This window comes from Sorex araneus, chromosome 6 (assembly GCF_027595985.1).
Source record: "Sorex araneus isolate mSorAra2 chromosome 6, mSorAra2.pri, whole genome shotgun sequence".
Taxonomy (NCBI): Eukaryota; Metazoa; Chordata; class Mammalia; order Eulipotyphla; family Soricidae; genus Sorex; species Sorex araneus.
In genome coordinates this window covers 15,085,300-15,227,911 of record NC_073307.1, presented here as the reverse complement: position 1 = coordinate 15,227,911, position 142,612 = coordinate 15,085,300, and the positions used below count along the sequence as shown (strand labels likewise).

At 48.5% G+C, this 142,612-nt stretch overlaps 2 protein-coding genes across 3 annotated transcripts; both read left to right on the top strand.

Moving 5' to 3' along the window:
* Positions 1 to 52,161: 52,161 nt before the first annotated feature.
* CCDC112 (coiled-coil domain containing 112) lies at positions 52,162 to 76,715 on the top strand. 2 transcript variants are annotated; one of them, XM_055143214.1, is made up of 10 exons: positions 52,162 to 52,376; positions 57,261 to 57,382; positions 60,345 to 60,466; positions 62,029 to 62,118; positions 65,895 to 65,970; positions 67,033 to 67,423; positions 70,047 to 70,454; positions 72,938 to 73,033; positions 75,309 to 75,427; positions 75,823 to 76,715. In XM_055143214.1, the coding sequence occupies exons 1-10, from the start codon at positions 52,260 to 52,262 to the stop codon at positions 75,851 to 75,853; spliced, it is 1,572 nt and encodes a 523-aa protein (XP_054999189.1). In that variant the 5' UTR covers positions 52,162 to 52,259; the 3' UTR covers positions 75,854 to 76,715. The 2 variants fall into 2 exon arrangements, with proteins under 2 accessions (XP_054999189.1, XP_054999190.1); XM_055143215.1 differs by lacking the exon at positions 72,938 to 73,033.
* Positions 76,716 to 80,466: 3,751 nt separating this feature from the next.
* Positions 80,467 to 112,862, top strand: PGGT1B (protein geranylgeranyltransferase type I subunit beta). Its single transcript, XM_055143177.1, has 9 exons — positions 80,467 to 80,622; positions 86,106 to 86,224; positions 90,744 to 90,811; positions 92,682 to 92,833; positions 94,534 to 94,666; positions 103,706 to 103,751; positions 104,605 to 104,789; positions 108,859 to 108,967; positions 109,317 to 112,862. The coding sequence occupies exons 1-9, from the start codon at positions 80,483 to 80,485 to the stop codon at positions 109,496 to 109,498; spliced, it is 1,134 nt and encodes a 377-aa protein (XP_054999152.1). The 5' UTR covers positions 80,467 to 80,482; the 3' UTR covers positions 109,499 to 112,862.
* Positions 112,863 to 142,612: the final 29,750 nt, after the last annotated feature.

Sequence of the window (142,612 nt, the reverse complement as noted above, 5' to 3'; positions counted from 1 at the left end):
GGCGATCAGGACAGTCCCCTGGGTGAGAGAAGGGCCCATGGAACCCCCTGGGCTTGACAACTTAACCCCAGCACTGAGTGTGCACAGAGGCAGGCCTAGCCAACCTCCAGGACGGGGGTCTCTCACCAAGGCGGGTAAATGCTCTTAGGAAAACACCAGAAGGAAATACTGAGTGTAAAGATGCTGGCTAGAAATGTTAAGGCTATTACAGCTGGATTTCCACCTTCATTGCTGTAGTTTCAATTTTTGTTCTTTCTTTAAAAGCATTGCTTTTTCTTTCCTTCCTTCCTTCTCCTTCCTTCCTTCCTTCCTTCCTTCCTTCCTTCCTTCCTTCCTTCCTTCCTTCCTTCCTTCCTTCCTTCCTTCCTTCCTTCCTTCCTTTCTTTCTTTCTTTCTTTCTTTCTTTCTTTCTTTCTTTCTTTCTCTCTTTCTTTCTTTCTTTCTCTCTCTCTCTCTTTCTTTCTTTCTTTCTTTCTTTCTTTCTTTCTTTCTTTCTTTCTTTCTTTCTTTCTTTCTTTCTTTCTTTCTTTCTTTCTTTCTTTCTTTCTTTCTTCGGAGTTTTGGATCATACCTGGCAATGCCAGGGGTTACTCCTGGCTCTGCACTCAGAAATTACTCCTAGTGGTGCCCATGGAACCATATGGGATGCTGGAGACCAAACCTGGGTCGGCCACATGCCAGGCAAGCACCCCCTCCCCACTGTACTATTACTCTGTCCCTCTTTTATTCTTTTTATATTTTGTTTTTTAATTAATTTATTTTTTAATTAGTGAATCACCGTGAGGGTACAGTTACAGATTTATAAATTTTCATGCTCGTGTTTCCCTCATACAATGTTCGAGAACCCATCCCTTCACCAGTGCCCATTCTCCACCACCAATAAACCCAGCGTCCCTCCCACCCCCTCTTTTTATGTTTTGAACCATGCCCAGTAGTGCTCAGGAGCTCCTCCTGGCTCAGTGCTCAGGGATTGTGTGGGGCCAGGGATTGAACTGAGTCTCTTGCATGCGAAGCATGTGCCACAGCATGGAGTGAGTTCTCTCGGATCCATTTTCAGGTATTGTTTTCTCATTTATACATCGTCACATAGCTACTCTAAGCTGTTACTTTACCCTTCTCAGCTTCTACTTGCTTATCTGTAAATTGGGTTTGATAATAACGTATTACTTAGTTAAGAGGAGCTTTACATTTTTAAGAGTGTTGCATGAAAAGCCCCGAATAAACCCCCCCGGGAGAAAGGAAGGTCAGCACTGAGAGCCTGTGCTGTGGATGTAGAACTAGGCAGCCCCATTTTCTTGCTAGATCCCCATTATCAGATTTCACCTCTTGCAGCTAATTAAGGTTTTCTGAGCTTCACTTTCTTTATAAAGTAAGGATATTGATGGAACCTACCTCAGTGAGGTTGCTGTAACATTGAGAATGGTATCTGGCATGTAGTACTACATAGTAAATACTCAGTAGATGTTTGTTGTCAGTAGTCTCACCCAGGGTTAGCAAACTAATGTGTTACCTGGCATTAATGTCACCATAATTTATTTTTTTAAAAAATTTTTTATTGAGTCACCATGTGGAAAGTTACAAAGTTTTCAGGTTTAAATCTCAGTTATACAATGCTCGAATACCCATCCCTTCACCAGTGCTCATATTCCACCACCAAGAATCCCAGTATAGCTCCACCCCGCCCCCCACACCCCTAACCCCCCCACGCCCCTAGCCCCCCCACCCTTAGACCCCCCCGCCTGTGTAACTAATAAATTTCACTTTACTTTCACTTTGATTGCATACAATATTTCAACAAAACTCACTATTATTGTTTGGAGAGTCTCTCCCCTAAAGTCAGACCTGCTGAAAAGGAAGCATTAGATAATTTGTTTTCCATTGCTGAGGATGAAGAGGTATGAGGTCGAGTGACCACACTTAGCGGCCTCTCAGTTTTGGGTTTCTGTAATTTAGTATTTTAGTAACTAAGTCCAGAGAGATATCTGCCAGAAGTTGCATCATTGCCAACTTGTACTTCTCAGTTACATTATATTCCACATATGAGTGCAATCTTTCTATGTCTGTCTCTTTCTTTCTGACTCATTTCACTCAACATGATACTTTCCATGTTGATCCATTTATATGCAAATTTCATGAATGTCACCATAAGTTAATGCTGAAAGGGGGAATAGTGAATAGGCAAAATGGTCTGTATGGACTTGTCAGTTTTGTTTAGGGCAGGGTTGGAGTTTAAAAAAAATTTTTTAATAGTCTACTGACTTGGGGTGCTGAACAACGTCGATGAGGAATACGATCGACTGGTTCAGCACCTCCGTGACTGCGTGATGAATGCAGAGTGGGAAAGCCACAAACAGACGCCTGTCTTCGGAAACTCTTGAGTTCATTCACCAACATGGTTTGGCATGAGCCTCAGGCAATCACAAGCTAACATCCAAGCTCACAAAGCTGTGCAGAAAAGTGATAAAGGAAGACCTCAAAGAGAGAAGAGCAGCAGTGTTGGTCGATGCATCAGAGGCCGGGAAAAGTATTCGCAACGCTTGCCTGTCCTTCGCCAACTACAAGACCAAGATGACTGCCCTCCAACGTGCTGATGGATCTATCACATCTTCCAGAAGGCCAATGGAGAGGATTATTCACGACTTCTACTCGGATCTGTTCGACAGCCACGTCCACCTGCCAAACGCCAAATTCTGCAGGATGAATATGTTGTTGCCAATGTCCTCCCTTCCAAAACCCAACATGCCATTTTGTTGATAAAGATGCGTACAGCACCCAGTCCAGACAAGGTAAGACCTGAACACCTGAAGAATCTGCTGTCATTACTCGTCAATACTCTGGCTCACTCTTCACACACTACCTGCCTGAATGCAAGGATCCGTCTCAATGGAAAACCAGCAGGACCATTCTGTTGTACAAGAAGGGAGACATCCACAACATTGGCAACTATCGCCCAATCTGCCTGTTGTCCCTTGTCTACAAGGTGTTCACTCGTGTCATCCTGAATAGAATAGGCAGAACACTAGACGAAGGACAACCATGCAAGCAAGCCGGGTTCCGAAAAGGATTCAGCACAATCGACCATATCCACACAGTGACCGAGCTCATTAAAGTTTTGTGAGAGTTCAAGATGCCACTCTGTCTAACATTCATCAATTTAAAGAAGGCCTTTACTGCTTTTCTTTTTTGGGGGAAACTCCAACAACGGTAGTGAGTTGTGTGTTGAAACATGGAATGTAATCGAGATAAGGCATAAATGAAGTGAAACTTATCAAGTACAAGGGTGGGGACTGGGGAGGTGGGAGGGGGCGGCAGGTATACTGGGGGGGTTGGTGATGGAGGATGGGCACTGGTGAAGGGAAGGGTGTTTGAGAATTGTATAACCGACATAATTCTGAGAACTATGTAACCCTCCACATGGTGATTCAATAAAATTTAAAAAAAAAATAAATAAATAAAGAAGGCCTTTGATTCTGTTGAGACTGAAGCAGTCATCGAAGCCCTAGCTAAAAAGGGCATTCAAACTCAGTACATCAAGATCATCCAGGAGCTGTATTATGGACTCACCACCAGGATCTCACCATTCTACAAGGAAGTGATCATCGACATAAAGAGAAGTGTTCCACAGGGTGATACCATTTTACCATCATTGAGGTGCCATCATCTTCAGTGCCATCATCGAGAATGTCATGCAACGACTAGAATGGGAAAGAATGGTAGTGAAGAATGGGAGTGAAGCTAGATGGTCAGCCACTACACCACCTTCGTTTCACTGATGACATCATTCTAATAACACCAAACATTAGCCAAACGGCACAAATGCTGGCTAACTTCGACCTCGAGTGTGGAAAGGTCGGACTGCAGCTGAATCTCACCAAGACAATGTTCATGAAAAATGAACTAGTCCCTGATGTTCCATTTGCTCTCAACGGAACGAACATCTCCGAATGCAGCAGCTATGTGTGCCTGAGTTGAGAACTCAACATGAGGAACAGCTTGGCGCCAGAACTGCACAGGAGGAAGAGAGCAGCGTGGAACACCTGTAAGAGCGTTGAAGAAGTGGTTAAGAGGATGAAGAACCTCTGGCTCTGGGCACATCTTTTCGACTCCACCATTCTTCCTACACTAACATATGCCTCAGAGACCTGGGCCCTAGGAAAACAAGATGAGAATGCTATTCGGGTATTCCAAAGAGGAATCAAAAAAGCTATGCTTGGAGTATCACGTTTCAGTCAATTGAGAGAAGGAATCCGGAATTCCGACCTCCTTCGATGATCAAGAATCAGGGACGCTGTCTCATTTACCAAGGTGTCGAAAATCAGATGGGCCGGTCATGTAATGCGATTTTGAGACAACTGCTGGACTAGAGCTGTTAATGACTGGATTCCACTGGTTTGAGGCTCTTCATGTTCCTGGAGTGAGCATATACCATTGGGCTACACTAGCACAGGACAGGCACTAATGGAGATGTTACTGGTGCCCTCTCGAGCAAATCAAAGATCAATGGGATGACAAGTGACAAGTGACAATGACTTGGGGACTGGAGCAATAGCACATCGGGTAGGGCATTTGCCTTGCACGCGGCCGGCCTGGGTTCAATTTCTCCATCCCTCTCAGAGAGCCCGACAAGCTACCAAGAGTATCGCGCCTGCATGGCAGAGCCTGGCAAGCTACCCGTGGCGTATTTGATATGCCAAAAAACAGTAACAACAAGTCTCACAATGGAGATGTTACTGGTCCCCGCTCGAGCAAATGAATGAACAACAGAACGACAGTGCTACAGTGCTACATCGTCTCTTCGGGCGTGGGCTTGCAGCTCTGTGGGCCCGAGCTCATCTTGCAAGTCTGAGACACAAAAATCCTACCTGATCATAGGCAAAGGGACCCAGGCACCACTAGGCAAGCTCTGGTAGTGTGGCATGGATGTGGCAATGAGACGCAGGGAAGGGAAAAGCAGAGCACACAGCATCTCACAGGAATAGCACATTGGCCATTGGCATACTTTATGCCTCTGCAAGTTAATATTAGTTGGTCTTTGAATTTAGAAATGTCTATGCATTGTGTGTGTGTGTGTGTGTGTGTGTGTTTTAAAATTTTGGTTTGCAGGCCACACTTCATGATGCTCTGGGGCCATTCTTGGTTCAGTTGTTCAGGAATGGAATGGTGTCATATTGGCAGCATCTACGCCGAGTGCCTCAACCCAGGTGCTAGCTCTCTGGACACTGTTTTATTGGTTTTAAAAAATCGGAGGGATCCCCTCACCCCCCAGCCCCCACAAACTGTGCTCAGGGTGCCCTGAGACCATTTTCACCAATTCTCAGTCAACCTGGCTGGGGGTTCGTGCCAGAGCCTGAGGAAATGGTGCAGCTCAGACGCTGTGGTGCGGGCATCACCAGGACTCACTCCACAGTGCTCAGGACACCGCACAGTGTAGGGGATAGAATTGGGGTTGGCAGCATGTGAGACACATGCCCTGTGCGCCAACGGTCTTCAGGTAGAGAGCAGGATGATTGGCTATTTGTGCATGGAGCGAAAAGATCACCAAAGTCAATCTCATTACATCCAGCCCTAATTATGGCTAGACACTTTTCTCATGAAGAAGAATTTATTATTTTCTTCATGAAGAATTGAAAGTGAAAATATTTCCATAAACTCTTTTGAGGGACCAGGGATGCAGCTCCGAGGCAGAGCCTGTGCCTTGCCTGTGTGAGACTTTAAGGTCCATCCCTGGCACAGCAAATATGCATTAGTAATCCAACAGTAAAGATGCCCTGAAATCAGACAGAATCTATTCACCTCCTGTCTCTTTATCACCTCCAGTTTTGTACCCTCTTCAATTCGGGCTTCTGAAAACTGAGACCCAAAGCAGGGGTGAAGCATTGTCTCTGAGGGGGTGACCACAGGAAGCACTGAAAATGAACGGAAGTGAGCACCAGGAAGGAAAGTGGGTGATCCCTAGAGGAAGCAGAGCTCACCCTTCTGGGGGCCTAGGAAGAATCCTGAAATTTATCTCCAGGACACCCCTAGTCGACTGCCCGTCCCATCACAGCCGCCCAGAAGGGCACTGAATGCTTCGTCTACTGTGGAAACCGCCCACCACTACCCTATAATCCGGGGATGCGGTGCCAGGCAGGGCACATAGCTCCCTGCAATAGGTGTTTCACTCTGCTCAATGCTAGGGACAACCTGAGGCTTGTCCCTTTGCAAATAGCACAGGATGAGGGACTGGGAAGAAACTCAGTGAAAACCAAGTTTCAAAAGACCCTCAAGGGGTTGGAGTGAGGGGCTGGATGTAAGGATGGACTTTAAGTAATGAGAATGTATATTTGAGACTTTTGCTTATGGCATAGCACACCCCTCACAGGGGTGTGTCCCTGGGTTCAGTAGTTACAAATGAATAAATAAAAAATAAAGCATGCAGGGCTGGATCGATAGCACAGCGGGGAGGGCGTTTGCCTTGCACGCGGCCAACCCTGGTTCGATTCCCAGCATCCCATATGGTCCCCCGAGCACCGCCAGGAGTAATTCCTGAGTGCAGAGCCAGGAGTAACCCCTGAGCATCGCTCGGTGTGACCCAAAAAGCAAAAATAAAATAAAATAAAGCATGCATGTTTTTAAACGAACAATTGTGAATGCCAATGAGGTTTAATAAAGAGTAGATCAAGCAACGAGCTACATGTAGGATTTGTTAAGCCTCAAAAAAAAACATAGAATCTGCTAAAATTTTTGTTGAGTCTCACATCTCAATGGATGCATTAAATGAGCAGAAAAGGGCCATGATCTCCCTCCTCTTACGGGCAAGACTGCTGCTGGGAGGGAGGCCCAAGCCTTGAACAGGCACAGACGGGTCAGATGTGCAACCATCAGGGCCACTGTAAAAGAAGCACTTTTACACTGTAAAAGAAGCACTTTTAAAAGAAGTGCTCAGGGGACGACCAGGGCCCATTTCTGATGATTCTTGGCGACTGTGTTGGTGGCTCTATGCTAGGGCCCAAGGGGAGGCGCTATCCAGGCCTGGGGCACGGTGCTGGAGGCCAATAGGGCTGAGCCCAAGAGGGGTGCTGGGCCAACTAGGGCTGCCTCCTGCTGCCCCGGCTTTTTCTTTAAAGTAGACTTGGACAGAAAACTGGGTGTGAAAAGTCAAACCTCTGTTGTTGTCTCTGTCACTGTGTGTGTGTGTGAGACTATCTGTGTGTCTCTGTATGTCTCTGTCTCTGTCTCTCTCTGTCTCTGTGTGTCTCTCTGTCTCTGTCTCTGTGTCTCTCTGTGTCTGTCTCTCTCCAGGATCAGGGCTAAAAGTCCCAGCCCATGTAAGAGTCCAACTCCCATTTTCCATCGGTGAATATTAACAACAAAAGCAAAAAGGGGGGTGTGGCAAGAGGAAATACCCAGAATGTAAACTAAATGCACGGGATGGGAATAAAGGGTGTTTTTTAGGGTCCCCCCCCACTCTCCCTGCTCACGCCCAGACCATGGCACCCGGACTCGTGGGCACCTGTGGAGTTTTCTGCCGCTCTCCGCACCCACTCTGCAGCCCCCTCCCCTCCCCCAGCACCCCACAAGCCTACGGGGCCCCTAGGCAGCCCCCAGCCCCCCCTCCCGCCCCCAGCCGGCCTTTGCGCCCCCACCCCGGCCTGCCCACGTGCGGCCCGCGCCCGGTGGTGGGCGGGCGGGCGGGGGTCTGAGTGACAGGGGCCGGCGGTGAGGGGAAGCGGTGCTGACACCCGGTGCGCTAATGACTGCGCTGCGGGGTCCGCGGGGCGCAGAGGAAGGCGGCGGGGAGGAAACGGGGGAGCGCAGCACCTAGGCGCATCCATAATTCATGGACCGCCAGCAGCAACAAAGGCAGCGCGGCCGGCGCGGAGAAGAGCCGCGCGCAAAGCTTTTTAATGGTCCTTTCCTATTAGTGTCAGACGGGCGACGGGTTTGCAAGTGGGTGGAAGGGTTCCAAGGCCCCCGCAGCTCAGTCACAAGAGCTAAACGCTGCCGTTTACCCCTCCGCTCCCGGAGCCGCGCTGGAAGGTGCAGCGCCTGCCACTCCTTCCTCCAAAAGCGGGGCGGGAACTGCACCGATGCCGCTGTCGGCCCTTCTGGTGACCCCTCCAGACCTGCCTGCTCCGTCTCCGTCTCTGTCTCTGTCTCTGTCTCTGTGTGTGTCTCTCTCTGTCTCTGTCTCTTCCCCCACTTCCTCTCTCTTTCCCCCTTCCTCTCTCCCTCCCTCTCGCTCTCGGTTTGTAGGGTCACACCCAGCAATGCTCAGGGGCTACTCCTGGCTCTGCACTCAGGTTTAGTCTTGACTCTGCTGGGACCTTATGGGATGGCAGAGATCAGACCCGGGTAGGACTCCTGCAAGGGAAGCAAACTACCCACTGTCCTCTGTCCCTCTGCCTGCCTGCCTGCCTGCCTGCCCATCTGTCTGTCTGTCTGTCTGTCTGTCTGTCTGTCTGTCTGTCTCTCTCTCTCTCTGTCTCTCTCTCTCTGTCTCTGTCTCTCTCTGTCTCTCTCTCTGTCTCTCTCTCTCTCTCTCTCTCTGTCTCTCTCTCCCTCTCTCCAGCCCCTTGCCTGCTTTACTTAATTTATCGATTTATTGATTTATTTTTTTCTTTTCTTTTTTTTTTCTTTTTGGATCACACCTGGCAATGGACAGGGGTCACTCCTGGCTCATGCACTCAGGAATCACCCCTGGCGGTGCTCAGGGGACCATATGGGATGCTGGGATTTGAATCCAGCCCCTATTGATTTATTTTTTAATCTCACTGAATCACAGTGAGATACATGGTTACAAAGTTGTTCATGATCAAGTTTCAGCCATAAAATGTTCCAGCAGGGGCCCAAAGCGATAGCACATCGGGGAGGGCATTTGCCTTGCACGCAGCCCACGTGGGTTCAATCCCCGGCATCCCATATGGTCCCCCGAGCACCACCAGGAGTAATTCCTGAGTGCAGAGCCAGGAGCATCGCTGGGTGTGACCCAAAAAAGTAACAAATAAATAAATAAATAAAATGTTCCAGCACCCATCCCTTCACCAGAGCACATTTCTCACCACTGTCACCAGGTTCCCTCCTGCCTTCTCCTCCCCTGTCTTTTCGTGGCACTTTTCTTCTCTTCTCTCTCTCTCTCTCTCTCTCTCTCTCTCTCTCTCTCTCTCTCTCTCTCTCCCTCCCCCTCCCCTTCCCCCCTTTTCCCCCTCCCCCCTTTGGGCATTATGGTTTCCAACACAGATACTGAAAGGTTATCATGTATGTCCCTTTACCTACTTTCGGTACTCAGCTCTTGTCCAGAGTGAACTTGCTTTATTTTAGAAAGAAGTTTCTAGCAAAACGTCTGAGACTCTCTCCATTCTCTTGCAGTAACGTCAGTGGCCTCTAATATGTCTACTATGAACAAGAAGGCCCCGCGAGCTCGGCGGTTTTATTCCTGAAGTTCCCAGGACTTGACCGTGGAGCTCAAATTCACACAAACTCACCTGCCCCACACCGTGCCACATCCACAGCCACAGGTTGGATTTTGTTTTTTCTTTTTGGGTCACACCCGGCGATGCACAGGGGTTACTCCTGGCTCTGCACTCAGGAATCACTCCTGGCGGTGCTCAGGGGACCATATGGGATGCTGGGAATCAAACCCGGGTCGGCCACATGCAAGGCAAATGCCCTCCCCGCTGTGCTATCGCTCCAGCCCCCTGGATTTCCTTTTCTTTTTCTTGTTCTCCTGTTACTGTGTTTCATTGTTCAGATCCCACGAACTGCCCTTTTGTGAGTCTCTCTCTCTCTTTTTTAATAAATTTATTTATTGAATCACCTTTAGAACTGTTGCAAAGCTTTCGAGTTTCAGTCTCAGTCATACAATGATGAAACACTCGTCCCTTCACCAGTGCACATTTTCCACCACCAAAACCCCCAGTATACCCCCCTCCCATACCCTCCCCCTACCTGAGTGGCAGATGATTTCTGCATTACTCTCTCTCTACTTTGATTACATTCAGTATTTCAACACCAGACCCACCATTATTGTTTGAGATTTTCCCCCAACACTCAGACCTGCCGAAAAGGCAACGTTAGACAGTTTGTTTTCTATTGCTGACTATGAATAGCATATGATGTCGCATGGCCACTACTGTGGCTGCACGATTTTATTCTAAAATTTTAATAATCAAATCTGGAGGGATTTCTGCCAAAAGCCGCTGGGCTCCAAGATTCGTTTGTGTCTCTGGGATCATGGCCATTAAGCAGCTTGATCAGTAGCCAAAGGGGCCGTTTGTGGGCAGCGACTTGGGGTCTCTTTGGGGCGGGGGAGGACAAGAGCTGGCTCCACCCTCATCCCGTGAGACCCCACATGTCTCGTCACTGCTGGCCCATACCTGACTCTCCAGTGCCTCTGGAAGATGGCGGCCACCGAGCCACCAGGGGGAATAGGCAGAGGATTTTGTTTTCTAACAGTAGACTTTTGGTCTTTGATTTTGGTTTTATTTGGGGCCACACCCAGTGATGCTTAGGACTTACTCTTGGCTCTATGCTGACCTGCTCAGGGGACCGGCTGGGGTGCCAGGGATTGAACCCAATTGGCAGCATGCAAGGCAAATGCCCTACCCGCTGTCCTATGGCTTCAGGCACAGGCTTTTAGTCTATTGAGACCACCTGGTATTGTGGGCAGGACTTGAGCCATACTCAAGGGTGCCCAGAGCTTACTGCTGGACTTGTGCCCTGGAGTGACCCCTGGCAGTGCTTGGGGGACTATAGGTAGTTCTGGGGACTGAACCAGGGTTGGCCACAGGCGAAGCAAGTGTCTTAACCCCTGTGCTCTCTCTTGGCCACACTGAGTCGATTTTTCAAGAGCACAGGTCCAGAATTGAGACCAGCCATGAGTTCACGGAGACCCACCCACTCTCTCGGTGTCACCATTTCCTCTCTTGCAAAATGGAGACGATGTCACCGTTTATTTGCTTTATTTCAGGGTGGTGTGGTGATCAGTAGCTAAACAGTCACTGTATGATTTGTTTGGTCCTTCATGATACTGAGAGTCCGGCCCAGGCCCTCACATATGCGAGCAGGTGCTATACCGTGGAGCTACTTTTTTTTTTAACTCAATCATATCCACAAAGAGCCTGTATCCAAGTCACATTCTTGGCTACTGTGGTTAGACAGAACCGCAATGTCTTTTTGGTGGACACAATTCAACCAGTAAAACATGCTGGAGATCATGTTTCTTAGTATTTCCCCAGAACCGCCCAAACCAAACCTTCCCATTCAGTCCCTCCTAGAAAACGCAGGCGTCCTTCCGTAGAGAGTTAACAAGTAATAAGTTTACAATATGCAGAACCAGACCATGCACAAGAATGTCTCAGAGTAAGAAACTGACTTTCAAGATAAATTAGCACAATCTATTCAGACAAGCAGAAGGGCCAGTTGGATCCCTGGTACCACGTGGTCCTCTGGACACTGAAATAGAGGATGTCCTAATATCCCCTAAATGTCCCCTAATCTCCCCTAAATCCCACCGAGTCTAGCCCTACACCAAAAAAACAAAAACTATCGATTGGAACAGGTACATGATTTTACTATCTTATTCTCTCTGCTTTGTAATTGAGAATATTTAATGATAAGTTTAAACTACTTTGTGGAAAGCATTTTAGTAATCTACTAGATAACTTTTATAGTTTTACTTTTCAAAAGGATTGCTACTTATATCCATTGCAATCCACAACATTGCAAAAAGTTTATATATGAATGTAATGACACTAGTCAGAATAGCCCCAAAGTAAAGTCAACCCAAAGATCAATCAAGTGTTAAATGGATCAGTAATTTGTATGAGATCTCTGAAGTGGGCTATACTATATTCAGCAAAACGAGGACTGAAATACTGACATACGCTATAATAGACAACTCTTCCCAGCATGCTAAACCAAAGCAATCAGAAGGCAAAAGCTACTATGGAATGATTTTGTTTCTATTATACAGGAAGATGTTGATGAGTTAATGCAACAAGAACAAAACAAAACAAACCCTCAGATCATTTACCTGCTTAGTTTTTATGTCTTTTTATGAACAAAACTGAATAACAAGAGTCATATTTGCCTCTAATCTTTTTTTGCTTGGTATTTGTTTCTCATGATTGAGTTAAAAAGAGAAAGATCTTGGAATTTCTTTGTGCGTACAATAAAGTGATGACTGGGATTGATAAAAGCACACTATCGGGCTGGGCTAGAGCGAAGGTAGAGTGGGTAAGGCATTTGCATTGCACATGTCCGACCTGGGCTCAATCCCCAACATCCCATATGGACCTGAGCACCGCCAGGAGTAATTCCTGAGTGCAGAGCCAGGAGTAATCCCTGAGCGTTGCTGGGTGTGGTCCAAAAAGTATACTGGAGTCAGGTAACAACAGTAAAGTGTGTAAAGGTGTTTACTACAAAAGCATTAGTGTTCTCAGCCTGCTCTGTGGCCCCAACACAAAGAAAAGTGGGGATTTGATAGAGCTCCAGTTCCTCTGTCTGGGGACTCAGCCAAATGGAATCATCCAGACTCAAAACATATTTTGGGGGCTGAATTTTCTATTTCAACAGTCTACACTGATTCAGTGCGAGGTAAGGGAGGTGAACAGCTCAAAGGATTCATCCATCAATGTCCCATGCTGAATATATGGGTACTTGTAACTGCAAATTCCTCCTTCTCCTCTTCCACCTCCTCCTCCTCCTCCTCCTCCTCCCTTTCTCCTCCTCATCTTGCTTCTTAACTTTTTGTTTTCAGGGTCTATTTCCTGACTCCTTGTAAAATTCATATTCTGTAAAATAAGGGATCTTTGCTGGTTTTGGAATACAACTTTGCCATGCCTCTGGGACAGGGATATTTTTTCCCTCCTTAGTCCAATTGACATTGGGGCCCCATCTGTATTTCTTTGTGATGGGGACGTGTGCAGTTCTATGCAGAGTAAAGCGGTCAGCAGCAACCACGACCTCCATCCTCCAGTAGCCATCAGATTCCATAGTTGTGGCAACTAAAATTATCTCTAGACATTGTCAAATAGCATCTGGGGGGCAAAATATTCCCCAGTGGAAAATGACAGTTGTACAAGAGTTCCGGCAGACATGCAAGAATTATTTGTTGAAAGAAAGAAAAAAAAGGGGAGTGGGGAGATAGCACAGTGGGTAGGGTGTTTGCCTTGCACGCGGTCAACCTGGGTTCAATTCCCAGCATCCCTTATGGTCCCCCGAGCACCACCAGGGTAAGTCCTGAGTGCAGAGCTGGAGTAACCCCTGTGCATTGCTGGGTGTGACCCAAAAAGCAAAAAAAAAAAAAAAAAAAAAAAAAAAAGAAAAGAAGAAGAAAAAGAAAGAAAGGAAGGAAGGAAGGAACACGTTCCTTCTCCACAAATCTTGCCCAAAGGGGAAGACAGAGAAAGCCACCATCGCATGAGGGCCTGACTTCCCTTTCCCTATGGATAAAAGTCCTGGTGATGACTGTGGCCAGTCATGCATGTGGAGAGAATTCTTGAGGAGCAGATGGACCTAAGACCGCTCAGATTTCTCTTGCTTTCTTTTTTTCTTTCTCTCTTTCTTTCTCTCTCTTTCTCTCTTTCTTTCTTTCTTTCTTTCTTTCTTTCTTTCTTTCTTTCTTTCTTTCTTTCTTTCTTTCTTTCTTTCTTTCTTTCTTTCTTTCTTTCTTCCTTCCTTTTTCTTTTTCTTTTTTTTTTTTGCTTTTTGGGTCACACCCGGCATTGTACAGGGGTTACTCCTGGCCCATGCACTCAGGAATTACTCCTGGCGACTCTGGGGGGACCGTATGGGACGCTGGGAATCGAACCCGAGTCAGCCGCGTGCAAGGCAAACACTCTACCCGCTAGGCTATCACTCCAGCCCCTCATGGGTATTTTTAAAAATTTATTTATTTATTTATTTTAAATTTTTATCAAATCACCATGTGGAAAGTTACAAAGTTCGCAGGTTTATGTCTCAGTTATACAATATTCAAACACCCACCCCTTCACCAGTGCCCATATTCCGCCACCAAAAACCCCAGTATACCCCCCGCCCCCGCCCCCCTACTCCCAACTGTATAGCTGATGAATTTCACTTCATCTTCTCTTTACCTTGATTACGTTCCATATTTCAACACAAAATTCACTATTGTTGTTGGAGTTTCCCCCAAAGAAAGACAGCCGTACTACCACGGAAGCATTTGATAGTTAGTTTTGCATTAAAAGATTGTATGTTTTCAGTTTTTAGAAAAGGTCTCGCGGCCGCATTAGTGGCTGCACAGTTTGGAGCTGTCCCAGTCCCGAATTCCAGAGCCGTGTTAGTTGCTGCTCAGTGTCACTGGGGCTCCATCTGGAGAAGGTGTGCTGGCTGTACCTCCTCCGTCTGGATCCCCGGTGTTGCTGGCCCGGTATCGGGTCTGGAGCATTCTCCGGCCGCGTTGCTCACCAGAACGCCCGGCTTCTTCTCTGTTGAATGTGGCAAGATGGCGCCGAGGATGAGTCGAGGGCGTGACTTCCGGTGGCCAGGGCCACCTGGAGGCTGGGCTGGCCCTCATGGGTATTTTTATAGTTATTGCATCCAATCTGCATTGTGACTTTGGCCAAGATTATCATTTTGACAATTTTATTTGTTTCATTGTTCGCTTGTTTTTTGGAGGCCTTGGGAGGCTACCACCGGCAAGTTCTCAGGGGTCGCTCAGGGGATGCTTGGGGGAAATCAAGAAGTACAAGGGTGGGGCCAGAGGGACAGTGCAGCAGAGAGGGCACTTGCCTTGCACACCCCTGACCCGAGTTTGATCGCCAGCATCCCATATGGTCCCCCAATGCGGCTGGGAGTGATTCCTGAGTGCAGAGCCCGAGTGACCCCTGAGCATGGCCGGGTGGGACCCAAACAGCCATAAAAGAAAGAAGCGTAAGGATGGAAGCTGGCTCTTCCGCATGCCAGCATGCACTTCAGCCCTTCGAGGTCTCTCTCCCAGCCCCTTTTCGGCTGTTCTCAGAAGGCACACGGGGGTCCCGGGGCCAGTGGTTTTTCTGCCTGCAGAGCACATCCATGTGCACCTTCTCTTCCAATCCTCCGGGGAGACATCTCCCTGCCCACCCCCTTCCTGCTTCCCTCAGGGTCCTGAGACACTGGCATTTCTCTTCTGGCAATTGCTCCCTCTTCCTACACTTGGAAAAGCCTGGATGTCCCACGAGGTCTTTACTTAGTCATAAAATCCAAAGAAAACGGAGCTGCCCTTGCAAGAATTGTTTTGTTTTTTGTTTTTTGTTTTTTTTTTTAACAGTGATCCTTGAATTTCTCTTCACAGGCACGTCTCGCCTCTGCTGGATGCAGGTGCCAGCTGCCACGGTCCGAAGAAGGACCTGCGGGTCCCCTGGCAGATGCTGCCACTGTTTTAGCCTGCAGGCCCTGCAGGCAGCCCCTGGCAACATTTTTAATTCAACATCAAACTTCAGCTTGAAATTTTAAAAAGAGTGGAGGGGGGGATGACAAGATGTCAGTATCTTGGAACCTGGCAAGGAACGCCTGTGAACGTAGCCCAGCTGGATTGTTTTGTGCCACTGCAGAGATGGGTCCCCGTCAAAGGGAACCTCGGGGTTACTGGAAGCACGCAGAGGGGAAGCTGTGTCGTGGGACAGCCCTCCAGCAGGGGGAGACTGGACAGGACAGTTTGGCCACAGGAACCAACACTGGGGGGAAATACGGGTATGAGGCCAGAGCAGAATATCTGGAAAGCTGTGTTCCTGGAATTCGTATAGTATAAGTCTATTTTTAATTGTTTTTTTAAAAATGTATTTACTTTATAATTGCATCTCAGTGAAATACACAGTTACAAAGTGGTTCTTGATTGGGTTTCAGTCATATAATGTTCCAATCCCCGTCCCTGCACTGGTGTGGTGTACATTTCCCACCACCAATCCCCCCAGTTTCCTTCCTGACACCCCCCCACCCCTGCCACTCTCTCTCTCTTTCTCCCTCTCTCTCTCTCTCTCTCTCTCTCTCTGTCTCCCCTTTGGGGCATTATGGTTTGCAATACAGATACTGAAAGGGATATATCAGGTATATCCCTTTACCTACTTTGAACACTCAGGCGATTCAAAGTGATCATTTCCAACTCTTATTGTCATGCTACTAATATTTCTAACATATTATTGTTGTTTTTATTGTTTTTGTTTGCTTGCTTGCTGACTTTGGGGTCACAGCTGGCAATGCCCAGGGCTTTCTCCTGGCTCTGAGCTCAGGGATCACTCCGGGCAATGCTGGAGGATCATGTGTGGTGCCAGGGATCAAATCCAGGTCAGGTGCGTGCAAGGAGAGTGCCCACCCCACCCTCCTTGCCCCGGTAGTATCTCTTCAGCCCGAAAATGGGTAAATATTTAATTTTTGATTTGCAAAATTGCATTTCACGAATAGAGCTTTCCACCTCAAAAAATAATGGCTGTTCCCCTAAGCACAAAATGTTATATGTATTCAATTTGGATAGTAAAGAGCTACAAAGCCGGGTTCTGTTTCCTCAGCAGTCACAGACTCCTCTGTCAGAAGCCTGGGGTGTTCTCAAATACTCAGTGTCTAAAGCCAATGACCTCTGTCCAGCGGGGGTCAGTCGCAGAGAATGAGACAAGCACACCCACACATAGGTCCAAGCTTTAGGTTCCCCAGGGCAGCCCACAGGCTGGTCCTTTACTCAATATAGTACCAGCCCCACACTCTTGTCCCCCACCCCAGCGAGCTATTGTTTGGGTTGGCAGATGTTCAGTACAGCCAGCAAACACATCAACAGTCAATGGGGGTGGCTGGAGCCATAGCACAGCAGGTAGGGCATTTGCTTTGCATGCGGCCGACCTGGGTTCGATTCCCAGCATCCCATATGGTCCCCCGAGCACCGCCAGGAGTAATTCCTGAGTGCAGAGCCAGGAGTAACCCCTGTGCATTGCTGGATGTGACCCAAAAAGAAAAAAAAAGTCAATGTGGGTGGCTGGAGTGATAGCACAGCGGGGAGGGCATTTGCTTTGCATGCAGCCGACCCGGGTTCGATTCCCAGCATCCCATATGGTCCCCTGAGCACCGCCAGGAGTAATTCCTGAGTGCAGAGCCAGGAGTAACCCCTGAGCATCGCTGGGTGTGACCCAAACAAGAAAAAAAAATGTCAATGGGTATATGAAGAGCAGAGGCAGGGATATATCACACAGCCAATCAGCAGACAGCCACGGAGTACAGAGTTAGAGTGGGACAGTTTCCTGCTCTGTTTTGCCCATGTCGCCTTCTGCATCGGAAAGAGCCATCATTGTTTTATTCTATTCTTTCCTGGGTGCGTTTTGCTCCCCCTTCATGCTCAAAGACTCATGCTGTTTTTCCCAGGGAACTATCCTGGCCTTGGTTTGTTTTGTTTTGTTTGTAGGGGACAATCTCCCTCAGCTCAGAGACGCCCACTCATGCGACATCACACAGCCCTGCCTGCGTCCATGCTGAGCAAGTGACCCATCGTCCGGCTTCCGCCTGAGCAGGGCTTTCCTGCTCACCATTGCTCTCCCTTGCTGCCATAGTAATTAGTAAGCGGGGGAGGGGAGGCTCAAAGGGAGGTGAAGTGGGATCCTTGGGGAAGAGAAGTGGGTTCATTGGTGATGGGTGTGGTGTTGTTATTATGTGCACGGGGAACCATCATTAACAATATTGTCAACCACAGTTTCCCAGTCAGTTAAAAATATACTTATATATATAAGAAACGGAGGCACAGGGGCTGGAGAGATAGCACAGCGGGTAGGGCGTTTGCCTTGCATGTGGCCGACCCGGGTTCGATTCCTCTGTCCCTCTCAGAGAGCCTGGCAAGCTACTGAGAGTATGTCGTCTGCACGGCAGAGCCTGGCAAGCTACCCGTGGTGTATTCGATATGCCAAAAACAGTAACAACAAGTCTCACAATGGAGACGTTACTGGTGCCCGCTTGAGCAAATTGATGAGCAAGGAGATGACAGTGATACAGTTATATAAGAATCGGAGGCACAGGGGCTAGAGAGATAGCACAGCAGAGAGAGCACTTGCCTTTCACCTGGCGGACCTGGGTTTGATCCCCCGGAGCCCTGTGTGGTCCCCTGAGCTCTGCCTGGAGTAATTCCCTGAGCACAGAGCTAAGAGCAAGCCCTGAGTCATGCCAGGTGTGACACACACAAAAAAAGGCAAAGAATGGAGCCCAGAAGCAGGGCAGTGACCCCAAGGACGGGCAACATGCTGGGAGTCCACAGGCCCCGCCCTTACAGAACCACTGGGCATAGCCTGGTGCCCCCCTAGTACTGCGTGGGATGCTCTTGCCTTCAAAAACTGTAGAAGGGGAACAAAAGGGGGGGCCCAGGAGTTTGTACAGCAGTGAGGGTTCGTGGCCGGAGTACAGCTGGCCTGGGGTCTATCCCCCACATCTCACGTTCCCCGAGCACCGCAGGGCCTGAGCAGTAACCCGACCTTTCCCCACCTTGCACTGAAGCACCAGTCTGATGGGCCAAGATCCGCCAGTGGGGTCCCCAGACACCCTGAATACTTTGTCTGTTTGTTTTTGCTATTTGGGCCACGCCTGGTGATACTCAGGGGTTACTCCTGGCTCTTCACTCAGGAATTACCCCTGGCAGTGCTCAGGGGACCCTATGGGATGCCGGGAATCGAACCCGGATTGGCCGCATGCAAGGCCAACGCCCTACCCTCTGTGCTATCCCTCCAGCACCCCCCCCCCAGACCTCCTGAATATTCTGGAGGCTTCTCTCCCCTCAAAAAATAAAAAAGAGAAGAAAGAGGGGAGGAAGGGCTGGAGACCCAGAGGACCGTCAGAGAGAAGTAACAGACTTGGGCCTTCGGACATGAAGCCCGCCGAGTACTTGGCTCCTTGCTTGAGGAATCATGCCTGGGGGCTGGGCGAAGAGTTCAGCGGGTAGGGCGTTTGTCTTGCACACAGCCAACCCGGGTTTGATTCCCAGCATCCCATATGGTCTCCCCGAGCCCCGCCAGGAGTGATTCCTGAGTGCAGAGCCAGGAGTAGCCCCTGAGCATTGCTGGGTGTGCCCCCCCAAATAGGAGTCTGTGCCTGCAGGGGTGTGGGAAGGGGGGGCCTGACGGACTGCGCATCGCCCACTGGGTGAAGGCTTTCTCCCAGCACCAAAATGTAACTGTGGGGATTATTTGGGACGATGCTCCTGGGTTTCTGCTTTGTTTAGTTTTGGGTTTGGGACCACATCCCGCAATGCTCAGGACTTGCTCCTGGCTCAGTGCTCAGGAATCAGGAATCACTCCTGTAAGTGCCCAGGAGACCATTAGGGTGCGGGGGTCCGAATCGAGCTAGGCGTGTAGAAGGCAGGCTCCCTCCCCCCCCGCACCCATACTATGGCTCTGGCCCCAGCGGCGAATGCTTCTGAAGGGAAAATGTTAGCCACCACCTCAAGCCGCCTGACTGAAGGGGCTGATGGCTGCTGAACTGTGAGGTCCTGTTTGCCTCCAGCGAGAGTCTCCTGCAATGCTCAGGCCCAAAGTGCTCTGGACCCAAAGTGCAGGTGGACGCCCCCCCGGGCCACATGTCATGGTGCAGAGCTGAAGGGGAGAGTGCGGGGTGAGGCTCAGACACAGGCCCTGGACATGCAGGGTGCGAGCTCTGGCACCACGTCCCCGAGCCTCCACTGAAGCTTGCACAGCACTCTCAGGCCTGACCTTCTGGCCAGGGCTGCCTCGCATCCTGGTTGAGCTCCAGGGCTCATTACTTAATGCTACAAGGAGACACTTAAAAAAAATAATAATAAAAGATGAATGAAAGGAGAAAAGAAAAGAAAAAGTTCAAGTAGCATATCTCTGGCACGTGTGAGCGCCACCGGGTCTCTGGCACCAAGGAACTGCATGAGCGTTGTGCGGTACAGCCTGAGCTGATGGTGCAGTCAGGGCTGTGCAGTGACCATCAGGCCTGCACGCTGACACCAGCGTGACCGGGAGTGCCAGGACAGGGTGAAGGTAATGCCACTGGGCGTGGCCTCTCTCTGACCAAAAATGAAAAAAACAATTGATGAATGAATTTGGATGAGGCTCTTTTGGTTTGATTTGGTCTGGTTTTCTGAGTCACACCCGATGGTGCTCAGGGCTGACCCCCGGCTCTGCCCTCAGGTATCACTCACTCCAGGTGGGCTCTGGGGGTCATAGGACAAGTCAGAAATTGAACCCCGGTCAGGCACATGCAAGATAAGCACCCTACATCCTGTACTATCACAGGCCCCTTGGAAGAAAAAAAATCTTAAAAAGGGGGCTGGAGCCATAGCATAGTGGGTAGGGCGTTTGTTTACCTTGCACACGGCTGACCCGGGTTCGATTTCCAGCATCCCATATGGTCCTCCAAGCACTGCCAGGAGTAATTCCCAAGTGCATGGGCCAGGAGTAACCCCTGTGCATCACCGGGGGTGACCCAAAAAGCAAAAATCACAGGCCCGGTGCAGGGCGGTGGGGAGAAAGAATATTCAAAAGAGAGTGCTAAGTAGTAGGATCCAGGCGGCCGGGGAAGAAAGTGAGTCTTTCCCTCCCCACCTCCCAGCAAAGAAATACAATTTCCCTTCAATCCCGCTCCTCCGAGCACGAACTATAAAAATAAAACATGAGCAATGGAGTTGGCTCTTGTCATTTCTGATACAAATGGGCGCGCACCTTCGGCCTTTATGGCTAGATCACTTCCACTAGCGCGCTCTGTGCTTATTGGCTTTGACGGATAGCTCCAACATCCTGGGGCCGAAGCCCTCCTTCCCACAGCGCTAAGACACCATCAGCAACCGCTTTCCCCTCTCAGGCCATGAATAATAATGTGCAGGAGGATGACGGTGTTATTATTATCATTTGGTATTTAGCCAACGTCTTTCCCCGAAGTACTTAAAGCACTTTATAGGCATTGCCTTATTATTCCTCACAATACCTCCCCGGAGAGCGGGCGCGCACAGAGCTCTGGCTTCCATTTCGCTGAGAGGAGACGCCGAGACCCCAGCCATGGCAGGGCTGCTCCAAGGTCACGCGGAGTCGCAGAGGTCGGGAGGAGAACCGAGGGCTGGTAATGGCTGTTTAAGGGCGCCTCCTCCGGCCCCCAGCCCCGCGGGGAGAATGAGTCATGAGTTCATTGCCGAGCTGCCTGTGGAACAGGATGTTAAGAGGAAGTTTGGGCCGAGCACTTCTTTTTTTTTTTTTTTTGCTTTTTGGGTCACACCCGGCGATGCACAGGGGTTACTCCTGGCTCTTCACTCAGAAATTACCCCTGGCGGTGCTCAGGGGACCATATGGGATGCTGGGATTAGAACCCGGGTCGGCCGCGTGCAAGGCAAACGCCCTACCCGCTGTGCTATCGCTCCAGCCCCTGGGCCGAGCACTTCTAAAGAGAAGCAAGACAGAAACATTTCCCAAGTAGGTAGCAGAGAGAGACAGAGACAGAGACAGAGAGACAGAGAGAGAGAGAGAGAGAGAGAGAGAGAGAGAGAGAGAGAGAAAGTATAGCGGGTAAGGTGCTTGCCTTGCACACGACTGATCCAGGTTCGATCCCTGGCACCCCATAATGGTCCCCTGAGCCCTGCCAGGAGTGATGCCTGAGTGCAGAGCTAGGAGTCCGCCCTGGGCACCACCAGGTGTGCCCGCCACCCCGTGGTGTGTTGGTGAGCGGAAACACCACCAGGGAGCCGGTGCCGGTCTCCATAGCAGGGGATGTGGCAGCAAGGCCCATTTCTGCTGCCGAGGGGAGACAGATGCTGTGATCTGAGGCCGGCAGGTCTAACCCTGCCCCGGGGAACTCCATTCCCCAGGGCGCTCTTGGGAAGGAAGGGGTTAATGCCTCTCAGAACTGTCAGAGACTGGATGCAAAAGATCAAGGTCAAGTTTCTGCTTGGGCTGGGGAAATCTTGAAGATGCCCCCTGTGAGGGCCTCAGAGACGCTGTATACCTGAGGCAGCTGAGGTAGGTTTCCAGCGGCAGGTCAATCCGGTGTGAGCGTCTTCTCACATAGACAAACCTCAGCCTCATCTGGCCGGATCAAAGTCCCCAGGCCACGTGCGACTTGCGTTGGTTCTTAGAACACACGCCTCCCTCCCCCCAGACACGCGTGCTTCTTGTCTGCCCTACCTGGAGTCCGCCGTCTTCAGAGCCTGTTTCTCCCTCAGACTGGTCTCGGCCTCCCAGTTGCCCACCCAGAGAGGCCTTCTCTGGCTTCCTGACCTAAGGCAGGACCCTCTCGGGGTGGACAGTCCAGCCGGTAAGATGCTTGCCTTGCAGGTGGCCGACCCAGGTTCAATCCCCAGCATCCCGTACCGTCACCTAAGCACTGCCAGGAGTGCTTCCTGAGCACAGAGCCAGGAGCAAGCCCCGGGCATCGCCGGGTGAGGCCTAAAACCAAACCGGGCCCCTCGCTCCTGGTCTGCGACCCTCTAACCTGGGCCTCTCGTTCTCCAAAGCAGTGACCACGGTTTTGAACTCGTTGTGTGACTCTTCATGCCCCGTTAGCTGCGTGACTTTGTGCTTAGACGTGAAGGCCCCTGAGGACCAGTTTACCAAGAAGCATCTGCGGGAGGAAGTGAGCGAAGGAGCCGCTGGTGGCTCTCCCCAGGCTGGACGGAGCTGCGGGGTCACCGAGGGCTTCAGCGCCTCCTGCAGAATCTTTGTCCACTCTGCGTCTTCTTCCAGCAGCTGCTGTGAACAGTGACTGCTCCTGAGTCACACACTTGCCCCCTTTTGGAAAGGGTCATCTTTGGGACCAGAGAGCTGCTTGGGGTGGGGGGTGGGGGATGTTTGGGAGGTGACACCCCACCCCCAGAGTAGCACGTGGCATTTGGCTGATGAATGGGGGCCCCTTTACCTCTGGCTTGCGAGTTACCTATAGATCCCCAGAAGAATCCTGGCTCAGCTAAACTTCTCCTAAAGCCCACCTTGGCCCACCTCCTTTGCCCGCCAGCGTCTCTTGCCTCCAGTCTGCTCCCCACAGACTCCCCATTCCGGGTTTCTCCCGAAGATGCTCCCTCTAGACATCCCTTGCGTGAGAATTCTCACCACAGCTTCTCTGGCTAGAAACTGGAGTCTCCCCCCCTTCTTCCGGGAACCCCTCATAGAGCGTGGGAGCAGTGGACGCATGGGGGGGTCAGTTAGGGGTGTGGAGACGAGGTCAGAGAGGAGAGTCTCGGCCCAGATCACAGTCGGTTCCCTTCCTCTTTCCCATCCTGCCCACCCCCCACCCCCACGCCACCACACTGATGTGCCCGGTGGATGTGCCCGTCAGAAGGCCATCAATTATTGAAGAAGCTCCGCGTGGAGGGATTGTGAGCGAAGATGAAAGATTCCCACGGACAAGAGACGGGTCCCACTGCTCGGGAAGGACCTGAGCTATCATGTCTGGGAAAGACGCATTTTAGTTTCCTGCCGCGAGGAAGCTCGAGATGCTTTGGAGGCTGCCGGAGCAGAGCCGGCGGGAGACAGGCCGGCAGGCAGGGGCGGGCGCGGCCTTTTCATCTCTGTCCCCCGCTCTTGGGTGGACCCAAGGCCTGACACCGCGGATCTGACTGACCGTGCCAGCCAAAACGGCAGCATCCCTGCGTTCAGCTCCCCATTGTTGGGGGGGGGGGAAACGTGAACGTGAGAGAGTGGGAAGGCAGCCAGGCTCCGACAGTCAGAGGCGGAGGGAAGGGGCTCGCCAGCCCCAGGTGAGGGGGGAGCTGGGCACCTCTGCAGGGGGGAAGGCAGAGGGAGAGGAATTCAGATCCGGAGCACAACCACAGCTGGCTCCCGTCTATATATTTAAAAATAAAATCCTTTTCTTCCTTTCTTTCTATTATTTTGCGGCCACACCCAGGGATGTTCAGGGATGACTCCTGGCTCTGCACTCAGGAATCACTCCCGGAGGTGCTCGGGGGGACCATATGGGATGCCAGGAATCGAACCTGGGTTGCCATGTCAAAGGCACGTACCCTACCCACTGTACTATCTCTCTGACCCCCGCTTTTATGTAATTTATTTTATTTATTTATTTATTTATGCTTTTTGGGCCACACCCGGTGACGCACAGGGGTCACTCCTGGCTCTGCACTCAGGAATTACCCCTGGCAGTGCTCAGGGGACCATACGGGATGCTGGGATTCGAACCCGGGTCGGTCTCGTGCAAGGCAAATGCCTTACACAAGCGCCCTAGTGTGCTATCACTCCAGCTCCTGTAATTTATTTTAAATAGGGGCTCCTTTCAGCAATTTTTCGCCTAGTTGCATGGTCCCACTGGGGCCCGGTGCAGCTGAGGGATCTGGCAGTGCCCGACACTGAACTTTGAGTTTTGCATGTGCTAGAAGCTTATTCACACCCTTGAGCCTTATTCCTGGTCCTGACATTTTCCTTTTTTTTGCTTTTTGGGGGGAAGGGGCCCACATGCTGAGGAGCTCAGAGGCTACTCTCAGGAGAGCTGGGAGGGCTCAGACCTGGGGTTCTTCCTGCAATACCTTCAGCCCTTTGAGCTGTCCCCCTGCCCCAACCCCTCCCCATACCTTTCAAAGTGCTGGGTCAGAGAGAGAGGACGGTAGGTAAGGGCCCTGCCTTGCTGTGGCCAATCCTGGTTTGAATTTCTGGCAGCACAAAAGGTCCCCAAGCACCTGCAGGAGTCACGCCTGAACATGGAGCCAAAAATGGCCCCAACCTGAGCACTGTTGGATGTGACTCAACTGCTCCCCCCTGCAATGAATAAAAGGGTGTCAGTGCAGGGAAGATAGTCCAAAGGGCTTGTGCACATGCTTTGCATGCAGGATGCCCAGGCCCGGTCCTTGCTACCACATGGTCCCTCAAGCACCGCTGGTATAGCCGGGTATGACTCTAAAAGCAAAATAATGATAAAAATAAACAACAAAGTGCTGTCATCTCCATCAGCGCCCCTCTCCTCCTCTGGAGGGACGCACGTACAGGCGGTGGGCATGCACAGCAGGGGTAATTAACCGACAACAGAAAGGGGAGAACTGCCAGCTCCCTCGGCAACTCAGATGAGCCTTATGGGGCTCACGCGAGTGGGAGAAAAAAAACACTCGAAAGATTTTACCCGCGAAGATTCCATTTTATGACATTCTAGGAAAGACAACGCCCTAGAATTTATAGAGTGGTAGACAGATTCATGGTTGCCTGAGGCTGGAGGCTTAGCGCGCGCGCGCGCGTGTGTGTGTGTGTGTGTGTGTGTGTGTGTGTGTGTGTGTGTGGTGCTGCAGTTGATACATTTACCAGCTAAAAGTATCAATTAAGAACCTGGAGTGATACCAGGAGGTTGGCTCCATAGCTTGGAAGCTGGCCTCACACGCTGAGGGAAAGTCATCCCAGATAGAGAAGGGAACACCAAGTAAAATGTGATTGGAGATCCAACGCAGGAAGGGAGAGGCGTGCTGAAAGTAGACTAGAGACTGAGCATGATGGCCACTCAATACCCCTACTGCAAACCACAACACCCAAAAGGAGAGAGAGAGAACAAACTGGAATGCCCTGCCACAGAGGCGGGGTGGGGTAGGGGGATGGGATTGGGGGGTGGGAGGGATACTGGGTTCATTGGTGGTGGAGAATGGACACTGGTGAAGGGATGGGCTCCCGAACATTGCATGAGGGAAAAACAAGCACGAAAATGTATGCATTTGTAACTGTGCCCTCACTCTGACTCACTAATTAAAAAATAAATAATTTTTAAAAAAAATTTAAAAAAAAAGAACCTGGAATGAGCCAGACCCTGCACCAACATTGAGGCCAGTTCCTGGTCCCAGCGGGGGTCAGAGGGCGGTGCAGGGTCAGCGGGAAGCGGGGTGATTCACAAGCCCCAGGGACGGGGCCTTCAGCATGTTCCTTACCTCTCTCCAGTGTTTGGGGGGCAACTTGGGGGCGAGGCATAGCTGGTGATGCTTAGGCTTGACACCCAATGCTGTGCTCAGGGCTGACTCCAGGCTCTGTGCTCAGGGCTCACTCTAGACTCTGTGCCTCTGTGCTCAGGGCTGACTCCAGGCTCTGTGCTCAGGAATAACTCTGGACTCTGTGCTTAGGGGTAACTCCAGGCTCTATGCTCAGAGATCTCTCCTGGCAATGCTCAGGGATCCTTCCTGCCAGTGCTCAGAGATCACGCCTATTGTCAGCGTTTAGGACAGCAGCCGGGCCCAGGACGGGCCCTGCAGAAAGCAGGCCGTGGGCTGGAAGACACAGTGGGTGAGGCGGGGGCAGTGGCTCCAGCTCCAGGTGGTAACCTGGCTCCTTGCCTTCCTAGCAAGACTTCCTGGTACGCTCTCTTGAATTATGTAAGCTTCCGGTTTCCAGACTTTGAATTCAGAGCAATGGCTCCTTCCTATCTGCTGTTTCCTGAGGACCCTGGTGTGCCCCTCGGAAAGCACGAAGAGACGGCAGGGGCGGGGACTGTCACTGCTCTCAGCCTTAGCATTATGACAAGTGAGCAGCAGGATCAGGGTTTCTACAGGGTTGAAAACTGAATTTAGGGAGCGATAGTACAGCAGGGAGGGTGTTTGCCTTGCACACGGCCACCCAGGATTCGATCCCTGGCATCCCATATAGTCCCCCAAGCACCACCGCCAGGAGCAATTCCTGAGTATAGAGCCAGGAATAACCCCTGAGCATTACTGGGTGTGGACCAAAACAGAAAACTGAGGTTAGGGGGTGGGGCTGTGGCTCAAGAGGTAGCACACAGGCCATGCCTGTCCCACAAGGCCCTGGTTTGATCCTGGCACTATATGGTCCCCCGTCCCCGCCACCAGCCCTAGTCCCCCCAGCAGTGCCAGGCTCTGAGCATCACCAATACGCTCTGCCCTCACCCCCGCTGAAACATGAACCCAAAGGAATTGATCCAAATCAATTAAATCCCAACACACACACACACACACACACACACACACACACACACGAAGAAATAATAAGGGCACACTTAGTTATCAAAAAACCTAAAACTGCAACTTTAAAATAAAGAGAGCAGTAAGGTGTTACAAAATCCGATGTGTCTACTCACAGCAACTTCAAAAGACTCAAAATGAAATGCTCACAAAGAGATCTTCGGGAAAGACCGTTAAGGGAAGGGAGCAAGAGAACTGATTGTGGAGGGTGTGAAAGACCTTGAATTCGAATCCAAGCTGAATGCCAATGCCTTCACTGATGATGAAGAACCTAACGGTGATTCAGAAGTTTACTCGCTTTGGCTGGAGAGAGTCAAAGTCAAAACACTGTTCCCACACCCCGCCTTGCCCCGAACTGTCTCAGCGAGTCCATGAATATTCCCAGGCAGAGCAGGGACTGCGTGTCCACACCCACAGAGTAGCCTCGGACACAAGCTAGAGGAAGCTCCTCGTCCCTCTGGCAAGGAAATCACTCCCGGGGAGTTGAAAGCGGAAAAACCAACCATCCTTTAAATAAAACCTGCAGCATCCTGCGGGGCCGGCAGTCTCATAGACTGTTTGTTTCCCTGGTTGGGGCTGATGAGGTTGACAAGCCAACACGAGGCTTCAAAGGGAAAGCTGCCAAGGTGGCCGCTATGCCTGGGGCTCCGGCTGCCTGGTGCCGCCGTCAGGCTGGTGGAAACTCTCAGAGGCCCCACGAGCCGTGCTGGCGACAAAGGCACCAGGGGCTGACCATGTCAGTCAGACAACTCAGCCAGCCCCCAACAACCGCAGGCGATGCCAGGGGGGCCCGGGAGAGGCCTCTTGTCTTAGGGCTGCACCTGGCTCCCACCAGCTCTCCCAGCACCAGGTAGGGACCCCTCGAGTGAGAGTGTGGGGTCCTGGGCGTAGACGGACTCATGCACCGGTGTACTTCCTTCTACCCCCTGGCTGGGACCATCAAAGCTATGTACAGGTTAACAGCTGCTACCATGTTCGCTCACCCACAGGTCCTGCCTGACCGATTCCCAATTAAATCCCCAAGGAGATGCACACCAAGCAGCTAAAATGTATGAAGACACTGGTCCCCTCGGCTGCAAATTCCGGGAATTCCGTGTTTCCATAAATTTTAATAAAATTCTTAGACAAGGGCTGAACAACCCCGTGATCAGAGAGAGCAATTTTTTTCACATAAAATTTGATTTTCTTTATACTTATTGATTTTACTATTGGAGCTTTGTTATCTAATCAATTTCAACTCCAGAATTGTATCAATAATTGTGGCTTCTGGCTACATTAAAATGACTATTGCTGTATCACTGTCATCCCGTTGTTCATCCATTTGCTCCAGGGGGTGCCAGTAACGTCTCCGTTAGTCCTAGCCTTGAGATTTTAGCAGCCTCTCTTTACTCGTCTTTCCCAACGGTGATGCACTGAAGGCTCTTTCAGGGTCAGGGGAATAAGACCTACCATTGTTACTAAATTTGGCATATCGAATATGTCACAAGGAGCTTGCCAGGCTCTGCCATGCAGACATTAAAATAACTAAAAAATAAAATTAATTTTAAAATGTATGTATTGGGGGGCTGGAGCAATAGCACAGTGGGTAGGGTGTTTGCCTTGCACGCGGCCGACCCGGGTTCGATTCCCAGCATCCCGTATGGTCCCCCGAGCACCACCAGGAGTAATTCCTGAGTGCAGAGCCAGGAATAGCCCCTGTGCATCACCGAGTGTGATCCAAGAAGCAAAAAAAAAAAAAAAAAAAAAAAAGTATGTATTAAAAAGCTTTTTTCTAAGGGACTGGCGCGATAATACAGCAGATAAGATGCTTGCCACGCATGTGGCCATCCCAGGGTCCAATTCATGGCTCCACATGTGGTCCCCTGAGCCATGCCAGGGTTGATCCCTGAGCACAGAGCCAGGAGTCAGCCCTGAGCACAGTTATGTGTGGCCCCCTTCCAAAAGAAAAAAAAAACAGCAAAAAATTTTTCCAATTTGACTCCCTTTTCCCCACATATTAGAAACAAAAAAAACCCACAGCTAATTCTACTGTGAAATAAGGAAACTAGCCTTTGGAGGCTGACTTTCTTTTCGGTGAGGACAGGTTGGTCTGCCACAAGACCACTGCAGCGCTCAGGAATAACAGGGCACTTGGCCACGGCGGAGGACTGGCCTTCGGAGTCAGGCGGGCCGCGTTTGAGTCGAGTGGGTCGGAAGGGGTTTCTTGTCCTACCTAAGCCCCGAGACACAGAAATCTTCATCTCTGAAGCAGCAGCACTGACTCTGGATGGAAGCTGAGAGATGCCGTGAGCCCGGGTCTCCCGTGGCACAGGACACCCAACCCTCGAGACATGTGATCTAGTCATTCAATTTTAAAGCCCTTAATCCCCTGATTTATTTTAGGCTATAGTGAGAAGTTGGCCTGGAAGTGGATCCTGGGGCCCCTTGAGAAAAGATCTGATGCCCCCAAATCCAAACGCCGGCCAGGTTCTTCCTTCATGACGTGACTGGCCCTTGAGGGAGTACAAACCGCCCTTGCCCACCTCAGATAGTCCTTGTCACACTCTGGTAAGACTGACGTTGTTGCCACCTCATTCTGCAGCTGAGGGGTGATTTGTCTGAGGATTTGTGGTCATGCATGGCCAGGGGATGGATGGTTCAACACATGTCAGTTCTCTTTTCATCCAACTGGCAAGTGGCACTCAGACAGACCACCCAAATCAGACCCACCCAGTCGCCCAAGTTCATTTCTACTTCACTCTCCTTCTACCCTTTTCCTCCTATCAAAGGCAATGCCACAGCTTTGCTGATTTGAAATCCCTTATTATTCCCTCACTTGCTACTAGTTCTGTCTACACACACACACACACACACACACACACACACACACACACACACACACACACACACACACACACACACACACACACACCGTGCTCTCTGGAAACCAAGTAAATGCAGGACTTCCGTCTCCAATTTTTTGGCAGGTAAATTAGACGAGAAAACTAACAGTGTTTGTTTAGTTTTATTAGCCATAAGTGAGATCGGGTTTTCCATTCAAGGTTGTGATCTTGTTTCCTCTTGAAATAAGTATCTTTTTGAAGTTAAGTGGTGCTGTTTGCAGATACTGAATAAATAATTTAAAGAATAATGTAGGGGAGTGGGCATAACTGCATCAACATAGCCTGGAGCTCTGCCCTCTGGAGCCAGGAGAAAAAACTCTGGGTTCTCTCCTCATTGTTTTCCTCTCTATCACCGAACTTCTCACCCAGGAGATCCAGCTGCAAGAAACAGCTTGCCTTCTATTGTAATAAAGGAGAAAAAGGCTTTGCAAGCGCTAGCATTTTATTGTGGTCACTAGCTGTGCGAGATAGCGAGCCAAAAATCCTTATTGAACCCAGGCGCTGGTGACTCTCATTGGAGAGATCCTTCCTTCTCTCCAGTGTAACTAAGATGGTAGATTACCGAAACAAGAGAGCTGTTAAATTAAAGAGGAAAAAGCTCAGGTTTCCAGGAGGCTGTTACAACAACCAACAAATAGACCAACCAACCCACAAACTCTTAGGCCACAGGTACCTGTCAGTGGACGCACAGGCCAGCTCACGGCCCCTTCAACATGGCAGTCCAACCGACCCTTCTCATGGCCGGCCTGTCAGGCAGCCGAACTCTCTCAGCTCTCAATTTCTTCCCAGGAATTTGCCTGAGAAAATGCCATAATCAGGCACATATAATTCAAAGGCTGTTCATCAAGAACATTACTTACCACAAGGAAAAGTCTATGTACAACTTAAATATCCAGGGGCTGGAGCGATAGCACAGCGGGTAGGGCGTTTGCCTTGCACGCGGCCGACCCGGGTTCGAATCCCAGCATCCCATATGGTCGCCTGAGCACTGCCAGGAGTAATTCCTGAGTGTAGAACCAGGAGAAACCCCTGTGCATCGCCGGGTGTGACCCAAAAAGCAAAAAAAAAAAAAAAAAACAACTTAAATATCCAATCCCGAGGACTGGGTAGGTCTATCACAGCAATCCAAACACTTGAATATTGATCTGGAGCAATAGCACAGCAGGTAGGGCCTTTGTTTTGCACGAGGCCGACCCGGGTTCGATTCCTCAGTCCCTCTCAGAGAGCTCGGCAAGCTACCAAGAGTATCCTGCCCACATGGCAGAGCCTGGCAAGCTACCCGTGGAGTATTCGATATGCCAAAAACACAGTAAAAGTCTCACAATGGATATGTTACTGGTGCCCGCTCAAGCAAATCGATGAACAATGATAGTGCTACAGAAAATAAACTGCAGAAAAACAATGTGTGTAAGATGGTTAGAATATATTGTCAAATGAGAAAAATACTAAAGGGCAGAGTGACGTTGGAGAATCTGGTGTGTGTGTGTGTGTGTGTGTGTGTGTGTGTATTTAATTTAAAAGACCAGTACAGAATGTCTATGAAATTATAGTTTTTTTTCTCTAAGTGTAAAGATATTTTCTAAAGATGTCTACAGTGGGTGTGGATGTTGTTTAAGGGTAGTACACTAGCCTCTCATGCAGGAGAGCAGGTTTGATTCCTAGGCCCTCTCTCCCCCAGCCACACACACACACACACACACACACACACACACACACAAACACACACTCAAACTCACACTCACACTCATACACACGTTGGTGAAAGTAGTATATATAGTAGTTTTTAAAAGGTGGCCTCTCAGAGTACCTGAATAACAGGACAGCAATTTCCATAAAGAACCAGGGGTTCAAGAAATCATGGCTAAGATAGCTAAGAATTTCCCAGAGTTGAGGAACGCAGGCACCCAGATCCAAGAGGCTTGAAGGGTCCCAGCAAAAGTAGACCCAAATAGAAAAAGACACATTATAATCAGAATGACAAAAGTCCAAGATAGAGATAGAATATTGAAAGAAGCAAGATCAAATAAGGAACTTACATACAAAGGAAACTCCATAAGATTCACAGCAGATCTGAAAAAAAAAAAAAACAGACTACAAGACAGAAGAGAATGGTGGGATATAGTAAAAACAAACAAAAATCTTCAGTGTAACAAACACCCCCCACATAATACTCTATTTCACTAGACTATCATTCAGATGTAAAGGAGTGATGCAGAGCTTCATAGACAGGCAATAGTTTAGGGAATAGCCTTGAAATAAGTTTTGCAAGGAGTGTTCAAGTCGAATCTTTGCTATCAAGATGAACTTCTTAGCACTTTGCCATTGAGGATGGCACTCACTCAGGGCACTTTGGTTGCCCTCAAGATTCAGATTCAAGATTAAGAAAGGAATGCTCATTCCTACTTGCTAAGGGATTTTCTACTTTTTCAATAATGGTGTTCTTTTTTTTTTTTTTTTTTGCTTTTTGGGTCACACCCGGCAATGCACAGGGGTTACTCCTGGCTCATGCACTCAGGAATTACTCCTGGCGGTGCTCAGGGGGACCATACGGGATGCTGGGAATCAAACCGGGTCGGCCGCATGCAAGGCAAACGCCCTACCCGCTGTGCTATTGCTCCAGCCCTACTTTTTCAATAATGAATTAATTTTTCATTTATATTGAATGTTCTATGCCTATGTAAGTGATTTTTTGCAGCTATAGAAATTTCTATGGCAGGGCTGGAGCAATAACACAGTGGGTAGGGCGTTTGCCTTGCACGCAGCCGACCCAGGTTTGATTCCCAACATCCCATATGGTCCCCTGAGCACTGCCAGGAGTAGTTCCTGAGTGCATGAGCCAGGAGTAACCCCTGTGCATCGCCGGGTGTGACCCAAAAAGAAAAAAAAAAAAGGAAATTTCTATGGCAAACTTTTACTTAGTTCTGCAAACACTTAAGCATGATCTATAATGTAGTATTTTCTAACATAAAGCTCATACTCTTTTTTTTAAGATAAAGTCTACTTTTAGACTTTTATAGGCCTATTCAAATTTTCTCTGAGATGTTACTTAGTTCTCCTCACTCTTACTAAAGTGTGTATCTGCAGAATTGATCTATTTCATGTTAATTTAAAAACATGTTAGCATAGAACTATTCACACTGCTAATTTTTAAAATGCATATAGCTACAAAAAGAGAAAGAAATTTTTGGAAAAAAATTTTATTCCACTTATCACTGATTTTCAATTCAGTTGAATTTCAGTGTAGCTTTAATCCTTTATATATGGGTAACTGTCCCCACCCCCATTAGACATTTAAAACAGAGGGTCTATCTCTTTAAAAAATAGGGAGGGAGATCTCCTTAAATTGGGCCCCACGTAACCTGCTGAAAAATGGCTCTACAACCAAACTCTTATCTTAAAGGTGTGTGTTTGTGGACTTGCATTTTGCCATGCTCGCGTGCTTTCCCTTGGACCAAAGGGAGACACAAAACCGCTCAGCAAACTCTTTGTAGATTCCCATCTGTGACTTGATAAATATTTGATGCCGAGGCCAGTCAACATCCCTGCATTAGTGAAACTTCTGCCCAGGAGCAACTGCACAGCTCTCAGCTACAAGACCGGAGCGAGTTAAAAAGAGTGAGTGTACTCATTAGTCACTTCAAAGGAGTCAGGCTGTGTCGCTGGCAGTTTTGCAGACTGGATTATTGGCTCTCTTGCCCGGTGCATGAGGACCAAAACACACTCTCCAACGAGGAGGAGCTCCGTCTCCTGTATTCTGCATTCTCTTTCCTTTGTGTTCACTGCACCGGAGGCTAAGGAAGCATGAAATCTGCCCTGCCCTTCCCCTTGGTTAAACATCTGTCTGCATCTGAAAGTGAGTTGAGGATCTGAACCTGGTCCCCTTTCCTGGCATCTGGCAAATAAGTGGAATGGACCACTTGTTTTCCATGTGGCTCTCTAGTTACAGTTGGTCATTATGAAGTCAGCACTTCTCTCTTTCCATCTCCTGAGCTGACCAAGAGAATGGCATAACCGGGCAGAAAAGGACGTGACATTAGCTGAAATTAGTCCAGGGTCCGGAGACTTTTAGGAGGCAGTGGGCAGGTTCCTAGCCATCCCTCCGCCCTTAATGAAGATGTTACTTCTTAGGAAATCTCCCCGGATTCATTTATTGTTCCAAGCTTGGGGCTCTGCCTCTGGGCTTTCTTAATTTCTTTTTTGAGAACTGCTTCTCCTTGGAGTACATTTGAAAGACTACTGTTGACTTCTCTCTCTAGCAAACAGTTGCTAGAAGGCCACAGCCCTTCCACGCTAGAAAAAATGTTGAATTTAATCATTTAATACAATTGTCTTGTGATTATTGCTGCAGAGGCCTCAGACAGTTGTAGGGGCTTCCGGGATTAAATGAGAGAGTTTCCTCAATGCATTGCTTGGTTTCTTGGAGTCCTACCTCCCCATGGCTCTCTAAGCAAACAGTTGTCTGTTTTGCTTACACAGTTCTAACGCGAGGGAGTTTGCCTTCCGTCTAACTTGTCAGAAGCTGACTTCAAAAAGGCTGAGGAGGGGGCTGAAGCGATAGCACAGGGGGTAGGGCGTTTGCCTTGCATGAGGCCGACCCGAGTTCGAATCCCAGCATCCCATATGGTCCCCTGAGCACTGCCAGGGGTGATTCCTGAGTGCATGAGCCAGGAGTGACCCCTGTGCATCGCCGGGTGTGACCCAAAAAGCAAAAAAAAAAAAAAAAAAAGGCTGAGGAAGGGAGTAAAATAGAAGTTGACAGGAAAGGCCAGAGGTACAAGGAAAAGTTCACCCAAATGCTTTGTTCCTTCTTGCTCCTTCTCTTCATTATTTTCTCCTTTTCCAGGTCCTTTTTTTCCTCTTCCTCCTTTTTTTCAGGTTCTTGCTCTCAGCTAAGGGTCCCATGAAGCCCACTAGGGCATCCGGGGAACAGGTAAAAACTTAGCTTTTCCAACTACACAACGAGAGAGCTCGTAAGAAGTCTCTTAACTCCAGAAGGAACATGGAAACTCTTCTGAAGATGATTTTTATTTAAAGATCTAGGAGGGCAACATTCCTATCACAGATGTGTGTGTACATACATATATTCATGTCTCTATACATATCATTTTCTCCTATATGCTATATAGGAGAAAGTGATTTGTGTGATTTTAAAGATCCAGCACCAGACTTCAAAGAAATTGATCAAAATCATTTGGGCTGAGTCCTTGGACTCCTGTGAGTTAAGAGCTCACTTTTTCAGGGCTAAAGCCATAACAAAGCAGGTAGGGCATTTGCCTTGCACACGACCCACCCAGGTTCGATCCCCAGCATCCCATATGGTTCCCCAAGCACCGCTAGAAGTAATTCCTGAGTGCAGAGCCAGGATAACCCCTGAGTATCACCAGGTTTGACACTCCCTCCCCCTACCCCCAGATATAACAGTCTTCTCCGTCCCCCCACCCACACACACAAATTTCACTCTTCTCATGGGTGACTTCGGTGGAGAAATATGAAAAAATACTGGGCTTGGGGTTAGAACAATAGTACGGGGGGGGGGGGCGTTTGACTTGCCTGTGGCCGACCTGGGTTCGATTCCCAGCATCCCATATGGTCCCCTGAGCACCACAAGGGGTAATTCCTGAGTGCAGAGCCAGGAGTAACCCCTGAGCATCTCCGGGTGTGACCCAAAAAGCAAAAACTAAATAAATAAATAAAATACTGGCCTTGACATGCTCTCATCCCATCCCCTCTGGCAGTACTGGCAATTCCATGGGCTTCTTTTGGAAACTGGAAAGGCTTCAAAGCCAAAGGATCAATGCCTCAGCAGCAGGAACTGGAGTGTAGGGACAGTTATTTTCCCAGAGAGGCCTGGCTTGTGTAAAGCCCCTTTTGAGGTATTCTGTCAGCCTCTAAAAGCATGTGCCGTTGAGGACAAGCTTAGCAAATGACCCTTTGATTTCACTTTGATAGTGTGGGCAAGCAACTTCACCCCCCTAAGCCTCAGTCTTACTCACTGGAAAATGAAATTAGAATGTGTGCTTGATAGAGGTCTTGTGAATATGGCATATACTCAGCTCAGTGCCCAATACATAAGAAGTGCCTATTAAATTTGAATGATTTATTGGCATTAATTATAAAATTAGTATATGGTCCATTTAAACTCTAAATTTACAGGTCTCAAGAAAAAATATAAATGGGAAACAATATGCCTATATATTTAAAAGTTACAAATGAGCGCAAACTGCCAAATATCGTATGATTTGTCCTGAGTTTTTTTTTTTTTTTTTTTTTTTTTTGCTTTTTGGGTCACACCTGGCGATGCACACAGGGGTTACTCCTGGCTCTGCACTCAGGAATTACCCCTGGCTGTGCTCAGGGGACCATATGGGATGCTGGGATTTGAACCCGGGTTGGCCGCGTGCAAGGCAAACGCCCTACCCGCTGTGCTATCTCTCCAGTCCCTGTCCTGAGTTTTGAAATAAAATTAAATATAGATCGTCATATTCCTTTATATGTTTTTTATTTCATTGCAAGCATAATCTGAGATCTAGAAAACCAGTATTGACATGATTGACTATTGCAACCTTAGAGCTGATTGAGGTTTACATTTTGCCGGAAAGATAGCACAGTGGGTAAAGCCTTATATGCAGGTGATCCTGTTTGATCTCTGGCATTGCACATTGTCCCCTGGACCCTGCCAGGAGTGATCCCTAAGCACAGATCCAGGAGTAATCCCTGAGCCCTTCTGTGTGTGGCCCCCAGGACTAAAACCAAACAAAAAATAACCATTTTTTTTTACATGTCTGGGAATACTGTGGCCTGGCTGAGGTTTGAGACAGCCCCTGCACAGACATAGATAATTCACTCATGAAGGGGTCTCGGTTGGCAGCATGCAGGGGAGGAGCAGGAAGTCCCCTGGCACAGCCCAGGGACCGCATGTGACTCCTGCAGTCTTGCCATCTGCGACTCGCAGTGCCTCAGCAGAGTGCGATTTCCAGCACCCTGCAGCCCACTGTGTGAGTGCCACAGTGAAAGCAGGAGCCACCTCCTGCAGGACGCTGGGTTCCAATCCAGGGTGCAAGCACTAGAGCCGAGTGTATGCAAAATTGCATCATTACTACAACACCAACAAAAGGGAAGGGAAGGTGAGGAAAAAGAAACCCATGATGGGCTCAAAGAGATAGTACAGGAAGTAAAGCGCTTGCCTGGCAGGCAGCTGGCCTGGGTTCGAATCCCCAGCAACACATATGGTTTCTGAACATTTACAGGCATCACTCCTGAGCACTGAGAATAGCCCCTGAAGGAAGGAAGGAAGGAAGGAAGGAAGGAAGGAAGGAAGGAAGGAAGGAAGGAAGGAAGGAAGGAAGGAAGGAAGGAAGGAAGGAAGGAAGGAAGGAAGGAAGGAAGGAGGAAGGAAAGAAGGAAGGGAGGGAGGGAGGAAGGGAGGGAGGGAGGGAGGGAAGGAGGGAGGAGGAGGGTGGAAGGAAGAGAGGGAGGGAGGGAGGGAGGGAGGAAGGAAATTGACAATAAGTTTACCAATAAAGTTTAAATTGTGTCTGGGGGTATTATGAAATGCTAGTGGCTTAAGTATGAAATATCTCGTACTGTTTTTATGAAAAAATCACATTTGATATTAATATTTTGCTTGTCCACTGGTTTCTTTGTTGATGAGTACTGGTGGTTTGCTATTGGTTCTAACTTTTTTTTTTCAGTGCAAGCATATTTGTTATTATTCCATGTTTTGGGTAAATTAGGCTTTTGCATTCTGTTCTATTTTTTCCACTGCAGAGACATAAACCCAGAGTCTCATACATGCAAAAATATGTGCTCTACCACTGAGCTTTGTTTTGGATCCCTGTGCTCTTGTGGTGGAAAACCCATTTCCACTCATGAGTACTGTTGCTGGCCAAAGTTGATTGAGGACTAACTGTGAAATAGATCGCAAAATATACAGCAACATAATAATAGCAACGAGATCATTTCTCTCTGGTTATATATAAATAAAGAAGTTGAAAATACACTGAAATATAAAGAGCTTTCACTATTTGAAAAATGTGCTATTATCCTATGGAATATTAAATGTTCTGTCATGTTTATTCAAAAGAAAATTCATTGTCAACAATTTGAAATCAGCTTATATTTTCCTGGACCTGTTCTCTGATTTCAGAATGTGATAACAGCTTTCTCGGTGTCGCTTTCTAATAAACCACAAAAGGTCAGAGGCTCATCTTTCTCTCCCAATTTGCCAATTTTCTCCCAATTTCTTGGTCTTCTAAAGAGTTGGACAGACTCACATTTGTTTCTTCTGAGTTGTGAATTTTATATGAAAAATATGTGCTTCATTGTCTTCAGTTAAGCAGGAGTATAGGATATAAAGTATTGTATTTTTTAAAATCTGACTGGTCAAAGTTAGGGATTTGCTAGCATACTTTCTTTATTTTTCTTGTGTTTTCCTCAGAAACAGATTCTTCATTAATAGAGGATTCATCATTCTGCCTGTTTGTAAATTTGTGAATCATGCTTGAGCCAAGTTCATCTTATTTCTTTGCCTGAAGTTTTAAAGATGAAAACAGCACCTCTTTAAGTTATTCTAATTTTCCCTCCTTATTCCTTACTTTGTTGAGTTCCAATTCCATAGTATTGTGGTTCTACTTCAACTTATTCTCGTTCTCAGTGATCTGAAGAATTAAAAAATAAAAATGGAATCATATTCAGGAAGCTTCAAGTTTAAATCTACTTCATACAAAAATATAACCAGGGGACTAGGGCAATAGCTCAAGTGGGGAAGCATATGTCTAGCATGTATGAAGTCCTGAGTTTAACCCCCCAGAATATGGTGGGTGTGGCCCCCCTGAACATTGATCATTGCCCGGAGTGGCCCTGGGCCACTAAATAAAATTTGAAAATACTGAAAAAATAAAAGTATATTTCCTATAAAACTATTTTAATTTCAAAATGTCACACAAACGGGGCCGGAGTAGGAGTCTATTGGGTAGAGTGTTTGCATTGCCCAGTGGCTGACCCAAGTCCAACCCCCGTCAACCCAAGCCTGTGCTTCTCCAGGAATGATCCCTGAGCACAGAGCCAGGAATAAGCTCTAAGCACCGCTGGGCATGGCCCCAAACAAAACAAAACAAATAAAATAAAATATCCAAATGACCCGTTAATACCAACTTGTAAATATATTTAATGAATATTAAATTAAAATAAAATTATTCCAACGGGGCTGGAGAGCTCGCTCAATGGGCTGAGCAGCTGCTTTGCATGTGGGTGGCCAGGGTTTGATGCCCAGCACCGCAGGGTCCCCCGGGCACTGCCGGTAACTACTTCTGGCACAGAGCTGGGAGGAGCCCTGGTACATGGTCGGGTGTGGTCCCCAAAGCAAACCCAAAATGATTCCAATAGAGTTGAAGCTTAAGTTTTTTTTAATTCATTACATCTTGATCAGGGAGAAAGCTCAAGGGGTAGAACACGTGCTAACGTGTGCAAGTTCTGAGTCTGATCCCAGCACTGTGCGACCCCCCATCATTCTAGGGTATTTCCCCAGTACTGCTGGGTCTGGCTCTCATGTCCCCCAAAGTGGTCCCCAATCACTGCCTGATTGTGCTGGGTGGAGCTGTGCTGGGAAGTTCCCTGTAAAAATTAATTCTATCATAGAATATATGTTATGCACTGAAATGGTTTGTATTTGTTACATGCAATGCTTCTCAGCTGATAGGAACAATATGGGTATTGTGCTTCATGCGCTGAGTGTGTAAGCTCTATGCAGAAACCCCGCAAGACCTTAAGGAACACAATTGCTCGGTTCTGCGGAACATTCTGGGCCTGCCAATTCACAACCAGCGCAAATACTCCTGTGATTCGTGAGCACTTTAAGTCCTCAGCCCAAAACTCAAAGAAAGTCAGAAAATTGATGCTCAGCACTCCTGGGAAATATTTCATTATGCAAGAATCTATAGCATGCTTGACATCGAGGAGAAAGGATCTGACAAGTTAATGAATTTGCCTTTTCTCTTCCTTCCCTAAGTGCCTCCACGGCTCAAATTCTCTTCACTTGCCTTAGAGTGTCCTTCCTTGATGTTGGCAACGGGGCAATTCATCGTGACATTTGGACTAACGCTCCTTCTGGTTTGCAGGAGAGAGGGCACAAAAGGTGAAGCCGAAGGTCCCTTGACCTGACGGTGTTGGGCTCCAGTGGGAAAGTTTGGATGGAGCCTGCTCGGTGCCAGCCTTGGGCACCTGATCCCACAGACGAGTGGTGGGCTGGGGTGTAGAAGGGTTGAAAAGCTGCTGGTCTATGGCCATGACTATTGATGCCAGTCCCTGCGCTGGTACACAGGACAGAAGACAGTCCGAGTTATAGAGAGGTTGAAGAGCGCTGTACTTCTCTCTCTCTCTCTCTCTCTCTCTCTCTCTCTCTCTTTCTCTTTCTTTCTTTCTCCCTCCCTCCCTCCCTCCTTCCCTTCCTTCCTTCCTTCCTTCCTTCCTTCCTTCCTTCCTTCCTTCCTTCCTTCCTTCCTTCCTTCCTTCCTTCCTTCCTTCTTTCATTCCTGCCTTCCTTCCTTCCTGCCTGCCTTCCTTCCTCCTTCCCTCCTTCCTCTTTCTCTTTCCTTTCTCTTTCTTCTTCCTTCCTTCCTTCCTTCCTTCCTTCCTTCCTTCCTTCCTTCCTTCCTTCCTTCCTTCCTTCCTTCCTTCCTCCCTCCCTCCCTCCCTCCCTTCTTTCCTTCCTTCCTTCCTTCCTTCCTTCCTTCCTTCCTTCCTTCCTTCCTTCCTTCCTGCCTGCCTTCCTCCCTCCCTCCCTCCCTCCCTCCCTCCTTTCCTTCCTTCCTTCCTTCCTTCCTTCCTTCCTTCCTTCCTTCCTTCCTTCCTTCCTTCCTTCCTTCCTTCCTTCCTTCCTTCCTTTCTGCCTTCCTTCCTTCCTTCGTGCCACACCCAGCTGTCCCCAGGGCTTATCCCTGACTCTGTGCTCAGGAATCACTCCTGGAGGGGCTTAGGGAACCATATGTAGTTCTAGGGATTAAACCCTGAGCTTGCTACATGCAAAGCAAGTGCTGTTCCCACTGTCTGCTGTAATCAGTTTGTCTTTTCACTGTACGTTTATGATTTTCATACTCACCAACACCTGGCATTCCTCTTGACCTGAGGACTGTGAGTCTAGGTGAAAATTTGTGTGTCATTGCGTTAGTTTGGAACTTCCTTCCATGGGTGTAAAAGTGCTTATAGGCTTTTTCCCTCTCTGGAGAAGCACATGTCCTCTCTTGAACATATATCTCTCTCCCTCCCTCCCTCCCTCCCTCCCTCCCTCCCTCTCTCTCTCTCTCTCTCTCTCTCTCTCTCTCTCTCTTCTCTCTCATACTTGCTCTCTCACTTTCTTTTTCTCCCCACACATTTATCTAAATGAATGTCTTTAAACATGACCGCTGTGGCAGCGACATCTTATGCTATTCATACCAGGCAATACAAAAGTGAGTGTGGGGGAGACTGTCTGCCATAGAGGCAGGGGGAGGGGTGGGATGGGGGGTACTGGGGACCTCGGGGGTGGAAGATGTGCACTGGTGGAGGGGTGCTTGAGTGATCATTGTATGACTGAAACTCAAGCAGGAAATCTTTGTAACTGTATCTCACAGAGATTTAAAATTTTTTTAAATAATAAAATAAAATTAACATTCTGAATAAAAAAAAGTAGTGTGGAGTTCATTCAATCAGCTTAATCAATGGCTGAATAAATAGCAGTTCTACATTAAAAGATTAAATGAATTTCTTTACATTACACTCTTTTACCTCACTAAAAGAAAAATATTTACAATTAAAGCATGTTGTGGAGGAGTGGGGAATGAAAACAGACCTGGAGGTGTGTGTGTGTGTGTGTGTGTGTGTGTGTGTGTGTGTGTGTGTGTGTCTTCAGGGCAATCCATCTGCAGAGTAACCAGCCAGTGACCTAGGACCTGGGCGATCTGACCTGAAAAGATGAGCTATACTATATCGGTCAGGATCCCTTTGGCTTCAAGTAACAGGACATCTGAGTCAAAGTAGCTTCAACCTTGAGGACACCTAAATATCTCAGGTAACAAGAAGTCTAAAAGCAAGCAACTCCCGGGTTGGTTCATTATCAGCTCAAGGACGTCAGCCTTTCCTCAGGCCCTCTGTAGTTCTCTTGGCTTGACTTCATGGTTGCAAAATGGCAGCCCTGCCTGGCTTCCTGTATCATGTCCTCATGTAACATAGACACAACAGGCAGGCTGGGAATGAGCTAGCTCTTCAGACTTGACTGTCTTCTGTCAAGAATACAATTATTTTCCATAATCTTGTTGGACTGGAGTGATAGCACAGCGGGTAGGGCGTTTGCCTTGCACACGACCAACCCAGGTTCGATTCCTCCATCCCTCTCGGAGAGCCTGGCAAGCTACTGAGAGTATCCTGCCTGCATGGCAGAGCCTGGCAAGCTCCCTGTGACATAGTCGATATGCCAAAAACAGTAACGGCAAGTTTCACAATGGAGACATTACTGATGCCCACTCGAGCAAATGGATGCAGACCGGGATGACAGTGCTACAGTGCGCATCTTGTTGTACTTTGAAAGCAGTTCTGAATCTCCGTCACTTCTGCTCTCCTGAGGAAAGCTGATTGAGAGGGCAGTGTTTGCCCCGAGAACCAATCAGACTCGCCTGCTTAGGGATCTGAACCAAGCAAGTCTGCCTGAGCTTGCTGTTAGCCATATAGCTAAGAGCAACAAGACATGGAGTTGAGGCCAAGGCGTGTGAGGTTATACACAAGCCAAGGTTAAGATGAGAAAAAGCTCTGTAGAGAGGATGAGACAGCCTCAGGTAGAGGGAGAAAGGAGGATATGTCTTGAGGTGAAGGATGAGGCCCTGAGGAATAAAAGTTGCTTCCTCAGCTCTCCAGCTCTCTAGCTCTCTGCTTTATGGTGATGATTTGATTCTAGTCATAAAGAAGGTGCCATTAAAACTGGATAGTGAGGCCAGAGCAATAGTAGAGTGGGTTAGGCACTTGCCTTGTGCACAGTCAACCTGGGTTCGATCCCCAGCATCCCATATGATCTCCCAAGCACCGCTTGGGGTAATTCTGAGTCTATAGCCAGGAGTAACCCTGAGCATCGCAAGGTGTGACCCAAAAAGACAAAAACAAACAAACAAAAATACTTCATTTGATAGTAAAAAAAAAACAAACCCAAAATTCATTGATCATTGAATTTCTCGAGTGGTCTCAGTAACGTCTCCATTCATCCTAGCCCTGAGATTTTAGAAGCCTCTCTTTAGTCATCCTTTCCAATGGTGCCACATTGGAGCCTCTTTCAGGGTCAGGAGAATGAGACCCAGCACTGTTACTGGTTTTGGCATATGAATACGCCATGGGGAGATTGCAAGGTTCTCCTATGTGGGCAGGAAACTCTCGGTTAGCTTGCCAGGTTCTCCCAGAGGGAGAAGTAGGCTACAAGATGTTGCTTCCAGGAGCTTGGTTGGTCTCTGGATGTTGACCGTTGGTGGGATTACATGGCGCCAGGGGCAGTCCCTGGGTATGACTGCTTAGCTACTGGAAAATGGGGAATCTGGGCGGAAGAGGCCCAGTCCTGATCTGAGCAGGCTTGGAAGTCTCAGCCCCGGGTCTCACACACTTGGGTTCCTCTGCCAGTTCCTTCATGCGTGAGGCTCATCCGAACATGTGGAGAGGGGCCTTGAGCATGGCTGGGCTAGGTTCCGGAGGTCTTCGGCCACAGGAGCTCTGCTCGGGGCAGGGAGGGAAACTGAAGCCCACCCCCTCCGAGGGGCCCTGGGGTAGACATTTGATAGTATCATTTGATAGTAACAGAATAAAATAAATACTATAATACAAAAGAGGACTTATTTATAAATGCATGGTAGTGTCCTTCCCTACCCCCAGGTAGAAAATATTTTCTGCCCTTATGAAGAAGTAGAACTGGCATCTGGAGAGAGAGCACAGTAGGCTGGAGTGCTTGCGTTGACTACCCATGAGCACTGCCAGGGCTGTTCCCAAACCACAACAGAAAAGAACCATTAGAACTGGAAGGTGCTAGGACAGGAGAGATAGAACAGTGGGCAGGGCACCTTCCTTGCCTGCAGCCGACCTGGGTTCAATCCCTGGCATCACATATGGCCCCGCAAGCAAAGCCAGGAGTGATCCCTGAGTGCAGAGCCAGGAGTAAGCCCAGAGCACTGCTGGGTAATGCCCTCGAACAAACAAACAAAATTATTATGTCTTTTTAAAAAAAATAACTGAAAGGTGCTAGAAGGATATGACCTCTCTGCCTCTTCCTCTGTATTTAGAGAAATACAGAGAATTCTAGACAATACAGAAACACCTAGTGGGTTTGGAATTCTCATCTTTGCAGTGGATGCTACCACTCTGGACCCTGTGTTACCAAACATCTGCTAACACCTTCCTAATCTGCATTACAGTTTTGGCCCCAGAGAGAACTCAGGGGATAAGTAGTCTCTCAGTCAGTCTCTCAGTCAGTCTCTCATCAGTCTCTCAGTCTCTTAGTTTCTTAGTCAGGCTCTCATGTAGTCTCTCAGTCAGTCCCTCAGTCAGTCTCTCATCAGTCTCTCAATCTCTCATCAGTCTCTCAGTCAGTCCCTCTGACTGAAGGACTGACTGAGGGACTGACTGAAGACTCAAATTAGTCTTCCTAATTTGCATTACAGTTTTGGCCCCAGAGAGAACTCAGGGGATAAGTAGTCTCTCAGTCAGTCTCTCATCAGTCTCTCAGTCTCTTAGTTTCTTAGTCAGGCTCTCATGTAGTCTCTCAGTCAGTCCCTCAGTCAGTCTATCATCAGTCTCTCAGTCTCTCATCAGTCTCTCAGTCAGTCCCTCAGTTAGTCCCTCAGTCAGTCCCTCAGTCAGTCTCTCAGTCAGTCCCTCAGTCAGTCTCTCAGTCAGTCTCTCAGTCTCTCAGTCAGTCCCTCAGTTAGTCTCTCATCAGTCCCTCAGTCAGTCCCTTAGTCAGTCCCTCAGTCAGTCCCTCAGTTAGTCTCTCAGTCAGTCCCTCAGTCAGTCTCTCAGTCAGTCCCTCAGTCTCTCAGTCAGTCCCTCAGTCTCTCAGTCAGTCCCTCAGTTAGTCTCTCAGTCAGTCCCTCAGTCAGTCCTTCAGTCAGCCTCTCTGTCTCTCAGTCAGTCTCTCAGTCTCTCAATCAGTCCCTCAGTCAGTCCCTCAATCAGTCTTTCAGTCAGGCTCTCAGTCAGTCTCTTAGTCCGGCTCTCAGTCTCTTAGGCTCTCAGGCAGATCTTCAGTCAGTCCCTCAGTCAGTCTCTCAGTCAGTCTAGTCACCTTTCTAGTCTCTCAGTCAGCCTCTCAGTCCTAGTTTCATACTCCCTAAGGAGAGGCCTAAGGTCTACCCAGCTAATTCCAAGGGACTTACCTCAGGTCATAACAATCAAGCATGGACTCAGAAGATGCTAGGAGAGAGAGAGACCCTCTAGCCAGGCTAGAAGATGCCTGCAGAGGTACCTGCTGTTCTCCTTAAATTAGTGATGGAGATTAGGCGTGGGATGCCCTGGGGATATTTAAAATGTCTAGAAACATTTTTGTTATCTGAGGTAAATGCCATTTAGATCTCACAGGCAGAAGACAGGAGTGTTGCTAAACATCTTAAGAACGTCCAGTCAAAGCATTAACCAGCGGTGCCGAGTTAATGCAATCAAACGAAGCATCAGCATCCACAAAACCTAGACCGGGGCCTGGTATGTTACAGGATGGAGTAAAACCTGCAGGCCGGAGAGTCACTGAGACCCCCTTCAAACACGAGACTGCTGGTTGCACAGCAAGTTACCTGGGCTCTGGGGGACTTTGGTGAGGTTTGCATAAGAGCACACAAAGATAGAAAAGATTGAGATTCTTCGTGTGTGTGTGTGTGTGTGTGTGTGTGTGTGTGTGTGTGTGTGTGTGTGTGTCCCGGAAGGGGTCTAACAAAAGAGACATTGTACAAATCCACACATCACCATTTGAAGATTGTTCGAAGTGCCCTGAAATGAGTAGGGCAGGGTGGGGAGGGAGCAATGTAAGTTGGGGTGCCTGGGATCTGATACCCAGGCTGAGATGGGAAGGATGAGATGAAGCAGCCGTGCTGAGAGCAGAGATCAGAACTTTCCAAGTGGGTCAAGTTTGGGGGATCACTCTGGGTGTGCTTAAAAAAAAAAGAGAGAGAAGACGGGACAAGCAGAAACGGCAGAGAAGACAGAACTATAAACACACACATGGGTGACTTGTTCTTACAAGCGCCTCGTTTGCAAAGAGCAGCTGCGGAGCTGTGCCTGGTCCTTGGCTTAAGTCCCAAACAGCTGTGGGCTACGATGGGAGTGTCTTTCCCCCTCCACACTAATGCGACAGGCAGGAGGGTGCAGGCTCCAGGCCGTCGGGTTCCTTGCTCAATACCACATCTGCCGTGGGGTTTCTTGTTCAGTGCCACATCTGCCGTGGGGTTTCTTGTTCAGTGCCACATCTGCTATTGTTTCTGAAGGAGCCTTGCCAGCCTGAAATCTCAAGAAGAAAAATATATTCAAATAATGCTCAAAAACAAACAAACCACAAAACAACACCTGGTTCCTAGCAGAGCACCTTTACGGAGCAAGAAAAAAGAGTTAGGAAAGCTGATTTTCTAAAATTCCCCCTAAGCTTACATGAGCTATTTGGCAAAGGGAAGTAAATTTTGTTTAATGGTCTCTGGCTTCAAGGCCACCAAGGCAGAGAATTCCAGGTCTTTGCTGCCCTCTATCGATGAGAACGAAGACCAGCAGGTGGTTTGAGGCAAAGCCGGGCCTCCGTTGCTTTCTTCATTGAAATTCTCAACACTTGGGAGCTTACACTCAGGGCGAAGCAGAAAACTCAGTGGTAAAAAACACAGACGAGGAAGCTCTGTGTTGGCCCGGAAGGGGTCTAACAAAAGAGACAGACACTGTGTAAGTCAATCCATCAGCATCTGAAGATGGTTCAAAGAGCTCTCTCTGAGATGAGTAGGGCAGGGTGGGGAGGGAGCAGTGTAAGTTGGGGGTGCGGGGTAGGGGGGATACCGAGGCTGAGAGTGGAAGGGTGAGATGAAGTAGCCATTGCTGAGAGCAGAGATCAGAACTTTCCAAGTGTGTCAAGCTTGGGGGTCGGTCACTCTAGAGGCGAGTGACCCTGAATCCACTGTAGGAGCGAGAAGGGGCAGCATGAGGGGACAGGGGGCTGACCACAGAGGGACCCCACGGCCCATGAGGGAGTTTGGACATCATTCATTGATTGGATTTCCGGATATGTTTTAATCATGGGAGGACACCATTGTGGTTCTGAGAGATCAGTCTTCAATGGGACGGATCTGCTTTAGGTTGGTAGAAATATCCTCAGAAAATAGCCAGAAGGAGCCAGGGACACAAGGTGTGATAGTACAGAGGGCAGGGTGTTTGCCTTGCCCACGGCTGACCAGGGTTCGATCCCCGGCATCCCATAGGGTCCTCTGAGCACTGCCAGGAGTGATTCCTGAGTCCAGAGCCAGGAGTAACCCCTGAACATTGCCGAGTGTGACCCCCAAAGAAAACAAAATAGCAGAAAGTGGGAAAGGGGCAGATATCAAAGACACCAGGAAACACCTCAAGGATGCCTGTGGGAATTAAACCCTCTGGAGTGGCTCAGGGTGATGGGAAAGGGTGAGAGAGGCGAGCTGCCAGAGCGGCCTGAGGGAAGAGGCATGCCCAGCCTCTTGCTGGCTCCCTGCAGGCCAGGAGGCCAGGCCTCGGGTTCATGGACTCTCTCGGGCGCTCCATCGGGGTGATTGTAGCTGACAGGTGTCGGGAGGCATAAACATGGCTGGAAGCCTTCTGCTAATACGACACCTCCCATAAATGTCAGGCCGGGAGAATTACAGCCCCGCAGGCTCATAAAAGCAAGAGCGAGTGGCGGCTTGAGGAAGCCACAGCGACTTGGAGGGCACCGGGCTGTCTTTCCACACTGTATTTCTGTGGCAGGGAAAGAGAGAGCCAGAGGATGTGGCGCGCTCGCCTAGGCCACAGCAGGCAACAGGCCCAGGTGGCAAAGGGGCAGTTTCAAGGTGAGGCAGCATCTACTGAGCCTGGAAGGAGCCAGAAGGAGCCCGGGCTGGGAACTGGCCTCGGGCAGCCCGGGGTAAACAACAGGGTAAACAACAGACGTTTCCCACCTCCTGCAATCCTCACCCCCGGGCAGCTACTTAGTCCCAGCACCCAGGTGAGCTGCTCTCCATCTGCCTGGCCCTCCTTGGGTGCACCCCGCTCCCCCTCTCCCTCCCCTTCTATTTTGTCCCTCTGGAACAGGCACTGAGTCACAGAGTGAGTGTTTGTGTGCATTGTGCAGGGGCCTGGAAATAGGGGGGGGGGGGCAGATGAGATGAAGGTGCCAGTCAGAAGTCACTCCCCTGGCGAGCTGCCAGCCGCACACCCTGAGCAGGAAGGGCGCAGTGAGAATGGTAGCTGACAGCAGGCTGACAGGCCCCCTGTCAGGGGCTCCTGGTGAGGTAAGAACTATTCCCATCCTCTTGTTTGGAGGAGGCAGGCTCAGAGAGGAGCTGGTTCGGTTTTTGTTTTGTTTTTCATTGGGGGTGGAGGAAGGATTTTGGCCCCCCCTGGTGGTGCTCAGGGACCATTCTTGGCTGTATGCTTAGGAGTGATCCCTGGCACTGCAGGGATTCGAACCGACACCATTGGCCTCACACAAGGTTGTACAGAGACACTGATTTTTGCAGAGTGCAAAAGTCGGTGAGTGGGGCCACTTTTCCAGCCCAAGCCTGCTTCATCTAGAAGCCTAGACAGCACAGGATAACACACACACACAAACACACACACATATGCATGCACACACAAACACACACATGCACATACAAACATATACGTGCACACACAAACTCATACACATGCAGCACACGCACACACACAAAGACACATACATACACACACTTGCATACACACTCACATGCACACACACACACACACACACACACACGTGTGCACCTGTATCCATATCCCCAACCTCACTCAGATCCTCTGGGCTCCAGCAATATTTGTGTATTAAATCAAAATAAGACCAACTGTGTTGCATGCTTATTGAGAATAAATTTTGGGGAGCAGGTGTTGAAGGCCCCCAAACTTCAAAACAACTTGCAATAGGGGTCGGAGAGAAAGCTCAATGGGCTGGAGCATATATTTCTGTTTTTGCTTTTTGGATCACACCCGGCGATGCTCAGGTGTTGCTCCTGGCTCTGTACTCAGGAATTACTTCTGGCGGTGCTTGGGCGACCATATGGGAGGCCGGGGATTGAACCCGGGTCAGCCGTGTGTAAGGCAAATGCCCTACCTGCTGTACTATTGCTCCAGCCCCTGGAGCATATTTCATATGTAGGAGCCCTGGATTTGATCCCCAGCATACCTGTTAGAAATGATGCTCAAACACAGAGCCAGGAGGAGCCCCTGAGTCCTGCCAGCCTCCAAAACCAAGCTAAACTGTAACAAATGTTAAAAACAAAAATTAACCTTCAAACATTACTAGATTTCCTGATCAATAATATATATATATATATTATATGTATATATTTCCATTTTACTCCTGGGGGTGCTCGGGGACCATACGGGATGCTGGTAATCAAACCCGGGTCAGCCGCATATAAGGCAAACGCCTTGCGGGTAGGGCGTCTGCCTTGCACGTGGCCAACCCAGTTTCGGTTTCGATTCCTCCATCCCTCTCGGAGAGCCCGGCAAGCTACCAAGAGTATCCCGCCTGCATGGCAGAGCCTGGCAAGCTCCCCGTGGCATATTCAATATGCCAAAAATAGTAACAAGTCTCACAATGGAGATGTTACTGGGGCCCTCTCGAGCAAATCTATGAACAACAGGACGACAGTGCTACAGAGCGATAGTACAGCAGATAGGGAGTTTGCATTGCATGTGGCTAAACTGGATTCTATCCTGGGCACCCCATAGGGTGCCCTGAGCACTTCTAGGAGTAATTCCTGTGTGCGGAGGCAGGAGTAACCCCTGAGCATTGCTGAGTGTGACCCAAAAAGTCAAAAAAAATTTAGTTGCTTGTTATTGGACCACACCCACTGGTGCTCGGGATTTATTCCTGGCTCTGCACTCAGGGACCCAGAGGATTTAGCGGATCATGTGAAATTCCAGGATAGACCCAAGGCTGACGCTTGGAAGGCAAGCACCTTACCCACTGTACGATCTCTCTAGTCCCATATTTTTTTGCATGAATAAATAAATCATTTCATTAACAGTGAACTCCATTAATAGGCATTCCTCCCTAGCTACTTTTCAGTAAGGTAATTATGACCTAACAAACTGTCACTGTCACTGTCATCCCGTTGCTCATCGATTTGCTCGAGTGGGCACCAGTAACGTCACCATTGAGAGACTTGTTACTGTTTTTGGCATATTGAGTACGCCATGGGCTGGAGTGATAGCATAGCGGTAGAGTGTTCGCCTTTCACGTGGCTGACCCGTTCGATTCCTCCACCCCTCTCGGAGAGCCCGGCAAGCTAACGAGAGTATTGCACCCGCACTGCAGAACCTGGCAAGCTATCCATGGCATATTGGATATGCCAAAAACAGTGACAATATGTTTCACAATAAGAGATGTTAGTGGTGTCCGCTCAAACAAATCGATGAGCAACGGGATGACAGTGACAGTGACAGTGAATACACCTTGGGTAGCTTGCCAGGCTCTGCCGTGCAGGCGAGATACTCTCGGTATCTTGCCGGGCTCTCTGAGAGGGGTGGAGGAATCGAACCTGGGTCGGCTGTGTGCAAGGCAAATGCCCTGCCGCTGTTCTATCGCTCCAGACCTAACAAAATCTTCATATTAAAAGGGATTGGGACCTTTTGTGGCAATTCTAGAAACTTTCTAACTCAAAGCTGATGAAATTTTGTTCTGATGCAAGCTACCCAGATGTGGGTAGGCCATTCAGTTTTTATATTCACATTTTCTATTTGTTCTTTTAAAAAATCTTCTAATACCTATTGATATCAGAAGTCATTAAAAAGGAAAAGTGTATACAACTCAGAGCAAATCAAAGTTTAAAACTTGAACATTGTTCTAAATATCATATGTTTGCGATCATACCATACCTACATACTGGCTACAAGGCTGGATAATTGATTCCCAGGTACTAATCTTGTCCAAGTCAGAAATCTTCATGTTGCCTAAAATGCCTGCTCGTCCCACATTTAAATCCAACCAACACCTGGCTTATTAATTCTACCTTTTGAGGGGGTTACTCAGTCTCCAGGGCTGCACCAGTGCTCAGGGAACCACGTAGTGCTGAGCATCTAACCTGGGGTCATCCAAGCAAGGCATTAACCCCGTACTTGCTCTCCACTCCCTGATTCTACTTTTAAAGAGCTCCTGAGCCGGTCCCCCATTCCCCACAGCCTTGGCTCACAATCTAATAGTCAATCCCCACATTTATCTGCCGCCGCCCTAAACACAAGTGCCTCACTCTCACACTGATTTTTCCCTTCCCTCTGTTGCAGTGACTGGGGCTCACCCTCTGGGTTATGTTGTCCCAGAGATCTCACTTGTTGTGCACCAGCGATCACACGAGGAAGGTGACCGGAGCTGATGACACTGGGTGTTGTGGGGCAGTGAGGTTTACAGTGAGGTTCGGGTGCAGAGCCTCAGTTTCCCCCAGCAGGGTCCCACCCCGCGTCTCGGCCCCGCCCCTCCCTGAGCCCATCCCCGCCCCGTGCGCGCCCCGCCCTACGCACTGGCTCTGCCCATCCCTGAGTCCGCCCCGCCACGTGCGCGCCCCTCACTCTTCAGCCACACCCTGGTTCCCCCTCAACCTCTCTTCCCCACTACTCCTCGGGCCCGCCCCTCCTTGAGCCCGCCCCTCCTTTTGCAGTCAGGCTCCTCCCCACGCGCGCCCCACCCTTCAGCCGCGCCCTGACCCCGCCTACACCCTGGCTCCGCCCATTTCTGAGTCCTCCTCGCCCCATGCGCGCCCCGCACCCTTCAGCCACGCCCTGGTCCCCCTCCCTACTCCTCAGCACGCCCCGTTGCAGTCAGGCTCCGCCCCACGCGCGCCCCGCCCTCCAGCCGCGCCCTGGACCCGCCCTACGCCCTGGACCCGCCCATCCCTGAGTTAGCCCCGCCCCGTGCGCGCACCCTGCACCCTTCAGCCACGCCCTAGTCCCGCCCCCTTACTCTTAGGCCAGCCCCCTTTGGACCCGTCCCGCCCCTCGCGCTCAGGCCCCATCCCTCTGCCACTCCTTGGCCTCTCCCTACGCCCTGACTCCGCTCAACCCTGAGCACGCTCCGCCCCGTGCTCGCCCCGCCCCCTTCATCCACGCCCTGGTCCCGCCCTACGCCTCGGCCACGCCCCTGCGCGCAGGCCCCGCCCCCTGTGCTCAGGTCCCGCCCCACGCCCTGGCTCCGCCCAGCTGTGGCCCCGCCCCGCATCGCGGCCCCGGGCGCCGTCCGGGCGGAGCCTCGCGGTCCCCGGGCCCGTGCGCAAGAGCCTGGAGCGCCGGGCCCGAGCCCCCGCTTGCAGGCCCGGAGGTCGCGGCGCGCAAAGATGGCCGCCCTGACGACCGTGGTGGTGGCGGCGGCGGCCACCGCGGTAGCCGGGGCTGTGGCGGGGGCGGGCGCGGCCGCGGGGGGCGGCGCGGGAGCAGCGCCGGGGCCGCAACAGGTAAGAGGGCGGCGAGGCCGGAGCGGCGCGGGGGCGCTCGGGGCGCGGCGGCGGGTGTCGCCCCCGGAGCGCGCTGCTGGGGGCTGGGCGGAGACCGGGCGCCGCCGCTAGGAGCCGACGGCGTGTGCCCTGCAGACCGCCAGGGGCTGGCACCTTCCCGGGCGTGGGCATCGGGGTCTGGCCGGCGCCGCGCACCGGGCTTGCGCGCAGACGTCTTGGGGCCGGCGCCAGGGCCGGTTCGGGTCCCGGTTCTGCCTGCGGGTCGCGGGGTGGGGGGTGCAGCAGGGGGTCGCCCAGGCCGGCCGGTGCCTGCGCCCGATCCCCTCCCCCCGCCACCGCTGCTCTCGGATGGCCCCGGGGCTCCTTGGAAGGGCGTCGTGGGGACCGGGGACAGGTGCCAGTCCGTCGGCCCACGCCCGGCGCGTGGGCACCGCCTCGCCGCCCGCCGGCGCTGGGAGCCGGAGCCGGGGCTTCCCGCCCCTGCTGCCCGCGCCCCGCCGCGGACCCCCTGTCCCCACCGGTCACAGTGGCCCTCGGAGAGCTGAGTTACCCCCAATTCTTTCATTCTTTGTCCTTAGAGTATGGGATTGCGTAAATGTTCCCACGAAGCAAAGCCATCCTGCGCCCTAGCAACGATTCTTTTGTCGAGTGTGGTTTGCTCCTGTTCCACCCCCAGTTAGTGCTGTCTCTGGCTGCTGAAGGTCATTCATCTCTTTGCCCCCCTCAAATGCCCTTTCTTTCTTTATTTTTTTCCCCTCAAGGGTACTTTAATGAATACATTAAATAATAGCAAATGGTTTGGGGGAGGATTCAAAACAGAAATCGGGACAACAGATTGGAAGAGCTGGACCTAGCTATCTCTCCCCACTAACCAAAAAGATATTTTAAAATTCCTACCTATTAAATTTTGGGAAAATCAAAACTTTGTATGTATCTCAAGATAATAACTTGTTTAACATTATTGTCTCAACATGCATAACTTTGTGCTTATCTTAACATACTAATACATCAAGCAGCTTTTAGCAACAAGATCGACTGGGGTGCCTTGCACGCAGCCAACCTGGGTTTGATCCTATACCCAGCATCCTATATGGTCCCCCCCAAGCAACGCAGTGAGTAATTCCTGAGTGCAGAGCCAGGAGTAACCCCCTGAGCATTGCTGGGTGTGACCCAGAAAGTAAAAGAAAAAAGATCAACTGAGTTGATCTTTTTAAGCTTTGGGATCGCAAGAGCCATGGAATGCCCTTTCACCCAGTTTTGTTGTTGGATCCTGATTTTCTGGAGGTACCTCTAACATTGCTGCACTAGCGCCTTCCTGGTTTTGTATCAGGATAGGACTTCTTGTTTGTTTCTAGTTCTTTCTGGTGACCTGAATTTTATGGATCTTGAAGTTTAGGCTAACCTTTCAGTAATAACTGCTTCTTGTTGTTTTTTTGTTTGCTTGTTTTATTTTAAAGATAATTGAAATGGTTGTTCTTTAGATCATATATATGTGTAGAGCTGTGTGAGACCATATGCTCCTCCCAGATATGAATAAAGAATACTGTTAAAGATGAATATATGTCAGCGTGAGTATTTGTGTGTGTGTGTGTGTGTGTGTGTGTGTTTATATCTATGGGGATGGGCAGAGTTTGGGTCACCACTGTGGTGAGCGGGACTTACTCCTGGCTCTAAGCTCAGGGATCACTCGTGGTGGTGTTCAGGGACCACAGGCTATGCCCGGATCAAACCCAGGGTGGCCACAGGCTAAGTGAGTGCTTTACCTGCTGTACTACCACTCCCCGATGTGTTTGCAACTTTTTCTGGAGGCAGCACTTTTCAGCTTATTTTATGCAGTCGTATTTACCCTGATATCAGCAGATGGAAAAGATGACACAGAAAGAAAACATCAGGCCAGTATGAATATATTTATTTTCATGAGTACAAATGCAAAATTCCTCAGCACAGTACTGCTAGCAAACATAATAACATCTGAAGAAGATTACAGAACAAGGTCCTTTGGAATTTCTCCAGACATGCAAGGTTGGTTCAGCATATGAAAATTAGTGAGCATGATAGAACATGGTAACATAAAGGGCAAAGAGCCACACAGTCATCTCAGCGGGTACGTAATCACGGACCCTTCGTGATAAGCCCCAAGGTAGCGGGAGGAGGCACCGCAGCGCCTGCTCTCACGGCCTCTCTGGACCATCCACAGATAACAAAATACTCCGTGACTAAAAGATGGAAAGCTTCCCACGTAATCTGGAGAGAGGCACGAATGCTTCTGCTGATTGAGCCAGGGCAGATAGGAAAGAAAAACAAAAGCATCCAGATGGGGAGGGATGGAGTAAAACTGCCGTCGTCCGCAGGTGACGTGATCTAATTCTCCTCTCTGGACGAAATGTTGGTGAGGTGCTGAGGGACTGGAACTCCCACACAGCGCTTGCGGGCATGGAATATGATAAGAGTCATGGTGGGAAGAAGCTTGTCAAAACGTCAGGAGCATTTGTACGTCAAAGGATGAGGCCAAGAAAGTGCAGAAACAACCTGCAAATCAGATATAGAGGACAAGGGACTTACGTCCAGAAGGAATATGTCCAACTTAACCGCCAAGACAGCCAGCCTATTTTTTGCCTTTTGGATTATGCCTGGCGATGCTCAGGGGTTACTCCTCGCTCTGCACTCAGGAATTACTTGTGGTAGTGCTTGGGGGACCATGTGGGATGCCGGGGGTTGAACCTGGGTCAGCTGCATGCAAGGCAAATTCTCTATTTGCTATACTGTCGCTCAAGCCTCAGCCAACGTTTTTAAATGAGAAAGTGGAAAATAGTTCACTTTAGGTTTCAAAAATTACACAGTTAACTGGAATGCTGTGAAATTAAAAACAAAATCATACTAGAACTTGTAATGTCCACATAAATGTCCATAGTAGCACTATTTGTATTGGCTGATAGTGGAAACAATACTGATAAGCAAAACAGGATAAGCCCATATAATGGAATATTATTCAGCCATACGAAGAATAAAATGCAAACTCCCCAAACAGCATAGATGCAATCTAAAAAAATATGCTAAGTGAAAGAGACTGGACACGTAATACATATTATATGTGTCCAGTCTATTAATTGATTAATATTCTATCAATTAATATTCTATTAATTGATCAGAATAGGCAAATCTGTAGCATCAGAAAATAGATTTCATATTTGCCAGCACCTCAGAAGGGACGGGACGGGAAGTGATTGCTGATGAATAGAAGGTTTATTTTTGGCTGATAGAAATATTCTGGAATGAGAGAGAGAGTGGTGATGGTTATACAACTTGGTGAGTATATTAAAAACCACTGGATTATACACTTAATGGAAACTATGAATTTTTAAAAATTTCTTAAATGCATTAATTTTGCTTGCTCCAAAAATTAAGGCCCGTCTCCTTTGTGGGGGAGGGGGATACGTGCCATTCCTCGGGGCTCGTGCCTGAGTCTGTGTTCACAGTGATCACTCCTGGCAGACTCTGGAGATCATATGGGGTGTCGGGGATCGAACCTGGGGTAGCTGCGCAGCGCCATACCCACTGTGGTACCGCTCTGCCCCGCTGGCCTGTTCCCCTTCTCACTCAGCGCCCGCATTTAGATGAGCGTCAGCATTTCTTCTTGGTTCTACCTGCAGAGCAGAGTCAGTCCTCAGGCTGGAGCTGTAGTATAATGAGTAGAGCAGTTTCTCTGCTTGTATCAGACTGGGCTTCGATCCCCGGCATCCCATGATGTTCCTGGAGCCGGCCAGGAAAAATTTCTGAGTGCAGAGCCAAGAGCTACTCCTGGGCACAGTCAGGTGTGGCCCCAAAACAAAAGAAAACATATTTAGTCTTCTTCCTTCCTTTAATTTTTTAAGCACTTTCTTTAAAGCAGTTGTCATGGGTATCGTTTATTGTTTGTGCACTTTTCTCTGTAAATGCTTCCCTCAGCAGGGCTGAGAGAGGTAACTCAGGGACGGAGTGCAGGCCTTGCATGTAGGAGACCCAGGTTCAGTCCCCCGCACCGTACTCCAAGCACTGTCAGGAGCAAACAGAGCACATAGCGCCACCAGATGTGGCCCCAAGACCAAAACCAAAATGTTTCCCTTCCTGAAGTTGAAGGTAGGGGCCATATAAATATGGATTGTCGCCGTTCCCCCTCTGTTTTGTGTCACCACCTTGTAAGCGTGCAAGATATTTTTATCACATTACTAAAGGAATATTATGTCTTTTTGGCAAAATTCTCAGAGATACAATATTTCTTATGCAATAAGTTAGCATAAAAAATACAAAATCTAGGACTGGAGCAATAACACAGTGGGTAGGGTGTTTGCCTTGTACGCGGCCGACCCGGGTTTGATTCCTCTGTACCTCTCGGAGAGCCCAGCAAGTTACCGATAGTATCCCGCCTGCATGGCAGAGCCTGGCAAGCTACCCATGACGTATTCGATACGCCAAAAACAGTAACAAATCTCACAATGAGACATTACTGGTGCCTGCTTGAGCAAATCAATGAACAATGGGACGACAGTGCTACTACAAAAACAAAGAAACGATAAAAAAAATACAAAATCTATTTAAAAAAATTAAGATTAGGGCTTGAGCGATAGCACAGCGGGTAGGGTGTTTGCCTTGCACATGGCCAACCGGGGTTCAGTTCTCAGCATCCCGTATGGTCCCCTGAGCACCACCAGGGGTAATTCTTGAGCGCAGAGCCAGGAGTAACCCCTGTACATCTCCAGGTGTGACCCAAAATGCAAAAAAAAAAAAATTAAGATTGACCCCCAAATTATCCCCAAGAAACTCCATTATAAGTATTTTATTTATTAGAAGAAAATCTTTTATTTTTTGTCATTGTTGATGATAAACTTATTTTTGTTCTTTGTGCAGAATGATGGTAGTTTTGGTACTGCTGGTGGAGTTCGTTCTTTTCAGCTGCAAAACCGGAAGCAGAAAGTTAATCGGACTAAGAAAACTGAATTCATACGCACAGCAGAAAGATTAAAAAATCAGTGAGTAGAACAATTTCTCCACTTAACATTATAATCCACTTATGAACAATATAAATTTAATTCTGCTCCACTTTCCCTAATCCCACATTAATTTACGAACGCCTGGTGAGAAGAGAAAGATAGGAAGTATGAAGGAGACAAGTGATAATAGACTAACGCAAAGTTAATCTGAAATAGTTATTTTAGTATCACTTATGTGTTTACCATTTGAATCAGGGCAATTTAGGAGAAAAAAAAAGAGTTTCTTCAGATCCCATAATGTCAGATAACAGATTTAATTCTTTTTATTTTGGTAGTTTCGGGACCACAAGCAGCTCAGGGCTCACTCCTGACTCTGCACAGGGCTGGGGGCACCCTAGGGGGTGTGGGAGGGTTGACCAGATAGCCCTGGGGGTGCTGGGGATGACCTGGGCCACCCCAGCAGTGCTCGGGGGCTCCCAGGGCCGTCTCTCCTCCCCCGGGGTCCTCTCCAGCCCTCACTGCTACTTAGGATCCTGTCAGTGTTCGGGAGCCCGCAGGACCGGGCAGCTTGGAAATGTGCAGTTCCTCACTGTGGCAGAGAGGAAAGATCGGGAAACCGAGTGGCCATTTAGGTTTGTTTGGGGGGGGGGAACGTACTCATTAAGCCCAACATTGCGGAGAGGTATTTGTGTGAGTGTCCACTTTTCAGAGAGAAAGAAAACAGGAGTCGAGAGAATAAATTCTTTATCCACAAAAAATTTGATGGTATTTGTTTATTTCACCCAATGACTCAGACTGATAATTAGATCTCTTTACTGGTGTAGGTTGACTAAATCCAGGGAACAAAGATGAGATAAAATAAACTTTGAAGGAAATCAAAATAGTATCCATTAGGGGCTGGAGCGATAGCACAGCGAGTAGGGCATTTGCCTTGCACGCGGCCAACCTGGGTTCGATTCCCAGCATCCCATATGGGCCTCCAAGCACTGCTAGAGTAATTCCTGAGTGCAGAGCCAGGAGCAACCCCTGTGCATCACCGGGTGTGACCCAAAAAGAAAAAACAAAACAAAAAATACTATCTATTAAATATACTAAATCTCTTCTTTCATAGATTATTTGCATCTTGAAGTTTTATTAATTCATATTAACAATTTGCATTTCCTAGTACTCAGTTTTTTACTGTATAAAAAAATCTCACGTGTATGATCTCCTAAATATTAATCACAGTCCTACTGGGCAGTGAAGAACTATTACTCACATTTTATTTTATTTTATTTATGGGGGAAAGGCAAAGGAAGATGGGAAATTCTTTTTTTTTTTTTTTTTTTTTGGCTTTTTGAGTCACATTCGGTGATGCTCAGTGGTTACTCCTGACTCTGCACTCAGGAATTACTCCTGGTGGTGCTCGGAGGACCATATGGGATGCTGGGAATCAAACCCGAGTCGGCCGTGTGTAAGGCAAACGCCCTACCCGCTGTGCTGTCTCTTCAGCCCCTGGGAAATTCTTTGAAGGATGATTTAAAGTCCACAGGGCTATCACTGGACTGGACATAAATAATTACTAATTTGAGAAGTAATTATGGATAGCTTTCAGAGTCCTAGACCACAGCGACTTGACTTTTTTCCTGATCAAGTACTTCTTTTCTGACTAAAAAATCAGCAGTGCTGCTCTCTGGCTCCTGGTCGAGTTGCTGAACAGCCATGATCCCAGAGACTCAGAAGCAAATCCCGGAACCCAGCAGCTTTTGGCAGAAATGCGTCCGGACTATGAATTAAGTTTTCAGCCCCGGGCCTCCCCAGGTGGGAAAAGGTGCCGATCCACCGCCTTTTCCCCCTGGCGGCTTGGGGGGTGGCCATCTTCCAGAGGCTAAGGGACAGACAGGTTTGGGCCCACAGAGGAGGCGCGGGGGTAGGGGGGTGTCTCACGGAATGGGGGTGGTGCCGGCACTTTCCTCCCCGCCCAAACGTGATCCCCGAGTCACCACCCGGGACTCCCGGCTTTTGGCAGAAATCCATCCAGATTTAATTATTTAGTTAATTATTAAAATTCCAGAATTCCAAAATTGTACTATGCTATTCATAATCAGCAATAGAAAACATAGTGTCTAATGTTGCCTTTTCGGCAGATCTAAGTGTTGGGGAGAAATCTCAAATAACAATGGTGGGGCCGGTGCCGAAATATTGAATGTAATCAAAGTAGAGGGAGAGTGATGTGGACATCATCTCTACAGGTAGGGGGCGGGTGTGGGATGGGGGTATACTGGGTTGGTGGTGGTGGGAAGGGACAGGTGTTTCATTATTGTCTGACTGAGTCTTAAACAGCTTTGTAACTGCTCTCACAGTGATTCAATAAATAAATTAAAAAAAAAAATCAGCAGTGCTGCTCTTCGCTCAGACATCACTCCTGGCAGTTCTCAGTGAGCTACATGTGGTGCCGGGAATGTGCCAGGGAAGTGCTTTCAGCTGGGTACTATCTCTCCAGCCCTGTATCTCAGTGATGAGAGTCATACCGTTCGTGTCTCTGATCCAGCTACAAAGTTCACGCTCTGTCTCTTGTCGAAAGCAGTCATCAGCAGGGGTGGCATTTTTTTTTTTTAAAGAAATATTTTATTGAACCACCGTGAAAAAAAGGAAAAAAATACAAAGCTTTCAGGTTTAAGTCACAGTCAAATACTGATTAAACCACCATCCCTTCACCAGCGCACCCGTTCCAAGGTGGGTGGCATTTTTAGGCCAGAGCACGACGGACTGAGGCAGAATTGGTCATCAAAGGCTTATATGTTTGCAGACAAGTCTGTAACTGCATTTTTCCTATTAACATTTAAAGAATTTAAATAGTAATTCAAATACTTGTGATTTTAGTTGCACTTAACTCTTTACCAATACTATCTTGATCCTTAGCCTTATTAGTCCAGGTCGAGATTATGAGTGTCTTGATATATTAAATAGCAATTAAAAATATGTTAAAATCACATCTATCCATTTGTTTCTTTTCCTGAAGAGTTATTAACATAGAAAAAGATAAGCACAGTCATTTCTACAACCAAAAAAGTGACTTCAGAATTGAGCATAGTATGCTGGAAGAATTGGAAAGTAAATTGATTAACAACAGGAGAACAGAAAGTAAGTTTAAATTCATGATGAATTAAAAACTGTTGAGTGATGAGAAGTGGTAGTTGTGCCCTGTGCTTGTCTGTATGGATTGACTCTGTGATAATCTCTCTCAAGATATCGTGTGTGTGTGTGTGTGTGTGTGTGTGTGTGTGTGTGTGTGTGTGTGTGTGTGTGTGTGTGTGTGTGTGTGTGTGTGTGTGTGTGTGTGTGTGTGTGTGTGTGTGTGTGTGTGTTTGGTTTCTGGGCCATACCCAGCTCAGAGGTTACTCCTGCTGTGCACTTAGGAACTACTCCTGGCAGTGCTCAGGAGACCATATGGGATGTCGAGGATCGAACCCGGGTCAGCTGCATGCAAGGCAAATGCCCTCCCCACTGTACGATCGCTCCAGTCCCCAAGAAGTTGCACCTGTTTTCTCAAATATGTCATACCTCAGAGCACAGTTTCGCCGTGCTCTTACATAGGCCCACGCGTAGAGGCTTGGCCTGTGCTGTGCGAGTCCCAAATGCGCTAATAAACGCCCACTGCCCTAGAGTGGTGACACTACAGCTGATTGAGTGATGATGAAAAACAGAGCAGAAACCCGTGTTCTGATTGAGTTCACTGGAGTATCTGTCTTGTCTTTTTTTTTTTTTCTTTTTGGGTCACATCCAGCAATGCTCAGGGGTCACTCCTGGCTCTGCACTCAGGAATTACCCCTTGCGGTGCTCAGGGGACCATATGGGATGCTGGGAATTGAACCCGGGTCGGCCACGTGCAAGGCAAATGCCCTACCCGCTGTGCTATCGCTGCAGCCCCTTGTCTTTCCTTTTGAAGGCCGCCCAATGTTCTGGGCAGGGGTGCTACTCCTCGGGCTGTGTTTGGAAGTGGGACCCACCCAGTCCTCGTGCTGTCTCCAAGATCCCCATTTTTCCTTTTTATTTTCATTACTGTCAGGGCCACTCTGGGCCTGCTGCTGGCCACTGGGGCATGCGTGAATAAAAACCAGCCGCTCCGTCCTCTCTCACAGTTCGGATGTTTAAAGGTCAGGTTACATGGGCACCACCAGGGGTCACTGAGGCATTGGCCCAAGCACTCGCCCAAAACTCGCCCCACCCAATACATACCAACTTAAAAAAAGTTTCCAGGGAAGTTGAAAATATTTACTCTTTTTTTTTTTTTTTTGGAGGGGCCACACCTAGGCATGCTCAGGGGTTACTCCTGGCTCTGCAGTCAGAAATCATTCATGGCGGTGCTTGGGGGACCATAGGGGATGCCGGGGCCTGACCTGGGTCGGCTGCATGCAAGACAAGTGCCTCACCCACTGTACTGTCTCTCCAGCCCTGGAGATGCTTTTATAACACACCTTAATCCCACTGTGATTTTAAATATTGCAGAAGTTAGATCTTTATTTAGACCAGTAGTACTTAAAATACTCAGGCTGTTCTGACACACGAACCGTCTCGTGCTCGTTACGCAATTGGTCTTGGCTGTCTTTTCCTGAATGATAGTAATGACTCATACCTGGGCTGCAACCGCTTTTACAATAGAAGCATGTATAATAGTTCTCAAAGTACAAACTTCTTCCTTACAGGAGCAAGAATTCAGCAACAACTGGCTAAAATACATAACAATGTCAAGAAACTGCAGCACCAGCTAAGAGATGTGAAGCCCACTCCGGACTGTAAGTTGATGGGGAACTCGTGCTTTTACATCTGTTAGGTTTTCCTTTTGTTCATTAGAAAACCTGCGCTGTTCTAATAAGAAATTTGCGTTTGTAGGGGCTGGAGTGATAGTACAGCGGGTAGGGTGTTTGCTTAGCACGCGGCCGATCTGGGTTCGATTCCCAGCATCCCAAATGGTCCCCTGAGTGCAGAGACAGGAGTGACCCCTGTGCATCGTCAGGTGTGACCCAAAAAGCAAAAAAAAAAAAAAATTTGAATTTATATTGGAAGTCAGACCTACTTTGTGGTCAGGGATTAATAAGAATAGGCTGGAAAACTAATATCTGATATGCATGTTGAATTCCTTATTAACCTTTAAAAGGCTATCAAATCTTGGGGCTGGAGTGGTGGTACAGTGGGTAGATCTCACACATGGACCCGGGTTCGATTCCCAGCATCCCATATCCCAAGCACCACCAGGAGTAATTCCTGAGTGCAGAGCCAGGAGTAACCCCTGACCATTGCTGGGTATGGCCCCCAAACAAAGCAAACAAAAAATCTTATGAAATGCTTAGGAATGTGAAGAAGGCAAAGCAGATAGTCACATACACAGTAGGCGGGAGAATCTGGTGTGAAGTATCAGATTCAGCTGGTGAAGAGGAAGAAGATTGATTATCCCATCTCTTGTCTAACCTTTCCCCATTATTTTGCTTCTTAAATTAACTACCCTTTTAGAGGCATTTTTGGCTACCTAAATAAGGAATTTAGCACTATTGGGGCAAATGCTAACCTTGGGAAAGGCCACATTATATCCTTCTATCAGTATTCATTCCTGAAGGGTCGGAGCACTGCTGCAGGGGGCTTGAAGATGTGTGGACTCAAGAAGCAGGGAGGGGGCAGAGAGATCCAGAACAGCGGGGAGGGGCCCGTGTGGGACGCAGCTGACCCAGGTGCCATCCCTGCACCCCAGACGGTGCCCCGAGCCCGCCAGGCGTGAGCACTTGCTGGTGTGACCCAGGAACAAAAACAAAAAAAGAAATCCTAGATAGTTGGGTCTGGCCTGTGGGTTTTACTTATTCGTGAAGTAATGTCTCGTGGAGTCATTTCATCTCCCCGGGCTTTCCTGTTCTCGGTGTAAACAGTCAGGCTCGAGGGGGGTGAGGCGAGGCGGGCATCGAGACCCGGCGCAGTGCCTTGGACAGCAGAGTGTGCGCCAGGGAAGGGGCGAATGGAAAAACAGCATTATTAGATGAATGTAGCCAAAGCCACAGCCTGGCTTCCGAGGGATGCGGTCTTCGGTCCTGGTGGTCCGTGTCCACGGGCCTGGGCACTGTTCATCAGTGCTGAGCCGAGTTTTGCCGGGTGGGGCCCCTATGAAAAAGGTATTTGTCTGTTTGGTGGGTTGGTTGGTTTGGGGGGCACACCCGGCAGTGCCCAGGGCTTACTCCTGACCTTGCACCCAGGAATTACTCAAGGCGGTGCCCAGGGGACCATAGGGATGCTGAGGATCCAACCCAGGTTGGCTGCACTTGCAAGGCAAGCACCATCCCCACTGTGCTGTTTCTCCAGCCCCTAAAAAATGTTTCTAATCTGTGCGTGCAAAAATACATATGCAGAGCCACTTGTGATAGCACTAGTTGTATAATGGTTAATCTGTTTAGTAGCCGTAATTAGATGAATTAGATTCAGATCAAGGTCATGTCACTGTCGCTGTCATCTTGTTGCTCATTGATTTGCTTGAGCAGGCACCAGTAACATCTCCATTATGAGACTTGTTGTTACTGTTTTTGGCATATGGAATACGCCACAGGTAGCTTGCCAGGCTCTGCCGTGTGGGTGAAATACTCTCGGTAGCTTGCCGGGCTCTCATACTCACAAAAAAACATTCTGTTCAGAGCTGCAAGTCACAAAACTGTTGTATCAATTTTCTGGTAAAAATTAATAATTTGTACATATGTAGTGGAGAAAACTAGTTAGTAAACAATTATCACTTGTATCACTTGTCATCCTATTGCTCATCGATTTGCTCGAGTGGGCACCAGTAATGTCTCCATTTGTCCCTGTCATGTGCTAGTGTAGTCCAATGGCATCTGCTTGATCCAGGAACACGAAGAGCCTCAAACCGTTGGTTCAAGGATCTTAATGAAGAAGTCTGACCATCTTGTAGGTGGGCAGCCACTCGGTCTTTATACGTCCCATGGAATCCAGTCGGTAACAGCTCTAGTCCAATGGTCATCTCCAAATCGCATTATGTGTCTGGCCCATCTGATTTTCAACGCCTTAGCAAACGAGATAGCACCTCTGATTCTTGATCATCAGTGGAGGTCGGAACTCTGGATTCCTTCTCTCACTTGAGTGAAATGTGATACCCCCTGGATGGTTCACCACCTCATCGTGGCGAGGGGGTGACAGCGGTACCAACCAGTGAAGAGTGAACCAACATGCCACACCCACGCAGCAGAGCCTGGCAAGCTACCCGTGGCGTATTCATTATGCCAAAAACAGTAACAAAGATGGGCCTCATTCACCTGACCCTGAAAGAGCCCAAAATACGGCAGCATTGAGAAGGACGAGCAAGGAGAGGCTGCTAAAAATCAGGGCCGAACTAGGCTGCCAAAATGAAGAATGACTAAAATGACTGTATGCGCTTTTAACGCACATATGCTGGCATCGGAAGGATCTATTGAGGACCTGATGGTGCAAGCGCAAAAGATCAAGTAGGTCATTGGATTGACCAAGACGAGAAGGCATTGATCACATCACGCCGTTTTCGACACTCGAGAAGAACTGTTCCTTGGGACATGTGACAGTAGAGGTGTTGGTGGTGTTGGTGTCCTCGTCAACACGAACTTGGCCATGAGCATTGATATGTTCCAATGCCTAACAGCCCGAATCGGACGCTTACCTTTGAATACATGTGGCTCATCGCCGCAGTTTCTATCTTTGTCATCTGTGCACCAACATCCAACTATGACGAAGAAGAAATCGAGAAGTTCTACATGGGGCTGGAGAAGTTCTGTAAGGGAGACCACACCTTCTACAAGGTCACTGTCAGTGATTTTAACGCCAAGATAGGACCGAGAAGGTCGCCCGAAGAACTCCCCATTGGGACCCACGGCCCAGAATGGAGCGAACAGGGTGAGAGATGAGTTCATCATGTTGACCAAGACCATCCATGGTAACTCGCAGTTCCGGAAGGCCGAGTCTAAACATAGGAAACAATTAGAAAAATAAAAATTCCCTTCTGCACAAGCACCGTTTCTGGCCAGGATGTGCCTGACTGTCACAGAGAGCTGCCTCCTCTCCCATGCCGCTGGCCACAGTACTGCCCGGCAGCCCCCCAGCCACTGAGGAAAGAAGAAGAGGAAAAGTACAGCGTTATTTCCCTGGAGGCTGAGAATTATTTTTTTTTCTTTTTTGATTTTGGGTCACTCCAGCTGTGCTTCGAAGGCTACTCCTGGCTTGGTGCTCAGGGGCCCTCCCCTATGTGTGGGGGGAGGACATGCAGTGCCAAGGAGTCACCCCAGCGGCACACATTCGAGGCAAGGGCACTCCCCAGCCCTCACGTAGGAATTTTTCTTTTAAAGAAAAGGAACATTCGGGGCTGGCATGACAGCTAACGTGCAGCGTGCATGCTTTGCAGGCAGTCTGGCAGTGACTCCCCCAGGCGCTAGGGGTATGTCTCACAAACTGGAAAAAAAGAAAGGGAACATTCTAATATTTTTCTAATATTTGTTTCTTACTCATAGTGACTTTAAATATAACATACTTTTCTTTCTTCTTTTTTTTTTTACAGTTGTTGAAAAGCTCAGAGAGATGATGGAAGAAATTGAAAATGCAATTAATACCTTTAAGGAAGAGCAGAGATTAATGTACGTCCTAATCTTATTTTTCTATCAAACTGTTAAGCTTTATCTTCCAGTAATTCTCCGGAGCCAGAGGGACTATGGGCTGAGGCACTTGCCTGGCGTGTACCGCCCTGGTTCTGTCCCGGGACTGCAGCGTCCACCGAGCCTGAAGGGAGTGAAACACATGCTCCACGTGGTTTTTGTACAAAAATCATTGTATTGTGACACATTCAGTGCTTGTCTCACTTTAGATTTTTCGACTACTTTTCGTGTTTGAAGTGAATTTTCATTTATATTTAAACACCTCCTAAATAATGGTTTAAAGGATTATAATTTTTTTCCTGAGTAAACTTTTAAGACTTAGGTTTATAAATGTTAGTAATAAGTGGAGAAGATAATTTCAAAAGAATTATTAAACTTGGGGGAAAGTGAATGGCTAATGTAACAGGAATGGGCTTATTCTATGTTTTGACCAAACTTTGTCAGTTGTCACTGTCATCCCGTTACTCATCGATTTTTTTTTTTTCTTTTTGGGTCACCTGGCGATGCACAGGGGTTACTCCTGGCTTTGCACTCAGGAATTACTCCTGGCAGTGCTCAGGGGACCATATGGATGCTGGGATTTGAACCCGGGTTGGCCGAGTGCAAGGCAAACGCCCTACCCGCTATGCTATCGCTCCAGCCCCGTTGCTCATCAGTTTGTTCGAGCGGGCACCAGTAACGTCTCTCATTGAGAGACTTATTGTTACTGTTTTTGGCATATCCAATACGCCATGGGTAGCTTGCCAGGCTCTACCGCACAGGCTCGATACTCTCGGTAGCTTGCCGGGCTCTCCGAGAGGGGCGGAGGAATCGAACACCCAACTGCTGTGCTATTGCTTTAGTTTTCATTATTTTTTATCTGAAGCACTGTGATCTATAAAACTGTTAGGACAGAGCTTCTTGCATATATTCTTCCAACAGCCCCCACCAGTGGCCACTTCCCACCCCCGCTGCCTTGGGGGTCCCCCACTTGCCCCCCACCCTCACCTGTCCTCAGGTTCTCTTGTCTTTGACCATCTGCTACAACTTAGGTTTTAATTTTAGGTACGAAGAACTAATAAAAGAAGAAAAAACAACTAACAATGAGCTAAGTGCCATCTCCAGAAAACTGGACGCCTGGGCTCTGGGTAACTTGGAAACGGAGAAGGCGCTGCGAGCCGTATCTAGCCGGGCCCCGGGGGACAGAGCCGCGCCTAGCGCACTGCCGGAGGAAGTGGTGGAGTGCGAGAGGTTCCTCCAGCAGACGGGCGGGCGCCAGGGCGGCTGGGAGGATTATGATCACCAGAGCTTCTTAAAAGCGAGGAGCAAGCATAAAGGGAAGCCAGCTTTTATCGAAGAAGTTCTAGAACAGCTTCCTGGAAAAACACGGGATGAAGTTCAACACCATGAGAAATGGTATCAGAAATTTCTGGCCTTGGAAGAAAGAAAGAAAGAGGTAACAATAATAATAATAATAATAATAATAATAATAATAATAATAATAATAATAATAAAAAGTTACTTGTTGGGCTGGAGGGGAGGGAGAGGACGGAGCCCTTGTTCGTCTGGGGCCAACCTGGGTTTGACCACTCGCATCCCTTATGACCCCTGAGTAAAGAGCCTGACCCACCAGCCCCCAAGCCCAGAACAAATCCCAGTTACTCGGTATGTATTTCTGTGTTCCAGGCATTGACGCTTCAGGGTGCCTAATTAGCTTCACAGCTACCTCTTCAGAGGTAAAGTAACAGACACATTGTTGGGCCCCCTCAAGGCCCTGAGGAGAGGCGAGGAGAGAGTCCAGGCTGGGAAACTGGTGGCGGGAGCCCCTCTGCCTGCCAGGAGTGAGGGGAATCCAGAGCTGTCTGCTCACCTGGCAAAGGCCACATTTTTCTTAGGGGGACGGAGACAAGGGCACATAGAAACAACCTGTTTGACTTTGAAAATGAGTTTTGCAAAGTCAACCTCATTTAATCAAAGATTCAGATTAAATCTACTTAAGATTCAAAACAAGGGATACCCCGAGGAAATGGTGACTTCTGATTTGTAGCTAGTACCTTAAAAGTCCCATTTCCTCAAACACAGTGTTGGCGGTGTGGGGTGAGATCAGGACTCGGGCTGGCTCCGCTCTCTCTGGGCTGGCTCAGGCTTTGCTCAGGGCTGCCCGGTGAGTGGGAGGATGGTTTGCGGCATCCCTGCCGCCCACCCACCAGAAGCAAGCCATTCCAGCTCGCTTGGGGTTACTAAACTACCTCCAGGCATGGCCGCGTGAGCCCTAAATGTGAAAACCAGCCCTGTGTGTGAGCTGCGGGTTCAGGCAGGCTTAGGTCTGAATCTCTCCTTTAGAGACTTCAGTGACGAGAACCTCCACCCGTTTCTCCTAAAACGTTGTCACTGTCAACAAATGACACATACTAAGGACCTTGAAGAATCCTGGTTTCAGGGGCCAGAGAGGGCTGTCTTGATGGCTTGGGTCACCGTTCCTTTAGGTACTGCTGGGGGTGCCCTTGCTCCCCCCCAAAATCAGCATCTTCTGGGAACTTGTTAGCCTCGACCTTATCCAGAGTCTGGGAGTGGGGCCAGCTCCCCAGGGAGTGCTCCTGCAGTAGAGATGGCCTTGCTTCTAGCTCGCTCTGTGTCTCCTGAGTCTGGTTTACTGGGGCCGGAGCAACAGTTCAGTAGGTGGGTGCTTGCCTTGCACATGCCTGATCAGCTTTGACACCAGGCGGAGCCCTCCATGGGTGATCCCAGATCCAGAATCCAGAGTAACTCCCGAGCACCGCCAGGTGTGGCAAAGATCAAATCTTGGGCCTAGCTTGGGCCTATCTCTGTTGTGCCAGAATCTCTGAGGTCACTCTTTCTTGTTCTCATCTACTAGGGCCAAACTATCTCAGGCCAATCTATCTGTTTCCAATCCATGTGGGGCCAGTCATTCTGAAGCCAATCGATGTTAGGCAAATCAATCTGGGGCCAATCTATTTGGGTCAATGTATCTGGGGCCAATCTCTCTTGGGCCAATCTACCTTGAGTCAGTGTGTCTTGGGCCATTCTTTCTTGGGTCAGTCTATCTTTGTCCAATCTATCTCGGGCTCATCTCTCTCAAATAAAAGAACCCCCAACCAAAACCCAACCACCTGTAACTTGATTATTGATAGGATGTCAGAGTGACGTAGAAGGGGAAAGGAAAGCGGAGGTGCCATTGACCAAAGCAGGAAGTTTGGAGAAAGCAGCAGCAATCTAGCTTTAATTTAAGATGTTCAATAGGTTCTTTGCTTTTATTATCTCCCACTTCCTGTAATGTCCTGTGTCTTGTCGAAAGGACCTAATTGCATTTGAAAATTCATGCCTTGGCATCTGAGGTCCTCGCTGCCTTCTGGTCCCTGACATGACCCTGGTGTGTTGCTCCCAGAGTAAGAAGAACAGCAAAAGGGGAAAAAATTAATAGGCCCTGAATTTCCGGCTCGAGTACCCTTGCTTAGTTTAGTCTTACTTTCTGTAACCTCTTGGTTTCCTTTCCCCTTCACTGCGAATCTCTGGGAATCTACCCAGATGAGATGCTTCTCCCCTCTGGCCTCCCCGACACAGATGCCCACTGACGCTTGGTTCCTGCCCTTGGTGCTGTGCTCCAACACGTCTGCATCTGGCCTCATGCTCTAGCCAGCGCAGGCTGCTCAGACTCTGTCCCTGTCCCTGGGGTTAGTTTGTGGCTCTTGCTGGTCTCCCGTGACATGATGCAGTTGGTCCAGAATTAGCTACCCAGAAGCTTTTGCCAGCTTTTTCTCATAGAATTCTCATAGAAAACACTTCCTCATAGCATTAGTAGAACAGTAACGGTAGCAAACCCTTGTGTACCCCAGCATCGAGTCAGGAGACGCCCCTGAGCACCTCCCAGTGTGGCCCCCAAAGCCAAATAGGGGTGGAGTAGGAAAAAATGTATTCATCTGTTAGAAACACTAAAAACTAAGTAACCAGCATCCACAGCCTTAGAAAGATGGGCTTAAGGGTCTATTTTAATATCTTAATGCACTTAATGCACTTTCAGTTGTTCAAACCTTTCTGTTCTTTTTTTTTTTTTAATCAAGTCTATTCAGAATTGGAAAGCCAAAAAGCAGCAAAAAAGGGAGGAAATCTTCAAGTTAAAGGAAAAGGCAGAAAACATGCCTTTTGGTAATAAACAAGAAGAGAATCAGAAGCAAAAAGAAGAACAAAGGAAAAAGAAGAAACTGGCCGTTGAAGCTTGGAAAAACCAGAAAAGTATAGAAATAGCAATGAAATCTGCTTCCCAGGTAAAAGAAGAGGAAGAGAAAGAGAAAAAGCAGCAAAAAGAGCGCCAACGCCAATATAAGCTGAAATTACTACTGGAAAGCTATGCCCAGCAGAAAAAGGAACAGGAAGAGTCTTTGAGACTCGAAAAGGAGCTGAGGGAAAAGAGAGAAAAGGCAGAAAAAAGAAAAACGGCTGCTGATGAAATTTCCAGGTTTCAGGAAAGAGTGAGTAAATGCGACGCCTGAGTAGTTTCTCGGTGCAGCCTGCCCGGGTATTACTTCCAGACTCACGTCAGGGGAAATCAAGCGCCACTCTCGTCCGAGGCCTATTGGCTGATGAGTGTCCAGCCAGCCGGGCTTCCTGATTTCTTCTCATTCCAGCCTAGGTTGAAATCGGAGATTGTCGTGTGGTGCTGGAGGTGTGGAGAGACAGCTTTGGGGTGGCTGTGTGGAGCTCAGTGTCAGAGAGACGGTGATGCTTGAGCCTTCAAGGAGAAGGGACGGGGAGGTGGGGAAGGTCAAGCGGCAGGAACACCTTTGGGAGAGGGTTAACTAGTTAACTTGTAGGAGCAAGTGCAGCGTAGGCTGGGAAGCAGCTAGAGAGCAGTGGGGAGGGAGCCACAGGCCAGGCCAAGCGTTTCACACCTTCTCCGCCAGCTTGGCAGCTTTCCCCAAGAGTTGGCTTGCTAGTGCCAGGCCCTTTGGCCACCATGATGCAAGATCCTTTTTTTTTTTAAATATATATTTTATTTTCATAAAAGTAATTCACAATAGTTCATTACAGATAATATTCGAACACCAATCCCACCACTAAGCACCTTCCCACCACAAAAGAGGTACATGTGTGAGGGTTGTTGTATTTCATTCAGGAGCCATTTAAGCCTGGATAAGAGAATACGAGCACATATGCTAGAAACCAAACAAATGTGTGATACTTTTGATACTTGTGATACTCTGCCTTAGTGGAGTGTAAGAGGTGCTCTCTTCCGGGAGTTTTAGTGTATATTCTCTGGGTTCTTGGCCATTGATGGCACCAGGGGCGGTTTGTGGGTGTGACTGCCAAGCTACTGGAAAAGTAGGGAGCTGGGGGGAGGAGGCCCAGTCCCGATCCGAGTGGGCTTGCAGATCTCAGCCAAGGGGTTCCCACCATGATGCAAGATCCTTAATTCGTCCCACTGCCCAGTGTCCGGAGCATTGCAGATCCCTCTGTGTGGACACGCGGAGCCAAGGGTACTGGGAGAAGCGGGCTTCCACATGGTTTTACACAGATACATGAAAGAAAAATGTCAGTCAGAAAGAAAGACTGTAATCTGAAAGCGGGCTTCAAAAGAATGGAAAATGGATAAGAAATGGAAAATGACGGGGCTGGAGCAATAGCACAGCGGGTAGGGCATTTGCCTTGCACGCGGCCGACCCAGGTTCAATTCCCAGCATCCCATATGGTCCCCTGAGCACCGCAGGGGTGATTCCTGAGTGCAGAGCCAGGAGTAACCCCTGTGCATCGCCGAGTGTGACCCAAAAAGCAAAAAAAAAAAAAAAAAAGAAAATGACAAAGGGTACGAATATAGCAGTTATGAATATAATTATTATAAATTGTTAATGTGCGTCAAAATATATATTTACAAGACTCCTAAAGTGAAAAAATAAGGGAAATAAAAAGAATAATGAGATAAAATACTTTAATGAAAACTTTGTTTGTATGTAAAAATCTCATTAACAAAAGATCCCATGTTTCTCACCCCCACCCCCACCCCCAAATAGGCAAGCAGGGCACAAAAATACTTAGCAAAAAGAGTATTATTTTTTTTTTTTGCTAAGTACACGGCAGAACCTGGCAAGCTACCCGTGGCGTATTTGATATGCCAAAAATAGTAACAACAAGTCTCACTATGGAGACGCTTCTGGTGCCCGCTCGAGCAAATCGATGAGCAACGACATGACCGTGACAGTGAGAGTAAGAGAGATCTAAAACCAGTCATAGCTATGCTGATTATAATGGCTTGACTCTTATTAAAGGAACACTCGTTGTATTGTTAGCCATAAAAAAATGTGAGACTTAAAGAAAATGCATGTATTATATACTATTATGCTAGTGCTATTTAAAGTAATTTAATTTTACTTGCAAGCAACTAAAAGCTTCTAATTAATTTTACTTTTTTAAAAGTTTTTATTTTATTGAATCACCATGAAAAAATTACAAAGCTTTCAGGTTTAAGTCTCAGTCCTATAATGATTAAACTCTCATCCTTTCACCAGTGCACATGTTCCACCACCAAGGACCCCAATATACCCCTCTCCCATCCACCCCCACCTAAGTAGCTAATGATCTTCACATTATTCTCTCTATACTTTGAATACATTCAATATTTCACTAGAGAGAACTCACTATTATTGTTTGGAATTTTCCCCCAACAATCAGGCCTGCTGAAAAGGCATCATTCAATAATTTCTTTTCATTGCTAAGAATTAAGACTCTATGAGCTCACGCAGCTGCGACAGCTCATAGAATCTTGGATTTCTGATATTTTAGCTCAGTTCACAGTCTAGATGCATTTCTGTAAGAAGCTACTCTGGGTGCCAAAATGGGTTAGAAGACCTCTCGGATCATAGTCTTTAGAGCAGAGGGTCCGTTTTGCGCGTGGCAGTTCCGGATCTTATCCGGGCCTAATTTTACTTTCTTATTGTTATCTTACTCCTGTTTTCTTTAGGATTTACATAAACTTGAATTGAAAATTCAAGAGAAACAGTCCAAGGAAGATGAAAAGGCAGAAAAACTCAGAAGACTGGCAAAATTAAAAGAAAAGGTCCTCTATTTGAGTCTTTATTTTTCTTAATTCTTTGAGTTGTAAGACTACAAACATTTTCTGTATATCCAGGCCAGTTTCTGTATATTTTCCTTAAATTCCATTAACATATTACACATGTAAAATACAGCTTTATACAGTGTACGGTGAGGTTTTTTGTTTTTATGATTTTGTATAGTAAGTACCCAGTTTTCCTTTACCCTATATTACTTCTTTTTTCTACCCTCCATCCTTATCTTCGTTCTCCCTGGGTAAGTCTGTATTTTAGATGTGGGACAGCTCTGAGCTGTGCTTAATCTCCCTGGTAATACTCAGAACTCAAGACGTCATGGGCTTTCGTGGATAAAACAAAGGACCCACAATGGTTCCAGGGAAAATGAAGTAACAGAAATAGAGTTAAATAATTGAACTGGGAAAAACAGTCCAGATAATAATTTCTCCGGCTGATGAAGATGGCTTCGAGGGTCGAGCTCTTGGTTTGTGTGGGGCAGCCCCAGTTCTGATCCTTGGCACCACGGGGGCCTCTGGCACTGCTCAGAGCCACCCCGAGCACTGCTGGGGGTGGCCGAAAACGCACACAAAACTGTTTATTAGGCTGATGGAGTTCAAATTTCATTTCAGCTACATAGGCACAACTGCAAGTTTACTCAGGAGGTTAGTAAGCACACACGACACACACATTTTCATTTGTTTAGCTGAGATCACGTATGTTTTTTAAAAGTGCTTTCCGTGGGCTGGGCAGAGTCAGAGCGCTTGCCTTGCATGTTGCCGACCCAGATTCCGTCCCCAGCTCCACATCTGACACTTGCCGCCATTGCTGCCCCCGGCCCCACAGGGAACAGTCCCTGGCTTTGCTTTCAGTTATTGGGGCTGGAGCAATAGTACAAGCGGGAGGGCATTAACCTTGCAGGCAGCCGACCCAGATTCCACCTCCAGCACGCCAGGTGGCCCCCGGAGCCCGCCAGGAATGATCCCTGGGTGCAGAGCCAGGCGGCTGCCTCCCGCCCCAACCAAAAAAAAAATTCCTAAGGAAATTTCTTATTAGTACAGACTTAATAGTTCAAGTAAGTATTTACCACGCTGCCTGACAAAGGGAAAAAAAAAACTGAAAAAGATGGTTATTTCCCGTCATCAGCCGGCATGGGGCTCTGGCTTAGTTGATAGTCTGGTAGAAAGTCTGTAGTTTCTGGAACCAAAAGTAGTGCACTGGTATCGGCCCCGGCTCGAGATTCCACCAGTGTCCCGCTGTTCCATGTACATAATACTTTATTCCCTTGTATCCCATTCCCATGTCACCAGGTCCGTGTCAACTTAATGGACATAATACTATGGTTAACGCCACGCCGCATTTCTTCCCAAGAAGGATATTTCTTCTCAGCTGGTGTGGGTGTATGGCTTAGTTCAATCTAGAGAGATGGCTACCACTTTGATTGCCTTCAATATTTCAACAAAAAACTTACTATTCTTGTTAGGGTTTCCCACCAAAGTCTGACCCGTTAAGAGGGAACCATTTCATATTGCTGATGATTAGATGATATTAGGTTGCACTGCCACGGCAGCGGCCGCGTGGTTTTGGGTTTCTGTATAAAGTCCAGGGAAAGTATAGCCAGAAATTACACATCACTACAAACTTTTACCCTTTTTTGGTCCCCCCAAAGTCCAGCCCATTACTAAGGAACCATTTCATATTGCTGATGATTAGATGACATTAGGTTGTGCGGCCGCGGCAGCGGCCACACGATTTTGGGTTTCTGTATAAAGTCCAGGGAAAATTCTGCTTGAAATTCTATTGCTACAATCTTTTACCCTTTTGTGGTGCTCATAAGATGGGAAAACCTAGAGAAATACCCTTTGTCAGGCAGCGTGGTGAATACTAAATAGGCGTGAACTCGGTGGCGCGGGACAAGGGGGAAAAAAAATAGAAAAGTTATGTAACAAACAGCGGGACTTAATATCTCTACATTCTCAGCAATGGAGAACTATCAAGTGATTCCTTGACAATAGGACTGTCTTTTTCTTTTTGGGGGGAAACCCCAGCAACAATAGCGAGTTATGTGTTGAAACATAGAATGTAACCAAGATAAAGCGGGGGGCGGGAGGTATACTGGGGTGGTTGGTGATGGAATAGGGGCACTGGTGAAGGGAAGGGTGTTTGAGTATTGTATAATTGACATAATCCTGAGAACTATGTAACCCTCCACATGGTGATTCAATAAAATTTAAAAAAAAATAGTTCAAGTAAGGTAACTCGCACTCATTTCACGTCTGATTCCAGGTGGAAAACAATGTTAGCAGAGACCCTGCGAGGCTGTACAGACCTACCAAGGGCTGGGAAGAGCGAACCAGAAAGATGGGACCGACCGGCTGCGGGCCGCTGCTCCAGATCCCCCACAGGTGAGCGGGATGTTGGGCCCTTCCTGGCAAGCTAGCTCATGTTTTTTTTTTTGTTTGTTTTGTTTGTTTTGCTTTTTGGGTCACACCCAGAGATGCTCAGGGGTCAGTCCTGGCTCTGCACTCAGGAATTACCCCTGGCCGTGCTCAGGGGACCATATGGGATGCTGGGAATCGAACCCGGATCGGCCGCGTGCAAGGCAAACGCCCTACCCACTGTGCTATCACTCCAGCCCCAAGCTAGCTCATGTTGGTAGTTTAGGTGCTCCCTAAAGGTAACACTTTACAGTTGAAATTGATCAAATAAGTAAACAGATATTTTAAAGTTGATATTTTAAACTATTAGGATTTAAGATTTTTCCCCTATATACCAGTAATTGTTCCTTTCTTCTCCTCAGGGCAATTCCAGCGTGGAGACAAGGACTGTAGGGACGATTCCGAGAGAATGAAATGGTTACCGGTGATGCGAATGACAGCATATTCGCCTGTGCAGATGACAGTGATGAACCATGTTCTTTGGAAGACCTAGTCGGCCTGGTTTCTGTGTTGTATGTGAATTGACTGAGTTCCAGCAGCATTGCCATGCGTGTTTCCTGTTCTTAGACGGTATTTGATGTGTTTGCTGGACTCATTGATATAAATGGTATTTTTCTTTTTGATAGTTTATGTTACATTTCATTTCAATACTCTGAACATTTCAAAGATGTTTTGTTTCTGTGGTGGCCTAGCAAAATTAATTGGGGCAATCATAGGGTGACTTTTTGTTTTGTTTTTTTTCTGCTTTTTTGGGTCACACCCGGCGATGCACAGGGGTTCCTCCTGGCTCATGCACTCAGGAATTACTCCTGTTGGTGCTCGAGGGACCGTATGGGATGCTGGGAATTGAACCCGGGTTGGCCAACTGCAAAGCAGACGCCCCACCCGCTGTGCTATCACTCCAGCCCCAGGGTGACAATTTTTAAGCCAAAATTTTATAATATTTATAACTTGGAGAAAAATTAGCTTGAGTAATAATAATGTGAAGTTTTTTTTTAACTTAAAAAAGTACTTTTTCTAAGTTTGACAGATTTGTTGTTTGTGAATTACTACATTTTTGTGTAATAAATATTTTGTATTTGTTTGAAGCATGCTTTGTTTTATATGGAGAATATTTTAAAAAGATGCCTCACCTCATTTATACTGTAAGCTTTGTATTACTGGTAACAACTTTTTGGTTTCTCTTAGCTATTCCAAATTTTTCCGGCCCTTTCTGAACTTTACATATTTATAAAATCTTTGTGTCTTTCATGTCTTCCTGGCTGATGGTTTCCTTTACTGCTTGTTTGCCTCAGAATATTAAAATTCTCTGTTTTGAAACATTAGCTAGCTTTAGAATGCAAAATGTACCTTGGTAGCATGTTAAGTGTTTGAAAATTGCTGGACTAGAAGCTGAAATCATAGTATAGCCGGTAGGGCACTTGCCTTGCTTGCATCGACCCGGGCTTGATCCCTGGCACCCCATATGGTCCCCTGAGCCCTCCAGGAGTGATCTCTGAGCACAGAGCCAAGAGTAAGCCCTGAGCACTGCCAGGTGTGGCCTAAAAAAAGGGGCGGGGGGGGGGGCACTGTTTAAAGACCGACGGAAATGGAACCCGGATGTAGCCCAGAAGCTCAGAATATGTGAGGCCCTGGGTACATATCTCCATACTCACACACATAGAACTGCAAAGCCAAACCAAGGAATGATGTGTGTATGTGTGTTACTGTACGTTAAAGACATAGAGGAATACCTGTGAGTAGTTACTAGTGGCTGACATTAGACTGCCCAGGAACTAATTCCATTTCACACAGCATTGATAAAGGAGGGAGATGTTGAGGAAATGTAACTCCGGCCCACAGGCTAGTGAGGCAGGGAGCACAGCTGCTGGGGACGAGCTAAGGCTTTTTTTTTTTTTAATTGAATCACCGTGAGATAGTTATAAGCTTTCATGTTTGGGTTACAATCTCACAATGATCAAACACCCATCCCTCCAGCAGTGCACATTCCCCACCACCAATATCCCTGGTATACCCCCCCTTTCCTACCCTCCCCCTGCCTCCATGGCAGACAATATTCCCCATACTCTCTCTCTACTTTTGGGCAATATGGCTTGCAACACAGACACTGAGAGGTCATCATGTTTGGTCCGTTATCGACTTTTGGCACACATCTCCCATCCCGACCGATTCCTCCAGCCAGCATTTTCTTAGTGATCACTTTTCTATTCCATCTGCCTTCTCCCCTCCACTCATGAAGCAGGCTTCTAGCTATGGGGCAATCCTCCTGGCCCTTGTATCTACTGTCCTTGGGTGTCAGCCTCATGTGATGTTATTTTGTACTCCACAAATGAGTGCAGTCCTTCTATGTCTGTCCCTCTCTTTCTGACTCATTTTACTTAGCATGATACTCTCTGTGTCTATCCAGTTATAAGCAAATTTCATGACTTCATTTCTTCTAACAGCTGTATAGTATTCCATTGTGTAGATGTACCAAAGTTTCTTTAACCAGTCATCTGTTCTATTGCACTTGGGCTGTTTCCAGATTTTGGCTATCATGAACAGTGCTGCAATGAATATATAGGTACAGATGTCATTTCTACTGTGCTTTTTTGCATTCTCAGGATATATTCCCAGAAGTGGTATTGCGGGGTCATATGGAAGCTCAATTTTTAGTTTTTGAAGGACTGTCCATATTGTTTTCCAGAAAGGCTGGACCAGTCAGCATTCCCACCAACAGTGAAAGAGCATCCCTTTCTCCCCACATCCACGCCAGGACTGGTTGCTTTTGTTGTTTTGAATGTGTGCCAGTCTCTGTGGTGTGAGATGATATCTCATTGCTGTTTTGATCTGCAACTCCCTGATGACTAGCGATGTGGAGCATTTTTTCATGTGCCTTTTGGCCATTTGTATTTCTTTTTTGAGGAAGCTTCTGTTCATTTCTTCTCCCCATTTTTTGATGGGGTTGGAGGTTTTTTCTTATACAGTTCTACTAGTGTCTTGTATATCCTGGATATTAATCCCTTATCAGATGGGTATTGGGTAAATATTCTTTCCCATTCTGTGGGCTCAGGCTTTCACCCTTCAAGGCTCGTGTTCTGCCAAGCCATACACCGCACGTTTTTTAAAAAAATTATCCTTTTAGGAAAACTAGCAAAATGACATGCAAATTTCTTTTAGCTGATTACAAAAAAACGAAACAAAACCTCTTTTAAACTGATTCATGGGTGACTTCCTTAGGATCATTTCAAGGGCTAAAATAACCTCAAGTCCCTCTTTTTGAAAAACAGTAGTTTTTAGTGTTTGCTAGCTAAGTTGGAGAATATGTTGAATTGATTTGCTGTTATGATTTCAAAGACTTTTAAAAATTTACTTTGGGGAAGCAGGACATACTGGGGATCACATCTTGTGTATTCAGGGAAACCATATATATATGTATGTATATATGTATATATATATCACTGTATCACTGTCATCCAGTTGTTCGTCGATTTACTTGAGCGGGCAACAGTAATGTCTCTGTTACAATCAGCCCTGAGATTTTAGCAGCCTCTCCTTACTCGTCTTTCTCAATGACTGGAGGCTTTCAGGGTCAAGGGAATGAGACCTATCATTACTGTTTTTGGCATATCGAATATGCCACGGGGAGCTTGCCAGGCTCTGCTGTGAGGGTTGGATACTCTCGGTAGCTTGCCAGGCTCTCCGAGAGGTATGTATGTATCTTTTACTGTATTTGGGATATGACTACGCCATGGGGAGGTTGCAGGGTTCTCCTGTGTGAGCAATAGACTCTTGGTAGCTTGTCAGGTTCTCCAAGAAGGAGAACAAGGCTATTAGGTGTCTGGGAGCTTGGTCTTATAGTCTCTGGATGTTGGCCATTGGTGGGATTACATGGTGCCGGGGGTAGTTTGTGGGTGTGGCTGCCAAGCTACTGGAAAATGGGGGTTCTGGATGGAGAAGGCTCAGTCCCAATTCGAGCAGGTTTGGAGATCTCAGCCCTAGGTCCCACACACCTGGCCTCTTCATGCGTGAGGCTGCATATATATATATATACATATATATGCATATATATACACATATATACACATATATATGCATATATATGTGTATATATACACATACAGTATAAAATCTGACATTTTTAATCTATGGTGATGAGCCAGCTTACACCAGCTTTTCTTTGCAAGCTCAAATATATATATGTAAATATATCTGTTACATATTGTTATGTATATATAGCACTGTACCAGTGTTGTCCGTTGTTCATCGATTTGCTGGAGTAAGCACCAGTAATGTCTCCATTGTGAGACTTGTTAACTGTTTTTGGCATATCAAATACTCCACGTGTAGCTTGCCAGGCTCTGCTGTGCGGGCGGGATACTCTCGGTAGCTTGCCGGGCTCTCCGAGAGGGTGGAGGAATTGAACCCGGGTCAGCGCATGCTGACTATAAGTATATATACACACATATACACATATAATATAAATATATATGTAAATTTCTTAAAGGGACTCCTGGTATTCCAGAGAGGATAAGGAATGTTTGCACTTTCCTCATATGGCTATTTAATAAGCCTTCGACCTCTGGCACTGGCACCGCATAAGGTCCCCAGAGCACCTGATCCCTGAGCGCTGGCAGAGGCCGGAGTAGCCCGAGGGCGTGGCAGGGGCCGGGAGCCACAAAATAAATTACAATTCGCTAAACTCCGTAGTAAACCGGTCTTCCCACCCAGGCACTGTAAAAGGGCGTCCGTGCAAACTCGGGGTCTGCTGGCCGACTGAGCGATGCCCCCACACCAGCCGGTGCCCGTGGCCTTCGGAGAGCGACATTCTGCAGGCGCACTGGGCGCCGCGGACCCTCCCCTGCAGAGTCCACGCGGGAGCGGGCGGCTGGGGGGCGTCGCAGCGCCGGGTGGCTCCGCAGGTGTCTGCAAACCTTCGGGGAGGAGCCTGCCCCGCGGGCCCCGCCCCTGCCCACGGCCCCGCCCCGCCCCGCCGCGCGCCAACTGCTTCCGGGTCGCGGCCGCCGTCGCTTCCGCAGCATCATGGCGGCGGCCGAGGACGAGCAGCCGGCGGGGAGCGGCGACGGGGAGCGGCTGGATTTCCTGCGGGACCGGCACGTGCGCTTCTTCCAGCGCTGCCTGCAGGTGCTGCCCGAGCGCTACTCGTCGCTCGAGACCAGCAGGTAAGCGGGTGGGCGGCGGGGGTCCGGGCCAGGCCCGCGGCGGAGGCGCGGCGGGCGCGCTGGGGTCCGGGGGGCGCTGGGGACCCCCCGCCGCGCCTCGCGGCCGGCCCGAGCTGCCCTGCCCTCCCCTCCCCCTCCGAGCGGGGGTGACCCTGCCCCGCCGACCGACCGGGCACCCACCCGCGGCCGGACCGACTTGGCAGGAAGCGCCGCGGGGCGAAGGGGCGAGTCGGCGCGAGGGGGGACCCGGGGCCCGGGGCGGGGGTCGGGGGGCGGACCGCGGGCCGAGAGTTCCGGGGGGAGTTTCCCGCCCTGGGCTTGCTCCCGTGTCGGGGGCGCTTCGGGAGCCCTGACGCTTCACCCCAGAGTCTGGAGGAAACCCTTCCCCAGTCACCCCTGCCCGACGCTTCACCCCAGAGTCTGGAGGAAACCCTTCCCCAGTCACCCCTGCCCCGACGCTTCACCCTAAAGTCTGGAGAAAACCCTTCCCCAGTCACCCCTGCCCTGACGCTTCACCCCAGAGTCTGGAGGAAACCCTTCCCCAGTCACCCCTGCCCGACGCTTCACCCCAGAGTCTGGAGGAAACCCTTCCCCAGTCACCCCTGCCCCGACGCTTCACCCCAGAGTCTGGAGAAAACCCTTCCCCAGTCACCCCTGCCCTGACGCTTCACCCCAAAGTCAGGAGGAAACCCTTCCCCAGTCACCCCTGCCCTGACGCTTCACCCCAAAGTAGAGAAAACCCTTCCCCAGTCACCCCTGCCCCGACGCTTCACCCCAGAGTCTGGAGAAAACCCTTCCCCAGTCACCCCTGCCCCGACGCTTCACCCCAGAGTCTGGAGAAAACCCTTCCCCAGTCACCCCTGCCCTGACGCTTAAACCCCAAAGTAGAGAAAACCCTTCCCCAGTCACCCCTGCCCTGACGCTTCACCCCAGAGTCTGGAGAAAACCCTTCCCCAGTCACCCCCGCCCCGACGCTTCACCCCAAAGTCTGGAGAAAACCCTTCCCCAGTCACCCCCGCCCCGACGCTTCACCCCAGAGTCTGGAGAAAACCCTTCCCCAGTCACCCCCGCCCCGACGCTTACCCCCAGAGTCTGGAGAAAACCCTTCCCCAGTCACCCCCGCCCCGACGCTTACCCCCAGAGTCTGGAGAAAACCCTTCCCCAGTCACCCCTGCCCCGACGCTTCACCCCAAAGTCTGGAGGAAACCCTTCCCCAGTCACCCCTGCCCCGACGCTTCACCCCAGAGTCTGGAGAAAACCCTTCCCCAGTCACCCCTGCCCCGACGCTTCACCCCAGAGTCTGGAGAAAACCCCCAGTCACCCCTGCCCTGACGCTTACCCCCAGAGTCTGGAGAAAACCCTTCCCCAGTCACCCCTGCCCCGATGCTTAACCCCAAAGTCTGGAGAAAACCCTTCCCCAGTCACCCCTGCCCCGATGCTTAACCCCAGAGTCTGGAGAAACCCCTGCCCTGACACTTAACCCCAAAGTCTGGAGTAAACCCTTCCCCAGTCACCCCTGCCCTGACGCTTACCCCCAGAGTCTGGAGGAAACCCTTCCCCAGTCACCCCTGCCCCGACGCTTCACCCCAAAGTCTGGAGAAAACCCTTCCCCAGTCACCCCTGCCCGGATGCTTAACCCCAAAGTCTGGAGAAAACCCTTTCCCAGTCACTCCTGCCCTGACGCTTAACCTCAAAGTCTAGAGAAAAATCTCCACCCCAAAGTCTGGAGAAAACTCTTCCCCATCCCCCCACCCAACAGTGAATCTGTCTCGGCTCTGTTCGATTCTCCCCCAAACATTGTAAAAAGGTGTCTACTGGGTAGCAGGAGGGCTGTGTGGCGGCAGCTTTTAAATGAGAATGAATTAAAATGAGAGCTAACAGGGGCTGGAGAGATAGCACAGTGGGTAAGGCGTTTGCCTTGCACGCGGCCGACCCGGGTTCAAATCCCAGCATCCCATATGGTCCCCTGAGCACGGCCAGGGGTAATTCCTGAGTGCAGAGCCAGGAGTAACCCCTGTGCATCGCCAGGTGTGACCCAAAAAGCAAAAAAATAAAATAAAATAAAATAAAATAAAATAAAATGAGAGCTAACAGAGTGGCAGTTCTCTGGGTTTGCGCTTACACACACACCACCACCACCCCCTTTATTTTTCCACCTTCTCCCCATACTTAGTTCCACCTGGGTTTGTTTTTTGTTTTTTGTGTTTTTTGGTTTTTTCTTCTGCTAATACTGACTTTGAAATTTTAAGTGTGCCTCATGTCATTTTTATTTCATGTTGACTTCTGCAAAATGACAGTGAGGAGTTATTCAGGAGCATGAAAGTTTGGGTTGATGGGACTGAGATTGCGCAAAGCAGACCCAAGTTCTGTCCCTTGCACCCCAGCACCGCCAGGTGCAGCCCCCCCGAACAAAAAACAAACCCCAGTCACCAACTTTTTGTTGTTTTCTTAGTTAATAGTCATTTTAATGGATGGTTTGGGGTTTTTTATTTTGGTTATGAGATTCTGTTGCCATTTGTATTTGAGTAATGAAAATTGGGATAGATATTTTTATTGAGCAACAAGTACTGACTTTTTTGTTGCTGTGTTTATAGAAGAGTTCTAGAAGGGTTCGATAACTAGTTTGTGTTTCACAAAACATTCTGTCTTCGTGTACCTTCCTTTCCCCCGTGTTACTCTTCCCTTGACCAGGATATTAGTCTTAACAGTGTCTTCCTCCAAGTGTGATGTTGCGGGTACCCCAATGCTCAGTGACATTGAGGTGCTCAGGAAAACACACACACCCCTGGGGTGCTCCCCAGGCCTCCTGCTTCAGTCCCCGCGGGGCTGTGAGTTTGCCAGGTCTCGGGTTGCTGGCTGGGAGAAGCAAAAATGGAAGCAGATGGTTACAACAGTGTCTCCCAAGCACCGGGGCGCACCCCAGGCCCCCTGGGGGTTCAGCTGCAGACTCTAGCGCAGGGTTTTGACCACCGTGGGGTGCCAGGTGCTGCGTCCCCCGGGATGCAGATGCAGCTCTTCTCTAGACCACCTTTGAGTTGGTTTTGTACAATGACTGCGGTTCCCCTGACTCAGTCGGGGCTCAAAGGAGACTGCCTGGAAGAAGTCGCCCTGGTCAGAACATTCAAGACGGTGTTCCGTTTTGGTTTGGGCAGGTGGTGCTCAGGGCTCCCACCTGACTCCACGCTCAGGGGTCACTCCTGGCTGGACTGGGGGGGACATCGCGTGGTGTGGGGGATCTAACCCAGATTCACCGCACCCAAGGCCCGCGCCTGCCCACTGTACTGTCGTGCTGGCCCGGTTTGTTACTCGGAGGGCCAGGAGGCACGGGAGACTCCGCTTAAGTACTTTTTATTTGTTTATTTATTTTTTCCAGGCTACAGACTCCCAACTCTAGGGAGAAGAACAGCTGAAGTGAAAAATCCCTTTTTCTTTACTCTTTTGGGAGAAAGAGTAAGGAGTCTGCTTTTGGAGCGTGGATAGCAAGATTGCTTTGCAGTTACCTCTCCAGGGAGGCAGCTTGCGCAGCAGTCAAAATCTCTGTGATTTCTCTCAAAGGCTTGCAGGACAAAATCTCTCTGTGTTTTGTGGGGGAGGCCTCCCCAGCTGAGGGTGTTACCATAAGCTCTTTTCACGTGGAACACCGTCCTTCAGCTTCTCTTAGTAGCAGGACAGTCTGACTTTTCCAGCTCAAGCCTCCATGTTCCCCACGTAGCTCTGCCTTCCTGTGGCTTCCCCGACTCGAGGGCCTTACGGAGTGATGGGGTGCTTGGTTTATCTGACCACGAGCCTTCACATTTTAGACTGCAGCTAAAATGAAAACCGTGTAACTCCCCAGGAAGGTTGGATACAGTACCGTCAGCCATTAGTTGACTCGGTTTCAACCTCGTTTGCTAACTCGGGTAACTGATGCATGCGCTGGCATCTGAATCATGTTTCCAAACAAGAGCGGTGTTTTTCAGACTTGGCTGCTGTTACGTAGTTTCCCCATTCTGAAATATTTTGTTTTGCATAAAGGTGGTTTCCTAATGTATAAAAGCTGGCCAATCAGTGACCTAAGAACAGGGCTGTAATGTCTCTGTCCTTGAGTTGTAACATGGGTCTTCCTCCTGCCTCTTCCAGTGTGGGGAAAAAACAGTAGCAGTGGCTTCTATTTGGGGAGCACAGTGACTGGGGTTATAATGATTTGCAGTCAAATACTTGGAGAAAGTCTTCGAGAAGCTGGGTTACCTGCCTAAGTGATGTAGCAGCTAAAATTGGCCAGCCAACCTTCAGAACTGAGCTAAGATTCGTACCAAAAAAAGGCTCCACTACCCATAATTTAAATTGCTTTTTATCCAGATAAATCACCTCCATGTTTAAGTGGACCTCAGTGAGTAGTTAGAACTAAATTGAAATAATATGAGAAACATAGTCTTTTCTACATGGTGACTTAGTAAACAATATAGATACATATTTTTTTCTTTTTTAATGATTCACCGTGAGATACAGTTACAGAGCTTTCATGTTTGAGTTTTGGTCATACAGCGATCAATCACCCATCCCTTCACCAGTGCACATTTTCCACCACCAAAATCCGCAGTATCCCCATCCCAACCCTTCCCCTGCCTGTGTGGCAGACAATTTCCACAATACTCTCTACTATGATTACATTCAATATTTCAACACCAGTCCCACCACCACTCAAACCTACGGAAAAGGCAATGCTAGACAATTTGTGTTGTATTGCTTATTATGGATAGCATATAATGTTATGGATAATTGTTGTAGATAGCTCTTGTGGCCTCGCACCCTAGGAATTCTAAAATTTTAATAATTAGGGTCTGGCGAGATCTGTGCAGCAAGCTGCTCAGTTCCGAGATTCATGTGTGTGTCTGGATCATGGCCGTGTAGGAGCTTAATTAAAGACTGATTTATTTTGACATTTATTAAGAGCTAAACACCGGATACAAAATTAATGAAGGTTGTGATTTTTTGGTATCTTCTGACATTCAGCTTTATCTATGCTTATTAGGTATTCCTAGTTCTGTTTTTGAATTAAACCGAGTGCTGAGGGGCTGGAGCGTAGCATAGCAGGTAGGGCGTTTGCCTTGCACGCAGCTGACCCAGGTTCGATTCCCAGCATCCCATATGGTCCCCTGAACACCGCCAGGAGTGATTCCTGAGAGCCAAGAATAACCCCTGTGCATTGCCGGGTGTGACCCAAAAAGCAAGAAAAAAAAAAAACAGATTTCTGATATACGGAGCTCTATAAATCTATGTGTGGTTCAGATGAGTAGGATTGATTTCTTACCCCTACATGTCGCTCATTTTAAAATTGAAGCAAGGCTTTGATAGGACTACATTTAAAAAATCGATTTTAGTGATTCCTGCAAGGTGGGAGTATTGAGTTAGTTTTAAGTCAGAAAGGGTTTATTATTTATTATTTTATTGACCAAAAAAAGATTCCAGTGGTTAAGATGGGATCTGACATTTTTTTCTTTCAGGCTGACAATTGCCTTTTTCGCTCTCTCCGGGCTGGACATGCTGGATTCCTTAGAGGTGGTGAACAAGGATGACATAATCGAGTGGATTTACTCCCTCCAGGTCCTTCCCACAGAAGACAGTGAGTGAGTTTTTCGCATTTTATTTTTTGTGTGACTCGATGTACCTGGCATGGCATGTGCTCCATTAGCAAATCTTGTTTACTCACAAACTGTTCACGTGTTTTATTTTTCTGTGTTTCCCTTTGTAACGCGTTCCTCCTGCTCCTTTCATTGAGCACGTGTAGTCTTTCCTCTCTTGAGAGAAGTTGCGCATCATCTGGCATTACCTGGAGACTCGGTGGTGGCATCACGCTGTGCTGTGCCCGTCCTTGCTGGTTGTTTGTTGGAAATCACGTTTGGTGGTCACGTTAGCTTCGTTTTGTACCTTTCATTCCTCATCATTCATCTCGCGTTTCCAGCGAGAAACCCTGCCGTCAGGAAGCTTCCTTTCAGAGTGCTCTTCATTTCCTCTGTTCCTTCTGCATTGCCTTCCTTGGCAAGCTTAGATGTCACCTAGGGCCTCCCCGGCAAGTGCTCTGCCTCTGGGCGAAGTCCCTGGTCTGCTCTTGAGCCTTCCTTTTTCTCTTTTTTAGCAATTTCCCCTGTGCCTGAAAGAAAACTCAGGACCTTGCCTCAGAGCTCCGGTTCAGCTCCTCATTAGCATTTCTTTCATGTTTTTTTTTTTTTTAAAGCTCTTAAATTACATTTCAGTTCTTGAAGCTATAAATTTGAACCAATTAAACCCATTTCCAAATTCCTGAATTAACTTCCTGAACTCAGTATGCACACATTTTATAAACTGCTCTTCACGCTAATAAGTGTAACTTGCCTAGTATCCGTTTAGCATTTAAATGTTAGGAATTTTAACCTGAGAAAAATCAATCAAATAAACTCCTGAGAAAAATCACTCAATCTTGTTTCATTTTGGAGCTGTACCCAGTGGTGCTGTTGCCAGCTCAGAGTTTAGGGCTTGGCGCTCACACCTGGGCTTAGGGGACCACGGTGACCTGCCAGGAATTGAACCCGACCTCCTGCGTGCAGGGTCTGCGCTCTGCCCATCTGGCTCTCTGGCCTGAAGTCACATGGTTTTTGTCAGTGATCACCACTGAGCTCTCTTACGAGTCAGCATTTATAGACTGACGCTGTGGCCCACGGCTCGGCTTAGACTGCCATTCCAGAGGAACTCTGGGGGGAAAGTCAATTAAAGCTTTGTTACAAAAGGAAATAAGGTAGGAAGGAAAGGCAGACAGTTAGACCGAGGCTGATACAGAATACTCTGCAGTCAGAGAGGTTGCGGTGGTTTCCTGTAGGTATGAATATGAAGCTGTTCACGGTACACAGGTAAAGAGTCAAGACTACGGGGGTCTCGCCGAGAGGGCAGTGAGCCCCCCCACGCTTTGTACCGTCCCTGAGCAACAAGCTGAGAGTACCCTTGGAGCACCATCGGGTGGGCCCCAAAACAAAGGAAGCCCATTATTCGCATTTAAGTGTGCGAATAATCCGAATGTTACTGAGCATTGGGAAGGAAATTGTGGAGAGAATACACGGAAACTCTGCAAAAGGACAAGCAAATAGGAACAGAGGGATCGCAGGGGCAGATACTTTTGTTCCATTTCTGCATTGTTTGAATGTACTCAATATGTTTGTGTATTTAGGAATGCAGACGAAGGGAGGGAAAAAAACTTAAGATTTAACCTCTCCTTAAGATACCAGGTTCACGGAGATGTCCCAAAGGGCTGGCACCCGCTGCATGACGGTCCCTAGCCCTGCCGAAGGAGGCGCAAAACAGAAAACAGCATTTTTCAGTAAACGATTAAAACCCAAAAAGTCATGAGGCCACACATGCACATTGCTCGTTGCTAGTGGCAGAGACAATAGAGTCCATGGTTTACCAACTCAGGATTTTCAGAGCACTGTCAGACACATCAGGTTATTCTGATAACCCCAATGCGCCTTCCCAAAAGAGGGGCACTAGAGGCAGAGTGAGGAGGAGCTGTGGGGGACGCCAGGGTGCCGGCCTCTGACTCCCAGCCCCAGGGCTGCCCGACTGCCAGAGTGACGGTCCCGTCCCAAGGGCACTGTGTGAATCTGTGGTCAAGATGAAGGCCGGCCCCTCTAGCTTCTGGCTGGAAGCCCCCTGCCCAGTGTGTGGGCGGCCTTTGGCGCCGGAGCCCCTCATCCTCCCCCGAGGGAGTGTTTCGGGAACGCGGGCTTTGGGCCCGGGACTGTGCGCGCTCCTTTCTGACCAGGGACACAACCCGAATTCCTGCGTCTCGCACAGAGCAAGGGCTGATTTATTGCAATGATAGGTTTGTCATGTATGTTTTTCTATAAGATAGAGAATTTTTGGGGGTGGGGAGGGAACACACTTTTGCAGCATCTGTGTCTGTGAAAGTCTCCCACCTGCCTTTTCTTGAATTGCGCCAGGTATGGTTCCAGGATTAATTGGGAAATGTAGATCATTTCTGGGTCCTAATAGCCTAAAACAATTAGTTGTAGATGTTGCCTCCTCTTCCTAGGAAATCTCAGGGTTTCTCTAGTCAGAAATACCCATTTTTACGGGGGCTGGAGGGATAGCACAGCAGGTAGGGCATTTGCCTTGCACGCGGCCGACCCGGGTTCGATCCCCAGCATCTCATATGGTCCTCTGAGCACCGCCAGGAGTAATTACTGAGTGCAGAGCCAGGAGTAACCCCTGTGCATTGCCAGGTGTGACCCAAAAAGCAAAAAAAAAAAAAAAAAAAAAAGATGCCAGAAATATCCATTTTTACCTCTCGAAGACGACGGTACTGACTTGCTTCTGTTTTGCTGATTGCATAAAACTAATATTTTGTTTGGTTTGTTTTGGCCCATACCCTGCCATGCTCAGGCTGACTCCTGTCTCTGTGCTCAGGGATCACTCCTACCGGGGTTCCGGGGACCATATGGGGTTCCTAATTGCCTTCCGTGTGTAGGCATACTAGTAGGGGTTTTCCCTTTTGAGGTTGACAATTTAATGCATTGATACAAACACCCACTATGTTCTCTAATAACACGCCCCTCCATCCATACATGTCAACATGCAGCGCGTAGTACATCCTTGCACATGTTACAGAACACAGTAGTTGGACTTCATGGGACTAGGGTGCTGGTGGATACAGTCACCAAAGCAGTGGTTCTGAATGGTGACTCAGTAGCAGTCACGGAGTGCTTATTATTTTTATTTGCTATTTTTCCAGACCAAGAGATGTCAGTTTTTTCCCCCCAACAATACTTTTGATTCTATTGTTCGGCCGCGTCTGGCTTTGTTTTGCTGTTGCCGAAATGGACACTAGGTGGCGCCATCTAGTAACCTCCAGTGACGGTTCACCACCAGCAGCCCTATCCAGCATCCTGCTGCAGATTCCTAGTGAATTTTCTGTCTGTCTGTCTGTCTGTCTCTTTCTCTGTCTCGCTCTCTTTTCCCCTACCCCTTCCCCGTGCAGGGCTGCCTAATTAATATTTCAGATGGTTGGAGTATGCTCCTTTGGAAGAGAGGCGTACCAGAAGAAGCCAGTCACCTCAGAAAGTGAAACTGGGTAGAAGGGGGAAAAGGGAGAAACAGCAGAAACCGGAGTGAGTCCGTGCGAGGATGCGGTGTGTTGTGCACTGACATGCACGGGCACCCGGAGAGGTGCGTTGCAAGAGAGCAGGGGAGCTTAGACACCTTGGAAATAGCGGTGCCACTTCTCTGGGTACGCAGATAAAAGCAGGGGCGTCTTGGTACCATCTCCGTGGCGGGAGCGGCCTGCACCCCCAGCAGCTCCACACAAAGGCCCCCTTTGCACAGATGCAACTGTTTTCTTAAGTTCTTACTGTGTTTGTTAGAATCTTGACAAGTAGTAAACTTTAGGAAGTGTATTTGTGACGAAATATGCTTTAGTCTTTAAGGTCTAACTGCTACGTACTTTAAAGCAATGTGAGTTCTTGAACTCAGGACAAAGTTTTGTCTAATACTAGAATGGTAAGTGTGTGTGATTTCATGCTTCTCACCTAAACAAGCCATGATTTGGAGTAAAGGGACAGTAGGAAGTTAGGGTTGTGGTCCTTTTCTGTTGATTTACATTGAAGATGTCACTATAACCGCTGACCCTCAACTCTCTGTTCTATAAAATGGGGCCTTGAATATGTTGGTGACATGAAAAATAGTCACATAGGAAAAGTGGTCGGCTGAGAAATAAAGTTTACTATGTGGTAGGAAATAATGATTTTTGTCTCTGGTTTGGAATTTCTTTGTTTTTGTTTTCAACACTTGGTGGTGCTCAGGGCTCACTCCTGGCAGGGCTCGGGGACCATATGTGGTGCCTGGGAGTCAACCCGGGTCGGCCACATGTATGGCAAGAGCGCTACCCACTGTCCTATCTCTCTGGCCCCTGGGTGGGAATTAAATAAGGACAGTCCCACAAAGTACCTAGCAATTCTGGCAGGTAGTGAGCACTCAAATTAGCAGGAAAGGGGAGTGTGGCAGCGCTTTGATACCAAAGTGTATGTGCTTTTCCTGACCGTCTGTGTGAGGGAACTGGTCTAGAGTCTGTGCCCAGGGAAGGGTGCACTTTGAATAAGCGCCTGTCTTTTCCCTAGGATCAAATCTAAATCGCTGTGGTTTCCGAGGTTCTTCCTACCTGGGCATCCCGTTCAATCCATCCAAGGTGAGTTCTCGGGCCGGGAGGAAAAAGGAAGGGGGTGTGGGAAAGTGAGGCTCGGGCGGGGGACGCGTGTTCAGGGCAGTAAATGTCTTCTGGGGGTGTGTCGCACGCACTGCAGCTCCTTCTGGGAACTCCGCACCCTCCGACTTGGAAGAATACACAGCTCACAAGCGTCACGTCTCTTAGCAGCACTGGGAGTTCCCTACACGTGTATGTGAGGGCCAGGCACACAGACTTTGAATGCGGGGCCCCAGTCCGTTCCCGCACATCGCGTGTCTTCCCAAGCCGCCGCAGGTAGTGCCAGGAGCAAGCCCTTGAGCGGCACCCAGTGACCCGGTTCAGAAGACTGTAAGACAAAATACGGAAACAAAGAAAAACCCGAAAATTAGTATAATGTAAAATGTTTCGTTTTTCAAGAAAGTCAGCTTTTTACAATAAGATCGGTTATTTGAAAGTAATTATAGAACTGTAGCTTTGTATATTGTGGCATGTAGCTGGCTTGCATTAATAATTGTTTGGGGGTACTCCCAAGCAGTGCTCAGGGTGGGGGATGGGAGGGGCGGCACTCCCCAAGAATCTCCTCCAGCCGGGTTGGGTGAGTGGGTGCTATGGTCGTGGTGCACCCTCTGGGGGTGCCCCTGGCTGCAAGGCCTGTCGGACCCCTAAGTTTGGGGGCCCTCTAAATAGTCTGGGGGAGGGGGATCTTCTTTTGAGTGTTTTTAAGTGTTTTTCTTGGGGGTGGCAGAGACGGATTTGCTGCTCCCAGCCGCGCTTAGGGATCACTCTGGCGGGGCTGCCGGGCTCGTGTGCCAGGAGCAAACCTGGGTTGGCTGCGCTTGAGGCGCTGCTCTCTGTTCCTGAAGGAACTGGCTGTTATTTATTTGCTTCACTTTTGGGCAGTGCTCAGACCGAGAGCCTCACGCCTGCAGAGCAAGCTCTACCACTCAGCTGTGCCCCCTCGCATCAGTTCTTCAATTCGGGTTTATCTGTGCCACTGCCAGTTCCTTGAGTCTTTGCTGTTTCTTACAAGGAGTCGCGTTTCATAAAGCTTGTGAGGCCTTTTGTAATGCTTCGTAGTTCCCTTCTTTTGAGGCAGTCACATTAATGAAACTTCTGACACATGTGGAAGTAGAATTTTGTATTGCTAGTCATCTTCATAAAACGCCTGGTGTTTGCTTTTTTGCATTTTTAATATTTTTGTTTCTTGCTAAACCAACACTAATATTTATTAAGCTCAAATCATTAAACTATATAAAAGCACAGTAAGATTTTTCAGCGTACCATTTTTTGATTGTAGTTTGTAATTCTTCAGTGATGATTGCTGTCTTGAAATCATTTGTTTGAAAGCCACATGCTTTTCCTAACTTTCTGAGACTTAAATTGTATAAGTGATGTGGTTAGTTACACAAAGTTCAAGTAATTTGGCCTATTGGAATACTGGGACTTCTGGGGGCTAGAGCGATAGCACAGCGGGGAGGGTGTTTGCCTTGCACGTGGCCAACCCGGGTTCGATTCCCAGCATCCCATATGGTCCCCTGAGCACCGCTAGGGGTGATTCCTGAGTGCAGAGCCAGGAGTAACCCCTGTGCATCGCCAGGTGTGACCCGAAAAGCAAAAAAAAAAAAAAAAAAGGAATACTAGAACTTCCATAAAGCTTTATGGTCTTTGGTCTTTGTAATAAAATTGCAACTGTGTAGCCTGACCACATAACGGCCTCCTGCTGAGACGGAAGACGTGGGTTCTTGTGCACCGACACCTCTGCAAGTCAGCAGAGACGTGGGACTTGACTGGTGACTGGAACCTGGCGTCAGTTTACGTAGCAGAGCAACTTCCCGTGTCATTTCCTGACCGGATACAATGATTTTGAATCTAGAATCCCGGGACGGCGCATCCGTATGACAGCGGCCACATCGCCATGACCTACACGGGCCTGTCGTGCCTGGTCATCCTTGGAGACGACCTGAGCCGCGTGAACAGAGAGGCCTGCCTGACGGGCCTGCGCGCGCTGCAGCTGGAGGACGGCAGGTACGGCTCGGCCCTGCGGGGAGAGCGCGCTGACCTCGGGGAGGCGGAGTTCACCGTCTGCACACGCGAGACATGCGGAGGAGCCCCGGGTCGGGGCTGCTGGGCTGAGCGCTCGCCTCACCTGTGAGCGGCAGCCCCGGCCCCTCCGCCCCGGCCCCTCCACCCCGGCCCCACGGAAGGAAACCGAGAATTCTGTTTGTTTGTTCTACAGAGACAGTAGATCCATCGATAGAGAGTTGGATACTGGGGCCGGAGTGATAGCACGGCGGGGAGGGCGTTTGCCTTGCACACGGCAGACCCGGGTTCAATCCCCGGCATCCCTCAGTGCAGAGCCAGGAGCAACCCCTGAGCATCGCTGGGTGTGACCCAACAAGCGAAAAAGAGAGAGAGAGAGTTGGATGACTTCAGGCTTTTCATCTCCACTTACTTACCATTTGATAGGGAAGAGGGCAGGAGGGGGTCTTTAATGTATTTCATTTGAACTTGGACTCCCGAAAGGATCACGATTTGGGGACAAAGGGACGAACGTTGATGGTTGGAATCTAGTGTAGGCTTCAGTGGCACAGTAAAGAATAGGGAGAGTAACTGTGATTGCTCCCTGGTGGTTTCTGCCATCTGGAACTAAAGAGAGTGGATTTTTAAGGTAGAAGTGTTGTTTGGGGTGGGCCTCTCCCCCCCTCCCTTGTGGTGCCAGGCTCCGCCTCGGGCTCTGTGCCGGCCACACGGCCACCAGCCCTTCCAGCTGTCTCCCTGGCCCTGGAATTTTTTTTTTTTAATTTATGAAGTGGTGAACATGTCGTCTAAAGGAAATAATTGACATTAGTTAGACATAAAACAAGTATTTTGGGGTAGTCTCGATTTACTGCTCTATTATCCTTACTTGTAAACAAAGGAATTGATATGAGACTCTCTCTAAAGCTGATAGTCACAAAGGTAAACATTGAATTAAAACCACATGTAGACCAATGGTTATCTGTATATTTATAGTAACACTTGGGCGTGTGCATTTCTGCTCACTAGGCCCCAGCCAGCTTTTATCTGCTGTTTTTTACTGCCTGTAATCTTCAGGTCACTGTCTCTGGCCGGGAGCCAGGACAACTGACCCTGGGAAGCAGTGGCCATACTGGAGGAGAGGGAGGTTGAGAGGCAGTGTTGTGTTATTCACGCTCATGGGCCTGCTCTTTAGTGAATAACACAGTGTATTTTGTTTGTTTGTTGCTTGTTTTTTGCTTTTTGGGTCACATCTGGCGATGCACAGGGGTTACTCCTGGCTCTGCACTCAGAAATTACTCCTGATGGTGCTCAGGGAACCGTATGGGATGCTGGGAATAGAACCCGGGTCGGCCGCATGCAAGGTGAACGCCCTCCCCGCTGTGCTATCACTCCAGCCCCTTTTTTAAAGATCCAGGTTGAGCCATAGATTCCTGTGTGGGTAAAGATAAGAAGTAGGTGTTCCGGGAGCAGAACGATGACAGGGTTTAGGCGTTTGCCTTGCGTGTGGCGGCCCCCTCTTCTACCCTGGCCCCACATCTGGTCTCCCCAGCACTGAGGAGTGGCCCTTGAATGCAGAGTCGGGAGTAAGCCCTCTGGGCATCACCCCATCGCCCTCCCCCGAGGAAAGACGCGCGTGTGCCAAGCCCTAGTGCAGGGCACATACACAGTACTGTGTTCCTAACCGCTTTTGTTTCTGTTGCTCTCAGTTTTTGTGCCGTCCCTGAAGGCAGCGAAAATGACATGCGGTTCGTGTACTGTGCCTCCTGTATCTGCTACATGCTCAACAACTGGTCCGGCATGGATATGAAGAAGGCCATCAGCTATATCCGGCGGAGTATGGTGAGTTCACTGAGAAAGGCACTGTCGTAGGGTTGGTACTCCCGGTACACGGAGCTTTCAGTGTAGTGCATCCTTCATTTCTCTCACCAAGAATTAATTGTTCTTTTTTGGTGTTTGCTTCCTGGGCCCACCCAGCAGTGCTCAGGGCATCTGGCTCTGCACTAAGGGATCACTTGTAGCAGACTCGGGGGATCCAACCCAAGTCAGCTGCATGCGAGGCGAGCACCCTACCTGCTGTGCTATCACTCTGCCCTCACTGAGGATCAGAAAAAAGGGCAGTAAGATGTAGTCAGAACAGACATGGAAATGCTGGCTAAAGGGCAGGTGGGTTTGCTGAAATTGACTTTTACACGTAATCTGAGTGTATCCGAAGGAGCCGTGTCTCTTTGGGAGAGAGAATGGTCTTTCCTGGAAGCAAAAACCTGAAAGCTAAGGGGCCCGAGAGAGAGCGCAGTGGGCAGGGCGCTTGCCGTGCAACACTGTCCTCCTGCTTTGATCCCAGCACCCCGCGTGGTCCCCGGAGTCCCGCCAGGAGTGATTCTTGAGCACAGAGCCAGGAGAAAGTCCTGAGCGTCGCGAGGGGTAGCCCCAGCCCCTGCGCCCCCGGAAACAGTCGGGAAGGCGAGTGTTGACGCCTTTGCTGCCGGCTCCATGGCAGCCTCGGTGAGACTGTTGGTCTGGGGGCTTCCCGCTTGACTAAGTGTCGTGCAGTGAGCGGAGATCAGAATTTCGGGTCGCTTTGTCTTCTTAATATTTTTTTGTGTGGGTTTTTTTTTTGCGGGGGGTCACACCCAGCAATGCACAGGGGTCACTCCTGGCTCTGCACTCAGGAATCACCCCTGGCGGTGCTCAGGGGACCATATGGTATGCTGGGATTTGAACCCGGGTTGGCTGCGTGTAAGGCAAACGCCCTACCCGCTGTGCTATCACTCCAGCCCCAATATTTTTGTGTGTTTTTAAAATTTATTTTATGTTTTCAATATCATGCTTTTTTTAATTAAATTTTTAATCGAATCACAGTAAGATACACAGTTACAAAGTTATTCATGGTTGGGTTTCAGTCATTCGATGTTCCAACACCCATCCCTTCACCAGTGTCCACTTCCCACCGACAGTGTCCCCAGGTTCCTCCCACCCCCCTGCCCCCTGCCTGCCTCTGGAGCAGGCACTTCTCTCTCTCTCTCTCTTCCCTCTCTCTCTCTCTCCCTTCCTCCCTCCCTCTCTCTCTCTCCCTCTCCCTCCTTCCCTCTCCCTCTCCTTCTCTCTCCCTTCCTCCCCCTCTCCTTCCCTCTCCCTCCCCCTCTCCCTCCTTCCCTCTCCCTCTCTCTCTCTGTCCCCCTCCCTCCTTCCTTCTCCCTCCTTCTCTCTTTCTCTCCCCGTCTCTCTCCTTCCCTCTCCCTCCCTCCCTCCCTCTCCCTCTCCCTCTCTCTCCCTTTCTCTCCCTCTCTCTCCACCTCTCTCTCCTCTATCCTTCTCTTTCCCTCTTTTCACTCCCTCTCCCTCTCTCTCTCTCTCTCTCTCTCCACCTCTCCCTCCCCTCTCTCCCTCCCTCCTTCTCTCCCTCCCTCTCTCCCTCCCTCCCTCTCCTTTCCTCTCTCCCACATTGGGCATTGTGGTTTGTGATACAGATACTGAAAGGTTATCATGTATATCCCTTTACCTACTTTCAACACTCAGTTCTTATCCAGAGTGATCATTTCCAACTATTATTCTCCTACTGGCCCCTTCTCTATCCTAACTGCCTTCCCCCCACACACACGTATAGCAAGCTTCCAGCCATTGACCAGTCCTTCTGGGGGCCCTGTTTTTCCTGCCCTTGGATGTGAGTCTCAGACTTTTTTTTTAACATCCCACAAATGAGTGCAGTCCTTCTATATCTGTCCCTCTCCTTCTGACTCATGTCATTCTGCATGATACTCCCCATGTCCGTCCATTTATAAGCAAATTCCATGACTTCAGTTTTCCTACAGTGCAGAGTGCTCAGCTGTGTAGGTGTAGCGTTGTTTCTTTCGTCTGTCCCTGGGCACTCAGGTTGTTTCCAGATTCTGGCCGTGGTTGAACAGAGACGCGCAGGGGGGGTTTCTGCTTTGTTTCTGGGCCCCCAGGGTTTAGTCTCAGGAGTGGTATTGCTGGGTCGAACAGGAGTTCAGTTTCTAGTTTTCTGAGGAATGTCCATGTTGTTTTCCAAAATGGCTGGACCAGCCGGCGTTCCCACCAGCAGTGAATGAGAATCCCTTTCCACATCCGCACACCAGCACTGTATTTTTTTAAAACTAAGTCTGATTTTGAGGAAAATGTGAAGTGTTCACTCTTTCACACGATATGATTTAATCTTTTTATCAGCAATAGTAAGGGCAAGGAAATCTTAGTCTCAGCAAGAATTCCTTTTTGCTATACTTTTCAGGCATTAGGTAAACTGAAGAGATAGAAATAGTGCTTTTTGGTTGAGCTTGATTATTTCCCAGATAAAAAGATTAGGGATACTTTAGGGTAATTGAGTGTTTCAGATGGTTTTAATGAAAGCATTTTCTTAGAGGAGTGGAATTGTTTTACCTGAATGAAAGTGTGAATGTGATTCAGATTTTAATGCTACAAACTGGAGCCGAAGAGCAGACATTTTCTTGCATTTTCTGTGCAGAGGCGATTTGCGAAGTGAGGACAGTGGGGGAGAGGCCTCTGGGGCACAGAGCGCCACAGACACGAGACTCTTCCCAGTGTCCTGTCCCCAGTGAGAGTCCAGTTTTCCTGGTGAGAGTGAACTTGTCACCTGTCTCTGGTGGCATTTGCCAGATTTTCCTACATAAGCAGTTTTTCCTTCAGCAACTCCGACGAGATTGTTAAATATACTGTCCCTCAGCAATTTGATCCATTAATGTTAAAATGCACTTGATGATTTTCCAGTTCGATCATTACTCTATCATTATGAGTTAAAATTCTCTTGTTAGACACAGCTCTCCTTTTGCCTGCCTTCGTGGGTCTCACGTGGGCTCTAGTTACTACTCTGCGGTCTGCTGTTCCTGTCCTTTATGCTGACGCTGAGACTGCCCCGTGGTCACTGGTGACAGCAGTTCGGGCAGGCTCTGGTGCCCTTTGGACTTGCTCCCCGTTTTGGCCCTTGGGCTGCACCTGGCGGTGCTCAGGGCTTACTCCTGGCCATGATCACCCCTGGCAGGGCTTGGGGGGGCCGTCTAAGCTGCCGGGACCAGAGGAGAGACGTGGGTAGGCTGCGGGGAAGACAAGCGCCTCACCCACTGCCCGAGCCTTCATTCTCTGGGCACCTCCTTGCTCTGTGACACCGGATCCTCTGTTACCTTCTGCTTGGCTCACTTCCAGCCCACAGTCTAGTTTTCTCCTTCCCTCCCCCTCCCTCTCACTCCTTCTCTCCCTCTCCTGGCTCTGCACCCAGGAATTACTCCTGGCGGTGCTCAGGGGACTATATGGGATGCGGGGGATCAAGCCTGGGTCGGCCTCAGGCAAGGCAGAAGCCCTGCCCTCTGTGCTGTCGCCCTGGCCCCTGTGACCTTTCTCTCGCGGGACAGATAGATTCCCATTATCCACAGAACACTCTGGGAGTACTCAAAATATATATTCCAGCAATCTGTAGGTTATTTCTATTATTCCTCCTCCTTACATTCGGTAGACTGGGAACACCTATAAAGGCGACTAGAGGCCGCCCCAAAAGCCCCTGTCCCTCTCGGAGAGCCCAACAAGCTACCAAGAATGTTCCACCTGCATGGCAGAGCCTGGCAAGCTACCCGTGGCGTACTCAGTATGCCACAAACAGTAACAACGATGGTCCTCATTCCCCGATCCAGAAAGAGCCCCCAGTACGCCATGGGCTACACTAGCATGCGACAGGGACGGACGGAGACGTTACTGGCATCCGCTTGAGTGTATCGATGAACAATGGGATGATAGAGATACAGTGGTACAGTGATTCCTCCCCTTAGTATGATTGTGTTATTTATTTGAAATACAATTGTTTGTTTCTGTTTGGATTTCATTTTTTCCCCAACTTTATTTATTAATATGTAAGATACTGACTAGGTTCTGTAGTCAAAACTACCAATTGTATAAAGAGAGTTGTGGTTCCCTACCTCACCTTTTCTGATGCTCATGTTTACCAGCTTCCCATCCTCTCTGTAGGAACCTGTCTCCGTGAGGGTGGGGGTGGGGGTGGGGGTGGGGGCTGGGGTTTGTCTTTCCTTTATTACATTTTTTTAAATTTTATTTTATTTTTATTAACTTCACAATAATTCACTCTCACTGTCATCCCATCCCGTTGTTTATCGATTTACTCGAGCGGGCACCAGTAACGTCTCTATTACACTCAGCCCTGAGATTTTAGCAGCCTCTCCTTACTCGTCTTTCCCAATGATGGAGGCTCTTTCAGGGTCAGGGGAATGAGACTTATCGTTACTGTTTTTGGCATATCGAATACGCCACGGGTAGCTTGCCAGGCTCTGCCGTGCAGGCGGGATACTCTGGGTAGCTTGCCGGGCTGTTTGAGAGGGACGGAGGAATCAAACCTGGGTCGACCGCGTGCAAGGCAAACACCCTAACCACTATGCTGTCGCTCCAGTCTAAAGCAGAACCAAAACAATTAATTTTGTATTGCTTGTTGTGAATAATCCGCTAAAAATGGCCCAACGTTTCCCTAAGGAAAGTGGGTGAAGATTGTTGTATTTCAGCCTGGAGCCATTTACGCCCTTGTATGAGAGATTACTAACATGTTTGTTAAAAGTTGAGCCTTGTGGCGCTGGAGTGATAGCACAGCGGGGAGGGCATTTGCCTTGCACGCAGCTGACCCGGGTTCAATTCCCAGCATCCCATATGGTCCCCCGAGCACCTCCAGGAGTAATTCCTGAGTGCATGAGCCAGGAGTGACCCCTGTGCATCGCCGGGTGTGACCCAAAAACAAAAAAAGAAGAAAAAGTTGAGCCTTGTGTGCTTTTATATTTATGTATGTATGTGTATATGTATATACATGTATATGTGTATATGTATATACATGTATATATGTATATGTGCTTGTGTGTGTGTGTGTGTGTGTTTCGCCCATGAGATTGGTTGCCTCCTACTTTGAACCCATCAAATGCGGTGTGCTGCTCTTGGCACATCAGTGGTGTAGAGTATGAAATGTTCCAGGAATTCTAAAGTTGAAGCTACAGCAGATTCACTCATGGTTGAGGGTGTGGAGCGCGGCCGTGAGCATGGCAGTGATTAAGTCCTGGAGGATTTCAGCCTCTGGGACTCTGTCGGGGCGGGGAGGGGAACTTACCTGTGCTCCGGGTTGCCCCTATGAGACAGCCGGGTACGGGGTCTGGAGGCATCTCTGGCCTGTCGTTCCCCTTTATTACATTTTTATGAACAGATCCACAGACGTACTTTTATTTTGGGTGGGAATCGTGCCCAGGGCCTCACACATACAAGGCAGATAGGTGTGTATATTTTTTGGTTGTTTGGGAGCTACCCCCAGCAATGCTCAGGGGTTACTTTTGGCTGCGTGCTAAGGAATTACTCCTGGCAGTGCTCAGGGAGCCATATGGGATGCTGAGGATCAAATCCAGGTCAGCCGCGTACAAGGCAGATGCCTTACCCACACTGTCCTCCAGCCCAGATGTGTATATTTTTATTATTCCCTTCTTACTCCAAAAGCAGCAAGCCAGAGATAGGTTTTTTGGGCACAGTTTGCTTTTATACTTAGCACAGTAGTAGGGCCTTTGCCTTTCATGCGGCTGACCCGTGTTCGATTCCTCCGCCCCTCTCGGAGAGCCTGGCAAGCTACCGAGAGTATTGAGCCTGCGAGGCAGAGCCTGGCAAGCTACCCGTGTGTATTGGGTATGCCAAAAATAGTAACAATAAGTCTCATAATGAGAAACGTTACTGGTGCCCGCTTGAACAAATTGATGAGCAACGGGATGACAGTGACAGTGACAATGTAGTTTGAGAAGCATTCCATGTCAGGTTACAGAGATTTTTCTCATTATTTTTTGTTTGTTTTTGTTTTGGGGCCACACCTGGTGGTGCTCAGTGCTTACTCCTGGCTCTGTGCTCAGGGACCACTCTTTTTTTTTTTTTTATTAGAGAATCACTGTGATGTACAGTTACAAACTTATGAACTTCTGTGTTTGCATTTCAGTCCTACAGTGATCGTTTACCCATCCCTCCACCAGTGCCCATTCACCTCCACCAATGATCCCAGTCACCACCTCCAGCCCATCCCCAGATCACCACCCACCCTGCCTCTGCGGCAGAGCATTCCCCTTTGTTCTCTCTCCTTTTGGGTGTCGTAGTTTGCAATAGAGGTATTGAGTGGCCTTGATGTCCGGTCTATAGTCTACTTTCAGCTCGCATCTTCCAGCCTCAGGGACCAATCTTGGCAGGCTTGGGGGGGGGGACCAAGTGCAGTGCCAGGGATCGAACCTGGGTGAGCTGCTTGCAAGGCAGGTTCCTTCTGCACTGTATTGTCTCTCCAGCCCCACTCCGTCTCTTTTTATTTCTTTTGGTTTCATGCTAAGCCAGAGCTCGGCAGTGCAGGTGGTTGCACGTGCCTGTGCCTCGCCCCGTCGGCGTCTCCCTGACTCCTGAGTAACGGTCTCAGTATTCACGCTCACAAATAAAATTTTCCCAGAAAATCTCCATAATTTTGTTTCTCCTGCTCATTGTGACTAGTCAGTTATTGTTTCTTGTGATTGGGGAAGAGCGAAGTACTAGAGTGCCAGAAAGTTATTGCGCACAGATTGACAGATGCACAGGAATGAGACGCTTCGAGTTTCTGTTTACAGTCAGGTGTCTTGGCTCTCTGAGTAATCCCAGACTGCTCAGTGTATAGTGAGATGTAAAATTTTGAGATTTAAGAAAGTTTTTTGGGGGGCTGGAGTGATAGCACAGCGGGTAGGGCGTTTGCCTTGCACGCGGCCGACCCGGGTTCGATTCCCAGCATCCCATATGGTCCCCCGAGCACCGCCAGGGGTAATTCCTGAGTGCAGAGCCAGGAGTGACCCTTGAGTATTGCTGGGTATGACCCAAAAAGCAAAAAAAAAAAAGTTTTTTGAAGCCCCTTTCTAAAACAGGGTTTAGGGTTTTGTGACGGTATAGTTTGTTCAAATGATGGTGCTGATGTAAGACTCACAGTGCTTGGATTACCAGCTACCACCCAGCGCACTCTGTCCTCTTAATTGCACGTGTGTTATAACATGTGCACACATATATGCAAATATTGTGTGTGAGTGTGAGGCATGCACACACCTTTGTTTAATCTCTAGAAAGGAAAGACTTCTATGGGCGGTGAAAGCGCATATGAGAGAGATACATGATGTCACGCTCTGCTTTTACTTTGAATTTTTAGAGTTTGGGGCCCAACCACATGGTGCTCGAGGCAGGGCTTACTTCTAGCTCTGTGCTCTTAACCTCCTGTCCTCTCTCTCTCTCTCTCTCTCTCTCACACACACACACACACACACACACTCTTTCTCTCTCAGTAAGAAGTGAATGAATGTCATTTTATTAGTAGTACCCATTTTCTCTCCAGGAGGAAGGGCCACCTTACCACCTTATTTTCTCACCAGTGACTAGGGTGCTAGCTTCCTCATTGCCACACCAGTGGAATGTGTGCTTAGTACTTGCCGTGTTAATCCCTAGGACTCCGGTATGCAAAATGTGTGTGCTGCAGCTCTAAGGCTAGCCTCTGCACCTGGGCCTCCTCTTCTTCATCCCTTTTATTACAAATTCTGCTGTTGGTATCCTCATGGTCAGTGATTTCTTCTGTAACTCTTCAGTCTCAGTTTCATCTCAGTTTCACTTCCGGTCTTGTTGCTTTTCATTTCTTTACTGCCCTTTTATTTTTTTTCTGTTGACCAACCCTCTCTTGTTTTTTTTTTTTTCTTTTTCAAATGCCTTGGGCATTTATTTATCCCCGAGACACAGTGAGACAACAAAGCCACACACTTCACTGTATGTGTGAACTGAAAAACGCGCAGTGAAAAGGTGGTGTGATCAGGTCCCGGGTCAGGAGCTCGTCTATTGATGGTGTGATTTGTGGTCTGACGAGCTAGTAGCACGTTGGACTTCCTGTGATTGCTTATGTTCAGTCAGCTGTGGCTACTTCAATTTGAACCCTGCTGTTGTTGAACCGAGCATGGAATATGAATTTATATTTTGGAACTGTGCAGACCAGAACTGCCTGTGTTTCCCGTTTAGGATTGAGATCCTGAGTCCCCGCTATTCTCTCCTCAGGATTTCTCACAGATGGCCTCTACTCGCCGCAAAGTCGTGCCAGGAGGGGCTGGAGGGATAGCACCGTGGGTCGGGCGCCTGCCTTGCATGTGATTGACCCAGATTCGATTCTAGGTACCCCACATAGTCCCCTCAAGACCTGCCGGGAGTGATCTCTGAGCCTAGAGCCAGGATTAAGCCCAGAGCACTGCGATGTGTGGCCCAAAAACAATTTTTTTTTTTTTAATGTACAAGGGTTGTAAGACACAGATTATGGAAGCTGATGTTTCTTTTTCTGTTGGTGGGTAGTTTGGTGCTTGAGAAATGTCTTCCAATTTGGCTGTGATTTCAGTTTTATATGCTTTTATGGTTCTTACATTGTTTTGATTTTGTCAGATGTGTGGAGAGGTTGAAGTTTAAACTGGCACGATCATCCTTGGCTACCTAGAATTGCTTAAAAAAAATGAATTTGTTTGTGCCTCTAATGTTTTTTGAGTATATAAAATTCTTAAGGCCCCTTAAACTCATATATTTTGAAAATGGAAAAGGAATAGGGGTGACGGGGCTTTTTACCATTGGGTCTGTCTCTGAAGAGTCTGTTCTCAGAGTGCTTAGTACTTTGTGGAGAAGGCCTTGCTAAGGATGAAGCTACTTCAAATGTCTCTTTTCTCACTCTTTCCTTGTAGGCCGGAGTATGTATTTTGAGAGGTAAAGAAAGAAAATCCCATAGTGAGACCGAACATTAATGTGATTGCCGTTTACTTGAGCTTTTACTCTCATTCCCACCCCCCCATTAAACTGTGCAATGTTTTTCTCTTTCAGTCCTATGACAATGGGCTGGCCCAGGGAGCTGGACTTGAATCTCATGGTAAGAGCCTTCAGACCAGGCCGCGGGCAGTGTCCACTCGGGGCTGCGGGGCGGAGCCCTCCAGAGGCCGAGTCGCTCCTTCTGCAAGAGGACGTTGCTTGTTGGGGGGGAAAGGGGGCCTGACTTGTTGCCATCACTTCGGTGGCCCCTGTGCCGCCCCCGTTGGCTCTCTCTGCCTGCCTCTTGGAAGGGACTCCGGGTTCCATTCCGTGCCCTCTGGAGCGCCCGAGATGGTCCTCCAGGAGTCTTGGTGTCCTCCCAGCTGCGGCTCCCTGTTAGCTTGTTCCAGGGATTAGAACTCAGAACCTCAGGGCCAGGGGGAGGGGCTGACTCAGGCTCCCCCTGTGCCTGTTCCTTGGAGGTGAAGTTTTCTTCTCTGCCCCCACCTTGCTCCTTTCTCTGGCTCACACTTTTCTTCTTTAGATTTCTTACGTAGTATTATATCTTCAGAACAGTCTCCAGCTCGTTACTGTTAAATGGACAAATCGGTCCTGCTTCAGGCAAATGGAATTTCGGTTGTTAGGCAGCATATCCGTAGACTGTCTCTAAAGGAATTCGGACCATTTCGGGGTGATGTGTTCTGGCCTGAGAGAGGTAGTCCTAGATTCCACTTTCAGTTCTGCCATTAACCACGTGATTTTGAAAAGTTTCTTCATCAGAGTCTGTGTGTATGTGTATGTCTATATGTATGTAGACTTAAATTGCCTTGTTTTCATTTTCATTGCTTAGCAGTTCTTTTAAAAAAGTAATCATAAAATTTTACCTTACTGTTTCCTAGCACTCCCAACTATTTTATGCTATTTTCCTAGACATCCGATCTGAGCCTTAAAAGTACTCTGGTTTTGATTGACAGGAGGATCAACTTTTTGTGGCATTGCCTCCCTGTGTCTGATGGGCAAGCTGGAAGAAGTTTTCTCAGAAAAGGAGTTGAACAGGATAAAGCGGTGGTGTATAATGCGGCAGCAGAACGGCTACCACGGGCGCCCCAACAAGCCTGTGGACACCTGCTACTCTTTTTGGGTGGGAGCGACTCTGAAGGTGAGGGAATGACAACCCCAGAGACTCCGCCCCGGGCCTGGAAACTCAGCCTCGAGTCTGGCCTTCGCGTGGTTCCTGAAGTAGTGTTAGTTGTAGACTCTGGTTTTGAATTTTGTCTCTCAGGCCAAGCAAATCTATATACGGGTGTTGTGTGTGTGTATGTGTGTGTGTGTGTGTGTGTGTGTGTGTGTGTGTGTGTGTGTGTGTTGTGGACTCTGGTTTTGAATTTTGTCTCTTAGGCCAAGCAAATCTATATATGGGTATTGTGTGTGTGTGTGTGTGTGTGTGTGTGTGTGTGTGTGTGTGTGTGTGTGTGTGTGTTGTGGACTCTGGTTTTTAATTTTGTCTCTCAGGCCAATCTCAAGCAAATCTATATGGGTGTTGTGTGTGTGTGTGTGTGTGTGTGTGTGTGTGTGTGTGTGTGTGTGTGTGTGTGTGTTCACTGAAGTTCTTTTATCTCTTGTGCTACCTGAAATTTCCATGAGACTGTAAAAAGTTTGCCTCGAAAATGAATAGTCCACCTAAGGATCTTTCTGAACTGTGATGCCCAGAGTTCTTGTGGGGGAAATTATGGTTATTTCTTTAACAACTTGCAAAGGTTTTCTTTTTTCTTTCTTTTTTTTTTAACCTAAAATTTAATTACTCGCTTGCACCCACATTTCCCCTGGTCTTTACTGCCTATTTCTAAATAGTCACTGACACCCCCCAGTAGTCACTCTCTTCACATTGTTCTGGCACCTTCAAAAATTAGCATCTCGTTCTGATATTCTGGAATCTAACGAGAATCTTGGCTCATCTTCTTAAAAGGCAAGTATAATAGCTTGCCTTTTCTCTTAACAAACTTCATGCATGTGGTTGAAATACATTCAGAAAACTATTTTTGAATGTTTCTAGCCCTTTAGCCTTTGAGGAGTATTGCTTTGATCCACTGTGACATCAGGGACTGTAAAGTAATCTTATTCCATCGTTCTTTTAAAATTTACTACCGAGGATTTTAGCCCAGAGAGCTAGCCCCGAGGGCTAAGTGCTGCTCACATAGGGGAGCCCAATTTCATTCCTGAGCCCCCCTCGCTGCCGGCTATGAGCACCCAAAAAAAGAAAAACAGGTTTTTAAATAGATTTTTACTTTACTCCAGGTCTATAGTTACTATAGGAAGTGGCAGATGAATGCTTTTAAATTCTTCTTTCCCCCTTTATTTTAATCATAGTCTCTCAGGAAAATGAGCTGCTTCCCTGGTTTTCAAAAAGAAGTAATTGGGTTTCCGGATTTTGTGGACTTCTTTTCCTTTTGATTATGATTTCAGCTTTGATACATATTTTTTAATGTTTTGCTCCATTATATTCTTTTGAATTGTCTTGCTAGTAGGTACCAATTTAAGTTGGCTTGTGATACATTGTAGGTACCAGTTTGAGTCTTCTGACATGATCTTGGTTGTCTTTGACAGCTTTCGTTTTTGGTGTTTTGGGTTGTTTTTATTTTTGTTTGTTTGGGGGCCACTCCCAGCAGTGCTCAGGGCTTCCTCCCGGCTCTGGCCTCAGGGGTCACTCTTGGCGGGACTGGGGGACCGGAGGTGGTGCCAGGGCTCCAGCCGGGTTTGCCACTCGCACCGCCAGCCTCTCGCCTGCTGTGCTGCTCTCCGCTCCTTTCCGTGCTTCCTGCAGGCAGCGATCTTGAAACTTTTTTTTTTAACTTTTTTTTTAAAAAGCCTAATTCTTGGGGATAGAATCTGCCATAACTTTTAAGATGCTGATTTTTCTACTCATTTCCATGCAGTTTTTTATTCCCAACTATGAAAAAAATAAGGATTTGGCTTCCCTTTTTTTCTCTAGTAAATTGCTAACTTGTTATTTTACTTTTTTTGTTCTGAGCTTTTTTGCCTTCCTCTACTGTCTCTTAATATTGTGATCTTACTTTTACTTTTATAATGTAAATTTATACATTATAAAATTATAAAACGTTGTGTAACAATAATCAAATGTCATGCTTTGCATAGATGTTGATTCTAAATTTGAAGTCCAGTCATCACTGTTTATTATCATCATGTAAATATAGCTTATTACTGAGCCAGGTATGGAATGATGGTTACAGTTTGTTTAAGTAATAACCCGTGTACTCATGAGGAACAATGTTTCTAGCTTCAGGATTGTCAGCCATCTCTTTATGTTTTGTTTTGGGGCCATACCCAACAATATTTTGGGGTTACTCTGTCTCTGCACTCAGAAATACACTCCTGGACCACATGGGATGCTAGGGACCAACCCTGGCCACGTGCCTACTCACTGTTCTATTACTGTTGCTCCAGTCTCTCCTTGTATTTTCTTAATTAAAATCAAGATGGATGAGGGCCAGAGCAATAGTACAGTGAGTAGGGTGCTTGCCTTGCATGCGCCATCCTGTGTTCGATCCCCGGCATCCTACATGGTCACCCGAGTACTGCAGGAGCGGTTCCTGAGTGGAGAGCCAGGAGTAAGCCCAGAGCATTGCCGAGTGCCTGATACTCCTCGCCCACCACAGTTCATTGGACTTCCTCCACCCTTTTAGCCCATTTCTCTCCTCCTCGGTTCAAGTCTGTGATCAGTCTAAGATTTTATTCTCATTGGCCTTTGTTTTTTTTTGTTTATTTCTTTATATACCACACATAAGTGAAATAATCTGGTACTTTTCTTTCTTGTAATTTTGTTTTGCTTCGGATACATGGGGTTTTGTTTTTGTTTTTCGTTGTGTTGGTTTTTCTTTTCTCTTTGGGTCACATCCAGTGATCCTCAGGGCTTTATTCCCGACTCTGCACTCAGGAATTATTCCTGGCGGTGCTGGGGGACCATATAGGATGCTGGGACTCGAAACCCCAGTTGGCTGCATGCAAGGCAAACGCCCTAACCACCGTGCTATCACTCCAGCCCCTCAGATACACGGTTTTTATACCATATTTTCTTTACCCTTTATCTTTCCTAAAGAGTTACAGTGTTTTATAGTCCTCCAGTAAAACTTCTCTAGAATCTAATTAGTAATTTTTATTTCTCTGTTCTGAACTATATTTAGTATTAGTTACTAGTCTGCAACTAATAGCTTAAAAGTCTTTCTTAAAGAGCTAAAATTTAAAAAGATAAAATTTCACTTTTTAAAGTGAGTTGGGGGCTAGAGAGATAGTACAATGATTAGGCCACTTGTCTTGGATGTTGCTGATGCAGGTTTGATCCCTAGCATCCCATATGGTTTCCTGAGCACTTCAGGAGTAATTCTTGAGCGTTTGCTGGGTGTATCCCCCAAGCAAAAATGATAAAGTGAGTTGAGCAGGGGCTAGAGCAATAGCACATCAGGTAGGGCATTTGCCTTGCACGCGGCCAACCCAGGTTCGATTCCCAGCATCCCATATGGTCCCCCAAGCTCCGCCAGGAGTAATTCCTGAGTGCATGAGCCAGGAGTAATCCCTGTGCATCGCCAGGTGTGACCCAAAAAGAAAAAAAAATGAGTCCAGCAATTCACAGAGTTGTTTTTTGTTTTGTTTTGCTTTAATGTGGCACAAAGAAGCTAAAAGAAGGAAGTAGAGAGCTGCACAAACCTTCGGCTCATTGTGCAGCTCAGTTGAACCCCCATCTCATGGAGACCCAGCACTCAAAATACAGTAAAAAGAAAGCTTGAGACTTTGGGCTCAGTCACAAAATAAAAGGAAGTAGTGGGTCAAGAAAAGGAGACTTGAGGGGCTGGGGCAGTAGCACAGCGGGTAGGGCGTTTGCCGTGCACATGGCAGACCTGGGTTCGATTCCCAGCTTCCCATATGGTCCCCTGAGCACCGCCAAGAGTAATTTCTGAGTGCAGAGCCAGGAGTAACCCGTGTGCATAGCCGGGTGTGACCCAAAAAGCAAAAGCAAAAAAATTTAAAAAAGTAAATAAGAAAAGGAGACTTGATAAGATTTTAAAAACGATAATAGTGACTGACTACTGCTAAGTGCTTAAGTTCCCAGAAACCTGCTTTCAAAGCGTTAATAGAGAAAGCATATTTAAATAATAGAATAGCTTGAAACGGAGTCATTTTATATCAGTAAGGTTCTGTTTGTCCTTTCATTTCAGCTTCTGAAAATTTTCCAGTACACTAACTTTGAAAAAAATAGAAATTACATCTTATCAACTCAAGATCGTCTTGTTGGGGGATTTGCCAAATGGCCTGATAGTCATCCAGGTAATTTTTTTTTTTTTTGTAGAAAAAAAGCAACTGTTACTTTTGAGTAGCTCTTAATCATCTTTGCCAGATGGTGCTACAGTAGAAAAGTTACCCATAGTGATATGGTACATTAAATACATTTTTTTAAAGTGAGCTGTGGGGCTGGAGCGGGTAGGGTGTTTGCCTTGCATGCGGCCCACCCAGGTTCAATTCCCAGCGTCCCATACGGTCCCCCAAGCACTGTCAGGAGTAATTCCTGAGTGCATGAGCCAGGAGTAATCCCTGTGCAATGCCGGGTGTTACCCAAAAAGGAAAAAAAATAAAGAATAACTATTGTGGGTTTTTTTTTTTTATGCCTCATTTTCAGACGCTTTGCATGCATACTTTGGGATCTGTGGCCTGTCACTAATGGAGGAAAGTGGAATTTGTAAAGTTCATCCTGCCCTGAATGTAAGCACACGAACTTCTGAACGCCTCCGAGATCTCCATCAGAGCTGGGAAAGCAAGGACTCCAAACCGAGCCCCGAGAATGTCCACGTCTCCACATGACTGACCTCCGCTGGGAGAGTGGGAGAGCGGCAGCATAATTGTAGCTCCAGGTCAAAAGCCATTTATAACCGAGTGTGCTCTTTTTTTTTAAGAGGTAGTCTTACAGTCCAAATTTGTGCTCATGTCACTTTGGGATATGGTCCTGAGCCAGTCGCCTTTGTACTGGGTTTCCAGAATGTCTTTGCTGAAATCAGAACCGCGTGCGCTCTGTCGTGGTTCTTAGAAGTTTATACTATATTTCTAAGAAGTTCTTTGGAGCAAATTAACTGTATGTATGTAAGTTACCTTTTTTAAAAAAGAAAAAAAAAGCAACTTCAGTACAAATTGTATATTATAAAATGGACTCAATTCTTCAAAAGAAGTTTACAGTTCATAATAGCAGCGATAATCTTTGGGTGAACACTTAGTGATCATTGAAAACATTTGTCTGCTGGTGGTAGAAAATTGCTTTAATGAATTAAGTATCTGGGATTGTTCTTTGGAAACAGGTGATCCCATAATTTTTTAAGGAAGAATGACTTATTTTCTCTTACTTTTAAGTAAAGTGTGTCAATTAAACTTGTATGACCTATATAAATGAAATTAACTTCATAGAAAGAATGAATAGATAACTAATACAATAATTTTTCTAAAGAGAGATTGTTTTGAGAAGATTATTATATGACTGAGGGACAAGTAATTTAACTGTATGTGGGATTGTGAAGAATGGGAAAACTGTGCTCTGTGGATCATTCAATTAGACATTGCTGGGATAAATCAGAGCACTGTTTGATTTTGATCCCGAGTTATCAGTTCCTTTTTACCCTTTTTGGGGAGAGAAGTCTTGTCTAGACGGAAAGGCATTTGAGTTTTTGTTTATTTCTCTGCAATACATGATGTTGTAAATTATATGTAGCTGAGAGGTTTTGGGTGTTTTGGGGTTTTTGGGGTTTTTTTGGTGTTTTTTTTTTTTTTTTTTTTTTTTTGCTATTTGACTTTTTCATTTTGTTCCAGTGTCTTAGCTGCTGTCATTTTAAACAGATACTTTTCTATTTTTTTAAATTAAATAACAAACTTTAAGAAATCTGAACCACTCAAGTAAATTTAATGGTGCAGTTCCATACATGGTCCTTGATATGTTTTTATTTTTAGGTAAATGCTGGTGTATTCGATATGCCAAATACAGTAACAATGATGGGTCTCATTCCCCTGACCTTGAAAGAGCCTCCAGTGCCGCGCTGCTGGGAAGAACGAGTAAAGAGAGGCTGCTAAAATCTCAGGGCTAGGACGAATGGAGATGTTACTATTAAGCCTGCTTGAGGAAATGGATGATCAATGGGATGACAGTGGTACAGTGGGGGCGACTGGCCTAGATGCTGAGAACTGGGCTTTCAGGTTAGGGAGTGGTTCAGTGGCATGTGGAAGCCCTGAGTGTGATCCCCAGCACCACACACTCGGCATTGCTGTGTGTAGTCCTGGCCTCCAGCATCTGGCACATTGCCGGAGGACGGGAACGACTGACCCGTCCACCCACACAGCAAGCTTTGTATTACTGGGAGCGACCCCTGAGCACTTTGAACACTGCTTAGGATGCCAAAAAGACACTGAGCAATAGCACAGCGGGGAGGGCGTTTGCCTTGCACGCCGCCAACCCGGGTTCCATTCCCAGCATCCCATATGGTCCCCTGAGCACCGCCAGGGTAATTCCTGAGTGCAGAGCCAGGAGTAACCCCTGAGCATCGCTAGGTGTGACCCAAAGAGCAAAAAAAATAAAAATAGATTTTTCATTTTGTGTTTTTACTCTGTGAACTAACTCATTAACTGCAATCCGTGCAGTGTGAGAGCCTGTCTGCGTTTTGGTAATCAGTTTCTTGACAAATCATCAGTTCTGTCATTCTGTGACATCCCGAGATAAGTGTCCAACGCTGACGTGGAGGAGCTGGACCGAAGTTGAAGTCTTGATAATGAATGTTGAATTATTCTTTCTGCAGTTTCAGTATAAAAATAGAGTATCACTTTTGGGTATTGTAATATTAATTTTTTCTAAATTCAACTAAAACGACTCTGAAATTCTGTCCTTCCCAAGGGAAATCTTAATAGACCTGAAAAAATTAATCATTATTGGTATGCTTTATTTTATACCCGAATTTACCAAAGTTGACCATCTTTTGGTGCTTGGGGTTGAAGTTAGGGCTTAATACTAACTTTTAAAAATTAGAAATAGTAGGGGCTGGAGCGATAGCACAGAGGGTAGGGCGTTTGCCTTGCACACGGCCGACCCGGGTTCGAATCCCAGCATCTCATATGGTCCCCTGAGCACCGCCAGGAGTAATTCCTGAATGTAGAACCAGGAGTAACCCCTGTGCATCGCCGGGTGTGACCCAAAAAAAGCAAAAATAAATAAATAAATAAATAAAAATAAAATTAGAAATAGTATTGATTTTCTGATGTTGGTAAGAAGTAAGTTTAAGGAATATGATCTTTTGCTTCGTTATTATAGTTGTTTCTCTTTAAGTCCTGGCAAATTAAGATGTCCATATCTAAGAATAAGTCCTCTCTTTGATAATGAAGGTTAAAATAGTCTTATGAAATAACTTTAGAACTGTATAAAAAGCTCAGATTGTTTTTCCTGCGTTGTCGTTCATGATTGTAAGGCAGTAAAGTAATAGCAGTTTTTCATAAATGAAAGAATCCTGAGGTAAAGGTTTCATAAAACTTAAAAATTTTTTTTGGTTGTTAACTTATTTTTTAATTGAATCACCGTGAGATACAAAGTGTTCGTGGTTGGGTTTCGGTCATACCATGTCCCAGCACCCTCCCTTCACCAGTGTCTCCGTTACCCTCCCCCTGCCCCAGACTCTGAATCTTTCATAACCCCGTGTATAATTCAGCAGCCTGTCATGGTTGGTGACGGTGCGCCTCTCGCTGAGGGGCCCTCCCGTGAAGCTACACGCCTGTGGGGGTTCACGTCCCGCAGCTGCGCGTTGACAGAACGTCAGGCCTGTGTGCGTAGCAGAGAAACGCTTCCCAACTTGCACCAAATAGGCACCTGCAAGAAAGGTGTCAGTGCGCCCTGTTTGCTACCTACACTCCGTTCCATAGCAGTGGTGCCGGCATGAGAAAGGGGACCGGTGGGGCCCGGGGCCCCGGGACTCAGCTTGCTCGGCTCCTGCCCTCTTGCCCGCCGTGCCGTGGTTTAGAGGAGGGGCTTTGTCTTGAGCGTCCGCACAAACAAGGCCGGGCGGCCTGTAGAGCACAACGGAACTGTTGGTCCCCGGCAGCGTTCTCAGACTTGACCTCATTATAATATGTGTGTATGCATAAGAGCTTTACCTAGTTCTGTGTCAACGTTCACGGCCAAATAAAAGTTTTGCAGATAGTGGAACACGGTTGGAGACTCGGTCTGGTTGTATTCGAGGGCTTCCTGTCGGAGGAAGGCTTCCTGCTCAGCCCACCCCTCCTCACCTGGCCGGGGGCACCGAGAGAGGTCACGCGCCCGGAGCCCTTGCCGGGTGTGCTGAAACACGGGGAGCAGACTAATAACTCTGATTCTGTGACAGCCGCGCTGAAGGGAGTGTTACTAAGGCTTCTTCCCCGTGCCAGGCAGAGACGTCGCCGAGCTGAGGCCGGGGGAAGTTGACGGCAGCCATCTCGCTTTTGAGATGACAGGGTGTCCCCAAGATGGAACCTCAGGATACAAGTGAGTGAGGACAAGCCAGTGCCGGAGGGGCTTCAGACCGAGGGAGGAAGGCCGGGAGGCAGCCCTCGGATGGCCCTGGGCGGGCCCGTAGGCTGCCTGGGAGCGGAGCGAGCAGTGGTCTCTGGGCTGGGGCCGGAGTGACAGCACAGCGGGGAGGGCGTTTTCCTCTCACGCGGCCGGCCCGGGCTCGGTCCTCAGCATCCCATATTGTCCCCCAAGCACCACCCAGAGTAATTCCTGAGTGCAGAGCCGAGAGGAAGCCCTGAGCCTTTCCGGGCATGACCCAGAAAGCCAAAAAAAAAAAAAATCAAAGGTGGGTGGGGGGCTCCGGGGTCCTGTGTGCAGGGCAGGGCTGATGGCTCTGCTCCAGCTGGGTGGGCCCTGACCTGAGACTTCAACTAGGGAGACGGCCAGAGAGGAGCGGTAGGGGAAGGCACTTGCCTTGCAGGTGGCCCAGTGGCCAGACACAAGAAAAGCACTTGAGAAAGACAGAAGACTGATGAGAGCATAATATTAAGATAGCTATTTTTGTTGTTGCTTTTTATTTGGGGGCTGCCGTTGGCTGTGCTGGCTTGCTCTTGGCTGTGCACTCAGGGGTCACTCCTGGGAGCCTGGGGACAATATGAAGTACTGGGGACCAAAGCGAGGTCTGCCACATGCAAGGCAAAGCACACAGCATACTCTGGCCCCGAAAATTTTAGAAGTCAAGACAAAATCTACAGTATTCAGAAATGAATTGATAAAAAGAGGAACTGCCAAAACTTAACCAGATCTTTAGTTCATCCAGGAACAAGTAAACAGGAAGAACGAGGAATAGCAGAAAGCAGGTGTAGGGGTGAGGAATAAGGGACAAACCAAGCCACACATTTCTAGGGAAAAAGGAAAGAAGCAGAAATGCACACATTTAAATGCCATGTTCTGTGGAACAGAAAATTTTCCAGAATTAGAATACGCCTTAATTAAATCAGAAAGCTGACACTCCTTTGAAAAACACAAACTGCCAAATTACCCGAGTAGATAAGGAAATTAACACACGTCAGTCACCCCAAAATGAGCAAGCCGTTGCCGAGCGTGGCAGCCAGATTGTTCCCAGGGGATTTCCAGAAAACCTCTGAAGTCAGCCCGACCTGGGCCAGGTACATAGCTCAGGGGCCTCCGCAGGTGCTTTGCTCAGTCCCTTTCTCCACGTGGTCCCCCAAGCACCCCTGGCAGAGTCAGAAGTAGCTCCTGAGCACTGCAGGGCAGGGCCCCAGAATGAATGAACTTACTCCAATGCGTAAGCAGTTCCCAAGGTTGGAGGAGAACCTTGAGCCTCGGTGTGCCGCCCCACGGCCTCCGGGACCGTTGTGTGATGTGAACATCGTTGTTTCTAACCTGACACAGACCGCGCCAAAGAGGAAATGACGCTTTCAGCTTGAGAAAATTAAATGCAAGCGTAACATTACATTAGGAAATCGTTCAATCGGCGCTTTCAGAAAGCAATAAATAATGACCAAATGGATTTATGGTATTTCTCTAGCAATAAATAATGACCAATTGGATGTCTTGTGTTTCTGTAAGAACGTAAGAATAGTTTGATACTAAATGATCCATTAAGATAGAGCATGTTAAAAGTTAATGAGAGGGGCTGGAGAGATAGCACAGCGGGTAGGGCGTTTGCCTTGCATGCGGCTGACCTGGGTTCAATTCCCAGCATCCCATAGGGTCCCCTGAGCACCGCCAGGAGTAATTCCTGAGTGCAGAGCCAGGAGTAACCCCTGTGCATCGCTGGGTGTGACCCAAAAAGCAAAAAAAAAGTTAATGAGAGAGCACAGTGGGTGAGGCGCTTGCTTTGCATGTTATCTACCCAGATTTGATTTCTGGCATCCCCTATGGTCCCCTAAGCATACTAGGAGGAACCCCTACACACATCCAGGTGTGGCCCCCAAACAGTGTAAATGAGAAGAGCCAGAGAGATAGAGGAGGTAAGGCCTTGCCTTGCGTGCTGCCAACTCCAGTTCAAATCCATTGCATACGGGCCCCCAAGCACCACCAGGAGTGGTCCCTGGGCACAGCCAGGTGTGGCCCCCAAATTTAAAAAAGATTAAAATGTAAGGAGAAAGACCATATCTCCATTTCTTCAGAAAAAGCATTGTTAGAGTTAAGCCCTTACTGCGTTAAATATACTTAGTAAAAATCAATGAATGAAAAAAATTAAAATTAAAAATTGATGAATAATTCATGATACTGCTCCAGCGTCAGTATCTTAATGTTGAAGTAAAAGAAATTTTCGAAGTAGATTCAAAAACAAGTTCGTTACCACCTAGAATTTTGTTGGGGGTAGCAGGAACAGAAGAGGTTGCAATTGTATTGGGGGATTTAGCCATTCAAGTTAGATACATGAATTAGAAAGGAAGCAACAAAACAGTTTTCAGGGGACTGGAGAAAGCACAGTGGGTAGGGCGGTTACCCTGCACTCAGGCAATCTGGATTCAATCTCCAGCATCACTCCAGCCCTGAAGACCTCTTCTATGCTTACAAAAAAGAGAAAATGAAAAGAAACTTAAGAATCTTCAAAACATATATATACACACACACATATCCAGTGAACTTGGGGGGAAATGAAACTCTTGAGAGACAAAAAGGCAGAAGACAAGTTATGTAAGATTAATCAAGTATATATATACATAATGCTGCCGTATTGAGGGCTCTTCCGGTGTCAGGTGAATGAGACCCATTGTTGTTACTGTTCTTGGCATATTGAATATGCCACAGGTAGCTTGCCAGGCTCTGCCGTGCGGGCGGGGTACTCTCGGTAGCTTGCCGGGCTCTCGTTTGTCAAGGCATCAAAAATCAGATGGGACCGCCGAGATGTGATCCCGGGGGCTGCACACGTGTGCGGCCTCTCCACAGCTGCACAAGCGTGAACCCAGACCCAGCAAAACCTCTTTCGGCATGGGCAACAACTCCTCGCAGAATGTCTCCAGCCTGAGAACTAAGCCTCGGCCCCGTGCCCGCCCAGGAGGGGAAAGGTATTTCTCTCTCTCGCCTCTTTCTCTCCGGGGATGAAGGGCGCGGTGTCCGCCATATTAAGACGACCACAGATTGGGTTTTCAAGCCTGCAATGATCCAATATCTGGAAGAAATCTCCCTGGACTTTGTGTTAAAGTACAGAAATTCATTATTTGTCTTCACAGTAGGTCTGAATCTAGTGGGGTACTCCTAACAACAATAGTGAGGTTTGTGTTGAAATATTGAATGTAACCAAAGTAAACAGAATGTAAAATGAAACTTATCAGTTACAAGGTAGGGGGTCGGGGGGCGGGATGGGAGGTGTACTGTGTGGGTTTTTTTTGGTGGTGGTATATGGGCACTGGTGAAGGGATGGTTGTTTCAGCATTGTATAACTGAGACCTAAGCCTGAAAGCATTGTAATCTTCCACACGGTGATTTAATAAAATAAAATTTTTATTTAAAAAAAAAAATCAGATGGACCGGACACGTAATGCAATTCAGAGACAACCGGTGGCTAGAGCTGTTACCAACTGGATTCCATGGGACATCAAAAGATTGCGTGGCCGCCCACCAACAAGATGGTCAGATTTCTTTGTCAAAACCCTGAATGAACGGTTTGAGGCTCTTACTGTTCCTGGAACGAGCAGATATCATTGGGCTACACTAGCACATGACAGGGACAAATGGAGACGTTACTGGCACCTGCCGGAGCAAATCGAAGATCAACGGGATGACGAGTGATATATACATATATGCTTGTATATATAATTATGTAGACTAATGATGCAGTCATTTATTGCAACTAGGATTATGTGAGATTCATCACTGAGAAGATGGGTGATAAAACTTGGGTCTTCTCCATAATTTATAATTTCCTACGTGTGCATAGGTGTATAAATAGCTCATTTATTTATTTTTCAGTGCCAGTGATCAAATCCAGGGCCTCGAGCATGTTGTGGGACTTACATTCTACCACGGAGCCCTATCTCTGGCACCTTATAAATATTTCAAGAGGAAAAAAGTTTTAAGTACATGTGGGAACAAGAAAGGCACATGAAAGTCAGTGAACAAACTGGTCTTAGGATGAAAGCCAATTTTCTTTCCTTGAATCCTGGAGGAGCAAATCAGGGAGCAGGGTAGAGCTTCGAATGTCTCTGCGGAGTCCAGGCACATCATCAGCTTGATAAAGGGTATGGAAGTAGCCTGCTGGAATAGTAATGATATTCCCCTTGCCGTCCGAACCCCAGCGGCTGAGCACCGCTCTTGAACATCCACAGAGAACATTCTGCTCGAGTGTTTGCTGTTCTAGACTTGCTGTAGGGTGCTCAGTGGTGAAACCATGGAGTGAGCAGTAGGAAGTGGTTTAGACAGTATCTTTGGGGGTGGGGGAGGGGCCTGGCAGGCGGTGCCCAGCAGGCGTGGGAGCCCCACTGGCAATTCTTGGCCACCCCGGCCAGTGGTTCACTGCAAGGACCCGAGGATGTGGTGGTGCTAGGGCTTACCCACACCACCCTGGGAGTGCTGGGGGGCGCCCAAGACCACACCCCATGGCACTGGGGTCCTGCAGGAGGACTCCCCCCTCCACTGGTGTTTAGAGAGCATGTGGCACCTGAGAACCAAGCCCACGGCTAGTGTATGCTAGTCGTGCACCCTAACCACTGTACCCAGGCAATGTCTTTTTTCAAACTTTAAACTTAGATAATTTGTTTCTAGTTTCTTTCCAGCCCTTTCAACTGTCACTGTCCTCCCGTTGCTCATCGATTTGCTCAAGTGGGCACCAGTAACATCTCCATTGTGAGGCTTGTTACTGGTTTTGGCATATCAGATACGTGACGGGGAGCTTGCCAGGCTCTGCCTTGTGGGCGGGATACTCTCGGTAGCTTGCCGGGCTCTCAGACGAATCGAACCCGAGTTGGCCGAGTGCAAGGCAAACGCCCTACCCGCTGTGCTATCGCTCCAGCCCAGCCCTTTCAACTAAAAGAAAGATATTTTTTTTAATTGAATCACTGTGAGATAGACCCTTACAAAGCTGTTCATGATTGGGTGTCAGTCATACAGTGCTCCAACACCCATCCCTCCACCAGTGTACCCTTCCCAGCACCAGCGTCCCCAGTTACCCTCCCCGCAATGCCCTGTCCCAGCCTGCCTCTGCCTCTGTGGTAGGTACCCTCTCTCCCTCTCTCTCCCTCTCCCTCTCTCCCCCCCTCTCTCCCCTCTCCCCCCTCTCTCTCTCCCTCTCCCCCCTCTCTCCTCTCTCTCCCTCTCTCCCTCCTCTCTCCCTCCTCTCTCTCCCTCTCTTTCCCTCTATCTCTCTCCCCCCTCTCTCCCCCCTCTCTCCCCCTCTCCCCCCTCTCTCCCCCCTCTCTCCCCCTCTCCCCCCTCTCTCCTCTCTCTCCCTCTCTCCCCCCCTCTCTCCTCTCTCTCCCTCTCTCTCCCCCCTCTCTCCCCCCTCCCTCCCCCCTCTCTCCCCCCTCTCTCCCTCTCTCTCCCCACCCTCTCTCCCCCCCTCTTTGGGCATTGTGCTTTGCAATACAGATGCTGAAAGGTTACATATATATATATCCCTTCACCTACTTTCAACACTCAGCTCATATCCAGAATAATTATCTCCAACTATTGTTGTCATACTGGTTCCTTCTCTATTTTACCTACTCTCTGCCCCCCACAGACTTGTGATAGATCCAACCATTGACAGTCCTCCTGGCCCCTGTTTTTTTTTTTTCTTGGCCTTGAGTATTAGTCTTGTACTTTGTGTGTGTGTGTGTGTGTGTGTGTGTGTGTGGGTGTGTGTGCAATCACAAATGAATGCAGTCATTCTGTATCGATCCCTTCTGACTCATTTCACCCAGCATGATACTCTCTATGTCAAATCCATTTACAGGCAGGTGGGGCCGGAGCGATAGCACAGCGGGTAGGGCGTTTGCCTTGCACGCGGCCGACCCGGGTTCGATCCCCGGCATCCCATATGGTCCCCCAAGCACTGCCAGGAGTAATTCCTGAGTGCAAAGCCAGGAGTAACCCCTGAACATCGCTGGGTGTGACCCAAAAAAAAAAAAAAGCATTTACAGGCAGGTTTCATGGCTTCATTTTTCCTAACAGCTGTATAGTAGTCCATTGTGTAGATGTGCCATGGTTTATCCAGTTGTCCGTTATCAGGCACTCAGTTGTTTCCAGGTTCTGGCTATTGTGAATAGCGCTGCAGTGAACATGGGAGTGCAAGTGGTGTTTCTGCTGTGTGTTTTGGAGCCCCCAGGGTATATTGCTAATAGTGGTATTGCTGGGTCAAATGGGAGCTCAATTTCTGTTTTTTTGAGGAATGCCCATACTGTTTTCCCAAAAGACTGGGCCAGTCGGCATTCCCACCAGCAGTAAAGGAGAGTCCCTTTCTCCCCGCGTCCGCGCCAGCACTGGTTGCTCGTGTTCTTTTGGATGTGAGCCAGTCTCTGGTGTGAGATTACGGTATCTCATAGTTGTTTTGATCTGCATCTCCCTGATGATTAGTGATGAAGAGCATTTTCTCATGTGCCTTTTGGCCATCTGAATTTCTTCTTTGAGAAAGTTTCTGTTCATTTCTTCTCCCCATTTTTTGATTGGGTTGGAGGTTTTCTTCCTGTGACGGCAACATCTGATAATGATTATTTTCATGTATTTGTGTGTAGTTTTAGGGGTCGAACCCAGGGCACTCACGCATGCAAGGCAAGTGCTCTGCCTCTGAGCCACATCCCCGGCTCAGGATCAGGCAAGACCCCCACGGTGCTAGGGACGGGGCTGTCCCGACGCCCCCACATGCTTCGCAGCTCCCACACACTCTGGAAAGGCCAGAGGTGAACTCAGCTGGGCTTGTTGTCAAGTTCAGACGTGTGAAGGGCTTCAGCTTGGAAGAAGGTTGAGCTGTGGTGGCAGCTGCGATTTCTGCTGAGACCAGGGCGCGTGAGAGAGTCAAGGCTGAGAGGCTCAGCGAGTGGTAAGGGGAGGTGCGAGGACCACCATGACGGTGTTTGAGCGTCCACACTCGAGGTTCCGTGTAATCCGTGTTCATGCCTCTGAGCTGGCTCCAGACAGCGCTGCAGGTCACGGCATACCCCTCCGGAGCCCTCCGGCTCCCCCAGGCTCCGGGCTGCTCGAGTTCCACACGCGAAACCAAGCAGTACCCTCTGGAGAGTAGAGTCAGGCCACAGGCTGGAGGGGATCGAGAACTTGGCCTCGCAGGAGCTGCGGGAGGAGGACGGCAGGGGCCACCCCAGCCTTGGCTGCCCTCAGCCGCTCCCATGGGCACAGACAGAAGCAGACGCACTGCTTTCGCTGCACCAGCCCCCCGCTGCCTTGGAACACGCATTTCCAACCTCAGGAAATTCCGGTTGGGTTAGGGTTGAAATTTCATAACAGCACAAAAACTAGGATCCTGAAGGCTGGCGAGATCGTACTCCAGGAAGGGACTTGCCGTGCATGTGGCCAACCTGGGTTTAATCCCCAGCACCCCACACGGCCCTGAGCATTGCCAAGAATGATCCCTGCGTGCAGAGCTAGGAGGAGCTCCTGATCACTGCTGGATATACCAGTCGGGGTGGGAGATGCCGAAAGTAGATAATGACCAAACATGATGGCCTCTCAGTGTCTGTGCTGCAAGCCATAATGCCCCAAAGTAGAGAGAGAGTATGGGGAATATTGTCTGCCATGGAGGCAGGGGGAGGGTAGGAAAGGGGGGGTATACCGGGATATTGGTGGTGGGGAATGTGCACTGGTGGAGGGATGGGTGTTTGATCATTGTGTGATTGTAACTCAGACAGGAAAGCTTGTAACTATCTCATGGTGATTCAATAAAATAAAAATAAAAAAGAAATTCTGGTTGATGATGGGGAGTTCCTGCTCTCGAAAGATTCCGAGTTGATGAATAGAGAAAGAATGATGGGAATAGTAGATCCAGGCAGGACCTGTTGGTGGATTCTCGGGCCATCAGGGTGGAATAGGGGTCTGCCCGCATCCCCTAATCTACCCCAGGTGTCTAAGGGTGGAACAATCGACAGGTCGTGCGCATGTCGCCACGCTGATGGCCGTGAAATCACCCTGCCACCGTCACGTTCATGTCCACACTTCAAAGCTGTCACCCAGTTAAAACGCTGCTCTAGCCTTGCCGTCCGGATAAAAATACTGAATGCCCTGAGCAAACACGGTGACCTCTTAGCACCTGTATTGCAAACTACAATGCACAAAAGGAAGAGGAGAGAGCAAGAAGGAAAGAGCCTCCCATAGAGGAAGGCTGGTGTGGGGGTGGGGTGTTGGGGGATGGTGGGAGGGAAACGGGGTGGGGGTGGGGAACATTGGTGGTGGGAGGTGTACACTGGTGGAGAGATGGGTGTTGGATCATTGTCTGACCGAAACCCAATCATGAGCAGCTATGTAATGGTCTATCTCACCAATATTCAATAAAATTCAAGAAAATTAAAAAGTAATATGGAGTTCATGCCTGTTTCAGTTTGCTCAATGAGTGCCTGAATCACTCCTATATTAAAAAAAAAAAAATTACCCCACCAGAAAGGTGCAACTGAATCTAATCAGCTGCTCCCTCTAGCCCGTGGGAGAGCAGATAAATGCACCAGGAGGACGCACCCAGACTCTTGTCGCCGAGGGACATCCTAAAGCCAGGTTGGTTTCTTCCACAGTGGGGGACGGTAGTGATGTGTGTCCTAGACGCAAGACCAGCAGCACCAGGAGACGGTCTCCTGCGGCCTCATGCTTCACACAGACCACGGGATGGGGTCTTCAGCACAGACTTTGGACCCTAATTTGCATGAACTAACCTGGAAGGTATTTTTAAATGATCAGGGAAATTTAACTAGTGACTGGATAGTACCTGGTATTAATTCTGTTAGTCGTGAAGGGTTTGTGATAAAAAGTCTGGGCTGGAGTGATAGCACAGTGGGGAGGGCGTTTGCCTTGCACGCCAGTTGACCCAGGTTTGATTCCCAGCATCCCATATGGTCCCCCAAGCATGGCTGGGGTAATTCCTGAGTGCAGAGCCAGGAGTGACCCTTAAGCATTGCTGGGTGTGACCCAAAAAGAAAAAAAAAAGTCTTCCTGCAGAGGGGTTGGAGTAATAGCACAGCGGGTAGGGCGTTTGCCTTGCACGCAGCGGACCCGGGTTCGATTCCCAGCATCCCATATGGTCTCCCGAGCACCACCAGGGGTAATTCCTGAGTGCAAAGCCAGGAGTAACCCCTGTGCATCACTGGGTGTGACCCAAAAAGCAAAAAAAAAAAAAAAAAAAAAGAATTCCTTTTTGTTTTGTTTTGTTTTCAGTTTCGGGGCTGCCACTGGCAGTGCTGAGGGGCTTGTTCCTGGCTCTGTGCTCAAGGGTGACCACCCCTGGCAGTGCCTAGGGGACAATATGTGGTGCTGGGGACTCGAACTGGGTCAGCAGGATGCAAAGCAAGTGCCTTAACTTGTCTTGGGCCCAGTAGGAAGAGTAATTAATATGTAAGTTGACAGATGAGTTTCTGAAAGGATTGCCTTTAAGTTTTTTCCAACATGTACTCCCTAGTTGTCCGGCGGAAGGAAACAGATTACTTCAGCACTCATGTCCGAAGCTGGCAGGTGACCAACGTTCCTTTGGCGTCTGATGCGTTCGCAGAGCTCGGCCCAGTCACAGGAGACTGCGAACTGGGTTACGTGTGTTGGACGTTTAATATTCGTGTTATTTATGGAAGGTTTGATGGGGTTTCTCCTCAGCTTCTAAATATGTAATCCCAGTGCAGGTTATCAATTCAGGTTAACAGTCACTAAAACATCTATCTCGAAAGCACTTTCCCCCAGAGCGCTACAGGGGTACAGACGCGGGCGGAGACGGCAGAGAGGAGGAAGCAGGGCCCAGGTGGCCTGGGGAAGAACAAAGGTCTCTCCTGGTTCCTTTTTATGTTGGTTCCATCTCATGCTTATCGCTTTTCACCACTGTCTGAAGAGAGGGCAGAAGTTGTGCACTGAGGAAATAATTGAAAAACAATGAACTTATGGAGCCTTTTTTTTATTTCAAAGATATTTAGTAGGGCAGGGAAATAAAGGGTTAGAATGTGGGAGCACAAGAGGGAGGCAGGGAGGGAGAGAGGGAGGAAGGGAGGGAGGAAGGGAGGGAGGGAGGAAGGGAGGGAGGAAGGGAGGGAGGAAGGAAGGGAGGAAGGAAGGAAGGAAGGAAGGAAGGAAGGAAGGAAGGAAGGAAGGAAGGAAGGAAGGAAGGAAGGAAGGAAGGAAGGAAGAGAGGGAGGGAGGGAGGGAGGGAGGGAGGGAGGGAGGGAGGGAGGGAGGGAGAAAGGGAGAGAGGAAGGGAGGAAGGGAGGAAGGAACGAAGGGAGGAAGGAAGGAAGGAAGGAAGGAAGGAAGGAAGGAAGGAAGGAAGGAAGGGAGGGAGGGAGGGAGGGAGGGAGGGAGGGAGGGAGGGAGGGAGGGAGGGAGGAAGGAAGATTTTTCTTAGCACAACCAGGAGACACAGAGACAGAAAAAGGAAAAAGTGGTGTGACCCCATAACAAAACCAGACTTGGTAATCTGGCAAACTGGGTTTAAACTTCAGGAAACTTAAAGCCTTTCCCCCCAAACACACGGTTATGGAAACGGTTCGGGACTAGCTGTCCGAGGAAAGAGCTGGTCGCCGCCCAGATCTACAGAGCCCAGATGAAAGGCCAACTTCCCCAGAAGCACACACCCAGCTGGCGAAACAACTCTTCTGTTGCTTGTCTGGGGGGAAAAAGAAATGAAAAAGGTAAGTGATCACATCGGAGGAAATTTAATCAGGACAGATGGGTACTTTGGCAAGAAGATCCTACCTGCCCTAACCCCCACCCCATTCCGCATTTCAGGGTAGAGAGGATAAGTGTGATGAGTTTCTTTTCTAGAAACAGGCCTGCAGATACAGCCACGTGCTTTACACACCTGTGTGGACAGTGACCCGATTACTGACCATTCACAGAGCTGACCCAGGCTTGATCCCCAGCCCCACACCCCGCCATATGGTCCCCGGAGCCCACAGAAGTGATCCCTAAGTGCAGAGCACTGTCAGGTGTGACCCCAAACAGGAAAACAAAACAAAAGGCTATGGCATTCAGAGGTTGAAGGGTTTTTTTGGGTCTTTTTTTGTTTTGTTTTTCCTTTTTGGATCACACCCAGCGATGCACTGGGGTTACTCCTGGCTTTGCACTCAGGAATTACTCCTGGCGGTGCTCAGGGGACCATATGGGATGCTGGGAATCGAACCCAGGTCAGCCGCGGTCAAGGCAAATGCCCTACCCACTGTGCTATCGCTCCAGCCCCTCAAGATTTGGGTTTTTGTTTGTCTGTTTTTGACACAGCTGGCATTTGTTTATGCCAAATATTTGTTTCAGACTTTTAGGAAAAATGATCTAGTTAATCTAGTAAATCCAGTTAATTATTCTCCCAAGGGTCTGGGAGAAGCTGTAGGGGCGGTCCATTATCACCTCCATCCTCCTCCTCCAGCCCACAGCCCGCTGTGCAAGGTTCATGGGGACCCCGCACTGCCCCCCCTTTCCTGCCCCTTCCCTGCCTCTTCTGTGCTCACCTTCCCCCAGTCCAGTGATGCATCTAAAGCTCCCCCACCACCCCTGGGGCTGGAGCGATAGCACAGCGGGTAGGGCATTTGCCTTGCACGTGGTCGACCCGGGTTCGATTCCCAGCATCCCATATGGTCCCCTGAGCACCGCCAGGGGTAATTCCTGAGTGCAGAGCCAGGAGTAACCCTGTGCATCTTTGGGTGTGATCCAAAAAGCAAAAATAAATAAATAAATAAAGGCCCCCTCCCTCTTCTTTGTTTTTTTTTGGGGGGGTGGGTTTGCAGGGGAAGTCATACCCAACGATGCTCAGGTTACTCCTGCTGGAGGTGCTTAGGGGACCATATGGGATGCTGGGGATCGAACCCAGGTCGACATGTGTAAGGCAAACGCCCTACCCGCTGTGCTGTCGTTCCAGGTCCCCTCCTTCCCCTTTGCCGGGCTCCGTTATCCACCTGGAATGTCGACTCTGGGCCTTCTCCACTCATTTATCCTTTTCCTCCCTGTCTGTGTGCTTGTCTGTCCTGGGAGGCTTTGGCCAGCGGTGCTCAGGGCTCGCTCCTGGCTCTCCTCGTGGTGCTCAGGGGACCGTGCGTGGTGCTGGAGATTGCGCTGGGCTTGGCAAGACCCCTGCACTCACACCCCAGCCTTTCCCTGCGGTTCAAAGTCAGGTTCCCCCAGAGCAAGCCATTGGCCGCTACCAAGCCTTCCCCTTCCTCCCCCCAGCTCTGCGCCTCTCCACCCCTCGTAGAGCGTCAGAGTTATCCCTTTAGCCTCTGTTCTCTCAAGCCGGCTTGGTGGCCTCGGTTTCGGTCACTCCTCTTTAGATCTCTAAGGGTTAACACAACACAGGATACACATGAAATTTGTGTTTATTGGCGGCATCAGTCAGGGAAATTGCCAGCCATGTCTGCCAGAACCCTGTTTCCTCTGAACAACTAGGCCGTATATAGCATTTATAAATCATTTCAGAATAATTCCGCCCATTTTCCTCCAGTTTGCGGGCAATTCCACGAAATGCTGGCTAGCATGTAAACCCTTCCCTTCTCCCCCGGGCCAGATGTGAAATGAATCTTTTCAAGATTTAATGTGATTTAACTATAATAAAGTTATTGCGAAGAGAAATCAAATCAGAGAAGACTAAAGTTATAGATGAAAAATGTCTTCTAATATGACCACTACCACTCGCGCTTCAGCACTTCTGTTTTCTAAAATGTAAGTAATTCATTGTAATTCTTGGTAATTCGTGGTAACTCGTGACGTCTCATGGTAATTCATTGTCCCTTCTTTGAAGTTACTATGATACTGTGATTTATAAGATGTTGTGGGGGGGCGGCGCTGGAGTAATAATACAACAGATAAGGCACTGCCTTGCAGGTATCAGACTTGGGGTCAGTCTCTGGCATCACATATAGACCCCTGAGCCCCCCCCCCCAAGATTGATCTCTGAGTGCAGAGCCAGGAGCAATCCCTGAGTACTGCTGGTTATAGCCCCAAAACCAAAATTAAAGGAAGAAAAGAAAAATATTTATTTTGGTGATCCAGATGTCGTAAAGTCTATATTCCTCATGGATATTTGACCTCAAATCATAGTTCCTGCCTCACAGTCCCTAGAGCCTTGGGGATTTCCTAAGTGTTGAGAGTGTTAAGGGTGTCTCTGGCTGTTGCCAGGAAGGGAACTTCTGGGGGCCCATCCTGGCTGCCAGGGAAGCCAGCAAGCGCTGATGTTTGCTCAGGGACCATACACAGGTTGCTGGGGATCGATCCGGGGTCAGCTGCATGCAAGGCAGGTACCTTGACCCCTATGCAGTCTCTCTGCCTCTCCCACGTCCCTTCTAACATTCTTGCCTCAAGTTAGACAAGTCCTGTTGTGAGGTACCTCACCCCCAGTTACCCCCATATTTCATACACAGGCCGCCTCCTTGCACTTCTGGCAGTGACACTACCTACATGGACCTCTCCCAGTGCAGTCTCAGAGGGGAGCTGACTCTCACAGTGACCTCACAGTCTCTGTGGCCTACAAGACACAGTATGTGCCAGGGAGTGTTTGCTGAGTGGGACAGAATGAAGTGAAAGGGAGTGAGGTGGGACGAAATGGGTGGAGGGGGATAGAATGGAATGGAATGGAGCGGAGAGGAGAAGAATGGAGTGGAACAGAACAGAATGGAACAGGACAGAGGGAAGCAGGATGGAGCAGAGTGCCATGGAGTGCAGTGGGACGGAATGGAGTGAGCAGAATGGGAGGGTTAGAGTGGAATGAATAGGATGGCAATAGACTGGAATGGTGTGGAATGGAATGGAATGGAATGGAATGGAATGGAATGGAATGGAATGGAATGGAATGGTATGGAATGGAATGGAATTCTCTGCCCAGCCTGCAGTATTACCAGAAAAAGTAAACAAAACTTCCCCACCCAGTTCTTCCTGCTTGCTGGTGACTTTATTATTATTATTACTATTGTTGTTGTTGTTATTGTTGTTATTATTATTATTATTTTGCTTTTTGGGTCACACCCGGCGATACACAGGGGTTCTTCCTGGCTCTGGACTCAGGAATTACTCCTGGCTGTGCTCAGGGGACCATATGGGATGCTGGGACTCGAAACCTGGGTCGGCCACTTGCAAGGCAAATGCCCTCCCCACTGTGCTATCGCTCCAGCCCCTTGCTGGTCGCCTTTAGCAAACTGTTCCACACCAGAGCTCCTCACTGTATAACATAGAAATCAGAAAATGCCTCTTGTGGGTCAGAAGATACAATAAAGACAGATGTGTCCTATGTTTATAATGTGCCAGGGCTGTCCAGAGAAGGGATAGTGTGTGTGTGTGTGTGTGTTGTGCACACGCGTACAGGCATGGATGAATGTGGATGAGAGGACAGTACGTCAGCCAGCCCTAGATTCTCACAATCAGGATTTAACCCCATTGCCCAAAGCTTTCCCCATTTTTCCTGAGGCGCCATGATTTACAGTGCTGCCCATGACCCTTTCATGCAGTGCACCTTCCCAGCACCACACCCACCATCAGAGTGCCCACTTCCTGCCAACGCTGCCCCAAGGACTGTCCACTCCGCCCAGTCCCAGGTAAGCTCAGTTCTGAAGACCAACTCTCCTCTGTTACCTTTGGCCACGTGTCACTCCCTTGCTATGTGTCCATATCACACACACACACACACACACACACACACACGTGTGTGTGTGTGTGTATATATATATATATATATATATATATATATATATATATATAAAACACAATCACAATATCCCGTTAATCACTGATTTCTCGGGCGGGCTCAGTAACATCTCATGTCGTCCTTTCCTTGAGATCTTAGAAGTCTATCTCGACTCGGTCCTCCTAACAATGTTGCACTGGGGGCTCTTTCAGGGTCAGGGGAATGGGATCCAGCTTGTTACTGGAGTTAGCATATGAATACACCATGGGAAGCTTGCAAGGCTGTCCCATGTGGGCAGGAAACTCTCAGAAGATTGCCAGTTTCTCCCAGAGGGAGAAGTAGGCTAAAGATATCTTCTGAGAGCTTGCTTTTAAGCCTCTCTCTGGATGTTGGCCGTTGATGGGATTACATATACCTGGGTTCCTCTGCCGGTACCTTCATGCATGAGGCCTGTCCGAACGTGTAGAGAGGAGCCTTCAGCATGGCTGTAGCTAGGTTCCGGTGGTCTTTGGCCGCCGGGAGCTCTGCTCGGGGTGGGGAGGGAAGCTGGAGCCCATCCCCTCCGAGGGGCCTCGGGGAAGACAGCCAGGCGTGCGGGCAAGAGACTCTCTGCATCATTCTCTTCTGAGAGCTTGCTTTTAAGTCTCTCTGGATGTTGGCCATTGATGGGATTACACACACCTGGGTTCCTCTGCCGATACCTTCATGCATGAGGCCTGTCCAAGCGTGTAGAAAGGAGCCTCCAGCATGACTATACCTAGGAGGGGAAGCTGGAGCCCATCCCCTCCGAGGGGCCCCGGGGAAGACAGCCAGGCATGCAGGCAAGAGACTGTATATATATATATATATATATATATATATATATATATATATATAGAGAGAGAGAGAGAGAGAGAGAGAGAGAGAGAGAGAGAAAGTATTCTGTATTTGTTCAGAAGTGTTACTACATTGGTCTGTCTGTTAGGATTCTGGAAATAAAACGAGACTTTATCCTAGCAGATTTTACAGGGTCATTCTTACCCAGTTGAATGCAACAAACAGGAACGGACTCCTCTGGGAAGTTTCCTTGGGAAAATGGCCTTCGAGCCACAGAGCAGAGGGTTCTCCTGGGCCATTTGTTTAAAGTTGAGGGGTTGGGTCCACTCCAGCCTTGATTGACCTGGCATGCTTGAGGAACCGTATGGCATATGGAACTGGGGATGGAACCAGGGTCAGCTGCATTTAAGGCAAGTGTCATAACCCCGGCCCGTCCCTCTGGCCCTAGTGGTGAGCTGAGATGAAGGACCAGTGACGGCAGGAAACTCCCTCATGAAAAAACAACCTTGGAGGCTGGTTTGTGCAGGATTACCTGGGGCGTCTCTAGAATCCTTCCTGGCAGAAGGGCAAGTGACAAAATCAGACTTTTTCTTTTTCTTTATGTATATTTGGGGGTGGGGGGCACGGTTTGGGCTGGTGGTGTCCGGGAAAGCATCTTTGGCGCTGGGGATCGAACCTAGGCCAGCTGCACGCAAGGAGAGCGCCTGGTCCACCGTGTTATCTTTCTCTCACCCCTACCCCGCCCCAAAGCAGGCCTTTCCCAAGGCCCCTCCCCACAAACACACCACAGAGTGGCTCAGGCTTGAAGAGTGAAGGCGGGGAGAGGACTTGTGAGGGACAGCGATCCGGAGGGTGACCTGAGCTCGCTCCTGGCTCGGCCTCGGCCTCTCCTCCTCAGTCGATGTGTCTGGCGACCAGCCCTGGGAGAAGCCGTGAGTAAACGCCGTGAGCATTCTGCAGCCGCGGCTGAACCACACAGCGAGTGCCAAGGCACATCAGCCGTTATCGTCGCCCGGAAGCCTGGAGTGCCGGGAGACGGCCGACAGCTAAAGACCCAAGGCTCTGGCGGGGCTTCCGAATGGGTCTGGGTCCGGGAGGTGGGAGGCATCACAGTCCCAGCACCACCAACCATAAACATGAGGGGCCAGAGAGGCAGTTCAGCAGGCTGAGAGTGTGCCTCGCCCAAGGAGCCTGGTTTTGGTTCCCAGCACTGCCAGAAGTGGCTCCTACTAGATCTCTCTCTCTCTCTCTCTCTCTCTCTCTCTCTCTCTCTCTCTCTCTCTCTCTCTCTCTCTCTCTCTCTCTCACACACACACACACACACACACACACACACGAGTTTCCAAATTAAAAACTAGCTGAAAATAATGCCAGGTTTATGGAAAAGAGTCAGTAAACCTCTCCCCTTTTTTTGACGGGGGGGCGTCACACCTGACATTGCACAGGGGTTTCTCCTGGCTCATACACTCAGGAATCACTCCTGGCAGAACTCAGGGGACCATACGGATGCTGGGAATTGAATCCTGGTCGGGCCGCATGCAAGGCAAACGCCCTCCCCACTGTGCTATCGCTCCAGCCCCAGGAAACCTCTCTCTTAAAAAAAAAAAGTAAACAGAGGGGCTGGAGAGATAGCACAGCGGGTAGGTGTTTGCCTTGCACGTGGCCAGCTCGGGTTTGATTCTCAACATCCCATATGGTCCCCGGAGCACCGCCAGGAGTAATTCCTGAGTGCAGAGCCAGGAGTAACCCCGGTGCATCACTGGGTGTGACCCCCCCCCAAAAAAAAAGGGTAAACAGGCTTGGAGTGACAGCCTTGCACGTGGCCAATCTTGATTCGCTCCCCGGCATCCCAGGTGGCCCTCCAAGCTCTTCCAGGAATGATTCCTGAGTGCAGAGTTACCCCAGATCATCTCCAGATGTGGCCCCAGAAAGCCAAAAAGAAGAAAACAAAATTCTTCACAAAACAAAAGAAAAAAAAAGAAAACATGTTTTTCCCCTGACTTGGGTTGATTTATACACTTACTGCTACCCCAATAAATGCTATGTTTATATTTAAGAGAGTTTACGAGAAAAACTGAAAAATGAGAATGAATGGGAACTAACCAAGCCCGACAGCATCTCTTAAATCCTCCAGGATGAAATGTTTGGCAATAACAGGGATACACAGTAGCAAGAGTAAAGAAGAGAAATTTCAGAAATAGGCCTAGTGTTACTAGAACACAATATAGAATGCAGTATATTAGAATACAGTAAAGGCAGCATCTCAGATCAGTGAGAAAATGAAAGTCCAGTTGGGGCCCGAAGTAACTGGTATCAGAACTGTGTTTCGTCTAGCAGTGAAGGAAGGAGAGGGCGAGCGTCTTTCCCAGAAGCTGGACAACCTCCCTGACGCCTCATTGCCCGTCCCGTCTCTAGAGAAGGCTTGCAAGCATGTTTATGCTGCTACGGTTTTTTGTCTGTTCTTGTGGAAGGGCCACGTGCACAAATGCCCAGGGCTTACTCCTGACTCTGTGCTCAGGGGACCATATGCAGTACTGAGAACCAAATCAGGATTGGCCATGGGCACTGCCAGCCCCTCACCGCCTATGCCATCTTGGTGGCTCTTCCTATGCTTAAAAAAAAAAACAATTCCCCCTTCCCAGAGGTTGGAGAGAGAATACGAGGGGTTAAGACACTTGTGTTGCACACGGCCAACCCGGGGTTGGTTCTCAGCACTGCATAGGGCCCCTGTGGCCAGGGCAAAGACTACCTCTGCACACATGTGGCTTCGCCCCCCCCCCAATAATAATTCTCTTGTGCATCTCCCCTTTGGGGTGTGGGGAAGGGGTGATACCCTTCAGCATGGTGCTGGCACCTTCTCGTCGAAGAGCCGCCATGCTAGTGGTGGCCGGTGCCTACGTGACTGTGCACACAGATCTCTGGTTGCTAAGGTTGTGCGCTCCAGCACTGAGTGTGTGTGTGTGTGTGTGTGTGTGTGTGTGTGTGTGTGTGTGTGTGAGAGAGAGAGAGAGACATAGAGATAGAGAGAGAGACAGAGACAGAAAGAGACAGAGACAGAGACAAAGAGAGACACAGAGAGAGAGACTTAAGAGCCAGAGACCTAGTACAAGCACTAGGGCACTTGCCTTGTACTCAGCCAGCCCGGTTCCATCCTGGTGGCACTGCATATGATTTCCTCCGTGCCACCAGGAGTCTGAACACAGAGCCCAAGAGCAGCACTGGGTGTGGCCCCCAAAACAAATAACAAAACCTGCAACTCATTAAAGTAGAGATTCTGGAAGATAATCCTATTTTCCCTTTCAGGAGTCAACAGCACGCGCCGTGCAATGCCTTGGTGAATTCCAGCGCTCTCCACGAGCGAGGGGATGTGACGCTAACCCAGACGCAGCTGCAGGAGATGCTCTTCTCCCGCCCCTTCATGGAGTCACGTTGCTCCTCTCAGGAAACATTTGTAAATATTGCTGCTGTCTTCCAGGAACGCCTTAAGAGGAAAATGGTAATAGAAGGTTGCTCTGCAGTGGAAAAATATTACGCTAATGTTTCCCCTGGTAGAATCCAAAGCAGTGCGTGTTGCTGCCTGTGGGGTGGGGCATGGAAACGGGATTCAGAGTTAGAGACTCAGGCAGGGGTGGGCCTGAGTGGTTCAGTTTTAATTCTTCCTCATCCTGATTGCTTTATGACCTGAGGTGGACCATCCCCACATCCCTGCATCCCCCTGACAGGAGAGTGACCCCACCTTTGCAGAAAGTGATGGCGGGAAGAAACTCCCAGGAGTCCCTCCAGTTGGGGACGTGTCTAAAGGAGAAATGGGCCCAAACGTCTGTGGCTGGAATCCTTACAAGCGCAGCATCTTTTGCCTTAGCGGTGACGGACCTCGTACACAGACACGTGGCTAGTGTGGTGGTGGCTTGGGGCGTGTGGATTCGGCTGTGAAGAGGCTCTGAATCACTGGTTAAACGGTCTGGCCCACGGTGTTTGAGACATCGCCCCCACTAGTTAAGGCAGTTACAGGAGGGTAGGGAGGCCTAAGAGTTGCTACTGAACCTTGTAGAATGTCGCAGTATTGTTTACAGGAACTATTTCCCCCAGCCTGGAAAGTCAGAGATGTGTATTGGGAAATTTGCAACTCCATCTACATTGGTTCACAGATTTGCTCATTCACATTATCCAAGAATCTATAACGATAATGAGAACACCGATGTTCACGATGAACTTAACCCTGTCTTAGAATTGCTTAGTTCGTGTTTCACGCACAGCTGTATCACAGCAAACTTGCCTCGGTTTGGTGATGAAAACTTTTAAACATTGCAGATCAGTGTTGGAACTGGTCGTAAAGGAAGAGCTAGAAATCCAGTAACATGCTTTTTCAAGCACCTGTCTGTGTTTTTTATGTTAAATTGTAAATAAACAACAGTAGTGACCAGCAACACAGTGATGATACTCTACTGTAAGTATATCATTTTTAATTAATCTTTATGAATATTTAGACTTCATTCCTTATGTTTAAGGGAAATTGAGAAATACACATTTGTGTACAATACCCCCTCTCCCCCAACCAGAGTGTCTTTGGGGCTGGAGAGATAGTATTGCAGGTCGGGCTCTTGCCTTCCGAGAAGCTGACCCAGGTTTGATCTCTGGGACCCTACAGGTCCCTGAGAACCACCAAGTGTGGTCCCCCAAACCAAAACTAACAAACTTCCCCCCAAACTGAGCATCTTGGCTTCCAGTTACAAATGTGACATAGAACCTTTCATCACAGTTTGAATTGAAGTAGGCAAATGAGTGAAGAAAGACAAGGAGTGGGCACCTAGGGGCAGGAGAGAGGGGGCAGCCTCAAAGACAGTTCATGCAGTGTGGACAGGGCTAGGGGTACCCCGAGTGTCAGCCCACTGTGCCCAATGGACAGACAGGCCAGTGCCCTTCTCCATGGGCCCTGGGTCTTACTCAGAAAAACTTGTGGTTTCATTGGGGTATTTTTGGTTGGTTTTTGGGTTTTGGCCCACACCAGTGATGTTCAGGGGTTTTTCCTGGCTCTGTGCTCAGGCAGTGCTCAGGGGACCATATGGGATGCCGGGGATCTAACTGGGGTCAGCCACGTGCAAGGCAAACACCCTACCCACTGTACTATCGCTCCGGCCCCAGAAACACATTTTTAAAAATTTTTTTTTCACATTTTTAAATTTTTATCTTTTAATTTGGGCCTACACCAAAACTGTGCCGAGGGGTTACTCTCGGGATTGTTCAGGGAGCCATGTGGTGCAGGGGATCAAAGCCAGGCCACCCGCATACAGAGTGCACAGTCCTGCCGAGATTTCCCTTTTTGAACAGACACCATGGCTGTGTGTCCTGGCTGGCCCATCTGTCGCTAGGGGCCAGGTCAAAATGCTCCTGCACTTGGCCGAAGCCGTGTCCTTCCTCTCTTCAAAGTCACTGCTATTTTTATAGTCTGATGTTTTATAGAATCCCTTAGCATTTTCTCCCACTCTGCACATTTCTTTCCCTCCTCCAAAATAGAGCTACAGAACTCAAGCCATCACAGAGTAATCAATAAATCAGTAGTCTATACTGGCGTCGCTCACATTCTTCATTTCCAATGAACGGAGGTGAGCTGTTCTCTGCATTGGAAATTTCTGATCCAGGAAAGAGATTAAAAAGAAAAAAAAATAGTTGCTTGTGGCAAAGTAGGGTCATAGAAACATTTGATTGTCTTCTTCGTTCTGTGGCCCTAACGCAGCCAGTCCTGTGTGAACTACTGCCTCTTCATTTACCCACCTCCCCACTCACTGCCACCAACGTGCCATCAGAACCTGACATCCAGTAAATTATCTGTCCGGCACCCCCCTGCCCCCATTTCTCCCTATCCCAGCAATCACAAAGAACTCAAACCTTCTAGAACAAACCAGGAACCTGGAGCAGGAGCGGGTAGGGCGCTTGCCTTGGATAGGAGTGACCCACCTTCAACCCCCTCCCCCACCCTCGCAGCACATATGGTTTCCCAAGTCTTGGCAGGAGTGATCCGTGAGCACATAGTCAGGAGTAACCCCTGAGCTCAGTTGGGTATACCTTCACCCCCCTCAAAAACGGAAATAAAATTTAAAAAACTCCAGGAAAATGGCTTTTGGAGCCAGCCCACCTATCTTTTTTTTTTTCTTTAATTACTTTTATTGAATCACTGTGAGAACAGTTACAAAGCTTCCAGGTTTTAGCCTCAGTCATACAATGACCAAACACCCATCCCTTCACCTGTGCACATGTTTCACCACCAAGAACCCCAGAATACCCCCATCCCACCGCCCCCACCCCACCCTGCCTATGTGGCAGATGATTTTCACTTTACTCTCTCTTTACTTTGATTACATTCAATGTTTTGACAGAAAACCCACTATTATTATTTGGAATTTCCCCCCAACGATCAGACCTGCCGAAAAGGCATCCTTTGATGATTTGTTTTCTGTTGCTGATAATGAAGAGCATACGAGGTTGGATTTCTGGTATTTTAGTAATTAAGTCCAGAGTGATTTCTGCCAGAAGCCGCTGGGTTCCGAAATTGGTTTGTGTGCCTCTAGGATCATGGCTGTTCAGGAGCGGAGGAGCCGTTTGTGGGCGGCCTCTCGGGGTCTCGTCTGGGCGGGGAGCAGTGCCGGTACTGACCCCCCCATCCCGAGATTTCCCAAGCGTCCCGTCATTGCAAACTTGTACCGCCGTCCAGTGGGCTGTGAATGATGGCAGTTGCCATGCCACTGCTGAGGGACATAAAACTTTCCCCTCCTGGGGCGGCACGGTAGCCCACCTATCTTATTAGGAGCACTAAGAAGGAGCATTCATTTTCTCGGGCTGATACCATCTCAAAGCTTGCAGATGCCTTTGGAAAGTAAAAAAAATCACATGAAGCCTGGCTGGGGCAGGAGGTCCTGCCCAACGTGGACCTTTGTCCCCCCCAAGAGCGAGAAGGTTCTCTCTCCCACCTCGCCGAGAGCCAACCTCTGTGGCTCTTGTAACACAAGCGGGCATGAGGAGAGAAGCAGATCAAAGAAACTAAAAACGGAGTATGCGGTTGAATTATTGATGACGATACGGCAGCTGTATTGATCAGAGGCAGCTTTCTCCCCGAACCCGCCCCGCTAGCCTTCCACGGAGACGAGGGTGCAGTGGAACCGTCAGGCCTAGGTGAAGAGAAGACAGTGACCCAACCAAGGTGGCCCCTATATCCAATGACAAACAAGCGACCCTCTGGCTGCCTATCTCCTTTCCTAGGAAAGAAAGAAATGGTGTACGGTTTCACAGGGAAAGAAAGGTTCTGCCCTGCCCTCCCAGATCAGGTTGCCGCAGCATCAAAAAGCATTAATTCCAAATGGAAGCTTTCCAAACCCCGCTGCTGTGCTGAGGGCGTTTCTCCTTTAAGATCGGCTCATCTCGGTCCCGCAGCAACATCTGCACTGCCAAGAACATAGCAGGCAACCAGGCACATGGGATGAATGAATGAATGAATGAATGAATGAATGAATGAATGAATGAATGAATGTGGTGTAAGGGGGGAGGCTGCAGGCCCTGAGGTCATAGCTCAGCTGCTTATCTCAGCAGCCCTCCTGTGCCACCTCAGGAGCACGTGCCTCGGCCATCCCAGGCTTCCTTAGAGCTTCTTGTCTTCCTGTCCCCTCTGACGAAAGACAATGAGGAGAGTTGCACACAGTTCCAGACCAGCCTTTGGGAAGCGTAGAGATCTGATCCTTTGTCCCAAAACAAATGACCCCTCAGCAGTCTGCCAGCCTCTTCAGGGCAAAGACTGATAAACTTCTGAAGGAAACAAAACAAAACAGCTGTCCCGAGATACAAAGTCCTTCCCACTTCCGGGAAAAGGGGCCTTGGCCAAACACAACCGTTTTTGGGAAAGCAGAGCGGGTGAGGATTGTGTGTTTTACCAAGAAACAGTAAAGATTTCAAGGACTCCTACTCTGATAGGGAAAGTAGTGCTAACTGATCAGAGCTGGTTCCTTGTAAGAAAAGTTCTAGAAATTTGTGCCAGTGAGTGCTGAAAGCCACCTCATAAACGCACGCTGTGGGGGCCAGATGGGTGGTGCAGCAGGTAGGGCCTTTGCCTTGCATGCAGCCGGAAGGGGTTTGACCCCTGGCATCCCACAAGGTGCCAGGAGTGATTTCTGAGTGCAGAGCCAGGAGTAACCCCTGAACACCACCAGGTGTGAACCAAAAAGCAAAACAAAAATAAAAACAAAAACAAAAAAACAAAACAAAACAAACACAACACACATTGTGGCACTTCTCTATTTCAGACAGCTTTAGCTAGCGTACTGCCTCCCAAATAGTTGACATTTTATGAAACTAATTTTATTTTCTTTTCGGGGTTCATTTTGTTTTGTTGTGGGGCCACACCCACTGTGCTCAGTACTTACTCCTGGCTCTGTGCTCAGGAATCACTCCTGGCAGGGCTCGGGAGACCATGTGGGTACCCAGAACAACCTGGGTCAGCAGGCGACCTGCCCGCTGTCCTATCTCTCTGGCCCCTGCTGATCTATTGTTGATGCTTTGCTTGCATCCTATATAGACCTGCAGCGTTCAGAAACTGTGTGGCCGTGAGTGACAAATATCTTTATAAGGAAAAGCTTGCTGAGGGGCTGGAGCGATAGCACAGCGGGTAGGGTGTTTGCTTTGCACATGCAGATCTGGGTTCGATTCCCAGCATCCCATAGGGTCCCCTGAGCACCGCCAGGAGTAATTCCTGAGTGAAGAGTCAGGAGTAACCCCTTGCTGGGTGAGACCCAAAAAGCAAAGAGAGAGAGAGAGAGAGAGAGAGAGAGAGAGAGAGAAAGCTTGTCGATTTCCAGATTAAAGCTCTTAAAAGCCTTACCATGCTTAAGAACCATGAAATCATGTTGGGAAGGTAGTGGTTTGGGCCTCTCCAAAGTCTCCAAAGTGAAGGTTTTTTGATTAGACAGAAATTGGCAAAGAGCCGCGTTCTTTCCATAACAGGAAATTATTGAATATCACTAGTCTTCTCTAGCACTATAGCTCTGTCCTCCCGTTGCTCATCGATTTGCTCAAGCGGGCACCAGTAACATCTCCATTGTAAGACTTGTTACTGTTTTTGGCATATCGAATACGCCACAGGGAGCTTGCCAGGCTCTGCCGTGCGGGCGGGATACTCTTGGTAGCTCTCAAGAGGGACGGAGGAATCGAACCCGGGTCGGCTGCGTGTAAGGCAAACGCCCTACCTGCTGTGCTATGGCTCCAGTAAAAACAGATGCAAAGGGGCCGAGGACATGACTCAGTGGTCAAGCTTCACATTTACAAGTATCAGCCCTAGCACCTCATGCCAACACCACTCTCTTCCCCGCACCCCCCTCACCCCCCGGCACCTCTGGCAAGCCGCCAGCAGCACTGCACTGCACTGGCACGTGGAGACACTGAATCATCAACCTAGTTAGTTAAATGTCCCCAGTGGTGGCCCCTGAGCACTGAGTGAGAGTTCCTCCCCAAATAAAACAATAAAGGTATAAAATTTCTCCTGACCAAATGGGATTATTCCAAGAATGTAAGTTTGGTTAACATATATAAAGATCAACCAGCAAAATAGATGGTATTTATATTTATTTATTTATTTATTTTTTGCTTTTTGGGTCACACCCAGCGATGCTCAGGGGTTACTCCTGGTTTTGCACTCAGGAATTACTCCTGGCAGTGCTTGGGGGACCATATGGGATGCCGGGGATCGAACACGGGTCGGCAGCGTGCAAGGCAAATGCCCTACCCACTGTGCTATCGCTCCGGCCCCTAGATGGTATTTATAAAAGACAAAAACACAAAGTCATTTCAAATGGTACAGAAAAAAAATTGATACAAACTACAACCTGTTTGGGGCCGGAGCGATAGCACAGCGGGTAGGGCGTTTGCCTTGCACGCGGCCGACCCGGGTTCGATCCCCGGCATCCCATATGGTCCCTCAAGCACCGCCAGGAGTAATTCCTGAGTGCAAAGCCAGGAGTAACCCCTGAGCATCGCTGGGTGTGACCCCCCCAAAAAAAATAAAAGCAAACTACAACCTGTTTTTGCTAAAATCACTTAACAAGTCAGGGATGTGGCAGAGCACAGGCCTTGCAAGGGTGAGACCCCAGTGGGATTCCTGGCACCACAAACCCACCAGAAGCCTTTGGGGCTGGGGAGAGAGAGTACAGGAGCTCAGGCCCCTGCTCTGCGTTAGGTTGATCCCGGGTGAGCACTGCCTGGTGTGGCCTAAACACAGAACAAGAACCAAAACCAAACCCAGGCCAGGGAGATAGCTCAAAAGGCTGGAGGGTTGCATTCAGGAGCCCTGGGCTCCGTCCCTGACGCCTCATCATCCCCCCAGCGCTGTTAGGAGGTTCTTCTCACACTCTCCCAAACCCCACACACAAACACTGAAGGCTTAGAAATCTCAAATTGGTAAGCAACACCCGTTATATATAGGGGGGGGGGCCACAGCACAGCAGGAGGGCGCCTGCTTGGCACGCGGCTGACCCAGGTTCAATCCTCGGAACCCCACATGGTCCCTTGAATTATTCCTGAGCACAGAGCCAGAAGGAAGCCCTGAGCACCGCCGGATGTAGCCCCAAACAAAAAAGAAGGAAAAGAAAAATGTCATAGTTAATATCATATTTAATGGTGAAAATCAAAAGCTTTCCTGTCAGTCTGAGAACAAATTATGATGTTCACTCTCACAACTTATATTAAACTGTAGGGTTTTTTCTTTTTTGGGTCTTTTAAATTTCTTTCAGTGATGTTGTATACTATTCAATGCATGTCTAAGAATTTCAATCTTTTGGTACTCTTGTACATTTAATTCTCAATTAAATTTCTAATGTGTAGAAATGTATACTTTTTTTTATATTTTATATCTGGTTGTGTACGTCTTTGTGTGTCTGTCTTTGTCTCTCAGTGTATGATCCTTGAGATTTTCTCTTTTTTTTGTTTTTTTGCTTTTTGGGTCACACCTGGCGATGCACAGGGGTTGCTCCTGGCTCTGCACTCAGGAATCACTCCTAGCGGTGCTCAGGGGACCATATGGGATGCTGGGAATCGAACCCAGGTCGGCCGCATGCAAGGCAAACGCCCTACCCGCTGTGCTATTGCTCCAGCCCCAAGAGATTTTCTCTATATAAGATTGTATCATCAGCAAATAGAGGTGCTTTTTTTTTTAATTTGGAAGTTTTTTTTTTTTTTTTTTTTGGCCTAACTGCCCTGACTAGGGCCATATTAAACCTACAGTTTAGGGGCTGGAGCGATAGCACAGCAGGTAGGGCGTTTGCCTTGCACGCGGCCGACCCGGGTTTGATTCCCAGCATCCTATATGGTCCCCTGAGCACTGCCAGGAGTAATTTCTCAGTGCAGAGCCAGGAGTAGCCCCTGTGCATCACTGGGTGTGACCCAAAAAGAAAAAAAAAACCCTACTGTCTTCTCTAAGCAAGGAAAAAAATTTCACACAGCTTGTCTTCCCTCTGCTTAAATCTCTCTCCCTTGGGGAAGTTCCCTGAGAAGCAGCCTCTGTTATGGTGATTTCTTCCTTTTCAGGAAGCAGGAAAGAAAGAAATGGAGGCAGTAAGTAAGGAGAGGCAGGTGGGAGGTAACCGGGGCAGGGCCCGGGCACCTGCGTGGGGTAGAGGTGTGGTATAGGTGCCAGTCTAAACCACAGAGCCAACAGCACCACATGCACGAGGTCCAAACTACAATAACAGAACTCAGAAATGTGCCAGGTAGGAGACAGGCCGGGGATGGGAGGGAGCCTGGGAACGTTGCTGGAAGTTACTGCTGGTGATGGGAGTATTAGTGTTGTATGCAAGAAATTCTATTATGAACAACTTTGTAAATCATGGTCCCTTAGGGTAGGGGATTTGCTTTGCACACAGCCAAACTGTGTTCACTCCCTGGTACCCCATATCTCCCTCCCCCGAGCCCCGCCCCCTACAATGAGTGATCCCTGAATGAGGAAAAGCCAGGAGTGAGCCAGGGCATCACCGAGTGTGACCCCAAAACAAAAAACAAAACAAGGGGGCTGGAGCGATGCACTGAGGGTAGGGTGCTTGCCTTGCATATGGCTGACTCGGGTTTGATTCCCAGCATCCCATATGGTCCCTCAAGCACTGCCAGGAGTAATTCCTGAGTGCAGAGCCAGGAGTAACCCCTGTGTATGGCCCGGTGTGACCCAAAAAGCAAAAAAGAAAACCCCCAAAAACCATGAACACCTGCTGCCTTAACAAAAAGGAATGAGAAAAGCAAGAATGAGGAATGAACTTTTAATTTTGGTCCCTTTGGGGGAATGATATTGTTTCTTTTGTGAGAAGGAAGAGAAATGACTATGGAACTTTTCTTTAGTACCTACTGACTGATGTTGTGGGATTTCTGGGAATATTTTATTGTTTGGAGGAGGGAGGTTTGGGCCTGACCGGCAGCACTCAGGGCGTCCTCCTGGCTCAGTACTTAGGGATCACTCCTGCAGTGTTCAGGGAAGCAAATGGGGTGCTGGGGATTGAGTCTAAGCCGATCATATATACAGGGCAAGTGCCTTAATCCTGTACTCTCTGGCCACCAGGGGGAAATGGAACATGGGGCTCCTTTATTATGCCTGTCATCACTTTTTGGTGCACGCTGTGTGTATGTGTGTGTGTGTGTGTGTGTGTGTGTGTGTGTGTGTATCTCAGACTCTCCTGCTGAGTGTCGCCCCTGCCTCACCTGACCCGAGGCGCCTCATCTTTGTCTTTAATGCTACATGCACAGTGCAACAGTAATTAGTAACAAAAACCCATCAACTGGCAAATTACCAATGTGCATTAGATCCAAGGCTCTGAACTCATCTGGGTTCTACCTCCTGGGCATTGTAGCAGCTAATTCTGAGATACTGGCTCACCCATATGCCCTGGTGTTGGTTTCTGCTTTTATGTTTTGTTTCAGGGCTACACTTGGCTGGGCTCAAGGCTAACTCCTGGCTCTGTGCTCCGGGATCACTTCTGGTAATGGTCCCGGGGAATCAAACCTGTTCCAGCCACGTGCAGCGCAAGTGCCCAACCCTATCTCTCTGCTCCCTGTGTCTTGATCTTGGGTAGGCATTCAGGCAACTGATAAGGCTATTTGGTAGGGAATACTTATAGCAAAGATCAGGTAGACAGACCTTTCAAAATAGCAACTTTTTCAGGGGCAAAGAGACAGCTAAGTGCTGCTAGCCAGCCAAGCCATCCACAGATCACAGACCTCAGCATTAAAGGCAGGAAGGACAAGTTAGACATCCTTTTATGCAAACCATCGAAGAGAAACTCAGAAAATGGCATGGGCTGGCCACAGGAAGAGCAGAAGTGAACAGCTGCTGGCCCAATAGCTGTATCTCTTTCTTCTTCACCAACAAATCACGCTTTTCTCATGCACCCGGGGTAAAATAAGCCCTTTCCCAGCTTTCCTTGCGGGTAGGAAGCAACATATGACCCAGTTCTCACCAGGGAGACGCAAGTGGAGATCATAGCACGGGCTTTGGGGAAGCTTCGACAGAGGAGGCACTTGGCTTGCCGGCGCCTGTGACTGCACTTCCTTCCTGCTGAGGGCGTAGATCTATGATTAGACGGTCACCTCTGCCAATGTGCATCACGCGTGAGAACCCGTCTTGGGTTGTGAGTGATTTCCACTAGTGATCTGTCGATTATTGCTAGTATGGGGGAAGGGGACTTCCCCTTCATGGACATTGCTACCCACCCTATTAGAGCTCTACTAGTTTTCTTTGTGAAAGCAAGCATATACACCAGCTTCTACAGAACTTGTGGAGAAGTTTTTATTCATTTATTTTTAATTAATTACTATTTATTTTCAGAGCCTGGCAAGCTCCCTGGGGTGTATCCAATATGTCAAAAAACAGTAACAACAAGTCTCACAATGG

What these genes read in the sequence shown, in the direction of transcription:
- CCDC112 (XM_055143214.1), top strand. Translation starts at nt 52,260, where the DNA reads ATGGCCGCCCTGACGACCGTGGTGGTGGCGGCGGCGGCCACCGCGGTA. An exon ending in TAACAACAGGAGAACAGAAA is followed by an intron (nt 60,467 to 62,028) that starts GTAAGTTTAAAT and finishes TCTTCCTTACAG; the next exon opens with GAGCAAGAATTCAGCAACAA. An exon ending in TTTCCAGGTTTCAGGAAAGA is followed by an intron (nt 70,455 to 72,937) that starts GTGAGTAAATGC and finishes TGTTTTCTTTAG; the next exon opens with GATTTACATAAACTTGAATT.
- PGGT1B (XM_055143177.1), top strand. Translation starts at nt 80,483, where the DNA reads ATGGCGGCGGCCGAGGACGAGCAGCCGGCGGGGAGCGGCGACGGGGAG. An exon ending in TCCCGTTCAATCCATCCAAG is followed by an intron (nt 90,812 to 92,681) that starts GTGAGTTCTCGG and finishes TTTTGAATCTAG; the next exon opens with AATCCCGGGACGGCGCATCC. An exon ending in GGGTGGGAGCGACTCTGAAG is followed by an intron (nt 104,790 to 108,858) that starts GTGAGGGAATGA and finishes CTTTCATTTCAG; the next exon opens with CTTCTGAAAATTTTCCAGTA.